This window comes from Micromesistius poutassou (assembly GCF_964030765.1).
Source record: "Micromesistius poutassou genome assembly, chromosome: 22".
Taxonomy (NCBI): domain Eukaryota; kingdom Metazoa; phylum Chordata; class Actinopteri; order Gadiformes; family Gadidae; genus Micromesistius; species Micromesistius poutassou.
The window spans coordinates 3,483,249-3,590,748 of NC_140292.1; the positions used below are offsets into that span (position 1 = coordinate 3,483,249).

A 107,500-nucleotide genomic window follows, 5' to 3' on the forward strand; every position below is an offset into this window, starting at 1 on the left:
ATCTTACTGTTTTTTAGCTCTAGTATTGAATAGTTGTAGCTTATTTCTTACATATTTTCACTTTTACCACTAATGTGGTTCCATGTTGAATACACATGGGCAAAAATGAGGACAGTAAATTTGCATAGATTTTGTATTTTTTAACTTTGGGGGGGTCATTTAAGGGTTTATCCTGTCAGCCAACACATTCAAAACATTTCAGGAGCAATGCTTGATTTCTGCACTGCAAAAGAAGAAAGAAGGAATAAATGTTTATTTGTATTTTCGTTACCATGTATACAGTCATTTTTTTTCTCCTTAAAAAACGTTGTAGAATTTTTCTCAAACCATAAATGCATTTAATTTAAACGATTAAAGAAATCTAAAATCACAATAGGAATGAGAACAGACAGATCTTAAAAAAAAACATTTCAAGAATATTTTTTAACTCAAATAACCTTTACATTCTCCTCCCGTCCATTTTGTTCAATGTGAAGAATTTCGTGACTACACAGAGAACCTTCACTTTTTTAAAATACAATTATTGCTTGTAAAAGGATAGAATGTCAATAGTTCAAATTATAAAGTTACTAGTTTAGGCCTACCAAGAATTCTGAAGATGAAAATATATTCTAAAATACTGGACAATTAAATTTGATTGAATCTTTCATGCACATTTGAAAAATAAATGATTTTAGAAAAGACATCGATAAATGTTTGCACTTCTATTTTCAATTAAGAGTTAGATACAAAGAAAAGAAAAAACAATTGACATTTTTTAATTATTTATTTGTAATCACTGAAATGTGATTGTGAAAGGCCAGTAGAAACAGTTATTTTAGTAGGACGTAAGTATAGAAAAAACGACTCACAAGAAATTAACAACCTCCTACCAGCATTCACAACTGGAGTATTAAGTCGCTATGCTTCAATGCCACTTCCAGTCAGCAGAGGGCAGCAGAGGACACTAGTGTAAAGGTTCTATCAGCTAATTTTCAGCTCATCTCAAACTTGATAATTAACAAAAATTGTCAAAACAAATTACAAGGTGTTTAAAAAAAAAAAAAAAAAAAAGAAGGTACACAGTAAGGAAATCCGGATGTAAACATGGCATTGGACAGAGAACGTAACTCTGAACCATAGACGAAGGCAGAGTTAGTACAGCCCTGGTGGCTAGAGGAAGAAGTTAGGAATAAGATGTTGCTTTGTGTTTGACTTGCTGGTTAACATCACAACCGTGTGGACAATTACTATTTAAAAGAGATTACTTTGTTCACCTTCAACATATCTATATCCACTTTGTATCTATACGTCCATTGGAAACAACGGACCTACTCCTTTCAAATTCCTTGATTAGGTCTGTCTCTAGCTGTACCATTTACTTGAACTGTACCTAGTTGAAACATGTATATCACACCATTTCTCTCACAACTCCCCCTCGACCTCCTCTCTCACAGTGACTTTGGATGACAGGAGCACCATCAACTTGAAGTGCCCCTACTTTACCAACAGCTGCAAAGTTGGTTGATTGATTTAAAGAAGCAAATCGATTCCATTTGTGATGCGGAAGTGTCCACCCAGACAAATTCGACTGAGGATTCCGTCTACCGGTTGGTGTGGAACACAGGGGAACGGAGAACTTGATCTTACACATCGTACGTATGGGCTGACCACAATCCCACTTGTGATATCACAAATTGATTCAAAAAATAAGAAATAGGGGCCCTTTAAGGTGCTTGCACGCTTCCCCCAACGAACAGCAATAGCCAACATTGGCCGAAGTTGGCCAACAGTGATATGACAGTACGCCTTCATGAAACTTCATCCGACAACAGCCGCAACCAATAGGGAGGGTGCATTGGCTCAATAGACCCCTGACCCCCCTCAAATGTCTATGGGAAATAACATGGGGTTTTTGAATGATCGTACATAACAAACTCTGTAGGTGGCGAAGAAGTAAAAGCTGCATCACGTTTTGAACTTCACACATTTTCCATCTAGTTTCGACTGGCTTTTTAGATTGTCGGTGGAAAAAATGTGTAGGTCAAAACGTGACTCAGCTTTTACTTATTCGCCACCTACAGAGTTTGTTATGTACGATCATTCAAAAACCCCATGTTATTTCCCATAGACATTTGACAGAGGGAACCGGAGCCTCGGAGGCGGGACCTATTCTTCAGAGGTCTATATTGGTGTTTGTTCATTTTCATCGGGAGCAATATGCAAGCACCTGCAAATGTAACTCAATGCTGTAATCCCAGAAATAAGTCACCCTCTTCTCAGTTGAATCCCCCCCTACTACACTCACACATGACTGGGTCCCCTAACTTACTTAAAGGTGTAGAAATGGAGGATGGCTTCAAAGTCTTCGTATCAAGAGTTCTCCTCTCTCTCTCTTCTCCTCTCTTCTCTCTCTCTCTCTCTCCTCTATCTCTCTCTTCCTCTCTCTCTCTCTCTCTCTCTCTCTCCCTCTCCTCTCTCTCTCTCTCTCTCTCTCTCTCCTCTCTCTCTCTCTCTCTCTCTCTCCTCTCCTCTCTCTCTCTCTCTCTCTCTCTCTCTCTCTCTCTCTCTCTCTCTCTCTCTCTCTCTCTCTCTCTCACATGCCCGTCTACAAGCTGCAGGAGTGCTGCAAGCTGCAAGTGCAGGACAACAACAATAATGTACTTTACAGTGGGAGACAATGACACACATGGGCGGGGCTTCAGCCCCTAGAGCTAGGAGCGGTAGATGGTGAAACAAGTCAATCAGGGCAGGGTTTCTTTGCTCTGCTTACAGTAGGGTCGTTGGCACGAGGTGCGTTTCAAACACTTGCGTTAAATGTCCTGCAATTGTTTCATAACAGTTTCTGATTTTTCAATTTATATACACATATATATCCATCCGTCTCACTGCCACTTTAAGTGCAAAAACGTGTACAGCAAAAAAAAAAAGACAGCATTACAGTAGTATTTTTTTTTTTTTTTACAATGACACTGCATCCAGGCTGCCTTCGTTCCGACAACACCTCTCACGGAAGACACTGACCGGGTCGGGGGGGCTAAGCGAGGAACGCTGCGTAAAATCGGATCGCGGAAAAACCGGGAATACGTAGAAAAACACATCGATCGAATCGATCGGAACATCAACGACGACGACCACAAGGTTGTCGGCGCCGTACCCCCACCCCCCCCACCCACCCTGCACCCCTGTGGAGGAGGGGAGGGGTTGGGGGCCGCTACACCCTGACCAGGAAGCCCAGCCCCAGGGAGGCGGGGATGTGCAGGTTCTCCAGGCTGAGGGCGGAGGGCGTGTAGGGGAAGAGCACAGGGAAGGTGTGCTTGGTGTCCACCAGCAGCTGGGGCGCCTCGTTCCTCTCCTGGAGGTTACTCTGGAGGGAGGGAGGGAGGGAGGGAGGGAGGGAGGGGGCGGATGGAGGTCAGGAGGGACGCGAGCCGACGGGAGTGAGCTCAGATGGGACGCGGATAGACATACAGCCACAGAGGGACACACAGGCAGGCGGATGTACACAGACACACGGAGGGACAGACATACAGACAGACAGACGGACGGACGGACAAAACACTCACAGAGGGATACGCAGGCAGACACGCAGGCGGGCAGGCAGATGTAAACGGACACACACAGGGATAGGGATACAGGAAGAGGGATACACAGGAAGACACACAGGCAGACGGGAAGATGTAAGCAGACAGACACACAGAAATACATCCAGACAAACAGACTGACATACAGACAGACAGACAGACGGACAGACGGACAGACGGACAGACGGACAGACCTACCTGAATGTTTCGTATGAAGGAGACGGTGACCCGCTCTTCAAACTCGTTCAGCGGAGTGTACAGGTTCAGGATCTTCACAATCTGACACACAAAGAAACAAGAGCATTACTCTTCCTGTGTACCTGGTGCTCAGGTGTGTCCCACCTGTCTTACCTTCTCTTCCCATTGGACTGTATGCATGTGTACCTGGTGCTCAGGTGTGTCCCACCTGTCTTACCTTCTCTTCCCATTGGACTGTATGCATGTGTACCTGGTGCTCAGGTGTGTCCCACCTGTCTTACCTTCTCTTCCCATTGGACTGTATGCATGTGTACCTGGTGCTCAGGTGTGTCCCACCTGTCTTACCTTCCCTTCCCATTGGACTAGGTGTGTACCTGGTGCTCAGGTGCGTCTCACCTGCTGCATGGTGAGCGCGGTGCAGAGGGCGCAGATGGCCTCGGCGTCCTGGGACGTCTTCTTCTTGACCTGCAGCAGCTGGGCGGCCTGGATGATGGGCTCCAGCGTGGGCGCCGCCTTGCTCTGCTGCAGGTTGTTGGCCCGGAGCCACTCCTCCATCTGACTGATGTTGTACCTGGGGGCCGAGGGAGAGGGACGCATACGTGGAGCCATGACGAGGACATACTTCCTTAATGTATGAGGTGTATATAAAAAAAAGACGATCTGATTCTGATCCTAATTCCGTTTCCGATTGAATTTCGGAATCTGATTTTATCCTGATTCATAACCCGATCCTAATCTAGATCCCGATCCTAATTCAGCCCCTTATCCAGATTCAGATCCCGATCCAGATCCAGAACCTTAACCACATTCAGATCCCGATCCAAATCTGGATAAGTTTCTGAATTAGGATTAGGATCTGAATTAGGATCAGGATTGGGAATCCGGACCTGAAACCAGATTCAGATCCCCATCCCAATTCACAACCGAATCCCGATTCAGAGCCGGATCCAAATCCAAATCCCGATCCCCGACCCCACCGCCAACCCCGTAGCCCCCCTCCCTTACTGACCTGAGCTGCATGCCCGTGCTCCAGGAGCACACGTCCTTGCGCAGCAGCAGGTTGTTGAGGGTGAAGGCGTTGATGCAGTGGAACAGCTGCCGCACCACCTGGCTGACGATCTCGGGGTCCAGGCCGTGCTCGCCCATCACGCTGTGGAACTGCCCCAGCTGGCGGATCAGCGCGCCCAGGGTGTAGGTGCTGGGCCCGCTGCCGTCGTGGTCCATGCTGGACGAGCGGTTCCGGTAGCCCATGGGCTTTACCCCGGACAGGCTGGGGATGCTCTCGCTCTCCAGCATGGCCGACACTGGTGGAGGGGGGGGGGGGGGGGGGGGGGGCGGGGGGCGGAGGGAAGGAAGAAGGAGAGGTCAGCGTCGGTCCATGGGAGTCGTAGTGTTGAGGGCGTTGGTGATCACGTGAGCCACTGCTAATGGGTGAGCCGACGTTTCCCCACATTCAAGGAATTTTGAACCCAAACTATAGCCGTTTCTCAATTTGCGTTCTCGTGTGTTCTCGTGTACTTGTGTTCTCGGTAAACGTCATCAGTGGTAGCCCAAGCACTGTTCCAATTCCAAGTACGCGAGTACGCGAGTACTGTCGTAAAACCCGGAAGTGTTCTCGATGCGTTCTCGATGAGGCCGTTCTACCGAGGATGCATCGGAGGTGACTCGTGTGGACTTGGGACCGTTAAATATCCCAGAATGCATCATCGAGTCCGCTGCTGTTCCAATTGCAGGTGCGTACTCGCGTTCTCGGAAGTCTGTACTTGAAAGTCCGGACTTGCCAAGTACGTACTTCCAAGTCCGCGAGAACATAGTCCGCGTACTTGGTATTGAGAAACGGCTTATGTCTATCGGGACTAATGAAATCATTGACAGAACACTTTGGATGTGATGCTTTGGACCGTTGATGTCATCTCTTGATTTTTCTTGTAAACTGAGTTAATGTAGCAGACCACAGGTTTAAAAATATGCTTTTGGAACAGTACTGCCTTATGTTAGATAAATAGCCCAGTGTGACTGTTCCCCTTCTCTCCTCTACATACCCACAATGCATTGTTCTCTTCGACTCTAATCTGACTCTAGATGGATGCACCCTTTGCTTCCTTAACCTGTGGTTAGCACCTCATTCTCTACAAAACAAAACTGAACCTTTTCGATGCATGTTTTCGTCTCTGAACTCTCCAAAGCCCTGCATTAGAAACATCTACACATATCATTATGTACACCACGTCTGACACACACACACACACACACACACACACACACACACACACACACACACACACACACACACACACACACACACACACACACACACACACACACACACACACACACACACACACAACGTGGTTTGTTTCCCTTACAGATCTAAGGCTCTGGCATGGCACATTAATACATTTACATCGAGGGGATTTTGCTGACACTGTTATCCAAAGCGACCATTCATTCACACACCGACGGCGGAGTCAACCACGCAGGGCGACAGCCAGCTCGCCAGGAGCAAGTTAGGGTGGGGCGTCTCGCTCAGGGACACCTCCACGATCGGCTAGGAGGAGCCGGGGATCCAACCAGCGACCTTCCGGATACCAGTCAACCCCCACTCTACCTCCTGAGCTACGGTCGCCCTAATAATACGACATTACAGAAGGGTGACCCCAGAAGAGGTTTGCGGCGGCTGGCGGGGGCGTGGCACTCACCGATCATGGGCTGCATGATGCCCTCGGCCACCTTGATGAGCTGCTGGTAGATCTGGATGGAGAGGTCGCTCAGCACCTGCCGGTACTCGGCCAGGTCGAAGTTCTTCAGGCAGTGCTCGTTCTGCTTGGCCGTGTTCTGGGTCATGAACGCCTTGGGACGACAAACAACACGAGGTGAAGTCTTAACAAAAAACGTTGCAATCGACTCGTTGACTTCAAATCGTCGTTGGCAAAAGTCTAATGATTTCTATTGATCGAATGCGAATTAGGAGGAATAAACGTCAAACTAATTGAAGGATCATTGAATTGATTTCAATATTTCATTAGAAATAGAGAACGTTTTGGTGGAGACTTTTATCCAAAGAGTCTCAGGATAGGAGCTATCAGACAGGCTGAACTCTGAATCAGGCCAACATTGTCGTATTGTGTTAGCCCTGGAACCAGATGAATGACCCAAGGTTTATAAAAAAGAATTACTAGACTTTAGAAACTAAACAATGAATATATCGTTGATGTCCTCACCTCATCTCCACTGTATTGCTTCAGGCAGTGCAGCAGGCGGCTAGTGTTGGCCAGCCAGAAGGACACCATCTCAAAGTCGTTGACGTTTTTCTGCAGAGCGACGGATTAACGTTAAAAAACACACAAAGACTCCGGGACGCGATCACTGCAGAACACAGAGTGCAGCGACAGCTCTTTCAGAGCGGCGGCGGCGGCGGCGTTACCTTGAGGACCTTCTTGATGGCGTTGATGGTGGAGGTGAGCAGGGACTCCACCTTCTCGTCGTCGTTGACGTAGTCGGCGTGGCGGATGCACATGAACAGGATGTAGGCCGGCAGGCAGGGCACCGTCGCCGACACGGTGCTGGGTCGGATCTCTGGGGAGCGCACGTACGCACATTCCCAATTTACACAAAATATTGTCTTTCTGGGATACAAAGCTAGATGAAAATTTGACAAAGTCACAAAGCCAGAGTAATCTCTACGTGAAGTTCAACAACTTCTATTTAGCTTCTATTAAGACAAAGTATCATTCTTTCCAGCCCGTATTGTGATTTCTGACATGCAATGAACCAATATATTCCCTAACGAATGAATTCTTCTTTGGCCCTTCAAATTGCAATTTCAAGTAATTACAGTTTTTCTTTTTCTTTTTTCGGTTCGATGCTTTCAGAAATGGGTCTTACGCTGGCTGGTTTCTCACTTTGACAATCATCCTACACCCAAATTGCTCCATACTTTCCCTAAGTTGCTCTCTAAGGAACAGGTAGGTTAAGCCTCTCAGCTCAGCTGATCCCTAACTAGGTAGCATGAATCCGTCCAGGATGTTAACCCAGGACCTCTGTGAGTCAAAGGGCCCGGCACCCAGCCCGGTCCGTCCCCTGAACCGGGGCCCCTGAACCGACCCCTGCCCATGCCCCTGCCCCGGGTCCCGGCCTGAACCGGGCCCCTGCCCTGGGCACCTGAACCCGGTCTTACCGGCGATGAGGGCCTTGAGCAGCAGAGCCTCGTCCTCCTTGCAGTACTCCAGCATGCCCTCAAAGTCCTTCTCCCTGCGCTGCACCGTCACCTGGCGGCTGAGCTCGGGCCGGGACCGTGCTGACTCCACCGGCGTCACCGGGGAAACTGGAGAGGGGGCAGAGGTCACTGTTAGTGTGGAGGTCGTTGACAGCAGTGGTGTTTATTTTGATGGGGATAACTGAAATGACTCAATGGATCAGTAGAGGCACGGATAATGCAAATCGATACATAAATAAAATGGTTGTGATGAGATAAAAAGATGCAATAATAGATTATAATAATAGATTGTTGTAAAAATTTTGAAGAACAACACAATTATTACTTTTTCAAGTAATCGTTTCCATGGAAACAAATACCGTAGCCCGATCACCGTCTATAGATGAATCACGTACCCGTACGAACGTCATGCAGCGTGATTTCACGAGGAGGACCTCAGGATTCTAGTTAGCACAGCGATCGTTATCCCTTACCTTCCAGTTCCTGGATCTTCTTCATGTAGATCCTGAGCTGCTTCTTCAGCTTCCGTTCATTCTTCTCCAGCTTCTCCACCAGCTCCTTCAGGTCCTGCACCCCGAGAGAACACAGGCAGACGCACAACGCTTTGAGAACAGCTTCGGTCCGACTCTAAACAAGCACCTCATAGATGTTCAACGCAAGGACGGCCACGGGAAGAATGGTTACAACGTCGCCTACGAGATGCAGCCCGTAAGTCTTCAAAGCACAGACTAGGACAGAAGAGGATACACATGTTTTATGGAGACATAAGGCAGGGAGGAGTGCGTGGTGAGGTAACCAGCTGAGAAGGGAACAATGCAGAGTCTCCATATACCTTACACTGGGAGGAGACGGGGATAATAGCAGGCCAAGCCCGTATGCAAAGCAGTAACATCAGAACTATGTCACATCTTCCACAATAGCCTACATTATTCCACACAATGGACCGGAGCACAGGAAAACGTCACTTCAGACAGACATAATGTGTACCTCTACTATAGAAGTTTTAACAATCACATACTGCACACATTGTGTATATATGGTACATTTTTTGTAATTCTTGGTTCTTTGCACATATCTGTGCAACCAATTCCACTCTCATGTTTAAACATCATCAACCCCGCCTACAGAGTCCAAAGTTGAGGCGTTTGCCAATCAAATCATTTCACACACACACACACACACACACACACACACACCCCTCAAAACAAATCATCATCTATAGCTCATAAGACCGTCGTCTCCAGTGTCCCCATATCAGGCGTCCCAGAGCGACGCCCCTTCCCTTCGGTCGGGGACCCCAGACGACCGCCCCCCTCATCTCAAGCGGGTCAGAGCAGCAGAGCAGACGGGGGGGGGGGGGGGGGGGGGTCTCTCACCAGGTTGTCGTTGGTGAGCCGGGTGATCTCCTGCTGCACGCTGTACTCCACCTGGGCCTCGGGGGACAGCGACATGGTGTGGTTCAGCGCCTCCGTCTTCTTCTCCAGGTCGCCGCGCAGGACCTCGATCTGGGTGTGGAGCGCCTCCAGCTCGTCCTTATGCTGCCGGGACAGGCTCTGCACCTGGGCCTCCAGCACCCTGGGCGGGGGGGACGGATGAATGGGTGAATGGGTGAATGGGATGGACATGGATAGAGCAGACGTGGAGGGATGGATGGATGGATGATTGGACGGATGGTGTGATTGGATGGAGAAATGGACGGGTGGATGAGTGGGTGAATTGATTGAATGGGTGGGTGAATGAATGGATAGATGGATGAATGAGTGAATTGATTGAATGGGTGGGTGAATGAATGGATGGATGAATTGAATGAATGGGTGGGTGAATAAATGGATGGATGGATGGATGAATAAGTGGAGCAACGAATGAATGAACGAATGAATGAATGATGGCGAGTTATGACGTGGTGAAATTTGGACATTGGTGGATGGGTGGATGAAGGAATGATGACTTCATGAATATTATCACACCAAACTCAAAAGACATTTGGGGAACATTTCAGACACACAAAGACAGAGGAGTTTATCTCAATACTGCTCTCTAGGGATTTACACTCATTTACATTACATTTACACTCAAACGCACAAGTCACCAAACAAAGTGACCAAATGCATGCTGGGATGGTGGCAGTGGGGTACCAATACACAGCACACTTGACCTTCTCTTCACCACACTCACAGAGAGCAAAGTCGGGGGGAACAAGCCTCACCAAGTGTATGAGCTACATGCACAGCTCTTATTGTGACAGTCATGTGATATGAAGTGAGGTCATGGGTTGTGCCCTAATTCCCCCCCCCCCACACACCTTTCCCTATTACATCACCAGGTGTGACATTGATTAGCCACTACAAGCCGTTTCTGCGTCCAACACCATGGTGACATCACAAGTGGGAGCGTTCGACCATATGTCTGACTGATAGACCTACCCACTTGTGATGTCACTACAGGCTGTTTCTGCATCCAACACTAGAGTGACATCACTATAGTGGGTAGGTCTATCAGTCAGACATAGGATCGGACACTTCCCAGCGGACTGTTCCAAATGGAAATCAAATCCATACATCTGGGTGGACAGTCCCGCTTGTGATGTCACTATAGTGTTAGATGCAGAAACGGCTTGTAGTGACATCACAAGTGGGGAATGTCCGACCATTTGTGACTGATAGACCTACCAAGCTGACTGTACTGACTAAAAGTCTAATCTACCCATCATACATCTGGGTGGACAGTCCCACTTGTGACGTCACAAACGGGTCGATTTAGAAACGGCTTGTAATAGCACTCAGATTCTGCGTCACAGTGAGTCCACAAAGTGTACAGGGGCCCCAGTGCAGAGGTCCCAGGGAACACTCCTCTTCCTTATACTAACCAGGAAGTGACACACACATACACAGGGAGGAGGGAAAGGAATAAAACACAAAGAGGAGGAGAGGAAGGAGAGAGCAAGCAGAGCGAGAGAGACCTGGCTACTTCTTTCAGACCCTGGTAGGCCAGGCCCAGCTCCCCGTCTTCGTTCAAATGAGCCCAGTCCTCAGAGAAGCTGATGCCAGAGGGAGGAGGAGGCAAGCAGAGGAAAGCAGGCGGAGAAGAGACGAGGAAGGAAAGAAAACATCATGAAGGCCGGAGAAAATAGGCGAGAGATGACAGCAACAAAGTAGACACAGAGGAAGAAGGTTAGAAGTTATTGGAATGTTCTGATAGTTTCTCATTTGGATGGTAAAATTCCAAGCAAACTTAAATGCAAGCTATCTTTAAACCAAAGCTATGATGAATATTTAAAATAATCAAAGCCAAACAACGCTATTGCTAAAGAATCTTGTACTAAATGAGGATAGATCATATTAGGGATAATACTATACATTATTAAACTTGTACTTAAACCGCAAAACGATCAGTGTTTATAGCAAAATCCTTACAAAGAACTCCTCCCCCAGGTCTGTTTGACTTGATATTGATCAACATAGTCAAAATGAAACCCTATGGAGAAGCATGAAGTGGCAGCATGACGGTGAGGGACTACCTACCTCTTAGACTCTGACACCTCCTGGTAGGCGTTCAGCGCCTCCTCCTTATCTTTGGGAGGTTTCTTGTTGTTCTCCTCAGCCTTGATGCTGTTCTCCTTCTCAGAGACAATCTACGCAAACAACACAATGGTGTTGTCAAAAAGACATGGCGTGTTTCAAATTCCTGAATGAATAGATGAATTGGAGTAAGCATGGTTTTAATAAGACCCAGAGTTAGGGGTTGCATTCCTGCTCGGGTCACACATGCCAATTAATGTATACTCAAACATAGTTTAATAAATCCTAATAAACTCCATTCACAAACAATCCATAAATGTATATAACCTCACTACATAAATCCTGTTAAACTTACATGTCCATTTTGCTGTGGGCCACTGACTATCTGGGTCCTGAGCAGAAGCACCTCCTCCTTGCGAACATCCAGCTCCTCATTGGCCGCTTTCAGCTGGGTGAGCAGCAGCTTGTAGCTCTCCTGAAGCTCAGTGGACGAGCCGTCGTCCGAGACCCGGTCACCGACGGTCTTCCTCATCTCGTTCAGGTCGTTCTTCAGCTTCTTGTTCTCAGATTCCAGCTCTTGCCTCTGTAGAGGTTGGAGCGAAAATAGGACATAGACAGACACCGAGACATTTATATGTTAGGGGTGTCCTCAACGAAGACTCTGCATAGTCAAATCTTATTCGTCAGCCCAGATCATCGACAACCATTGTCCATGATCATTGATTCATATACAACATGAATCCCAACATACATACAATATATTTTCTATGTATATAGCTCAATAACGCCTCAGTGGTTGTGACTTTTGCAAGGTTTAAACACTTTAAAAAAATGATCGATTGGTATAAATATGTATTCATGTATATATAAATATAAATAGTGCCAAGTTAAGTGTGTATTTAAGAGACCCGACTGTACCTTCAAACTGTTGTAGGCCAGATCTGCAACCTCATCCTGGGACGTCAGGTTCCTTCGCTCTGTGACCTAAACATCAGCACACAGCGCAGTCAGGACCACGCCCCTGGATGCTAGCAAGGGGCCGGTATGCTAGCTACGATGGGAACTTAGATGTTCTTTAACATTTCTGCCTCGATGACTTAAAAGAGACGTGGCATGGGTGTTTCACTCCTAGCTGAAAGGTTAGGATTAGGGTCAGAACCCTAATGTCCACAGACCTAACCTACATGAAAAGAAAATCCCTGAAAGTTGCTCTGGTTAAAGCCATCTATTAAATGACTAAATAGAAGTACATAGGCAACACTCCTAATTCACAATGGCTTTGTTCTGGTGTGTTACGTGAGCCCTTGCCATCATAACGTTTTGTTACTGATCACGGGTACCGCGTTGCCACGGCGACCCCCCCTCCTCCCACCTTGCTCTTGGCGAGCTCCTCCATCTTGTCTATGTTGGCCTGCATCCTCTTCCTCTCCAGCTCCAGCTCCCGCACGCGCTTCTGCAGCTTCATGAAGATGCTGATGTCCATCGCGGCCTTCTCCACGCCCATTTCCTGGGGAGCCACAGATACAGTAAAAAACAAATAGCTGGAGCCAGATCAAAAATGAACAAACCCAAATGTAAACGTCCTCTGTTTCAAGCAATAATCACGGCTAAAGACTGAGAATACTGTATTGATCGACGATATAAAAAGACACACATGCATCGGTTATATTTTATACCAGTTAACCAGTTGACTGAGTGCAGATGTTATACTAGCGTGTGTTCACCTCCACCATCTGGATGGCGTCCTCCGCGTCTCCCACCTCCGAGGTGGAGATGGAGGGGTAGTTGGAGTCCGACTCCAGGCTGCTCACGTTGGACGGGTTCCTCCTGTGACCTCGCTGGAAATAAGTAACGTCTTACGTTATTTTATTATTATGAGAATGACACCCTAGTACTATTATTTTTGCATTCATATAATTATATTCTCTCCTTTCAGACTATACTACCTTATTGAGGTGGACTATCCTACCTTGTTGAGGTAGACTATCCTACCTGGGCATCACCTGTATTTGCCCTTATTTCCCGTCATGGACTTATAGTATCACACCCATCTAAGGATAAAAGCCACTTTCTACCTCATCTCACGTTACCTTGGTGAGAGCCACCTCCTCCTCCAGGTTGTCGAAGCGCTGCTCCATCCTGGAGAACTCCTTCAGGAGGTTCTGGTAGCGCAGTCTCTCCTGGTCCAGGTCCTTCTGGAGGTCCGTCTCCCTCTGGGAGGCGCTGCTCTCCTGGTCTGCACACACCGGGACATACGACGCGGTTACGCTGGGTTTATGGCGGTGATGGGTTCTGCCTGGCGGGTCCAGACCGGGGCATTTACACTGTCCAAGAGGCGGTGGACTCATCGCGTGATTCATCACGAAGCAGGTGTACCCATGGATAGAATGGGTCTTTGCGTGTTGGTGCCAAAATCACGATGAATGAATGAAGTAAATAAATGAATACAATTCAAAATGTGTGTTGTTTTCAGCCCCAAGAGAGACAAGCCGCAAACAACGGCCCCCTGGTCTCCCCCGAGGAGGGGAGGAAACCTGATACGATCTCCACCTCTCTCGCCCCACACCACACTCTCTCTCTCTCTCTCGAGAAAGAGAGAGAGAATTCCTCACTCCATCCTGGGGGACCAGAGAGCAGAGCGAGGAGCTAGGGATCAGAGCAAGGAGCTAGGGATCGGAGCGAGGAGCTAGGGGTTCACCTTCAGTGCTCTTTGAGTGCTGCAGGATCTTGTGGTTCATCGCCTCCTTATCGCTCTTCAACAGGGAGTTCTCCTTCTCCAACTCCTCCACTCGCTGCAGCAAACCAGGCAGAAATTAAGATTTTTCTGTCATATATTACATTATACAACATATAAAAGCAGGGCTAAACATAACATAGGTTTGTATTGATTCGTTTAAGCTCTGATTTGTTTTTTTATGTGTGTGCGCGTCTTATTTTCCCTTTTTAGCTGTAAATCAGATCCTGCCGTGGAATCCGCGGCCGCTGCAGTCAAGCGGATTGATTTTCAGGCCGTTGTCACGGTAACCAAAAAAAAAAAAAAACCCAGCCTGCCCCCGGCGCACCTGAACCCAAGTCTCGGCTCACCTGAGTCAGGACAAGCTTCTCGCTGCCGTGCTCCGCCTCCTGCCTCTGGTTCTGGTCATGTGACTCCTTGAGCTCCGCCCTCAGCCGGGCCAGCTCCTCCTGCAGGGAGGTCAGCTGGTTGCCGTCGCCGTGGCGAATGCGCACCTGCTCCAGCTCCTTCTGCAGCTTGGTGACCTCCAACCCCAGGCTGGTGTTGTTGGACAGCAGCTGCTCGTTCTGGGACTTGAGGTCCTTGGACTGAAAGGAGTGAACACTTCTAAATGATTATGTATATATTATATACTATTTTCAATAAACGGTTGGAATCTGGTACATGTCAATCCTTTGTTCGTATGACGCGTTGTTGACTTGCTACTGTACTACAAATACTTTTATTACTCATACTACTAATTAAAGTATTGAGGTTAAGTGTCATTTTGTAACTTCTTTATGAAAAGCAACTGAAATCCGTAGGTTACTTCAACATTTGCTACTAAGGTTTATCAAGGTGTTCATTGTGCATCGGAAAATCACGTCCCATGAAATCCATTGCAAGCGATTCAACGGGAGCAGTTCATTTTCCCTACCGGCTACACAGCCGAGCGGGGGGACCAACTTAATAAATGCACACGCAAGCTGTGAATTCATACATTTATCGAACACCCACATTCCACCACCTCAAAAAAGAACACATCAGCGTGACAATCGTTCTTCTGAGACACACCAAACACGAGAATAGACTCTGGCGTGACTCGGTTTAGCTCAGGAGGTAGAGTGGGTTGGCTCGGGAGGTTGCGACCCCCGACTCGTCGAGCTGTCCCGGAGCAAGGCCCCTAAACCCTAACTGCTCCAGACGAGCTGGCTGTCGTCTTGCATGGTTTACTCCGCAGTGCGTGTGTGAATGTGTGTATCAACCGTTGTACGTCGCTTTGGATAAAAAGCGTCTGCTAACTACCCTAAAAAATTGAATGTAAAATGAACGCTGCGTTTTTGCATAAATTAACCCTGAATCCCAACACCCAAGCCCGGCGTCCCTCCGTCCCTGCGTCACCTGGTCGTCCATCTTCCTCTGGAGCTGCACGATCTTGTTCTCCATGCCCGTGTTGAGCTTCTTGAGGTGCTGGGCCGAGCGGGCTTCGATCTTCAGCTGCTTGGTGAGCCGCTTGGCCCGCCTGCAGCGCACGGCGCACTGGATGGTGATGGCCGCGTCCCGCGCACGCCGGAACTTCTTCCTGGCCAGCCAGCCGCGCACGTTCTTCTGGATCACCATGGCCTTGTGGTGCAGGAGGAACTGGAGCGGACAGGGAGGGCGGGTGGAGAAGAGACAGATATGAGGAATGATAGGATGAAGGAGGACTTGTTTTAAAAAAGGTGCTATGTATAAGAATCAGGAGTTCCTTCTTGTAACTGGTCCCTTAGGGCCGGTGGAGACATAAGCAATCATAAACCAATGTTGGTTCTAATCCTAAATAACGTAAGTCAGTCAATAGGCTGCTCTACGCAACAGAGAGAGCCGGGAACTTTTTTTTTTTTTTTTTAAGTTAAATTACAACCTGTCGACATATTGTCCGTTTAAAGAGATTTCAGCATGTAGCAATCCTACTCGTTGTCCCTTAAACTTTTTAGGGATAGCACCCTTTAGAGTGCACCATCGTGATGTGTATCACATATTTAGTGACAACAATTTAGAGTGTATGTGTGTGTGTGTGTGTGTGTATTTTTTCATTTCAAGGGCTCTTTATTTTCAGAATATAGAAGTAGAACTAACTGAAGCCCTTCAGACTAAATTAGCACTATAGAAATACAACAGACTCCTAATGTACAGAGGAAGGCTGCGTGTTGCGTTTACCTCCTTGAAGATCATGCGGGTGTACATGCCCCGGGTGTAGGCCTGGATGGTCACCACTGCCCGTCTCACCCTCAGGAAGGCCCGTCTGTCCCTCACCATGCGGTACTGCTTCTGGCAGATGATGGCGGCACGCGTCAACCGCAGCTGCTCCGCATACCTGGGAGGAGAGGCCGGAGAGAGAGGGGGAGAGAGAGTGTGTTAGTGGGTGAGTGAGTGTTTGTATGTCTGTGTGATTGTGTGTGAGAGAGCTATTGTGAGATGAGGGAAATAGACGTGGTAAAAGAGTAAGATTGAGGATGAGGGACACACACACACTGTAAAGACCTTTTGAGTGCCTTGATAAAAGCACACACACCATGAACCCTCCATACCCCAGCACACACACCACGTAGTATGTGAATGGTTTCATGTGTGTGTGTGAGAGGACATTTTTCAGCTGTGTATATGAGAACATTTTACTAGTATACGTGAAAGCATTTCAGTAGTCCATGTAAAAGGTTTTAGTTTTTATGCAAGCTTTTCAGTTGTGTATGTGAGCGTATCATTTTTCAGTTGTTTGTGTGAGAGTGTTTCAGTTGTGGATTTAAAAGCTTTTCACTTGTATGTGTGTGAGGTTTTCAGTATAGTATGTGAATGAGTTTGGTTTCATATGTGTATGCGCATGCTAATTCTGAATAATGTCCCATACGGCCCCTCATACTCCATACCCCAGCACACACACACACACCATGAACCCTCCATACCCCAGCCAGAGATGTATGGTAACAAAGTAGAACTACTTCACTATTGTACTTAAGTACAAAAATTCTGTATCTGTACTTTACTGGAGTATTATTTGTTTCTCCTACTTCCACTTTTACTTCACTAAATATTTTTGATAAGTTTAATACTTTTACTACAATACATTTTTCATGTGCTGAATCGTTACTCTTTACAATTATAAAAATGTTATCCCATTGATTCCCATCATAAACAGCCCCCCTTTCCATTTCCGGCCAACAAGCAATGAGTCTTTCAACAGAAATCAATGGGATTTACAAAATGCGATAAAATAGCAATCAAACATGACAGAAACTGTATTTCGCTACGATACTTGATTTGGAACATCAACAAATACCACTAACCACTCGGTGAGTTGCACATTTCTGAAAACTAACATTTAGGGTTGTTTTAAGGACACGTCGCCAGCCATTCTGAAGCAGGCAAGGGCGATTCTAAATTAGCCAAATACCTGAGACAGGACCAATAGTCAAAATGTCGGTGTCAACCACTCTATTTCAACCTAGACAAACCAGAAAGGGGGCTCAATGTTCAAAATACCGGAATTGTCCTTTAACGTACCCATGTTTGTCACTTAGCCGTTTTCTTGGAATACCCCTCTGGCCTTTGAGATGTTTAGTTGTTTGTTTTTACATAAACACTTGTATGTGGCCTTTGACAGGTTTAAGACAGCTCTGTATGTATTCCTGTCCTTGTACTGCTGCTACAGCCAAAGGAATTGAGTGTCCTTCAGTTTAAATACTTAAACAATATGATATTCAAACTTTTGACTGCTTTCTTTAATATAAACATAACACAATACTTTTACTTTTACTTTCAGTACTTGAGTAGTACATTTTAAAATAAACTACTTGCAATACTCAAGTACAAAACATTTTGAATACTTTAGTACTTCCACTTAAGTGGGGTGTTTAAAGAACACTTTTACTTCTACTCAAGTCACTTTTTTTTTTTTCAGTACTTTTACATAAGTCTGGGTCTCTAGTACTTTATACATCTCTGACCTCAGCACACACACACACACACACACACACACAAGGGACCCTCCAGACCCCAGCACACACACACACCACGGACCCTCCATACCCCAGCACACACACACACACACACACACACACACACACACACACACACACACACACACACACACACACACACACACACACACACACACACACACACACACACACACACACACACACACACACACACACACACCACGGACCCTCCAGACCCCAGCACACACACACACACACCAGGGACCCTCCAGACCCCAGCACACACACACACACACCAGGGACCCTCCAGACCCCAGCACACACACACACACACACCACGAACCCTCCATACAGGCGGTCCTACTCCGGGGGTCTCACCTGCGGGCCAGGTAGCCCCGGCCGTAGCGCTGCAGCAGCACGGCGGAGCGGCGGACCTTGCGGTAGCGGAGCCGCTGCAGCCAGCCGCGCACCGTCTTCTGGATCTTGATGCACGCCGAGCGGAACTTGTCCGCCCGCAGCTTCTCCAGGTAGGCCACCTGCCCCGCCCGGAAGAAGATCTTCGTCTTACCGAACTGGAACTTGTCCTCGTCCTACGATTTGGACAGGACACAAGGAAACAAACTACCAAATCCATTTATAGCTCAAATGAAATAAGAGGTGGGATTCTCAGTAGGTAAATGTGGTTTATCACCTTCTTTTATACATGACCATGTGTAAATAAAAAAGGTTTTATTCTGGTTTTGTTAGTATCTATATTCTGTTGCTCTAGTTTGATTCGTGTTAGAAGGGTAAAATCCGCACAGAATCTATTTTGTGAACTCTCGATTACATATTTCAGGCACAAATACAAACAATAGACTCGGATGCTGTGAAGACATGGAACTTTTAAGCTTTTTACTTTTTTGCATTGCATTTGTTTACACATTGCCCTGGTTGCTGTTGTTGTTGGCTGGTTGTTGCTGGCTGGTGGTTGCTAAGGCAACGTGACAACAGACAATGCGTCAACTATAAATGCCTTCTGCTTGGCGGTCACGCGCATGCCTCAAAGTCACTATGGCGACTACAAATCTAACGTTAGAGACTCTATTGGTCGCTATTGGACTTTTATTGGTTGTGTGCTTCTTGATCGAGAGTAAAAGCGTTTATCTGCCTCCATTCACCTCATCTATCTGTATTCAAATAAAACGGATAATTCAATATAAATATAAATCAAAATAAGGCATTTGGTAGATTATGTTATCCACAGCGTCTTAAATCACTGGGAGTGCAAACTTTCTCAGAATGAATGGCCTGAGTAGGAATAGCACCCCTAACCTCGGCTAGTGTTAACGCCTTGCTCTTCAACCAGCTGAGCCATACCAAGTGTGTAGTACTCCTTCTAGCACTCTGTAGCACTCTGTAGTACCCTGTGTAGTACCGCACCTTGATCAGGGTCCCCAGCAGGTTTCGACACACAAGCTTCTTGTCTGAATTGGTCATGTCCGACCTCTTCATGAGCACCCGGTATCTGTTGAAGAAGTCTGGGTACGTCCATCTGTGGACACACAGGTTGGTTGTGACGCTCAACAACAACAGCAACAAAAAAGTGTATTTTGTGCACAATTTTCTTCCTCAACCTTGATCTGTATCGTGAACAAAAAGTAATGCAGTGAAACGGTTCTCAAGATTTCTCTCACTGTGCACGTCTGAAGATCAAAAGCTAGATCTCTTCCTCGCTAAATCAGTTTGCTCAGAGGAAGAAACGCGAGGCAAATATCGTCACAAACAGAAGTCGAAGCTACAGTGTTGACCGTGCTGGTCTCTTCATCCAACTCGAAGCGGAAGTAAATAATCCATGAACAAACAGACCAAACAAACAGACAGAAGCACAAACAAACTGAGGGCCATTAGGAATGAGAACACATTTAGACAAGGCTTCAGTAAAAGGATGGAGGATCACATTAGCACCGAAAATATCAGGGTTTCTTAAAACCCAGTTCATGGTCTTCCACGATGCTTACATCAAACCGGTTTTCAACGATACGCAGCCAGGGTTTCGGACCGGCAACCCCAGGATGGAAAGACAAACAGTCCAACAGCTCAGCGAAATGACTCCCTGACTCAGTTACCTCATTACGGCATTGGCAGTGAGGTTTACCCTAGAAGACCCCCCACCACTTGTGTAATGTGTGTACTGAGAACATGTGTGTGATAATCTACCTTGACGGGTAACCAGCAGCACTGATACGAATGGTCTCCAGGACTCCACATGCCCTCAGCTGTTGAACCGCTCGCTTAGAGTCAAACCTGGACAACAGAGAACAGATATATAAACACACAGACCCAGAGTCAAACCATACAACAACAAACAGATATACAAACACACAGAACCAGAGTCAAACCATACAACAGAGAACAGATATATAAACACACAGACCCAGAGTAAAATCTAGACAGCAGATATACAAACACACAGAACCAGAGTCCAACCTAGACAACAGATATACAAACACACAGAACCAGAGTCAAATCTAGACAGCAACAAACATAAACACACAGACCCATACAACAAAAAACTGATATTATCCACATACAGAACCAGAGTCAAACCTAGATGACAGAAAACAGATATATAAACACAGATCTAGACTCAAACCTGGACAACAACAAACAGATATATAAACAGATGCAGAGACCAACATACAACAAAAATAATATAGGAAAACTGAGAGACAGCATTAGAAATAGACAGACAAACTGAGAAACAAGACAGATAGACCGACAGACTGACAAACAAACAAACAAACAAACCAACACACAAACAGTCAAACAAATGTCACATCTCAGTGAGGGAGGAACACAGGTACAAACTCTAAAACCTTATTTTACCGTTTCTGTCCCTTGGGCATGGTGCTCACAGCAGCATGGAGCAGGAGGTGCGTGACTATCTGTGCTATTGGCAGAGATGCTGACTGTATGGATACTGAGTTAGGCCCCAGTTAGGACCCACATGTGACTCGAGGGCCCACCTTATCTAATAAACTAGACCTGAAGGAGCCCTTGTGCGGAGGAATGCACTGAAAAGGCACCCAGAAGAAGAACATGAACAAACGGATAACCACTAAGGAGGACGGACTGTGAGTCATTGTTTGTCTGTGATTATTGTTTCTATGAAATGACGATGACACCACCATTTCAAATGTATGAAGTAGTAGTGAAATATTGATTAATATATTATCACAGAATAATAATGATCACATCCAATGATGAATCATTAAAGCACAGAGTGCATTTAAAAAAAAAAGATACGTTCTTTTAATATAATATACACCTCTATATAATAGAAACCCTTGTTTTGTCACACACTGGATGGCTCCAACATAATTTAATCTGTTAAGGTAATTCACAGCGGGAGAAAATCACAGAGGTAAACAGTTGGTGGGTAACCAAGCACAACGTGTTTTCTGTTTGCCCTGCCATGTGCTTGGCCCTGGTAGTGAAGCGGTCTTCACCACACATTCACACAGCCTTTCTTTATAAACCAGCAGTTGCTGTTCCGAGAAAAAGGAGGAGTCGTAGTGGAGAAATTGTTCCGTACAGAAAACACCACTTTGCTAGGCGACGCAACGCAGCAGCAAGGGCTGTGATTGGTCCGCTCACTAAAACCCGACGCAGAACCAAAACCGGTTCACGACTCTGCTGACGTGGAACCATAACTGAGCCTTTACTTAAGAGCGGTGGACTCACACGAAGGACATCTTCTCGTCGTTGGGCTTGATGCAACGCACGTAGTGAGGCGTCGTGGCGTTCAGCGTCTCCATCAGGAGCTGGAGAGAGCTCCGGAACTAGTGGGGGAGTGGAGTGAGAGACGGATGAGCGCTGCAGACAAATAACTAGCATCACTGAAAAATCTAAACAGGACAGGCCTTTAAAGGTGACATATTATACGTTTTGAAAATCGGCCTCTTCTGACATCACAAGTGGGCGTGTCCACCTAGATGTGTGCTGGATTGATCAGTCTACCAGCCTACCCAGTGGACTGTAGCAAACGTTGCTCATCTATCCGTCATACATTTAGGTGGACACGCCCACTTGTGATGTCAGAAGAGGCAGATTTTCAAAACGGCTTGTAACGGCTAATCACACGCACACCTGGTGGTATAATATGTCACCTTTAAGACCATTAAAATAACATCAATTTCAATAAAAGGCAATCTTTGTATGTCCAACAACGCTCCCTAGAATACTCAACGACGTGAACCAGCTTAACGAAAAAAGAATGCTTGCTGCAAGTTTCCATTGGGTCGTAACCCATGGGGATATGGGGTGCACTTTCTAATCCAAATTCGACTTTAGTTTGAATTCAAGCCGATATAGGGGATTCACTTACTTTTGAAAAAGATAAATGTATAATAAAAGCATAGTAGTTTAACCTGGATCTAAAGTATAGCGTTGACGCACAACTCAAATGTTGTGGAGGTTTGAGCTAGATAGATGGTAGGGGTCTACCTGGTGGCCCACGGTCTTCCTGTGCTCCTTGTTGGCGGCCTTTGGGACGGTCTTGGCGGACCTCACGTTGATCCTGGAGGTTTTACTGCCGGGTGTGGAAGAGCCAGACTCCTTCTTCTCCAGGAACAGATCTGCCACCATCTGGAACTACTCAGCACCATACATATACATACGATTAGACCAATCAAGTGCAGATATATATGAATACTTAGGTCAGGTTGTAAATTCTGCATCAAAAGGAGGACACAGTTATATTCCGGACAACGTATTTGAGCTGGTTTGCATGCAGAGGTTAGGTTGTCTACACTGAAATACTGATGATAATAATATAGTGGAACATACTGTCATGGGTTCAATCCTTCATTACGTGCACAAACATCTAATAAGCATCTAATCATCTAATAAACAGTTGCATGTGGAATTTAGTTAATCTATGATTAACGGGAAATTGTGCCTGCAGTGCTCATAAATCCACTAGCCAATGCCGCTGTGATCAACTAGAAAGTAAATCCTGGCCGAGTGGAGCCAAGGTTAGATAGCTGATCCCACTGAATGAGACGGTAAGCCCAAGACTGGATCTTTTAATTAGTTTCACGATAGATAACAGAGCCAGCCTGACGTCTTCAGCTTTGATCCACAGCTTTCATTTACTGTGAACCTAACTCATCATGCACAGTATGCTGGACCTGATCTTAGAGGTTAAAATCATGTAGAATCTACTGGACATGTTCCTATTGGTTGAAAACAGGCAGAAGTATACTGGACTTGTCACTATGGGTTCAAATCATGCAGAATCTACTGGACATGTTCCTATTGGTAGAAGTATACTTGGCATGTTCCTATTGGTTAAAAACAGGAAGAATCGACTGGATGTTCCTATCCACACACACACACACTTTTTGAAAGTTGATATTTCTTACCTTACTAGCTTTTAGGATATTGATCTGTTCCTCGTACACAGTGTCTCTGTTCTTCTCCAGGAAGCCCTCACACTGGTACTCCACCTGACACGACAACAGCCAACACACAACAACCATGGGATTAAGCTTCTGGGGGCATGAATGTGAGGAGTCTCCGGTTACCTAGAGTCTAGACGACTCATGGATGAAACCATCAGATGTTTCAGCTTTCAAAAAAATGGACACAAATTAAAACAAAACTAAATCACATAAAATAGCCTGGTATGTGATATTTCATATAAACACAGTTAGCTTAATTCATTCTACACAATGTGCTTATCAGGTGCTTTTATCCAAATGGATCAGCAGTGAATGCAAATATGTCTGAAAATATTTAAGGAGCAGGTTACGTGTCAAGCCATCTCGCTCCAGCCCTACAGGCCCTACAAGACACCTGGTACATTTCTGCCGAGTGCCACACCCCTAGACCCAAGTCCGCCCTGCCTGTGTTTCGTGTTCACCATCGGGAGGTGAACTCTGACCTTGTCTGCGAAGTGGATGATGATGAAGGAGGTGTTGGACATGCGTGGCTTCTGGAAGTGAGCGCTGCCTGAGTGCTTCCCGTACAGCTTCTGGCACCAGTTCTCATCCGTCCCCTTGGGCACCTGGAACAGATATACAATACATACATACATCATTATAGAAAAAAAACGAAAATAATGCAACTCAAGCAGGAAGCTAAATTTGTATGCTCCTGTACACAAAATAATAATTATGTAATGTACTGTCTTCATAATTAGCTATCACTCAAAAAGGACGACGTATGAGGAGATTGGTTGTAGTGCGAACCTTATTGTAATCCAGATAAAACATCCAACCCACCACCACTGTAAACAGCTTTTAATGTGTACAGGAGTTAAATGATTGAAATGGATATGAATCATTACAGAATTCAGATCTACCTCCCAGTGACAAAATTGTTCCTTTGCCGTACTATTTGGATCCTCACTAATGTTGTAAGGGCCTACGGACATCATGAGCACAAACCCCGTGATTTGGGCTGCCGCTGGTGTATATATATATATATATATATATATATATATATATATATATATATATATATATATACACACACACACACACACACACACACACACACACACACACACACACACACACACACACACACACACACACACACACACACACACACACACACACACAGGGGTGCACATAACTGGTACGCAAGTACGCATGCGCGCCCATAATCAGCGACTTGTGCCACTACCACGCTTTTGCGTAACTCACCGTCAGGTCATCAAAACAAAACTACACGTGTATCTTGTACTACACGTGTATCTTGTACTACTGCGTTTCACACCTGCAAAAAAAAAAAGGCAAACGGAGCCGGAGCGCTGTGTGCGCTGTGCACCGCGCGCACACTGGAGAACTACGCAAAAACAGCTGATCGCAACGTCCGTTACTGTGAGACATCCTATCGCTCCGTGGCAGTGACGGACTGGACCCCCTCCCCCGACCGCAACCAAACACTCCATCCCTCCCCCCGTCAACAATTCCACCTGCGGTGGAATCTCCTTTGTGAAACTGGGTACGTTTCATAACATCCGATAATATTAAAACAATGGTACGTGTGGAGTGCGTACCGAACACCATCTCCTGATACTCACCTGAGTAACTCACTAAAAAAGTTATGTGCACCCCTGTATATATATATATAGATATAGATAGATTGATATATAAGACCTGAAACAGCAATATAGTCTGAAAATCTGAATCTTCTGAGTCTGTCACTTAGACTTTGAACTTGGACATAAAAATCCCACTTATAATTACCAATTGTGAGTGCAAATAAAATAAGAACGGGTTGGGAGGGGGAGGGAACGGGAGGGAAGAATCCTCAAACTAATAGGACATATTGTGGAGGGAGGCCTACTCTGCACTCCTCGTCCAGGAGGTCCAGGATGCCCAGCTTGGCCTCGATCAGGTCTATGCATGGCTGGTTGTCATAGAAGTCTATCAGGGTCCAGGGGATCTGCTCCTTCATGTACTCCTCCTGCTCTAGCTTGAACACGTGCTGCGGGAACAACAGGAGTACACTGAAACAACAACATCTATACATGGCATTGTGGAGGACAACTCCTAAAAGGACAATTATTTCATTGGTTAACCGTAAGATAAGGTTGTACTTAATTTTTTTTATTAATCCCAGACAGGAAATGTGGATATTACAGCAGAAAGTACAGGACAGTTTGAGATTTTAAAAAATGCCGAAATGTACACAGAAAACATATCTATATAGACATTAGTGTAATAGAATTGTAGGTGCAATAACAATTTTAAACATTGTCAACAGTAAGGTGAAGTTGCTCCTTGGTTGGTGGTGAGATGGCTCACCGAGTTGAACTGTTGCTGCAGCTTCTCGTTTGCGTAGTTGATGCAGAACTGCTCAAAACTGTTGATCTCAAATGTCTCGAACCTTGGATAAAGAGCAGAAGTCACATTGAGAAGCTTTGTAATGTGCAAGAGGTGGTATCTGACCTCATCGTCATCTAGGGCTCGTATTACCTCTTCAGCCTTCTGATTATGCCTCAGACTAAAACATTGACCTTGACCATTGGCGCTGTAATACCGTAGGTGACAAACCACAAACGACTCTTTGTATCTCAGTCGGTAGCGCATGGCATTATGCAGGGTTTGATTCTCAGTCGGGACCTCCATGGTAAAGAATATATATAAACTCACTGTATTGATCGACGCAATGGATAAAAACGTCTATTACCAAAGTATATTATCAGAATTAACATCTCTCTTCTAAGCACCTTCATCTGCCATACATCAAACCATAGGAGAACATCAAACCACCGCGATCAAAATTGGATTAATCGCACAGCCCTAACATATATATATGCTGCATATTTCATAGGAGGCGTTTACCCGTAGATGTCCAGCACGCCGATGAAGGAGCGCTGCTTGGAGGTGGTGTGCAGCGCCTTGTTGACGTGCTCCACGATCCAGTCGAACATGTGCGCGTAGATGTGCTTGGCCAGCGCGTCGCGGGCGTTGCTGGCCTGCTTGCAGGACATGTTCTTCACGTAGGTCTCTGACGCCGTCACCAGCTTCCGGTGGCACAGCCAGTGCTCCATCTGCTCCAGCTCCACGCCCAGCAGGCGGCAGAAGTGCCTCAGGTGGCAGTCTTCCCCCTGGGGGGGCAGGAGACGAAACATTGAGTGTCGATTCAATGTTCTTTGATTTCATGAATTTGATAAGCGATCGATGGGATTTATTGAGCGATTAACAATGGGATTGTTTGATGCATCTTGCTGACAGGGGGATTGTTTGATCAACTGACGATGGGCTTTTAGGATCTATCAAACATGGGATTTCAGGACCTGGTTAGAACGGGATTCTAACATCGTTAGGCTTTGGCTTGAATTCATGAATACACTTAAGTGGATTTTATGACATTAGGAGATTAGGAGACATTCCGTTCTGAGTTTCCAATCAATAAACAATCGTTTTTTAGAATCAAAATGGGATTTAATGATAATTAACAATGGGATTATATAATGATTCATAACGTATTAGCTTTTCTTTAATGTTGACGTACCAAAACATGGCAGGACTCCCCGTCCCGCTCTGAACAGATCTCCACGTTGCCCAGATGCAGGATGGCAGCTATGATCTTAATAATGCTGTTCTGCATGTTCTCCTTCACACCTAAAAGCCCGAGTAAAGACACATGTCTTTCAGTTACATTCAGAGGATGACATACTCACCATCCTATATAAAGCACTTTAAGTGCCTTGAAAAGTGATATATTATTGCCACCATGAATATATACATTGTTATTCACCGATTTTCATTCACAAAACTTGAGCAGAGTAGTTAAAGGGTTCGACTCCCAGACCAAAAAGTACTGGATTAGATAGTTCCCAGGTCTGCAGTCTCTACCTGTAGGCCTGCTAGAGAAGGATGCTGTTACCCTGAGTGGCTTCTGAACAACAAGTATCTGAATCCCTGTAAGTGGTCGAATGACCACTTACAGCGGAAGCATCTGCTAAAGGCATCTCCTAAAGTTGAAGGCGTGGGCTAAACCACTTCTCGTAGTAAATAGTAATACTAGTTCTGTGTGACTGTTACCCAGGAGTGTGAAGGCTTCCTTGGTCTTCTCAAAGTCCAGCGCGTCGTTGACTCCGTCTATAAAGATGTTCTCCCCGAACGACGTGTAGACAAAGTCCTCCGCACTCGCTGAATTCACACACACACACACACACACACACACACACACACACACACACACACACACACACACACACACACACACACACACACACACACACACACACACACACACACACACACACACACACACACACACACACACACACACACACACAAAACAGGTCAGTTTCCGGTAACCACTTTGTGAACATTTCACTCTGCTCCAAACTCGAGTTGTGTTATTTTGTGACTTTTAAATGCCTTTTCTGAGGCACTTCAATATAAGGTATGTGGCACATTTCCTACACATAACGCTTGATGTAATGCTCATACACAACGACTGTATTAGCCTAAAATAAAGTATCAAAAACCAAAAACGCGTCTTAACAAATCTCTTCGTGTTGAAATTTAAGCTGAAAAACAGGTTGACTTCCATTTTAATAGCATCTTATTCACAGCCAATAAACCCTTCACAGTACTTGATGAAGTATACTTACACAAGGCCAAGTCTTTGAACTCTGGTAAACTAGCGCAGGCACACAGCTGATAGAAGATGTGGTAGTTCCTCTCATCCTCCGCCTACAGGGAAACACAAACACATCCAGCAAACTTTAAAATTAACTACTTCACAATACAGCGATAACTTTAACCAGAACTACTGAACACTAAAGCAGCCACTTAACCTTTAAACTGAACACTAAAGCAGTCACGTAACCTTTAAACTGAACTACTGAACACTAAAGCAGTCACGTAACCTTTAACCTGAACTAGGATTAGAAAGTCTGGATTTTCACGTTGTGGCTGATCCTACTGCACCGGGACGCAGCCCACCTGAAGGACCAAGGTAAAGGGGGATCACCTGAAAGACCACGCGGGACTTCTCCAGCAGGTAGGTGCGCATGTTGGCCCCGATGATGTGGTACTGCCGGTCGAACCCGATCTGAATGTACTTCCCGAAGCGACTGCTGTTGTCGTTGCGTGTCGTCTTGGCATTTCCGATAGCCTGCATGGACGGAGGAGGAAAAAGACAAGGACGTCAGAAACCGTTACGTACAGTGTAAGAGTGTAAGAGTTAGAATGCTACAGTAAATACAAGGTTACCCAACAGTGTATATGTTAAGGTTGTGTCTCTTGTGTCAGGTAGAGAGCTGGGAAATTACATGATATCAATAAGGTGGTATTGTGATCCTCACTTATCATGATACGAGAGTTCATCAATTATTCAAAGTATACTTTTGCTGACCACAAAGTATTTGATTTGAACAGACTACATATAGGAGTTTAGGGATGTAGGAATTTCTGATTCTTTCCACCTAGTGCCTTTAATAAAAATGGTATGATCATGGGAAGATAGCACAAAGACAGCATAGCCATAAAAACACAGACAGCATCAACCAAGCATCTTCAGCTAAGAAAATGGGTGGAAATTATGTTTATAGGAAAACATCAAAAAAAAAAAAAAGGATGATACATTAAATACAAAAGGGCAGGACCATTGCATAGACCTGTCTAACCAAATAGACAGAGATCTGTCTATACAATCGACATTTATAGATGTTTTGTTTTCAACAAAACATTGCCTAAAGCAATGGGGGAAAATATTATTTCATAATCATATTTGTGTTGACCAATCAGGTTGCTGTATGCGGCGATCAGTCAGCCATAACTGTTGAAGAGCACATAACATAGTGGAACGGCCGGATCCCAGCTGGATGAATAATGACACCACGGGCGTACCTCCATGATGGGACTGGAGGCCAGGACCTTCTCCTCCACGTTGGTGTTCCCCGCCGACCCACCCACCGTGGCGAAGAAGCGCATGGCGTACTTGGCCGACACTGTCTTCCCCGCGCCCGACTCGCCGCTCACGATGATGGACTGGTTCCGCTCGTCCCTGTGGAGGGAGAGGTCAGGGGCGTTAGTGAACTCTTGTTCACATGGATCAACGACAAAGATGACCACTTGTGATCGACAGTGTCATCAAGTGCAAATATTATGTTATAGCATGGATAAAAGATATGTAGAGCACGTGGAACTGAATATCATCCATTTCACAAGAGACCATAGAGATGAGTGACTGACTGAAAGCGAAGCGTAAGTGGTTCAAACATAGATCCTCAAGTCATGGGATCATATCAAGGTTTTTAATTGGTTACATCTTTCTGAGTAAAAAGGGAAAAAACACATCCATTAACAGATCATGTCCCAGTAAAAGCAAACCAAGTAAGGAAGGTTTCAGTCAAATCAATGAGCTGAAGATAAGAAGACCACAATTATCCTCGCACGCCAACGCACATCTGGGTCAAAACGACCCTTTCATTCCCAATCCATCCCATCACAAATGAAGATCGTGATGGGTGCAATTAGTCTAGCTTTCCTCCTTCAGTAGATCGTTTGATCATGTCTTTTGTGTAATAATCCTTGTCAATGTGCGTAGACTGCGGAATACTTAGTCACCAGGGATTTAAAATGACTTGTCAAAAGGAGCACTGTTCTGGTCCTGGGTCTAATATTTAGGGGCACACAAAATCGTACGTGCGTATTTCTTGCTCATCACTGAGATGTCCCTAATAGAAAGAAAATCTAACGAATAAAAAGCAGATTTGTTTCCATAAATTAGTTTTTCCCCAATAGCACAGTTCTATGTCCCACAAGCAAGCAAATGGACTCTGTGTTGAGCCCTGCCTTTATCCTCTTTACAAAGAGACGAGGAAGATAAATGACCACAGGGTGCATCCAGGTGGTGTGTGTGTAACCCCGCTCCTACCGGGCCATCTGTTTGTACGCCTCCTCCGCCACCGCGAATATATGGGGGTCCATGTCCCCCATGTTCTGCCCGCTGTACGCATTGATCACCTCCTCGCCGTAGATGTCCAGCTGCTCATAGGGGTTGATGGCCACCAACACGATCCCTGGAGACAGATAATGGATCAATATCTTTCACGTCAATTAAAATCATGTCAATAAATGAAATTTTATCAGAGTCTGTTTTTTCCTTCATTTTGGTGACAGAGCAGTTGTCCGTTTAAAGCTAGCTATAGTTACATTTTTCTCAACAGAAATGTATTCTTTGGAAAATAGAAGAGATTCTAGATCCCTCTGCAAGGCTTCACTCAAGATAAGTATAATTATTATTCCCAGTTTCAGGATGTCCTCCATTAATAACGACTCAATATAATTAGCATACTCAAAACTTTGGTTTTTCATTATTAATATCAAAATGGATTGTTGATTTTGCAATAAAAAAAATTGAAATTTGCTTTTATATTAAAATCCTGAGGAATCCTTTTTGTCCAATTTTGTTGCCATACATGTGCTGGTTGTGCTACAACACTCTAAACAAAAACCTTAACACTTTTAAGCAATGCATCGTAGAACTGCGGACACAGGTCATGTAAAACCATAACGTAGACTAGTTAAATGAACTTGAACTTGTACTTAGCCAATGAACTTGTATTAGGCCTAAAAGTTGATTAGGAAAGATGTATAGTAAACTTAATTATGGAAATCCCCCAAAACTCCCAAACTAACAACACACAACATAGGCTTAAATGAGCCGTAAAGGTATGTGGTACATAACACAGGTGTGTCTTGGACTGAGAGACAGTTGGAGAACGCTGTTGTAATGGCCAGGCGTGGTCACCCTCCCCAAGATATTTATAGACCTCAGTCAGCTTTAACCTACAATAGTTGGGACATAAATACCTAACAATGACATCACAAAGTCTGAGAGATTACCCTAGAAAGGCTTGGTCCACATTACGAAAGATCCATGTAAACAAAATAAAACGTTTAAAACATTGTTTGTTTGATTCTTCTATCCTCCCCCCAAAGCCACTCCCCCAAAACACATGACCAGCTAGCTAGCTGTAGCAATAGGTCTGCCTAGCCGTGTGGAAGACTGAGTGCTCAATGAGTGCACGGGCAACCATCCAATCATATCACTGTGAATGAACTGATTGGACAGGATAATTACAGGCCTGTGACAGCCACACACACCACATTCTGGGTTTTTTTGTAACAGCATTTGATTTATTGATTACCGTCTGGAATGTAAAAACACTATCAACAAATATTACATAAAATGCTTCTAAAAATAAATAGCCTACTCTAGCTTTAATACTGGGATACTCTCATTCCTGTGGTTTGTTTCCCCATTCAATGATGCACTTTCTTGGGCTTCAAACATTGAATTATGTGGAAAACTGTCAACGTTTTCCACATTATTCAATGTTTCCAGCTGTGTTTGGAGACGTGGCGAGCTTCGAGGCAGGGCCCAGTCGACGGTGACTCACCGCAGTAGGTGTAGATGTGGTTGGACTCCAGGAAGCGGACCTTGAGGTTGTGCAGGACGGCCGGCTCGTGCAGGTAGCTGAGGGCCGTGAGGTCGTTCTCGCCCACCAGGATGTCAGGGTTCCGTAGGAAGGGGAGCGGGTCTTTCGGACCGATACGGTACTCCAGGGGCTAAATGGTAAAAGGCGATGAATTAGTATATTACGTTTGACAGCCTGTAATTGGTGTTGGATAAAAGTATCAGTGGCTGAGATTGAGAAAGCGTTTCCAGCACACAACAAATATTGTCCATTGAATAATAATATAAAATATTAACGTGAATAAATATGAAATATAATACATATAAATATAAACAATAACTTATGTATGCAATGGATAGTTGCATTGTTGTATTCCCATGCCTTAGAGGGCGCTCTACTGAACGTCTCTACCTGCCTTCTTGTGTCACTTGTGACACAAGTGTTATCCATATATTATCCATATATTATAGTTATCCATATATTATTATTATATAATAAGAATATAATAATGATAAAGGTCTTTCTCCGCGTTTTAGCGCGCCTGATTAGTATTTTCCCCGCTTAGTGCTGATTAACACTGTCTTGCTGGTGTTATCCATAATAAACTGAGCATAATGAGTGGCGACAGGGTTACAGTCCCTGTCATGCGTGTAGGACTGGTCATTCATGTGAGATAATGGCATTGGTATGTACGCAATAGTGTGACTGTTTTGCATCGGCAATCCATCCTGTTTGTCCAATTACAGAAACAGTTTACAGTCCTGAGGCCATTAGGGGATTAGGGACCCCTCTAGGGGGCCCCTCTCAGCCATGCCACTGGTACCAGTCGGTGTCGGCGTGGTTACCGTCTCATCCTCTTGCTTGAGGTAAAGGATGGACTCCCCCTCCTTGTAGTCTTTGGTGATCTCCGCCGGCTTCCACACATCCTCAGAGTCGGCGATCCACACCCGAGTCCGCTGCAGAGAGGGAGGAACAACATCATCATCATCATCATCATCCTCTATGGGTTTATTTCACAGAGACATCTTTATTTAAAGGCCAACCAGACAACAACGGAATTTGCAGCAAAAAAATTAAAGTTATCATGAATCTTCCCAGACAGCTCGCTGCGTGAGCTATCTGAAGCATGGTAGTATAGCTCAGCTACTGTTGTTCACTATATAAGGAAAATCCTATGCCAGAATAGGATTCTATAATATGTTTGATATTGTACAGCATGGCTAAGGAGAGGAGGTGAGGTTATGGGTGTATGCATTAATTGCATTTTAATTTGGTCATCTAATTAATGATGAATTGAATGATACATTGAAGTATTATACCAGGGACATGACGGTGGTGTTCTTGATTTGTAATGATCGTTTTGGAGAGCCCCCAATGTATATTTTTAAAGACATGATTTACTTTATAGTCGTTGATGTTGGTGATTCAATTACAGGCCGTCATGGACTAGTTTAGACATATAGTGCGAGGGTGCTACCTGTAGGCCATCAGGCCACCGTGATGTAGACAGGGGGGTGGATGGACCCAGTACACGTGTTAACTTGGAGTGCAACAACCTAACCACCACAAAGCCCCACATGGTCTGAACCACCATCACCATACCACCACCGCCCTCACAGAGGAACCCGTTACCCTGGTTTGGGCCCCCTATGCCCTGCCCACACCCACACCCAGACAGCAAACCTCAGCACTTCAGGTCCCGCTTGGCTAAGGAAGACCGCAGGGCCACCTGGGAGCCATGTGTAGGCCCACCATGAGCATGCCAGGAGAAACTCATGTCCAGAGACGAGTCTGTCTGCAGCCTTCCACTGCACACAGAACCATGGTCGCATGACCTCTGTAGTCACATGACCTCCATGGCCACCATAGACGTTTAGAACCTTGTAGCATTATCAGCTAGTACGACTGCACGATTACGACAGAAATGATAATTTCGATTATTTTTAGTGCAATATTGCGATTATTCACTGCAATTAACAGATTATGGATTAAATGCATGTTCTGAAAGCCTACTGTATGTATATAAATTATTAATAAAAAAGCAATCCATTGCTAAGTGTTACCAGTTTGATTAGATTTTAATGTAACAGGCAAACAAAATCAGATTTATTCCAATTTTTATAAACTCACTGGGGCACCGTCTCACCCAGTAGTGGAGCACAGAGAAAATGATAATCTAGGCTGATGGGTTTTACATGCTCAGTATCTGCATGTGTAAATGTGGTTCTTAAGAGTCATCAACATGAACATGTTGGTAGATTTGCATGGAGATTTGGTGAGCTTATTCATAAAGTGTCTTCCTCTGTGGCTTCATAGTCAGGGCTGAAGGTTTTTAGTTTGGCCGGAAAGTCTCTTCAAAAGACCAGAATCCAATCAATCTATCTATCATCACCATCTCCTTAATTAGAAGGAAGAAGAAGCATTCTGTGCAGTCTTTGCATTATGCACAGTGTACGTTTGGGTTATTTTTCAGTTCATCACTTTATACATTGTATGAATACTTGCAACATTGGACTCTGATTCTAGTCATATTTCAAATATATCTTAATATATTAATTAAGGGGCCCCTAGTTAATCAATAAGTGACATTTTGAAGAGCCATTAAAATCCATTCCAAAATCCATCACTTTGGTGACATCACAAACATAGTGTTTACTTGACTGGAAGGAGTTGACTGGGAGACGGAAACTGCTGGATCTGTGGGTCTTATGACAGAACGCGGATGACATCACCAGTTTTATTTTCCATGCAAATCCACCTTTGAAAATCCAGAAAGTAATTTGAATAGCAAAACAGCATTCCCTCTCCCTTCTCTGATTATTCAACAGGAAGCAATGAAGCAATAACAACATAAAAATACATCATATATTTCTTGCTATCCAATTGTAAACGTCAAAGGCAAAACACTTCCAGAAGCCTGAGAGTCTTGAAGTGACCATCTTACCGTCCAGGTCTGTATAAAATGTCACTTCGAGACTCTCAGGTTACTGGAAGCGTTTTGCCTTTGACGTTTACAATGAGGAGAGTCCTAATAAAGCTTGGTTTTTATGGTTCTACCTATTCAGCTGGTCGGATGTTTGACAAGGCAGTGTCAGTATAATTCAATGTAAGTTTAATTTTGAAAACTAGGAAAGAGAAGATTGGCAATAAAGAGGATATTGGATGGATAGCGAGATTCTTTAGCCATTCAACTCTAGCCTCACATAAAAGCCTTGGTTTGTTGAGACAGCTGAGTCAAGTGGTTTTGTTTTAACGCAGATTGTATGTTAGTACAATCTGCGTTAAAGTAAAAAGTCAATTAGCAAGGGTGCAGTTTTGTACAAGACTGTAACCAAACCCGCTTGGGTGTCCACATCTGTATGGCATTGTCAGGCTTTCCCAGGCTTTCCCACAAATGTCCCAAGTTTCAAAGTTGCTGTTGCATGGTAAGTGACGAGTGGCAAACACAAATGTCTGTGCTCTCTTGTGGTTGGCCGAGAATTGACGAGGCTTTGGCCATGTTTATGGATGGAAGGATTTTCATATGGGCTAAAATCAATGCTGCGTGATGCACAAGTAACTTAAGTTCTACTTAATTTCTCTTCCACAGAGGAACAAACTAAGTTAATGACTTTCGTTTCGACAACATTACTCAAAGTCAACCCTTTAACCTACTGGCCTCTTGTGTTATTTGTTGAATCAAGGCTTGATTGTCATTTCATAATCCACCATCAAACTGGACTATTAGTTTCCTTACCAAAAACCAAACAAAAGAAATACAGCATGTGGTCAAACCAAGAGCAGTTTAAAGTTTCCACCAAGTACGGTGACAATATCAAGCAAATAATCCAGTCTCAAAGCAATTTTTCATATGCACACACACACACACACACACACACACACACACACACACACACACACACACACACACACACACACACACACACACACACACACACACACACACACACACACACACACACACACACAAAGCAGCTTGTAAATACATGTCACTTATAGAGTGGACAAGTCATCTTGCTTAAGGATACCTTTGCAAGCTGCGGACATCGGGCATCAAACTCAAAACCTTTCAGCTGGGACTCAAACACCCTAATCACTACACATGGCCCAATTATTTGCATTGCAGTACAGAGAGAATCTGGCCCGGGAGTTACAGAGAGTAAAAATAACCATACCATTGTCTATTGTGACTAATAGCTTACAAGGGAAAACTGGGCCAAAGTAAGGTCACGGCTGTAGGAATACTGACACTGGATGTCACTTGGTGATAGGTCGGATTTTAATTAAATCAACCAATCTTCTTTGTTGTTGTTCATCATCCTTCCGACAATGGAGCTGATGACGTCATTTGACACACTTTCTCCTTTTTTCATCTTGGCTCGGGCGCTTTTTCGTCGCCTCCCAAAGAAAATACATTAATCACACCACCGGCACATAGGTGTGTTCAGGGGACGGCTCTTGACTGTTTAAATAGTCCCCTGAAAGAGCGGCAAACGATGGGCCCAGCCAGCCAACCAGCTGTACTCTACAGAAATGAGTTCCCGTGCGGCGCAGATAAGCAGATATAAGCTGGGGCGAGATGCCAGGAGAGGAGGGGCGGGGCAGGTGGAGCAAGCAGAAGCTGCTCTACAGGTTTTGCCATGGAGGTGGGTGGGCGGTGTTACAAAAGAAATACAGCTGAGAGAGAGAGGGAAAAAAAATCTTCACCTGTGACTATACCCTGAGGGTTTTAAAACATACTGTCGAGAGAAAGACTTTCAAGAGACGTACCCAGTTATTTAAAAGGGCTTGTGCATTGTGATGTCACATCGCAATGACCGCCTTCATTTTGAAAGTATAGTCCTGAGCATTACAATGTTAATGATTTTGGTTATAGGTTATTGGGTTGTGGTCATTGTTTAGTAATTCATTTTGAAATTATTTGTCATTATGGAGTGACATTGTGTTTCTAATGCCAGACGTTGCCTAACAAAGTTCTGATTAACCTAGGATACGGTGCAATAAAAAGGTAAATTAAATGACATCTGCTCTGTGTAATAAGGGTACATTCAACTACAGCTAAATGTAATTTATTGGTTTACTACTAAAGTACACAAAACTATGTGTGTATGTACTTTTTTTTTTCTTTTTTTTTTACATGTAATCAAAAATCATAAAGTAATCATAAAGCTACAGCTGAGGTATATTAAACCGGTGAATGAACCTTCTGGACACGTTGTGCTCTCTGCCGCAGCCGAAACTCAGCCCCCTGTGTCAGCAGAGTGACATCACTCTCTCGGAAAGAGAAAGAACTGGGTGTGCCCGACGGGAAGAACGCAGACTGGACAACCGGGAACTTTGATCTGCACTCGGCTTTATGACATCACAGGAAACAATGACTTGCCGACGGGCCGGTAACGTGAGCTACGAGGAAAGTGAATACCTTATTGACCGAACGAATGACTGGACAAACAGATGGAAAAACAAATGGATGGACAAATTAATAAAAAGGGACAGACGGATGAGTCATCTGATGAAGGGAAGTCGGAAAAAAAATGGAGCAAGCGATCATTCCTCTGTCGTTGAATAAATAGAAGGGGATGCCAAGCCTGGCCTGTATCTTATGAGAACAAGAAGCCTCACCAGTAGGGCGAGGAGGAGGGAGACAGACTTCAGGACGCAATCATGCGTATCTCTGTACACACCGTCATCAAATGACTTAACACTTCCCCTGATACCTGGGGAAGAGTTGACGCTCTAGAGAGTTCTACTGGTCTGTTGACCTATAAGGTCGTAAAAATAGGACAGATGGAGTATAAAGTAAAATTAGCCTTGTAAAAACACATAACAAAACTTTGAAGCCCCTTATTGTTGGCTAGACGTAGCATAACTATTTATTCTTAAGTATAATTATTTGAATAATCGCCATAAATAGAGTTGTCTATTGATCAACAAAATGATGGAGACTTTCAATCACACTGTGAAACAATAACGTTTTCTGTATCCTTATCTTAAGATGTGAGTATACAGCATTTTATATGGGCTATATAACCAGAGAGGATTACACAAGTCCACAGAAAGCACAGAGGGTCAGACCACCTCAACCCAATCACACAGAAGTACAGATTGTGAACCTCAGTTCTGGTCTAGAAACACAAAGGAAGAACCTTTGATATACCTTGGGAGTGTGGCTTGCATCCATGACGTGTTAAAGCTGTGCGGAACTACAAAAAGATATAGAATTTACTTGTTTACAAGCCTTTCATAAATCCACTATTGTCTTTGTGTTTGCTGAAGCATAACAACCTAATCCCAAGCATTGAAACCCTCCTCTAGCAAATCCACCAACGATGCCAGGGCTCAAAGAAGCGTGTTATTATTAAGATCCTTCTGTGATTCTCCACAACCGGTGTGTCACAACAATGGGAAGGAAGGTTGCAGCCACTCAGGCTTACCCTACCCCTCAAGAGCAGGTTTCATATAACCACATTCCACCTACAAAACCGACATAAGGAAAAAAGAATCTAGTTAGGCCTCTTGTCAGTGGGGACAAAGTAAATCCTGCGAGAACAGCTTCATGGGTTAAAGAAAAGATGTCAAGAGAAGATGTAAAGAAGCAGTTCCCAAGCAGGGAACTGTTTGTTACAGTGTTAAGCCTAGTGAATACATCTCTGGCTGGAGCATATGTATGTGATAAGGTTTTTCATTCAATGTTTTCGATAAAGATATCCTTATTTTTTGACAGAGGGAGATTAACTTGATTTCAGCTGACTGCACTCCCAAATGTCCTGTCCAGGATTAATAAAGTTGAACATGCTACAGAGACAGATGGAAGACAGGGATTTAGTGTACATTATGTGGATTAATTGGCCTCATTAGGGGCTAAGGGACAAATAAGTAGCCCCCACATAGTGCACTTGAGTGTGGGCACTTGAACAACAGAAACAACAGCACTCATGCCTTTTTGTCAGAACCACATCATGTTTGGATAAATGAAATGTTTGACGAAAGATTTTGTTTGCTCCAATGCATAAAAGGTTGCCATGAAAAGTTTAGAAATCATGAACATTTTAACAGTGATATGTACTCATAAAGCACATGTCATATCATGTGACCTTGTATCACACCATATCTCATCTAAACCTAGCATGTCTCTTACATCACCAACACCTTGACACGCCTTTCTAAATAAACACTTATCTTCAAATAACACTTCCATAGTCCCTTTAATAGATTTGATCATGACATGCACATCGCAGCATATTGGAGTTTTGGCTTGCACTGCAGATCATATACATGATCTAGTAGGCCTACTGCCAAACAGACCTTTGTACAGTTGAATCCTGGCGTCTTATCAAGTCTAGTTCACGAATCATGCATACAAGTTTAACAGCTTCTGCTATGCACGTTGCGTGCCCTTCAGTGCCTAATGTCATATTTTGATCTTCATTAGTTCCTTTTCATGAACAAAATATAACAAACAGGCCTGCTGTGCTATGACAATGTATTCCACTAGGGGACAGGTGTTTGTTATTTTTACTTAACTGGTTAAATAACGCAGCAGACCTAGGCCTATTGTAAGGGCAAAGCCGATTACTTAAGATTAAATTGAATGAACAAAAGGCTTGAAGGTAAACAAGTAGATGTTAGTATTGTATGTTGTTGTATGTGTTATCGTTTTGTATTCAGCCAAACACAAAGTGAACCTCCAGCTGATGCACCTGTCCGTCTGATCCAATGTATCCGGTATATACTGCTGGGACAACCACTATACAAAAGTCTTCCAACAACGTATAGTATTAGTTACCACACACATTGTGCACACTTCAGTTTGAGCTTCATCTCAGGTCGATATATTCACATATACACACAAACACACACACACAACCAGCTCACCTGTGTGTACAACTCGTTCACAGACATCGTTCAGTCCACTTGATCTACGACCGCTCCATGGTAGACATTATAGATCACTTTTAGCTTCACATCAACTCGTAGTGTCCTAAACGTTAAAAAGTTAACATTCGGGTATTGTTCCGTTTATTTCCATAATAACTTCCACATTCGCGTCACGCCGCGGTATGAACTCCTGTTCCTGGTAACAGCAGGTGTCTCCCAGCGGGGAATCAGGCTGCTGCTGCTAGTCGCTATTGTCTTCTTCAAACACCGTGCGTTTTTCCAAAAACAAAACAAGAAGTTATTCCAAATGTTACACCGCTGTCAGAAAGTTGTACTTTTTGTACAACATAGCCAGTATTCTCTTGTAAACACGGGATCCATCTACTTCCTGTCAGCGATACCCATTGACCCGTTGGAGCGACACTTCACTGAACCGCAGACAGCTGGGCGGGGGGGGGGGGGTCATTGTAGACCTGTACCTGTGCGCCTTAAGCGCGACACCATGTGGACGGCGAAGGAACTGCACTCCCATCCCAAACGTAACCAGTTGGTCTGCTACGGTGTACTACCTGCCTCCTGGACGTAGACTCGCAAAAACAACCTACCTTAGCTCACCCGCTTAGACCTAACCATAAACAGCAAGTTCACAGCTATAATAACTGTTACACGAAATGCATGGGATAAAAAAATTGTTTACACATTCAAAAACAATCAATATCCCTCACTCCCCTTAAACATAAAAGTGCAGTACGTTATTAATAATACTTTTTGTTTTATCTTTTATCGCATATAATTATTGATCAAGTTTCAGATAAAATATGCATGAGGCAATTTAAAAACTGGAGTAAGTAAAGTATTTGAATGGTATAATCCATAACACCCCCTGGAAAATGTGACATACTCGTCAGATACCAGTTCCAGACGCAAGTTCTTACCTGACAATATGGATAATATTCACTCATCTTTCCCCCTTAGTGGTTTCCAGGACTAGAACCAATGTATTATTATGAAGTTGTCCTCAAATGACGCTGGGCTCTTTCAACAAAGCATTCCAAGCAGACATTCTGCTTGTATTCTGGCGAGGGCACTTGAGCAATATATTTCCAACTTGTCTAAGCGTACCGCGATCTTACTGCATAGAGTGATTCCTCCACTCCCAAACCACTCCTTCTGTTGGTATTGGGTGTTGACGGAGTTGAACCACTCTGAACAGCAAGTGATTCACCTGGCAACACGCATGACTCCTCTCTAAATCGTTGGCAACATTAAAGGTTGAACACACTTCTAAGTAGTTGAATTCCTGTCTGCAGACAAAGACAGACTGCAGACAAAGCCACAATCACGAGTTGGCAAATATCAAAACATCCTGTATTTCCTTTTTTTTTGTTCTGCGAAGGCGACTTAATAAATACAGATTGATTTCTTTGATACCATTTAACAGTGTAAAAGAATCCCGCATTTGCACGTAAATAACATTTTATTCATGCTCATGTGGCGTTTTACAGTGTGTGACATTGTTATACAATCTCAACGGTTAAGTCAATCTCCTTAGCCAGACACTAGTGAAACTCACTAGTAAATGGGTGTGTGGTCGTGGCGGAGGGGGAACATCTGAAGGGGTGCTGCCCCCTCACAGTGTTGGAGCGGGGTCTGGAGGACAGCGCCTCCTGGACCCTCTTGCTGTGCTGCTCCTGGGCCTCCAGGCCCCGCTGGTGCGCCATGCTCTCCTGGGCCTTCTGCTCCAGAGCCTGCTGCTCCCGCTGCCTGATCTGGGCCAGCAGGTCTGCCTGGTACTGCAGACACGCCCGCCGCTGGCTGCGAAGGGAGAGACGCAAAGGTAATATTGAACACGTTAGCACACCAGGATGACAACAACACCCAAAGGACTTGGAGAGGAAGGGAGGGAGGGAGGGAGTGAGAGAGAGAGAGACATAAGGACAGAGAGAGCGAGAGATGAGATTAAATGTATATCATATCTGATACTTCGAGTGAGAGCGAGGAAGGGGGAAGAAAGAGGTGGGTAAGGGGGAGAGAGGTAAGAGAGAGAAAAGGGGAAGAGGAGAGAAGAGTGGGAGAGCACTAGAATACGAGGAGTCTCCTTACCCTATCCTCTGCTCCTCGTCCACGATCTTAATCTCCTGGACGGCTCGGCTCAGTTCCTTCCTCTCCTCCTCCATCTGCTGCTGCAGATCTGTGTTCACATCCACTGAGAACACACATGCACACACACACACACACACACACACAGATACAAGTTGACCAATCCACATCCATCCATTGTGAACAAATGACTCAAGGGACAAAGGTTATGGCTGATATCATGTAGTACTACATGTGATTTAAAGCAGCTGTAGGTAAGATTTAGGAGCTTTTATTTTAGTGTCATTTGTTAGAAATGGCTAAGACATCCATCAGCTCTTAGTGAATGTAATGCTCTGGGAAAATATCTGATCCTAGTCCCTGCGCCTGCCTCAGTATTTAGACCATTCCGATTTCAGACCGCTCCCATTTCATATCTGGATTCAGGCAGGAACCCATCTTGCCTGTCAATCACAGGTGTGTGAAATGCAACACTTCTCAATGGCTGAGAAACGTAGGGAGGGAGGGAGCAGAGAGGGAGGGGCCTTCTTTTGATTGTTTACTTTCAAAATCTCGCCCTCGATCTCTCTTCACAACTCTGTTTGCTGACCTACAGCACATTTCAATCGGGACGCCTTTGCGCGCGCGCGCCGTACGTTTATGCTGGATCTGCAGCTGCCGAGTGGCCATCACATCGCGCATGAGGCGGTCGCGCCCCTCCCGCTCCATGCGGTTCTTCTCTGCCCGCCGCCGCCACACCTCCTGAAGCTCCGCCTCCATCAGCCGCTCATACTCGGCCTCCTCGCCCCGCTGCCGCTCCTGCTCTTCAGCCAGGTGCTGGCGGTACCTCTCCTGCTCCAAGCGGAGCTCGCTCTGCCGAGAGAGAGAGTGACAACGACAGTGACAGAGAGAGAGAGAGAGAGAGAGAGAGAGAGAGAGATAGGGGAAGAGAGAGACAAAAACAGTGACAGAGAGAGAGAGAGAGAGAGAGAGAGAGAGAGAGAGAGAGAGAGAGAGAGAGAGATAGGGGAAGAGAGAGACAAAGACAGTGACAGAAAGAGAGAGAGAGGAATATATATATTTTTAAATTTAAGAACTTCATTTTGTTCACATCACCTTTTTTGGGATAAAAGGAAAATTCATGAATAAAAAGATCACAATGTAAAAAGTATAGGTTATAACACACAGGAGTTAAGATACAAAATGCACAAGTTGATAGAGCCGAATATTAAAAGTTGAGGACGTACCATTAAGGATCCATAAATACATAGTACATACATACATTAGCACATAAATAAATACATCAAACCATAAAAAGTAGAGGTTATAAATATAGGCTATAACATACAAGATATCAAAGGTGTACTTTTAACTGCACAAGGTCGAACCCAGGTCCAATTCCCCCTCCCTTCCCCGTGACTGACCTTCCTGCGCGAGGCGTTGCGGCCCTGGTCGTGCCCTGGCTCCAGGAGCTGCTGCAGGATGCTGATGTCCAGGGCCAGCTCGTCCTGCTGCTGCCTGCCCAGGCGCCTCATCTTCAGCCGCAGGTCGCGGTCCAGCTGCCTGCGCTGGGCCTCTTGGGCCTGGAGCTTCTGGAGCTGCTCCCTCTCCTCCGCCAGAGCCAGCATCTCCCTCTGCTCCCGCTGGATAACACACACACACACACACACTTATGTGACCCGTGTGTGTGTAAGTATGTGGGTGTGTGTGTGTGTGTGTGTGTGTGTGTGTGTGTGTGTGTGTGTGTGTGTGTGTGTGTGTGTGTGTGTATGTGTGTGTGTGTGTGTGTGTGTGTGTGTGTGAGACCCATCTGTGTGTGTGTGTGTGTGTAGCCTGCATCTCCCTCTGCTCCCGCTGGATAACACACATATGACCTGTGTGTGTGTGTGTGTGTGTGTGTATGTGTGTGTGTGTGTGTGTGTATATGACCTATGTGTGTGTGTGTGTGTGTGTGTGTGTGTGTGTGTGTGTGTGTGTTTGTGTATATGTGAGTGTGCGTGTGTGTATATGACCCATAAGTCTGTGTGTGTGTGTGTGTGTGTGTGTGTTATTGTGTGTGTTGACCCGTGTGTGTGTGTGTGTGTGTGTGTGTGTATGTGTGTGTGTGTGTATGCGTGCGCGTGTGTATGCGTTCCAACCCATTACGAGTGCGCGTGGTCCACTCGATCAACAACCAAACCAGTCGAGTCAAACAAGCAAACAAAAAAACAACACGCAAAACAAACGACGACAATCAAACCACCCACCAGCAGCTGGGCCTCCTCCTCCTTCAGCAGCCTCCGCTCCTCCCTCCTCCTCTCCGCCTCCTTGGTCTGCCAGCCCAGCACCTCCGCCTGCTGCTGGTCGCTCCTCCTGCGCCGCAGCGCCTCCTCCTTCTCCCTCGCCTCCTTGGCCCGGCGGTCCGCCTCCCACAGCTCCTGGAAGACACCCTCCTCCTCCTCCTGCTGGCGCCGCTGCGCCTCCTGGCGGAGGAGGAGCTGCTGGCCGCGCTCGGCGCACACCTGGTCCTGCCCGCGCCGGCTCTGGACCTCTCGCAGCTCGGCGCTCTGCTCCCTGGGAGGCACCAATCAGAAGAGGCATGGGACAACGGGGCGCTCCAGTGGGGTTTTGGCTGCCGAAGCCGGATGCGTCTGGGTTTCAAACCCCTGATTCCCTTAGGTTTACCTATTAAGGTGTTCTTAAGCAAGACACTTTCCTTATACATAGCGGCTCCATTGACATGGATCTGAATTCACCGTATTCACTTAGGATGCTGAATGTGCCACGAATGTGCTGCAGCATGCTAAATGTAAATAATAATGGATTTGAAAAACAATCGTTATTTGAACTCCATTTTTATTATTTCAACTTCATCAACCGTGCTGATTTTGAGAGGGCATATCCATATGACTGACATCATAATATGTTGATTGATATGCAGTATCTGACAAGAACAAGCCAACCACCTACCTGAACTGTTGGTCCAGCTTATCCGCGACCAGCTGCTGTCTCTCGCCCTCTCTCCTCTCCCTCAGAGTCCTGGCCCTGTCCCTCATCCTCTCCTGTCTCTCCAGTATCGTCTCCCTCTTATCCTCCATCTCCTCCAACTGCTCCTTCTCCTCCGCCTCCAACAGACTATGCAGCCTTCACAAAATAAACCACAGACGACGACTCTTAGAATGACATGGGTACAAAGAGAAAAGCCCCTAAAAGCACCAACAAACACGCCAATCCACCCACCGCTCTCTCCTCTCTTCTATGCTGGTCTGATACTGGTTCATGGCGTCCTGGACGTGTCTCTCGATGGTCCCGGAGATGATGCGGCGGTCGGTGTGCTTCTGCCAGGTGGACCTCATGTCCCATGTCTGCTGGTACTTGGTGAACTCCAGCACCTTGTGTCTGGCCTCTTCTTGTTTCCTCCTCTCCAGGATCAGGTGGTCCGCGGGCCTCGACAGGGTAGGTCGGGCCCTCTGTGTGTGAAATAAAATACAGTGGTGGTCAGAGTTATTTTAGTGCTTTCGATCTGGTTACCATTAGCAGTGGTAGCAGGTGTGTTAACATTATATCTATTTTTTTATCCATGTAGGCCTAATTGTATTTATGGTTTAATTTTATTATTTTTTGAAAATGTGTTTATTTGTCATCATTAATAATTGTGTATATAATATATTGGTTTTCTTTATTATTCCGAGTAGGCTATGATCAGAGGAAAGTAGTGTAACCGAGGGTTTTATTGTCGCCTATACTAATAAAGTATTAGGTATGTAGTACGAGCATGATAGAGGCCTATCGCCGGGACAAATAAATTGCGTTGAAGTTCGACGCAGAGTTTAGTTGCATGATGGTTATTGACGTAGTTGGTGGCTAGCATGCAAATACATTATACAAATCGTGATTAAACTACTATTTTTAAGACTAACCGACGTTTTAACAAGAGTGAACCGTATGACAACCTGACACCTGGGAACTCACCAAAGCAGTGGAATGAGGAGTGGGTCCATTGAATTCCCGACATTGAGGCTTATATCTCTGATTTACAATCATTGTCAAACAAAACGTGTTTGTTTTGTGCGTTGTATGCTGTGGCTCCGGATAACTCGCAGCCTCCTGCCACGGCTCTTGGATCTCATAATGTTGACATAATGCTATGGTAACCTAACACAGTATTCTGTTTGAGGGGCCATCAGCGACACCTAGCGGTTTGTTCAATACTCTATTATTAATCTTCATTGAAAAGTCACAAGGACAGACAGAAGGACAGACATTTTCAAAGGTTAAATTGAATCGACAAAATGCACAGGGTAACTCAACTTGTATGTTTATGTGCCACGTTTACACTTGACTACAATTGAAACGGGTGTTGTTACACAAGACTAAATTGTAAATACAAACTGGGTTCATTTCCATGTTATTCTGGAGTGCTGCTATATACATTATAAGAAGGCTGATTAACAGTGTTTCTGACAGTTTAGGGTGGGAAATGAGTCCTTAGCCCAAGTGAAGGAGTTCAAGTAGGCCTACATCGGGGTCTTGTTCGCGAGTGAGGGTACGATGGAGCGTGAGATTGGTCGGAGAACCGGAGCAGCGGGGGCGTTATTGCGTTCGCTTTACCGCACCGTTGTGACGAAAAGAGAGCTGAGCCGTAAGGCAAAGCTCTCGATCTACCGGTCGATCTTCGTTCCTATCCTCACCTATGGTCATCATGAGGGATGGGTAATGACCGAAAGGACGTGATCACGGATACAAGCGGCCGAGATGAGTTTTCTCAGGAGGGTGGCTGGCTTCTCCCTTAGGGATAGGGTGAGAAATTCAGTCATCCGGGAGGAACTTGGATTAGAGCCGCTGCTCCTTTGCTTAGAAATGAGTCATTTGAAGTGCTTCGGGCATCTGGTAAGGATGCCCACTGGACGCCTCCCTTGGGAGGTGTTACAGGCACGACCAGTGGGGAGGAGACCCCGGGGAAGACCCAGGACTAGGTGGAGAGATTATATCTCAACACTGGCCTGGGAACGCCTCGGGATCCCCCCGTCAGAGCTGGTCAATGTGGCCCGGGTAAGGGAAGTCTGGGGCCCCCTGCTTGAGCTGCTGCCCCCGCGACCCGACGCGATAAACGGATGACGATGAGGATGATGAGGACAGTTTATGATTACATGCTAGGCTTTCATGCTACATATTTTGCTCATATCAGGCATTCTGACAGTGTAACATTGCATCTGTAATGTGCAGGGAGGTGGAGAAGATGATGGTAATCATGCCTTAAATAAATCAGATTTTGTATCTCCAGAGATGTTCTCCATTGCTGCTGCTGTTGATGACGTTGATTGGACTACATAGGGGGCGTCAATATGTAGAAAGGGTGCCCCTCGGTGGTGGGTTTCGGTACTCGAATGTAAAACACCTGTGGGATGTCTACATTTTCCTTTTAACTACCATGCTTTTCCGTGTGATGGATTGTAAGGCCATGATCCTCCTGGATTAAGTCTGCCTCTCATGGGCTTTTACACTCTCTGTCTCCTTGGCAACAGCTGTAGTCTACTTCTTGGTTGTCTGGTTGCCAGCAGCTGAGCTCAGCCAAAAGCAAATACAGATAGACGTTTTCCATGCTGTTAAAATCTACAAATGATGCCTCACAGCCACCCATTTATATACACATTTTACAACCAGCTGGTTTGGGGCAGACACTTGACACGCCTGGAAGTATAAATCCGCCTTTAAAGGTTCTGGGTTTTATCCATAATGTCTGCAAGCATCCAGATGCCCCTACCCCCTCCTCAATGACATGGATCTAAAAGGATTTGGAAATAAATCAATCAATTATATATTATGATAATAAATAAATAGTTATATATATCATAATGATATATATATTTTTGAGCATGGTCAAAATACAGTAAATACATTAATACAATTAAATATAACACCTTTTTAAAAAGTTGGCCATCACAGTTTCACAATGTTTTTGCGCTAACTACTCTGCAATCAATTTCTTGTAAGGCAAAGCATCGCCGCCTAACCTGAGTTGACAGGTCTCCCTAGGAGGAGTTTGTTGAAATACAAGGCGAAAAAGTGAAAAAATTCCATTCAAAATGGGCAACTTTGACGGCACGCCACGGACACGCCCTTCAACGTACAGTCACAAATGTTATAGTGTTCGTTCAGCTCCATCTTATGACTGCACTGACAAATTGAAGCAGATCCGATAAATTCCCTGGGAGGAGATTGTTCAAATACAAGGCGAAAAAGTGAAAATTGCTACCGAGAGTGAAAAAGAAAAAATTGAAACTTCCGGTGGGTTTTGGGGCATGTGTCCAAGAGGCTTTTCTGTAGGTATTGGCACGTTGTACGTGGCCTACCGAGTTTCATACATATTGGTGAAACGTGGCGCAGGGGTTGCTTTTTAAAGATCCTGTTGGGGGCGCTACAAAGATGACAAACACGATTTTTGGTATGTGAGCTACAGGCACCAGTCTACACGTGCCCTGTGAATTTCATATTCATAACTATTACGGTCTCCGCAGAGTGATTTTGAGCCTCTGGCGGCCATGTTGTTTTGCCAATGAACTTCATTTTACTTGAACAGTTGGAACTTTGGTCCCCAACGGCCACTAAGTTAGTTCCGCTCAAATCAAACATTGCGTCTATGAACTGTGGCTATTTTAGTGACAGGCCACGCCCATTTCGATGGCACGCCCCATTTGAAAAAATGCTGACTTTATCTTGTTCAGAATTTGATTCTGAACAACTTTAGTAGAGGGGTCCAACATCATAGGAGTCTGATTCATGTAGATATGTGCAATTTACTATTTTCGGGGTGAAAACCACACCCCTTTTAGAACTGAATGGCTCATGGGTACTTTCTACTTTATTGTACAGACTAATTCTTATGTCAGATTGAAGATAATGGGCCATAGATTACATGTGCCAAAAGATTTTTGTGAAACTCAAAAAACCTGGGATCCTTAGGCAATTTACTGTTTTTAACTAAATTCAAAATGGCGGGAAATCTGGCTACCGTAAGATATAAGTTAGTGTCTGCAAATTTGTTCATCATGAGGATTTGCATGTGTGGCCAAAGTTTCATGAGTTTAGGTCAAACTGGTGACGAGATATGCTTGTGTAAAGGTTGAAATTTTGGCATAGTTGGTATAGTGCCACCTTGGGGCCAATCTGAATTAGACGGCTAGAATATCTAAGTTAAAGCAGTCCCACCAAATGTGCCAAATAAAAATTAGTTTTCGTATATGTTCAGGGGGGGGGAAATGCAGTCAAAAGTAAAGGAAAAGAATAATAAGAAGAAACCCAATAACAATAGGGACCTTGCCGGTTTCGGCTCGGTCCCTAAAAATTGGAAGATTGATAAGTCACACACTCTTGCTTTAAGTCGCACGTGCGCTTAAGTAGGTTGTAGGCGCGCTTTAGTAAGTCAAGCACTTGTGTGCTTGACTTACTCTCTTACTAAAGAGCCCGTGTGAGCTATAAAACAAAAAAAATGACTCCCATGTCACCTCGTAGTGGGCCATGTGCTCAATCAAGAATGTGTGACTCATTTAGCAATAGATAGTGACTTAACAGACATGCATAAACATGAAAGCCTTTGAGATTTCCCTTTTAATGGGTTTTGGCAATAGACTAGGCTGCTTCCAGGCGGCCATTTAATTCATGCCCTCAATGTGCCAAATATTGTACAGATATTTCTTAGTGTTTTCAGCATCTGGATGTCTTTTCAGTTCTCTAGATTAATTGGTGCTACACGTCACTAGTTTTCATGATATGGCTTTGACTGTTTAATCTTCTCCCACAGCAGAATTCTCTGAAATATGAAAAATAATGAGGATTATCTTTCTTTTCATATGATAACTTTTTTGTTGGTGCAAATGTCTAGTTTATTATGCTGTTTTTAAGTGATATCATCATTTTGAGTAGGCACATACATAAATAACATGTATTTACGGCCATATTACAAAGTTCTTATTATATAAGATATACGTTTTGTATAATCTTACACAAAAACAAGGTTTTCAACAACATTTCTCTCAGGAGTTTTATTTAAAAATCATTTAGCATAACATTAAACACAAAAAATCGACCTGGCCATCAAGTTCTAGATCTAGATCTAGAATTAGACCCATGAAGACTAGTAGGTAAAGACTTAGGCCATTGAAGGGGAGTGGCAACAAAATATTTCCCTATAAAAATGGTGCCCTTGCCATCAACAAGGGCAAGGGTCAACAAACAAGGGTAAAAAGATAATACATACAATGTCTGAAAACTAAATATGGCCTGCCGTTTTACATTCTGATCTGTAATTTTAGCCAACAATTATTTTCTGATAATGGTATTATTCAGACACATGGAAGTGAAAGAGAGAAGTAGCACATATAGTGGTGTATGCATAGGTCCATTACACAGGATCATAATGTCCCGTATAAAAGGTTATTTTCTGGAGACTTATCTGTAGCAAATCGCAAAACTTAATTTCAGTTTGATGACAACCTAAATTTTGTCAAAATCCCCAAAATGTAGGACATGTAGGATTGGTTTAACCTGTTTTTCTGACTTTTTGTTTGAAATGTAAATGAGAACAGATACTAAGATTCAGACTTTTCATTGCTCAGTAAACTGATAAGGAGATGATCGAACATGAAAACAGACAATTCAAAATAAAACCCACAAACACACACACACACACACACCCACCCACACACACACACACACACACACATAGTTAATGAAACACTGTGGGCTGACACAGGTAAACAGTGAATTAGGTCGGGCCTTGTTTCCTTGTCTCCATACTACAGTGATTCTCCATGTTGAGTGCCGAACTCCTGGAAGTCCTCTGGGATGGTGTCTGCGGAGTGGAGAAGCGAGGTCATTAAATGGAGCTCATAAAAAATGGATTCATGGCTTGGGGCTTGGGGAGCTTTGAATATTACAAGCCTTGATCCCTGGGTCATTTACATGAAATTGCATCGAGGACAGTAAAGACACGGCATAGATAGAGCATATTAATTTCGAGGCTGGATGGAACATCTCTGGTGAAGGGGGGCGAGAGAGAGAGAGACCACTCCTCACCGTTGCAGCGGTACTTGAGATTGGACCAGATGATGTTTTCCTGGGAGAAGCAGAACACTCCGAGCCGCCCTCCTCTCATGGTGGTGTCGATGGTGACGCCGGAGTCGGCCACCAGCTCAGTTCCCTCGTAGAATCGGGCTCTGGGAACACAGACAGTGAGCAGGTTTAGAATATATAGAAATAGGTGGATCGAAAGTCGTTCGGTCTCAGTTCATTTTGAGCGCACAATAACTAGAGTCTAATCCCTGATCCCGATTCGGATCGGGTTCTGATCCATCAACCGATCAACCGATCATCGGATCAACAAATCAATGCAGTAAGCAGCCAATCAATCATTTAACCAATAAGATAAAATAAATAAATGGATCAAACAACGGATCAACGGATCAATGGATCAACGGATCAATCCAGCACGCACGCTACCAATCACTCATTCAACCAATCTGTTATGAAAGATTTGAATGAAGGATGCAATCAATAATCCACTCAACCACCAATCAACCAGTCAACCAATAACTGCTGGAGTGATCATGATGGCAGAGCTGAGTTTCAATGGGCCTCCTTAACCAGTGTGAGGGCATTTCTCGTACAGGACACAATCATCTCCTCCAGCTGTGTCGGTGTCTCGGGGAGGGGCGTGGTCTCTCACCGGATGTACCCCACCTGGGGGCGGTGCTGCAGGTACCAGCGGTAGGACACCTTGTCCTTCCAGCCCACGTTCCTGGGGTCCTTCCACAGCAGGCGCACCTGGTCGTTGGTGTCCCCCGTGTGCCACAGGGAGTTCCTCAGGTGCTCGCCCGGCCCCGACGTGGACTTCACCGCCTGGGACGAGAGAGAGAGAGAGAGACAAAGAGACAGAGTGAGAGAGAGAGAGACAAGAGAGAGCGACAGGTTGAGAGAGAGAGAGAGAGAGAGAGAGAGAGAGGGATCTTATGAGATGAAATGTACATAATATCTGATGTATAACATGTACTTTAGATATTTATATTTATGTTATATATATCATATATAATATATGACATTTAACATTTAACATAAAAGGCACACTTATGACATAATATTATCATATATATGAGGAAGCAGATATTCTAGCAATGATTCATTCGTTCATAAGAAAATTGAGGAGGGGCTTTATAAATCCTAAACTGTACGTGGGAATTTCACGATTCATCATCGATTAACAATCCACGAATCACACGACCATCCCTACATGTGATTATTGCTAATGTTATTAATTATATATTCCTTTAGTTGATTTTACCTTGAGCTGGATGCCCGGCTCGGCCACAGCCCTGAAGGGCGTGGCCTGCCAGTACGTCTGCTCCGTCTGCTTCCACATCACCACGTAGAACGACGAGGAGTCCTGGTAGCCGAAGATGAAGCCGGCGTAGTCGTCGTCCGTCACCGTGTTCACGTGGAACGTGCCCTCAAAGTCCACGCCGCTGAACGCCGTGTAGCCTAGACGCCGCAGAAAAAACAAACAGACGCCATTACGGTACCTTACACTGTTTGCGTTACTTCATTACGTTTTTTTGTCATTCAAGATAAAGGCTATGTTGTTTTTTTTACCGACAGCAAGTCCTGGGTCACTATTCATGGTCTGAACGATCTCCATTCCCTGTATGAGAAAAGAATCAAGAAAGAGGAATTAATTAATAAATGATTGGATTGACAGAACGGCTGTAGTCATTGGATGATTCTGTATGTGGCTTGAATCACATTTGTGGCTTAGCATAATTGTTCTGTTAAATCATGCATGACATTAGTGTGGCGGCCCGCCCACCTGATTCAGGACCACCCAGTTAGGATCGATTTGGGCGTCGCCCTCGGGGTCGAGCACCACCGTCTGATAGGCCCGGAAGTCCGTCAGAGTCACCTCTGCGTTCTCGGGGCAGATGTCGATCCTGTCAATCACCTTGTCCTGGTCAAAGTCAGACTCGCATATGTCGCCCACTCCATCATCTAGAGAGGGAAGGAGGGGGTGCGGACTGAGTGAACCAGCAGAGGGCACGGGGACAAATCTAGTCTCTAGGTTCCTGAGAGTATCAATGTGTTGAGGTGCGATGTTTGGAACTAGAGATTGTCATTGATGGTCTCGCCTTCCACAATAAGAGCGTAATAGGATCCCTCTGCTTCTGCATTGTTAGGTGACATAGGTCATTTATGTTGTAGGATGGTCTGAATTATCTCGATTTTATATCTTTGTCCAGTTTTTCCTTGCCTTTTAAGGGGATTGTATAATGTGGGCCTGTGAGAATTCACTTTATCTTTTGACTTTTCACCTATTATACCTCATCTTTGTTGTGGTCATCACTAAAACAGATATGCATGACACGATCCACGGACAGAGTCGGTAGCGTTTGACACAGTATCGGGGTCAAAGTCGGGAGACTCACTGTTGTCGTCTATCTGGTCGGGGTTGGGCACCAGCCTGCAGTTATCGGGCCCCGGCGGCAGGAAGTCGGGCACGCCGTCATTGTCGTCGTCGTCGTCGCACTCGTCCCCGAAGCCGTCCTTGTCCGTGTCCAGCTGGGAGCTGTTGATCACCAGGGGGCAGTTGTCCTTGCTGTCCTGGTGACCGTCGCCATCGCTGCCGGGGGGGAGGAGGAGGAGGAAGAAGTGACACGTCGTGCGGACGTACATTTGCATGAGGTGACATTTTGGGGAATGATTGATGAGGATTGATGGCGGGAGATGGCCGGCGCGGTGTACCTGTCCTGGTTGGTGTCGCAGGAATCGCCGACCAGGTCGTTGTCAATGTCAGACTGCGAGGGAAGGGGAAATATATTGTTGAATACACAGGATGTAGAATGTATTACACATGTCCTGTTATTTGATGGGGTCCTGCTTGTTGTTTTCTTCTTTCTTCCTTTTTCTAATCAAATCGAATCTCATCTAATGCAATATAATCATATTCAATCAAATCGAATTGAACCTAGTCTGATTCAGTAAAATCGACTGCGGTCAAGATTAAATCAAATCTACTATAGTCTCGGCTGATCTAGTCTGACGTGATCTACTCTACTCTAACCCTAACCTAACATAAATGAATCTACTCTAATTTAATTTAATTTAATTTAATTTAATCTAATCTCATCATTTCTAATTGAATCAAATTAAATCCAATCTGATCTAAAGTTCTATGTGCTCCCTGGCCGGCTGGTTCTGTGGTCCTCTTGCCTGGTTGGGGTTGGGTATATCTGGACAGCTGTCACAGGCGTCTCCCACGCCATCCCCGTCCCGGTCCACCTGGTCCCGGTTCTGGACGCGCTGGCAGTTGTCCAAGAAGTTCTTCAGACCTGACCCAATCGATTCCAAACAGTGGGTGAACCTCAACGGTCGGTGAACTCAAACATGGTCATTTACAACGGGATCACATTGTGTCACAGTGAAACAATCATAGCAATGAATCATTGTAATACGCAACTGATGACGGCACAGATAGTGGTGCTTGGCTTCCAATAGAGGGGTACTTGGTTTAGTTCTCTATTGTACCGTGGCGTACCTGCATAGCATCCTTTGGCAAGATGCCTTTCACATCGTGCATAATGAAATCTGCTTTACATTACAATCATCTGCTTGAAATTCAAAACAGTAGTATTTGAATTCTGTTGACGGAAACGTAGGAGGAACAGTCCTACATGGACTACAGCCATGGTGGACGTAGGAGGAACAGTCCTACATTGACTACAGCCATGGTGGACGTAGGAGGAACAGTCCTACATGGACTACAGCCATAGTGGATGTAGGATGACCAGTCCTACATTGACTACAGCCACGGTTGATGTAGGACGACCAGTCCTACATTGAAAAGTCCTACATTTGCGCTCAGCCACGCCGGAAAGCCCCCAGGGGAGAACGTAGCCAGTTCATCCAGAGCTCACACTATTCTAACTCCATGATAGCCCTCTATTGCTGCTTCTGTTCTAGGATTCCCAAAGGCACTCGAACATAAAAGGAAAAACAAAAAATGTAATACATGAATTGGCCCCCCGAAAAACCCTCGCTTCTCATCGAGTACGGTTTTTAAATACATCGGCCACTAGAATGCACTGTTGCACCATCGTAGCACCTGAACCGGCCCCAGCACCATATTTCAGCGTTCATCCCCAGGCAGGTTGCAGCCAGCAGTCAATCGGCAGCCATCTGTAGAGGCAGAAACCTATCGGCTATTTGCTCAGCCTGAACTTATGGTGGAGGCTGAGCAGAGTCAATCCGAGCGATAACATGAGCAAACAGATGGTAAGTATCCGCCACGCTTTCACTAAAGGCTTACCCTGCTATGTTAACAGGGAAGGTAAATGGAGAGATTTAGCCCTTTTGAAATTCTATCGGCGTGCGCATACGCAGGTGCGCTGGGGAAAAAAGAGCTGAGCATACATAATATCGCCTCAAAGGCAATTTGTATCATTTATGCGCGTGCATGCTGTATACGCCTTCCGCCTTTTTTCCCCACCTTTTCACACACAAGTCCCCACAGACGATTACGTAACTCTAGCTTTCTGTGGGGCCTTTCCATCTGTCCTTCTCAAAACAAACAAGAAAAAAAAAACAAAGTGACTAGACAAGTGGAACACAGACATTTCAATGTGCCGTGACTTTGAACGTCTGAGTCGGACGGTCCGAGCATGTGTGCGTGTGTGTGACTGTGTGTGTGTGTTCTGTGGTCCACCGTGGCTTCGCTTCCCCTACCGTCTCCGTCCATGTCGTCATCGCAGGCGTCCCCTTTGCCGTCGCCGTCCGTGTCCCTCTGGTCGGCGTTCTCCACGTGGCGGCAGTTATCGCAGGCGTCTCCGTGGGTGTCCTTGTCGCTGTTCCTCTGGTCCACGTTGGCCTTGAGCCAGCAGTTGTCCTGGGAGGAGAAACAGGCACAGAACCAGATGTTTAGGGCATGAGTTGTGCGTGTGCGTTAATATGTAATATGTGCAGCATTTAGCATTAATATGTGCAGGCTCATGTGTGTGTGTATGTGCATATGTGTGTGTGTGCGTGCACGTATGTGCATATGTGTTTGTGTGTGTGTGTGTGTGTGTGTGTGTGTGTGCATATGTGTGTGTGTGTGTGTGTGTGTGTATGTGCGTTAAGTCAGCCCGGCCCAACAGAACATCCGAGTGTGTCTGAGTGTGTGTGAGTGTGTGTGAGTGTGCCTTCACCGACTCTGCTGGCCAAGTCACGTCGGACCAGTCTGGGATGGGTTTGTCCAAATGTTTATTAATGCGTGCATGAGAGACTTTTATTCCCTGTCTGTTTAGAGAGAAGCGTTTCCGCGGGGACGCCAGGCCGAAGGCTATCACAGGGATGCGGCTTGCATATAATGCATCGCACGTGTGCTCACAATGTGTGTGTGTGTGCACGTATGTGCATATGCGTGTGTATGTGCATATGTGTGTGTGTGTGTGTGTGTGTGTGTGTGTGTGTGCATGTATGTGCATAATATGTGTGCATATGTGTGTGTATGTGAGTATGTGTGTGTGTGTGTGTGTGTGTGTGCGCGCGTGTGTGTGTGTGTGTTTCGACCCCCTAACCTGCTCATTTGGAATCCCGTCACCATCTGCGTCTCCGTCGCACGCGTTCCCCTGTCCGTCATGGTCGGCGTCCTCTTGCCCGGAGTTCGGAACAAAGATGCAGTTGTCCTGGCAAACGACAGTGTAAACACGCGGTGTAACCAGGTGGCCCTGCACATACATCCATCTGGTGGATTTAACAGGTGACACCAAGGGGCAACCAATCACTGCCCTCGTATCTGATTCCTACGGCGAACCCTGCAGATGCATACGTCTGGATGTTTGGATGCTTGGACACAAAGAGCAACCCACTACTGCTCTAGTTTCTGATTCCTACGGCTAACCCTGTGCATACACATCTGGTTGGCTGCATTGCCTCCATATATAAACCCTACCGACCTGCCCTTTAATGACATGTATATTTAATACAATCACAGTCAGTCTCATTGGATGAAACCGTCTGCTAAATGACTGAATAGAAATTGAAGGAGAGCCCACTTAAAGTGTCGTCGTTCCCGTATTGATTGACTGTATGATTAGTTCTCAGCCTCCCTCGGACGACAGCGTTTGCCGAAGATGAATACATCTAAATGTAAATGTGAACATCAACACTTTCATCAATTTGATCTGCTGAATTACGCCGAAGCGAGAGACGGGTTGGTTATAAGCACTCCACAACCTCCCTCTAGCCCTATACACACAGTACCCCGGAACCATTAAGCACTATACACACAACACCCTGAAACCATTCCAGTACAAGACACAGTACCCTGAAACCATTAAGCACTATATACACAATACCCCGAAACCATTTCAGCACTATACACACAATACCCCCAAACCATTCCAGCACAAGACAGAGTACCCCAGACCCTTCCAGCACTCCCCCGCAAACCTTTTTACAGCTGGGGTCCTTGCACTTGAGCTTCTCGTCCGGTAATCCGTCGATATCCGTGTCCTTCCCACAAAGGTATCCGTTGCCAGCCCAGCCGATGCCACACTGCCAAGTTGAGGGAATGTTTTAAGTGCTTCATCTTTTGTTGTGGTTGATGTTGTTGTGTTTTCCTTTTCATCTGAAGAAGTGCATGAGTGTATGTGCTTATTTGTGTGTGTTTCTGTTTGTCTTGTGTTTATGTGTTTATGTGTGTGTGTGTGTGTGTGTCTGTGTGTCTGTATGTGAGTATTTGTGAGTGTATCTATGTTTGTCTGTGTGAGTATGTGTGTGTGTGTGTGTGTGTGTGTGTGTGTGTGTGTGTGTGTGTGTGGTTGTGCATGGGTGTCTGTGTGGGTGTGCATGCGCAAGTGTTTATTTCTGTCTGGTGTGTGTGCGTGGTGCATGCGTGCGTGTGTCTGATTTGTGCGGTGCATATGTGCGTCTACGTGTGTGTGCGTATGTGCGGTGCATGCGTGTGTGTGTGTATATGTGTGTGAGCAGCAGCGTGTCTACCTGACAGGTGACGGAGCCGTCTCTCTCTATATTACAGTTGGCGTTGATGTCGCAGGGGTTGGTCAGGCTGTTGCCACAGCTCATCTCTGGCTTACAGCCCTTCACCTGGTCTCCCGTGAAGCCTGTCTTACAGCTGCCACAATGATAGGAGCCCTACAGAGGAGTACAGAGCGATGGAGCCAGGGCAGAAAACACACAAGGCTCATAAATAAAGACGGACATCGGTATGGTCGTCTAAATCGTAACCACAGAGTGTATAGTTATCGTATTGTTTATGGTGCTATCATTGTCATTTTGTTATTAAAGAGTTTATAGTTTTCGTCGTCGTATCGTTAGCACATCATTAAAAGTTAGTATTTTCATCTCGTTACCATAGTGTTTGTAGATTTACCATTGTCATAGTAGCCACTGAGTTTATAGAGTTATCGTTGTCACATAATTACCAGAGTTGAAGCTTGTCGCTGTCATAGTAACCACAGAGCTGATCGATTCATCATTGTCTTATGTACCACAGAGTTGAAAGAGTGACGGTTGTCATAGTTACCACTGAGTTCTGACAGTCAGAGTTTGTGGTGCAGCCTCCGTTGCCGCCTTTGCATTCATCAATGTCGTCGCAGACCTGGAAGAGGAAGATGTTGGTGATTAGGATGTGAACATTTAGTTTTAAATCAAAGAAGTGTTTTAAAGTTTTAAATGGGAAAAGGGAAAAATGCCCAAAAAAGACATTGTGCAGGCAATACCATAATATTAATAACAATCATAATAATACAAATGATATAAATAGGACTACTACAAATAAGATTATATATATGCTATTGATCCTAAACAGGAAATGACGGGAGGGTCGGAAAATGGCTACATCTACTACTACTGCTGCTGATGATGACGAGGATGATGATTAAGAAGATTATGATTACAATAACAACGAATTGCATTCATACAGCACTTCCCAAGACATCCAAAGGGACCACGACAGCGACGCAACGGCAATAACAACAACAACAGAGGCAAACAGATACAGACAAAGAGCGAGAAGCAGGAGATCAGAACAACTTCTCTCAGTACTCGCCTGCTTGTTGGTCTGAGCGAACAGCACGCCGACCCCTTCGATGGCCATGCCGGTGTACCCCATGGGGCAGGCCTCACAGCGGTACCCCGGGGCTGTGTTCACACACTTCACTCCGGGGTAACACGGGTGGAACTGACACTGAAACACACCAGAGCACAGCAGCTCTCTCAGGGCTTTGACCTTTTCGTTTTGTTACGGCGGAAGAGAGCTATACCCCGTCGTAAGCACCTTTGCGGTCGCATCGTTTCTTCGCCGCTCCGACGTAGATGAATGGGACCGAAGCGGTTAGGTAATAACTAATCGGGGACACAGCTGTCGTACTATGTTATAGCGGTAATGTTATAGATGAAATCTCATTTGTGGGAGTGGATGGAGCTGTCCAGAGGGGGATTGTATCTCTTAAGTGGCCAGTGTGCAAGGTGTTGATCTGAAACCTTTACGGATACTTTTCTACGGTTTATTACTGCTGGCTGGAGTTTGTGTTGGCCAATTATGCACTTAGAGATCCCCACCTCCAGAGAGATAATTGGTCAAAGCAAAAAATGAAGAGCACATAGACACACACACACACACACACACAAACAACCATACACACACACACTCACACACACATATCCACACACACACGCACACACACGCATATCCACACACACACACACATTCACACACACCGACACCAACACACACACCGACATGCACACACAAACACACACACACACACACACACACACACACACACACACGCATGGACACACAGGATTACCTCATCCACATCATCACAGCTGAAGCCATCTCCGGTGAATCCGTCTGGGCAGGGTCCGCACTCCACGCCCTCCGCGGTCTCGAAGCACATATCGTCACGGAAACACACGCCTGCTGCACACTTTGGCTTCACGACGACAACATCAGTTCCCCCCAGTCCTTAACAGGAAAAAAGGATACAGATACAGATACAGATACAGATGACTTTATTGATACCGGAGCAAATTATTTCATGTTATTTTATTGATTTAACACCGGGGAAATACACAAGGATAATAAATGACAACTATAGACACATTGCTATGTTAAAAAGACAAACTGTCACGTGTTAAAAGTATGTCCCAAACAACACTTTAACGGTGGTATTTATCATTAGGACTTTTTCTGTCTGTTAATCTGAAATTATAAATCGGCCTTTCCTACCACAGGCCTGGCATTCAGAGATGGTGTTCCGGAGGAATGACGTCTCTTTAACCTGGGGGGGGAGGGTCACACATACAGAACACAACGCACAAGGTTTAGGTCTGCAGTCAAACCAGCCTTCAGAGAGGTCAGGGGGGGGGCGGTCACGAGCCTGGCGATGGAGTGGCCAGGCGTGGTTACGGGCCTGTGCTCACCTGCTGAATCAGGACGTCTTTCAGCTCGTTTATCACCTTGGTCAAGTCGAGCATCTGATTGGCCAGCTGTTTTGTGTTGACCCCTGAGGAAAGCCAAAAAAAAGTCAAAGTCAACTCAAACTCTTTAAACACGCCAATCCTTTGAGTGTGTTTCGCAGAACAAATTTCTATGGCTGCAGCCACAATAAACACAGATTGGGATTGTTCTCCGGGAGAGAGAACCACCGGAGGAAGTCTCACCCAGGGTCTGCACAGAGTCCCTCTGTTGGAAGTGGCAGTCCTGCAGCGAGGCGATGTTCTCGAAGGAGTCGCCCACCACCAGCTTCAGCTCCTCTAAGCTCTCCTTGTTTCAAGTAATCACAGGCGAAAAAAAAGTCGCTAATGAGTTAAATCTGCAGCGCAATTACCAGCGAATTTAGAAGCCCCATTATGTTGATCCGGTTAGAGAGGCTTGTTAAGTTTATTACACCTAATGTGCAGTAGACCGACGATTTCCACCCCCCCCCCCCCACCGACAACATCAAACATTACACCCAACAACCAGACTGACGACACAACCGCAACGTATTTTCCGAGGATGTAATAAAGCGAAAACAGCACAGCACTTTCACCCATGATGTAAATTAATTTATTCTATGCCTTATTAGACCGTATAACATAAAAGCTAACATAAGTACCTCAACTGGAAAACTTGTATTGTGCTAACGCCAGTTCTGACTAGTTTCTGCTTCGACACATATAGTGGTCAGCACAACTCCAGAAAAAGTTGTATGGGTCTGAGATAGGTCAGAGCCTGTAGGCGTGGCATCATTACCATCCCTCCCATGCCAATACAGATTGAAGATTTACCTGGGTAACTCAGCCCCCTAAAGGCGTGGCTTATTTACCATTCCATCCATGCCAATACAGATTGAAGTTTCACCTGGGTAACTCAGACCCCTAGAGGCTTATTTACCATCCCTCCCATACCAATATAGACTTAATATTTAGGATTCGTCTGATACTTCACAAACCACCTCCAGAGTGCACGTCCGTTTACCTTGCATCTCCAAATAAACCAAAAATTCAACCTCTACCGCTCTCGCAATCCTGCCCAGCCCCTGAAACCCACAACACCAGACGCTCTCGGACTCAATCAACCCACCTGGTCTTTGGCCTGCATGTTCTTGAGCTCCACCATGCTGTAGCCGGCGGGCAGTCCCAGGAAGACGGCTGGCAGGTCCCTCACCGTCTCCACCAGTTTGCAGTCCAGATGCAGCTCCAGGCCGGCCGTGCCCTGCTGCTGCAGCCCCTTCAGGTGGAACAGCAGGCGGTGGCGCTGGCCGTCGGCCAACGCCAGGTTGTTGAAGGTCACCGAGCTCATCCTCCTGTCGGTGCGCAGGTAGCGCAGCACGGCTTGGGTCGGGGGTGGTTGGGGGGGACGGGCGGGGGGGGGGGGGCGGGGGGGGACAGGCCCAAGATGAATGTGTAATTAGTCGCGGTGTTTCACGGCGAACGAGAGCGTTGATTGATCACGTTAATAATGTAGTAGCGCGGCGGCGCAACCAAAAAAAAAAAAAGATAAATACACGATCCCGCCGTACATAATGGATCCGGGGGGGAGGAAACGGGAATCAATCTAACTGCCAAGCGACGGTGATGGCACTGTGTGTGTGTGTGTGTGTGTGTGTGTGTGTGTGTGTGTGGGGGGGGGGGGGAAGAAAACAAACACACACACAGAACACACACACACGACCCCTCTGTAGAATCATCATCATCACCATCCACTACAACCCCCCCCCCCCCCCCCCACACTGTTCACCCCCCCCCCCCCACCACCGGTGTGTCCTCACCTCGGTTGAGGCGGCCCATCACGGTGAACTCAAAGTACTTGCTGTTGTCCCGCGGGTTGTACAGGCCGAAGACGGTGGTCCCGGTCTTGGGCTGCAGCGTGAAGGTGGTCAGGATGAAGGCTTCGTTCACCCCCTGCTCGGCCAGCCCCCCCTGGAGCAGGTCCGGCAGGCAATCGGGCGAGGTGAGCAGGTCGTACACTTGAGAGACAGGGGGGAGAGGGCGGAGGAGAGGAGGAGAGGTGTGATTAATTCAGACGCGAGCAATCGATCATGATCATCATCATCGGAATGACAAGACGGACCCCACCCCCCCCCCCCCCCCCCCCGAGGCTTGTTCCGTTTTTCTCTCTCCGTTTCTGTCGGACGGAGAGTGGCCTCTGGGCGTGTGCTGCGGGGCACTGTTCCCGTGGAGATACAATAAAGTACAGATAAAGTTGATGTCTTTTCCGCATTGGTGTATTCATTTTAAATATGTTTTGGCCCATCAGCCTACATCGACTTTCAAGTCTGTGGGTCTGTGTGTGTGTTTGAGTGTATACGTGCCTCTCTGTATCTACGTGTGTGTGTGCGTGTGGAAGTGCAGTGTGGGTGTCTTTGTGCATGGGTGTGTGTATTAGTGTGTGTGCCAGTTTGTGTGTGTGTGTGTGCGTGCCAGTAAGTGTGTGTGTGTGTGTGTGTGTGTGTGTGTGTGTGTGTGTGTGTGTGTGTGTGTGTGTGTGTGTGTGTGTGTGTGTGTGTGTGTGTGTATGCGCGAGTGGGCGGAATGAGAACGGGGAGCAACAGAGACATGAGGAATCTCGGCCTTTTAGCGCTCAGGGTCAGAGCCTTTAATAAAGTGAGTCGGGAGGCGAGCGGGGAGGCTGTGCGATGAATCTCTAGTCCGCCGCCTGGACACAGCGTGAATATAGAAGCACCCTTTACAGCAGTCCTCACACGCCAGGGAGAGGCACAGACCAGATTGCTCCCGAACGCAGACAGAAATGGATCCTATCCGAAGCCGGGAGAGAAGTAAGGCAGACTCCGATCCCCACGGACCGACAACGCCCCGCCCGCCCACTCCTCTCCTACTTTTCCTTTAATCTTCCGCATAGTCCGCATGCTCCTGTCCTTTAAGCCGGCAGCCCGCCGCGATGCATCGGGATGAAGTTCCTCGATCTCACGGAGCCCGCGTGCTGAAACGCGGCCGCGCTTCGCCAAAAAGCAGGTCATCTATCACGGTGTTGTTTTGTTTTACCAAAGCACACTTCAGCCAAAGAGAAAGGAGGGGCGCGGCACGGGGGGAGTGGGGTTATTTATGGTGAAGGTATTAGCATTCGTCATGGTTGTAGCGGAGCATTAGACAAACATAGAGCCCTGCCTGACTCGACTGGACTGGGCACGTAACTTGTAGCGGCGCTAAGAAAAATAACTCACATGAATGAATGTTCCTGTTTGTCTTCTGGGAGTCACTACCCCATAAAGTGGTTTAAAATGGATGGATGCATGTACAATGCCCATACACGCACGCACACACATTTGCAAACACACACACACACACACACACACACACACACACACACACACACGAACGCACGCACACACACACACACACACACACACACACACACACACACACACACACACACACACACACACACACACACACACACACACACACACACACACACACTGCAATAATTCAGCCGGTTTGAAGGCTTCTTGGGGTCAGGTCCTTTTACAAAAGGCATCGTGAGAAAGTGAAGTGTCTCTCGTTTCACTCTCAGGTTAACCTTACCTTCATGCTGCATTAAACAACATCACTCAGATCCCAGGAACATCCATTAAAACCAAGCCTCTGTTTAACCGTGTGCACATGAACCTATAGCATCAAACACACTGGATAGATTACAATATGCTTTTGGTGCTCTGCCTGTGTCATGTTATGAGTCTGGATGGTTGACGCTTTTTACTGGGTATAACATAAAAGTTACTCTGCATCCACATTGACATCATAAAACTAAATTATCCAAAGTCGTGCGGGCAATGAGAAATGGTGCAGGTTGTGAAATTATTATTTTTTGACTTATGCTTGCTTTATATTACACCATGCAGCCATTGCCAACCATAACCAGAATTAATTGAGAAGTAGAAAGAGATATTCTCTCTCCCTCGAGTCATTTCTGTTAATTTGCCAAGTTTTGTATGTGTGCGTGTGTGTGTGTGTGTGTGTGTGTGTGTGTGTGTGTGTGAGTGAGTGAGTGTTTATGCATGTGCATGTCTGCAGGTACATGAGTGTAAATCATCAAGGCGTGTGTGTGTGTGTGTGTGTGTGTGATGTGGTTCCCTCAAAGTTCTGTCTAATGCCCACACCAGTTGTGATTATTCCCATGTGTGTATCTAAGTTTGGGCTCTGTTTAGACTGCGCAGCCCGCCTACATGAATACCTCTACCCTCCTGACTGCTACTATCTGTGTGCGTGAAACAAACTATGGTACACACAAAGATGCATTACTAGACACTTTCATACACACTTAGATGTAATACTGATGTTGACACACTATGAAACAAACTATGATAAACACAAAGATGTATTACGTGTCTACACACTATGAGGGACACTTTGATACACACAAAGATGTGTAACTGGTGACTACACACTATGATACACACTAAGATGTATTACTGGTGACTACACTGTTAAACACTGATACAAACTAAGATGTATTACTGGTGTCTACACACTATGATACACATTAAGATGTATTACTGGTGTCTACACACTATGATACACACGAGGATATATTACTGGTGACTACTCGGATACACACTCTGATGTATTACGATTTCTTTAGTTATAGTGATTCATGGTGTTCAACCTCAATGGACTTTTCTCTTTGAATCAGCGTCAAATTGCCATTTCATGCTATAAATCAAAACACGAGTCAGAGGGGTTCATATTATGTGCGTTTCCATCGAAAGTCTCAATTGCTGTTTGGTCCAGTTCTCAGTGTTCGCAGTCTTTTGGCTGAAACATAATACAATGTCATGCTTTCATAACAGTGCCTGCTGAAGGCGTTATGTGTGTGTGGAGCTCAGCTGTTCCCAGTTAATAGGTAAAACACCCGAGGGTTGAACTATAAAACTGTTATTAGACTGAGTAGGTCGCAGGAGGATAATCTGGATCTCCGGCAGTAAACCAAAATTCATTTTAGAAAAGAAAGAAATTCATTTTGAGGTTTGTGTTTAAACAGCAGACACATATATATATAATATATATATATATATATATATATATATATATATATATATTTATATATATAAACAGCAGACACATATATATTTATATATATATACATATAAAGCATACATATATAACATACAAACCTCTAATATGTACATACAAATGTATAGAAATATATGCTTTATACGCGCTAGCAATTCAACTCAATTTCCAAAAAACACATGAAGTTTCCATTGAACTTTCTTCTCGACCCCGACTCACCTGAAGCCTGGGCGTCCACGCGCAGGCCCAACGTGAATATGACTTGTGTGACCGCGATCACAGTTATCCACCGGCACCCCATGTCGTCCCCTGCAGGTCGGTCGATAGCTTCCCCCCCTGGTCGTAGCTCCCTCTCTCCTGGTGCTGTGGTCTGTACCGGAGAGCTCCTTGCGCGCTACTACTCTGGAGAAGAAAAGACAGGGGAGCTGTGGAGTTGAGCTTAACAGCAGCTCCAGACGTTCTGTGTGTGTGTGTGTGTGTTGCATGAATGTGTGTAGAGGCCTATGTGTGTGTGTGTGTGTGTGTGTGTGTGTGGAGGAGAACAGTGAAGGGAGGAGCATCATGGAAGCTTGAACCTTCCTCAGTAGGCCCCATGGTGAGAAGGAGTGACCAGGGAGAAGAGCACTCCTCCTGCTCTGGCTGCCGCTGCACTCCCACACTCTCCAGCGCAGACACACACACACACACACACACACACACACACACACACACACACACACACACACACACATACACACACGCACACACACACTCCCACACTCTCCAGCGCAGACACACACACATACACACACACACACGCTCACACACACACACACACACTCCCACACTCTCCAGGGCAGACATACACACACACACACACACATACATACACACCCACACACACAAAATAACCACACACACAGACACACACATACACAGACACACACACACACAACCCACACACATACACAAGAAACACACACAACACACACACACACACACACACACACACACACAGAAGAACCACAGGTACACACACAAACACACATACACACAAAATAACCACACACACACACACACACACACAGAACAACCACACACACAAAATAACCACACATATACACAGACACACACACATACACAACACACACAACAACCACTCACACACACATAGACAGACAGACACACACAAAAACACACACATTCTGGGTGTCCAATGTGGTCAACTGACTCATGTTTTACCCAGTGTGGAAATTCATTCAGACCCCCCCCCCCCTCACCTCCACCATATCCCTCCCTCTGCAAAACATAAAACAAACTAAACAGTTTATTCCAGTTGATTTCGCGGTTGGACACGCACACGCACATGTGCAAGCACAAGCACACAAACACACAAGCACACCTGCACGCACGCACACACACACACACACACACACACACACACACATACACATGCGCGTTAACGTGCACATCCAGACCGGTCCTGCCACCTCTGACAGCTGCCATTTTTATGACCCTCGCACACCTCCTAAAGCACAGGGCGATTCTCTCACTTTCCATCCTTCAGATCCTCACAACACCTTCTCTCTGTCTCCCTCCCAGTCTCTACTCTTTCTCTAACCTCACTCCCACTCGCTTTCTTTCTCCCTTTCTCCACTCTCCATCCCTCTCTATTTCTTTTTCTCTCTGTCTCTCTCTCTCTCCCCCTATTTCTCTCTCTCTCTCTCTCTCTCTCTCTCTCTCTCTCTCTCTCTCTCTCTCTCCCCACTTTCTCTCTCTCTCTCTATCTATCTCCCTCCCTCCCGACCACTCTCTCTCTCTCTCTCTCTCTCTCTCTCTCATCTCTCTCTCTCTCTCTCTCTCTCTCTCTCTCTCTCTCTCTCTCTCTTCTCTCTCTCTCTCCTCTCTCTCTCTCTCTCTCTCTCTCTCTCTCTCTCTCTCTCTCTCTCTCTTCCTCTGCTTCCTGCTCCTCCTGCTCTATGGGCGAACAGGAAGGAACCAGGCTGTTAAGGAGCCCAGGAGCCTTAACAAGCCCACGTTAAGCAGCCGACAGAGGGTTAGATAACTCCACACACGCACCCGGAGGCAGGCTGAAACGTTAGCACGTCTGGCTAACAGGGTTAAACATAAACCATGAGCTCTGCTCTTCGTTGCTGTTCATCACTGGTTATTTTGTCTTATTTTGAAGGTTGAACTTTGCCTCACACCAAATTAAGTTATGGCGTTATGAAGGGTCTGTGGTGCTTTATGATTTTTCTGGAAGGCAAACAGTGACTCACGGTTCCTGGTACATGAATGATTGAAATCCTTCATTGACGATAAACAACGCTGAGTGGTCGGGGGGGAACAAGAAGTAGAGCTGCTCTAGAAAAATCGAATACAAGTTATAAACACCGGTATCTATAGAAACAACAAACCAAACGGGTCCTAGTTACTCCTCGTCCACCACCAGAGTCGTGGTTAGTTTGGGGTAGCCCCCTCTGTCTAGACATCTCACGCCCACAATCAGACCCCCTTTACGGCTCGAACCCCATGCTTGGCCCTGTGCTTGGATCGATCTGCGTTGACCTTTGACCTCATGTTCTGGATCAGGTAGTACTTCCATCTCCCCCCCCGCCACCCCTGGTGGTGTCTCTCTGCGTGGAGCCAGGAGATGGCCCGTATCCAAGACGGAGAGGCCGGGACGATCACGTCATGATGTGGTTAATGAGATCAGCCACGGGCCGCTGGCTCTGACTCAGACCCGCACTCCTGGTGTCTCTGAGGCCGTGCTGTCTGTCTTTCTGCCTGTCTGCCTGCTGTAGAAGATGAGCAAGAGGGACAGCTGGGTTTCGTCCTGGTGCGAAAAGCTGTCTTTAAGGTCTGCATTGTTCTGCATAACTGTGGAGATTTTGGGTTAAATAATAGACAAGAGGGGAAGCAGGTTTTGCTTTTCTTTATATACGGTTTGCACAACTGTTTCTCTGTCAATGTCTTGTTACTTAGTTATTTGCGGCCGGTTTCAGGTGTGTGGCTTTTAAACCAATGAACTAGAAGAGAAAAGAGATTGGTGTTTTCAGATGAGAAAGTAATTGCATATAAAAGGGTGTTCAATTGGCTAATAGCATATATTCTGCCATCAATCTGTGATTATTCATCTGTATACCCACCGAAAAAAGCACTTATAAGTTGCTTTTTTACGAGTCTCAGGAATAAAAACGACATTCCAAAACCTATTTATCCGGTGTCGATTTTCCTATTAAACCTCATTCTGCTTACAATATTATTTTCTTGCAAATAAACACCAATAGAGAGCGTCTACGAATATAAAACGTTTAACAGCTGTCCGAGCCGTTCCTTGTTAAGAAACACAGCGAGCATCTCATCAACACCAGCGTTGTGGTGACGGGGTGGATGTTGATGTTTACAACATGACGCACCTCAGCAGCAGCCAGCAGCAGAGTCCATGTTCTGCTCCCCGAGCTCGTTAGCCGTCGGGGTGGTTTGCGTTGTCTTGACTCTGCAGTGTGGGGAGCAGCCCCAGGCAATTACCCACTGGATCCCGGTTACAAAGAAAAAAAAACCAATCCAGAGGAAAAGCGGGGAACTGACTTCCAAACCCCAAAATTACAGCGGCGAATGCTTGGTGGACTCTCTGTTATTAGTCCCTGACTGCACCTCTTCAAGGCAACAGGCAGGCTTAATAAATAGTTCTGGCTTCCTGAGCAGACCAGGGCTATTTGGTCCATACAATCTCCCCCCCCCCCCTCCCCTTTAGATGAATTTATAGGCATGACTTCATGAGGTGATTTTTGGGCTCCAAAAATTATTAATTTCCGCGGTCGATGTGGGTAAAAGGGAAACTTTAATCATAAAGCCGTTAGTAATAATAATAATGACGATTTGAAATCCCTTTGAAATGTCGATGGATTCTGGCTCGGCCTATGAATTTGAGACGGTCTACAGAAATGTTAAAACCCTGGATTAAAAATGGCATTACTTTCAGCTAAGCGTATGCATATAATGTTTCAGTTTAATACATAAAAAGGTACACTTTGTTAGGGTGAGCAGAGCCTGCTGGAAATCGGATTAAAAAAGTGAACTCTCAGCGGTCGTCTGTGTAACCGCTGCAAACATTTTGTGCAACTGTGCACAGTGTGTGACACAATGTACGAATAACAACCGGGATTACATAGTGAAAGAACGATGAAAGGTGTGCAATCGTGATCCCGGGAATAGCTCGACTCAGACGGGATGGCGTGTTCCTTTCAAAACCCACACACCGTCTACCCGGTGACATCATCCCTTCACAGAGCGACGGTGGAAGAGGCGGCTCGGGGGGGTGAACACAGCGATACGCAAAACCCCTTTGACTTCATTCTCAGAACAGTCTCCCCATCTGCTTTAGTGCTCCCCCCCCCCCCCCTCCCCACCCCAACACCCCCACCACTGACGGAGCAGCTGGCGCTCTATGGAGAGCAGCCGACAGCCCTGCGCTAGGCGTCTTGAATGTACGTTTCACCTACAACATGCTCCCAACAGAGGGGCTGTTGTAAATAATCTCTCTGGATGTCAAAAAAATCAACCCTGGCTAGAGATTGCCCCCCCCCTGTTGCTCCACACACATGTGCACTCACACACTCTCACACGGGCGCATACAAACACACACACACACATGCAGAAACTCACAAGCACACACACACACACACACACACACGCACAAACACACATTCACATGCACACAGATGCATGCACACACACACACACACACACACACACATGCAAAAACACACACATGAATGCAGGCACCCTCACACAAACTCAAATATTCGTAAATCTGCACACGCACACATTTGAATGGGAAGCCAACAAAAAAGGGAAAGAAAGCAGTGCCACAGGCAGCACTATTTACATTAGAAATCTTGCTCTTCAGTCAAATCTGCAAGCAAGCCATTAATCGTTCAGACTTCAGCGCCACTGAGCCAATGCATGCCACTACTAGCTTGAAGCAGCTCTGGACTTGAAGCAGCACTGGACTAAAAAGGCTCTGGACTTGGACAAGGCACTGAAGAAGTGGAGCACACTGGGTCATTTGTGCTGATACAGTTCAGAGCTCGTTCTGTGCCAGGCAGTCTGGGCCTGATGGAGCACTACCAGGAATACGGGGGGGGGGGGGGGGGGGAACAGCGCCATGGGGAAGGGGTGCCAGATGGAAGCTATTATTACACGTTCCCGGTGTCCAATCTGGCATCCCAGATTTCGAGGAGATTCAGGAAGATGTGTGTTTGGGTGTGTACACGGCAGGAGCCAACCATGTTTACTGCTGAGGCCATGTGGGCAAAGGTATGGACGGTGCTTTCACCGCTGCCTGTCTGGGATATTAATGATTGGGTCATTAAAGGGCAACACATCAGACACGGGGTGGGGGAGGGGGATAATCATGAATAATTGAGGTTAAACATCTCTGTATGATTCAAAAGGAATCGTTTTGAGGGCGGCAGTACATCACTTTGAACAATGAATGTCAAACTGAATATACAACAATGGTCATAATAAAAAGACAACCGTCTTACAAAATAAATGTCGCAATCACCCATGAATCGTATTCCGTAATTCCACCAATTTGCTAAGCCGTCTCCATTTCCACGGTTGGCCCACAGAAGTGTGTGCGTGTGAAAATGTGTGTGCGTGTCCGGTCGTCCTATGATGTAACCCCGTCAGCGACCCTGTGGAGGAGGATGACCACATGTGCTAGAGTCATCAGCCCCTCTTTGTCCAATGACCTTGTATGAATGTTGAACATTCCTCTTCAGGCCCATATTCTTTGAAACTGGACCCTTTCCCCCCCTCTCTCTCCCGCTTTCTCGCTCGCCCCCTCTCCTGAGCAGCCTAGCGGCGGGCGGGATAATGCTTTTCCCAGAGAGACGAGCCGCGGCCCGACGTCCAAACGGCACTTGAGGAAATGAACGGATGTCTTTCAGAGGGCGTCTAGACCTCGGCTCTCCTTCCAGTTCAGCGAGCCCACGTTTCGCAGCGCCGGGAGCCAAAGCCTGAGCCAGAGCCGCAGAACTGAATTTGGATAATGCCGACGTCTGCGCCACACGGGCAGACTGGCGGTTCATATGAGACGAGTAGATTTTGATTTGATAACTATTTTCATCACTATTTAGGCTACACTACATTCCGACATTACAATTTAATAGATATAAATCACTATTTAAAAATATCAACATCACTATTTGATAGGTCGACATCACAATTGAACAGATCAAAATCCCTATTTAATATATTGATGTCGCTATTTGATAGATCAACATACATTGACTTTACAATTACAGAATAACCACCTACTATTTTAGAATGCGTCAACAAATATATATATATATATATATATTATATGATATATAACATCAATGACGCAGTACACTATAAAGCATGAGAACCTTTTTTAAAACATCTGAGGCCCACCTGTTTAACCTGTCGAACAGGTTAAAAGGTGACGATGTGGCCCTTAGTTCAAAGGTTCTTGTGTTTTCCCTTAAGCCCAAGCCTGCTTGGATCCAACCCTCCTCTGTTACATACTGCGTACCTAACATCACATGCCCAACGCAGATGAAACCTGGCAGCGTTCTGCCTGTGTACATCCCCAGGATAAGTTATGGCTACAAAGCACAGCACGAAGCATTCAAAAAAAATGAAAATGGATAGCCGAGTGAGGGATTGAGTGTGAATGGAGTCCAGCTGTTATGGTGTTTTTCCGAGACAGCCCCCGCATTTTTTTCTCTTGCATTGTCAGCGTGGTGTGTTTAAAGGTAGCATTACAACCCCAGCAGCACACACACACACACACAATCACTCACACACACACACACACACACACACACACACACACAAACACTTCAAACAAACCTCCCCCACCAAAAATAACAACTGATAAACTTTTTATTTTTATCGAGTGTATTTTTCAACTCGATAAACATTGCGACAGAACAAGCCGTTTTCTCTCCCTTTGTAGCCCCTAAGTGTTGCCATTCATGTTCGGCGGGATAGGGAAGCAAGTCTCGTGTTCTGGGAACGCAGTAAAACCTCAAATTCCCTGAGTGGACGGAGCGGAGGCTTGTTAAAAACCAAAGACAACAACAAAAAGCTCAGGGAGTCTGGCGCGTGAGGTAAGAAATGACTGAGCCAGATGATGATGGGGGTTGGTGGGGGGGGGGGAGGCGGGGGAGGAACGGTGGTCTGATGTCATACGGTTAGTGCATAGAGGCTTTACAGCTCCGACTTGGTGTTTCAACACCATGATGATATCACACACACACACGCACACACACGAATGCACGCACGCACACACACACACACACAAATACGCACACATGCACACACACACACACATGCACACGCACACATGCACACACACACACACACATATACACACACAAAGGCTGATTTACAACTATGCTGTCCACGCATGGGAAAGAAGTTAGGGTTTTAAGCAAATGCTTTATCACATCGTCGACGATAGCAGCTCCAGTGCGCCCCGGGGGACTCACTTATTTTGAGGAACTTTCTGTTTTATTTTCATGATTTTCATGGAATATGACCATTTATTTACAGAAAGACGGTGACGCATGTTTACTCAGTGCTGCGTTGACGGTAATTGAATATGTGTATTGTGCGCTGCCAGAACAAACGTGCCACAGAAGGGAAATGGATTAGAGAGGGAAGAATGAGAGCTGAGATATACACAAACACCACAAGTCGTGAGGAGTGATGTTTAACGTTTGATATGGTTGTCAGCGTGAGGGCGATCAGTCAACAGTTAAAACAGTACGCAACCGCTGTGTATCATTTTTATTCTTCATAAGATACAGCATCTGTACAAACAATGATACATTTACATTTACACCACAATTGTCATTCCATGACGTCTGTTCCCACCTAGTCTTGTGCATATCCTTGAGCGATATGGTACAATACTAGCATGGGGAAAGAAAAAAAAACACAGGTCAGTGCTGGTGTTGGATCAGTAGATTTCAAGCAACCTGACTTGGGACACATCCACTCTCTCTGGACGATATATCGACCACAAGCACAGACAGACAGACAAAAAGACACTGACTTGCCTGGAACACTGATGGATGGACAGACAGCTGTACAAAGAGAGAGAAGGGGAGACAGCAGTACAAGGACTTCTCTGGCCCTTTTCCTTTCCTTTTTTTGGAGGGTTTGACATGGCCGTGCCAAACCACACCAAAACCAATGCTGCACTGATTCACGTTTCCATTACCAGTTTACAACCGCGTCAAGCTCTACCTAGCCGGGCCCCACACGGACCGTCTCCGGAGAGGGGCCAGAGCGCGTCTGGCCCCCCTCTCAGCCGGTCGCGGTGACGTAAGCCCTGCTTGCTTTTGGGAGCGAGAAGATATCGCTCAGAATTGTAGGATATAGACCCGTAAGAACACAATAACTGGTGTGTCGAAGACGTATCCGAATGCACGCAGAATGCAGTATGCACTCGCTTTTTTTCAACCGTGTTATTATTAAATTTGTTTCCTATAACGATATAAGCCTGATTAAAAAGGGTGAGAAATTACCTTTTTTTAATCAGGCTTATATGGATTTAGGAACAGATTTAATTTAAAAGCTAATTTCTCACCCTTTTTAGGGTTGTAAGGTTGAGACAGAAGCGCAACGCAGTGATTTGTGTTTGACGATATTCGCCTGCAAAACAAAACAGCTCGTTGAGAAACGACAGATTTATTTTCCAGATTAGTCTTTCTCTAAAGACAATAGGACAATATTTCACGCTACTAGATCGCTGATATTATAGAATTGTTCAGCGTGTAAACAAGACTGATCTGAAATAAATCGTCTCTCAATGAGCTATCGAGAGTAGGAAGCGATAAAGGGAGAATATTTAACATCAAGCTCATCACCGTTATAATGGCGGCTGTTCCGTCATTTGGTATGAAACAAACCAAACGTATAAAATGTCTCTAAACTAATTGATAGAATTTCACTGCAGGCTATAACATTAAACTAAATAGGTGCGTGTGTGTGTGTGTTGTGTTATAGACACAAGACAAGCGTGTCATCAGTTAGGGCACACATTCACGCGGGTATTCCTGTTGTTATGGCGACGCAAATCCCAGACGATTCAAACCGCGTCTAGCCAGGCTAGTGTAGTATGACGCAAAAAAAGGCCACTCGTTTCCCCGGTGACGAGGAAACAAAGTGGGAGGATGGGGAGTGTGGGTCAACGTGCAGATAGAATAGAGAGCGATGGGGGCTGCCACCTGATTGGTCAGAATCTGCAGTCGTCGCCCCCCCCCATCCGCGCGGTGACGGCCTCAGTCACAGGCTGCCGGTGGTCGACTCTGCCAGACGCTTTCCTATGTAGATTCTTGAAGCAACAACAACAACAACAACAGCAAACAGAGACACACACACACACACACGGACACACACGGACACACATGGTCAGCAGATGCCGCAAACAAGAACCATTTGTCCGTTTGTTTACGTTGGTTTGGTTCCTCACCCGATCCCCAGCGTCAGGAGATGGGAGGCGAGCAGCGACGGGATGAGGAGGAAGAGCACGTCGAGGGAGAAGATCCCCCTCTTCATCATGTCCGTCTTCCTCACGCTCAGGGAGCCCTGCTGTTTGGGGTGCTGGAACACAAAGTCTCTGGGTGGAGGGAAGGACAGACAGAGAGACACACAGACAGACAGACAGAGAGACGGTAGAATATATAGAATGTATACTGTATATGCTTGCTTCAATACATCTATTCTCCACAATGCAGTATTCCAGACGCTATAGAAGCATCGACCATAAGTCTCAAGGACACAATGATAACATCTACGGTATTCATACATTCTCGCCACCAATGAAGCTCCAGTAGAATCAGAGCCAGAGGAGGACTATGGTTGGAATAGACGAGGAGGTAGAGTAGGTCACAGGGTTGTTGGTTTGCTGCACGACCCCTCCATGTGCCTCTGAGCAAGACAGCCAAACCTTAACTGCTGCTGCGGAGGTACTGATTGTTGATTTTGTGAGTGGGTGGGTAATGTGTGTGTGTGTGTGTGTGTGTGTGTGTGTGTGTGTGTGTGTGTGTGTGTGTGTGTGTGTGTGTGTGTGTGTGTGTGTGTGTGTGTGTGTGTGTGTGTGTGCGTGTGTGTGTGTGTGTGCCTTACTTCAGGGGTACATTTTCAGGTCTGCTTGCCCAGTCCCACACCCAGTGAGAGCCCCGCCTCCGGTCTGTTTCTTCCTGGAAGGGGAGCAGGAAGCAAGGCCATCACAACCACAAATAAGAAATAAGAAATATATAGCGAGATGTAAACAACATTAAAAGCATAACATTACAAAAAAAAACATACTTTATCAAACACAGGCGATAAATGTGGGTCTGGTAAGTTTGAAATAAAGAATATGTCAAATCGACCAAAAACATTAAAACAATGACTCTATATGAAGACTGAGTCATACAGAATGTTATTATAAACATCATTGAAATTGGCATATTAAAAGGCTAATCAAAAGCCGCCAGAAAAATGCTCTTATTTCGAATAATCAATGGAGGTACAGTATGACCTGTATGGTGATGAAGTCCCCGTCCAGATTGCTGGGGGGCCGGGGGGACCCTGAGCTTTGGGCGGGGCTCCCCTCCTGTGGAGGACTGGGGAGAACAAATGGAGCCCTTTAAAAGCCGCACCTCTCTAGTTTCCCAGAATTCAGTGGTGCTGCGTTTCCACGCAAGTCCCTCAGCACAACCGACGTAAACAAGACAATTGTCATATTCAATTCAAGGAGTCGGTATTCAGAGACACAAATATAGCCAATGTGATTTATGCGCAGCTTTGAGACTTCATTTACATTTTGCTCATCCTATAAACAGATATATCATCAGTGCTTGAAGTGAAATCAAAGCGCTGACTCATCACGTCGAAGCCAACCGGGGTCAGCAATATGTTTTTTTTATGTTCTATTCAATGGATATACTAACATTAGCATATAAAGAGGAAAATCCCAAAAGCCCCTCGCCCAATGAACACGCTGTGGAGTTTTTTGTCACCTTGCTCATTTTGTCGGGTGCGACCAGTGTTGTGAAATACTGGGTGCACAGGAAGTTATGTCTTTAGCACAAGAACAAGGTCAAGGTGGATGAACAAGCCAACACCGGCGGTGTACTACACTAGCTAAGATAGCATTGCCGGGCTTTATTGCTCACACTTTTACCTTTGTCTTGGTTCAGTGTTTGTTTTTTTTAGGAGTGCATGCATGAGTTTAATGACAACATGAAATTACATTCAGAGCGTATCTTCCTATATACCATATGAGGTAGGCTTGAAACTGGATTATAGCCTGGGAGAAAACATAGATTGAATGGGATCTGTTCCATCGAGATTTGATTGGATTGAAGAACCGCCTAAACATGCCAGCGGTGTGTTAGCTTGTTGCTTTATGTGTAATGACTATTATTTTGAGATGTCTGGAATACTTTGTTGAATGGGTGAATCAATAGCACATGTGTTATTAATACTAATACAATAAAGAAGCTTAATGTTTAACAATCATGTCAAATCATAGGGTAATGTAGATACTTTAGTAATAATAGTGATTAGAATGTGTTAAATGCGTGATTTTCTGTTTTTTTTTTATTTGTTCATGGAATAAAAAAAACATGTGAAACTAATTTAGTTTTACTATGGAATTTGTGATAGTTGTGGCTCAAAGTTGTGGGGTACCTATTTCATATGAAAACCGAAAAAAAAGCCTAACCATTTCCTTTAGTAAAGTTTTATAAGGGGATAAATGGTGAGTAGATAATGTTTTATATTGATATTTTTAGGTAATGAAAAACATAATGATTCATATTTCATGTGACTTATTTAAATTAGCTGTAGTGTGCCAATAGGATTTGTGATAGAATATAAAATGAAACTTGCCAGTCATTCAGTTGACCTCAATAGATGGGAAAAACACTGAATATTTTTGGTAATCTCTCTTGGGTCATTGGGTCGTGTCTAACCCAGCTTTTCATACTGACAGTTTGAAAAAAATGTGTTACAAAGCCAGGCGGTTGTTTTTCTTTTAATGACAGGAAGTGACTGACAGCTGGACAGGAAGTTGGACAAGTGGGAAACAAGAGATGGGGAAACAAATGGTGGAACAGAAGGTCTGGGGTGCGGGAACACATGGTGCATTCTGGGTAATTAAGTAATTTCATACGACACTTAATCAAGCCTCGCTGAAATCACCGCAGACTAGCATGCGATAAAGCACAGTCAGGCAACACAAGTGGATGCATTTAGGCATCATGGCTGACTTCCCCGAGCATATGCTCCAGCGAGCCCGGCATGCCGTTACAATAGACTGTTGCTCTATACTGTGGCATACCGGCCAAGGCTTCCAGCAAGTGGAAGGATTCAGCCGCTGTTGGTACACTGCGGTTGTTTTACCTGTCTCTGTACCGCTCGCACTCACGCTGAGCCTCCAGCAGGATCCACTCTAGCTCCCCCTGCAGGCTGAGGGAGGAAGTGTCCAGAGGTCCGGTTAGACTCTCCCTGCGACTCACCGCCTCCATCGGCTCCTTGGCCTCCACCTCCACCCAGAAGCCTGCGGTGGAGGTGCAATACGACTCAAACATGGGGGCGACAAGGGGATTGAATCCGAGTGGAAAGGGAAGGTTCGATCCCATATGCCAAAAGCCTGCTGGCAAGCGCCCTTGAACAAGATGGACCATAACCCCCAACCTGCTCCTCAATCGAATGTGTATCTAAATTCACTGTAGGGTCAAAAAAATGGGTCAAAGTGTCCACTTAAATTACTGTATAGTGAATATTCAGCATATCTGAATTCTTCACTTTGGGTAAAAAGTATCTCATAAAGGAATATTTAATAGCAAACGTAGAGCAAAAAATGCAGTTGTGAGAGCTATCGAGTTAAAATCGAATAGGCCGGGTATAAAATAAAATAAAACTCCAGCGTGGGCATCATCATTATTCATCAATAAATATCGGCCTCTGCATGTATAAAAACACTGTACACATATAGTCACCATTCGCTCAGTCGCATTTTATCTCAGTAGCTCAGCCAACGCACAGGCCCACCAGAACGCCCATCACACACAGGCGAACAGGAAGAACGTGTGCATGCATACATCACGTAGGGACTCCACCACAGAGGCCGGCACTACAGCAGGTCTAGCAGTGCCGGAGCACGTCTTACGTAAGATGTTATTTCAGTTTGAGATTAGCTTTTCCACTTCCTTCTTTTCTTCCTCCCTCATCTCTCCCCCCCCCCTCCCCTCCTCCTCCCCCTCCCCCTCCCCTCTCCACATCAAGCTCTCTCCATCCTTCCCTGAGATAACAAGCACCGCTACTAGTGTCAACACCTGCTCTCGCCACCCTCCCCAACCACCCCCTCCAGGTAAACCGTCTGCTTCCCCTTGCATCTCATCACAGTTAAATCGCCTGGAATATGACACGCTGGAATATATGTAAACAGCACCTCGGAGATAGAGCGGCCAGTGTATGGAGAAGAGCGGTTATCAGTGGTTATATTTATCAGTAGTTTAGTTTAGTTTTTTTTTTTTAGTTTGTTTTTATTTGATAGGGACAGATACAGCTCATGTGGATTGTTCACAATCCAGCAGAAAAGCATCATAACATTTGTAGCTTCAGCTAATTTCCAATGCCCGTCCCTAGAGGGGCCTTTAAAATAACATACAAATAAAAATATACGATGAACAGCCTATCCCTTCACCCATCTCTGTTCTACCATTCATTCATATACATCTATACATCCGTCCATCCCTATATGCCATATTCCCTAATCTTGTCCTATACATTGCACATACATTATCCACCCCCTCACCCGCACTGACATTCACACACATATACACACACATCCCCCATTTCCCCCACTCCCGCATTTCCCTATACGTGGCTACATATCTGCTTATCTTTTAGGTACTCCTTCAGTTTGCCCTTGAATTGTTTGAGACCATGAATCGCCTTGAGCTTGGTGGGTAAACTATTCCACATATTATCTCCCTTGATGCCAAATGAAGACTGGCCAAAGGATGTTTTTCGGTTTTCAGTAAGCATATACAGTATATGTATATGGTAGGTAGGCCTAAATTAAGCATTATCGATGTATTAATTATATTATCATCAATTTTACGTATAGAATTATGTTTCGGATGTATATTGGAGGATATATATTGGAGCGGTCAGGAGAGAGGAAAGGAGGCAAGGGAAGGAGGCTGGTGCAGGAGAAGGACAGTGTCATCGCCCTACTTAATTCCCAGAGTCAGCCTGGTATTACATAACAAGCCTGACTTTGCTCTCTTCTGTGGCAGATCAACGGTTCAGTAACAGTAAGTCTTTCCCTCGCAACACTGTCGATCTAGCCATTCATGAAAACAGCAGTGCTAAGTAATTCAAGCTTTTACTGATTCTATATCCATATCTATTGATCTCTATTCTATATTGAGTAGGACACATTCAATGTCATTTTGAGTTCCTCAGTACAAGTCAGTCTATTACATGTAATCCACAGAGTAAGTGCACTTATTTCTCAGCATCAGGCATGTGTTGGCCGGTGTGTAGGCCTGCACCAGAGCCTGTGTGCGGAACGTTTAATTGGCTTACACTGTGGTACAGGTAAGTCATGATGAAATCCCTTTAGATACTAACGTGTCAGTGGCAACAAGAACAACAATGCCCTCTCTTTCTGTGTCATCCTTTTGTAAACATTGTGTGCCATGTGGGTTTTGGCCTACATCTTGATTGACAACACAAGTCCTCCAATATACATCCAAAACAACAAAATTATATGCGTAATATTGATTATAATATAATCAATAAATCGATAATGCTTAATTTAGGCCTACATACCATAGGCCTATATATGCTTAAAAAAATATCCCAGTGAGAAATGTTATTTTTCACTGGGATAATAAGGATTTCAAAGAGACATGTGATCGATTCTTAAACGGCGGCTGATCTGTGACATCTGGCAAACATCCACAACAGTAGCTAAGCATATTTCAGTCTCCTCTGATATTACTGCAAGCAGCAGCAGCAGCAACGCTACAGACCCACGCCCCCCCTTACCGTGGAGTTCGTCCTCGGGTTTACGTGCGTCAGACATGTTGACACGACGGGAGGTTGACGAGATGCTAGCGCTGACCGAGCACAACACGTCTGTAAGTAGTAAAGACAGTCGTAAGTCTTCCTCTCAACAACTGTGATGTTGTGGTGCAGGGACGCCGTAATCAGTCGTCCTCCCGCCCCAACCGCGCGTCTCTCATCCCACGTGTTCAGTGGAGAAGAGGTAAACACAAACACAACGACGGCTTTAAAGTGCCACAACAACAAATACACCGTTACGAAATGTCTGAGTCGTCTTTTGTTTGTTCATACAAAAGGCTGCAGTGGCATCATTACAAAGTGAACAGTTCATAATGGGACACAGAGGGCTGAATTATACTCAATGGGAAATGGGAAAACAGCCAACTTGGACGTTTAGGCCTACATGGTTGTTAGGCAGAGTCAGTTAAAGGTCCCATGGCATGCTATTTTATGGATGCTTTAATATAGGTGTTAGTGGGCCCCTAATACAGTACGTGAAGACGTTCAAGAAATTCAGCCTTGGTGCAGAGTTACAGCCTCTACGAGCCAGTCCCACAATGAACTCTCCACAAACGTGCCGTTTTTAGAGGCGGGTCAAGGTGGAGGGTGGGGGTGTGGCCCTGAGCAGCTTGCGGCCACGGTACCGTGCGCTGGAACACTGAACACTCCAGGTTCTCCGGCGGGATTCCTGGAGCTCTATATCTATATCTCTATAGCTCTATATCTAAATAATATCATATTATATTTAGATATATCTATATAATATAATATATATTATCATGGTCAAAAGCTGTTTGCGCCTCCGGATGATATTATGAATCTCAAACGACTGCGTTGGGTTCTCAGACGCCTCTGGTTCTTCCACGTCAATATTAAGTACAGACTGAACCGCGAAATGGAGGAGAAAGGGATTGTTGCCCGGGGAGCCCACCGTTCAATGGGCAGCGGGGCTCCGGCGGGAGACAACCCCCGGGCAACGGGCAGCGTTCAGCGGGCAGCGGGGCTCCAGCGGACAATCCTGGGCAACAATCCTTTTCGCGTTTCAGCGATCCTTTTTTCAAAGACGGAGCAAGATACCTACTTCTCGGTTTACACCTAACGCAATTTTTAGCTACTGGGGGACCATAGGGAGGCTTGGGGAACTCAACTTAATGTTAGAAAACCTCATAAAGTGAAATTTTCATGCCATGGGACCTTTAAGCATGTCGTAGGGGCTATACATACACTTGTACACACACACACACACACACACACACACACACACACACACACACACACACACACACACACTCTCTCTCTCTCTCTCTCTCTCTCTCTCTCTCTCTCTCTCTCTCTCTCTCTCTCTCTCTCTCTCTCTCTCTCTCTCTCTCTCTGTGATATTAAATTAGCTTCCTCTTATAAGCTTTCTCAAGGAAACAAGTGCTTGTTTGAATGTGTACATTGATGTATCTAACTAAAGTCAGACTATTGAACTGCCTGCCAGCTGGCAAATAATGACAAGAAGAGGAAGAAGAAGAAGAATTACACAAACCACGTCAGGTAGTCTGCTCATATATCCTCCATCTATTATGAAAAAGAAGAATCAAGGGCATTTAGTTTTAACGAATATACTGTACCTCATGTCTGTTGCCTTGTGAACCTTTTGGACAATGAGGCAACCTGTAGATGTTTCATTGTCCATTTATTCCAGGGATTCGTACAGGTCAAAAATGTTATGGCTTGACCAAAGTATTACTTACTAATGTGGCTAAATGTTTAAGTGGAGCCAAGTCATTAATTTGGAACTGTTTATAATGCCCATTACTCCAAAGCCTGATGATACGGTCCAAGCGTTGCCGATGGCAGAAGCTTAAATCTATAAGCAGCGATAAGCACTTGGCAGAGTACACCTGTGTGGCCGCAAACTGCTGCTAACACCTGGCTCCTCTGGCACGGCTTCTGAACTGCCTATAAAAGCCAACATGCTAAACCATACGAACGCCCAACACATTGTAATTCTCATTAAGAGAAGAGGACTAAATTTGGCAGCCAAATACGATCCACTTGAATAGATTAACCAATAGAAAACATCGGCCCTATATATGCCATCTGGACACTGCCCTTCAAACATAAACCAAACTATAAACACTTTTTCTAATTATTCCATTACGTAGATTAAGTAGGCCTGGAACGGCGGCATTCAACCCCTCCGTTAGCCTACTTTGCCTCCATGGGAAGGCAGATGTTTTTAATGGTGACACTCAGGCTTTCTATATCCGTAATGCTGGACTTTGCTCTATGCATGTCAACTAGTCCATCAACTCTGCGGCGGCCTAATGCCCATCACGCCTCCTTTTGAAGGGAGACAAATCTGTTCTGAATGAATAAGGCCCAGCGCTATCCAGGATGCGAGACACGTCGTTTTTTGCAGTTATACAGTAGTTACAAAATGCTCTAGGTGAGACCATTGTGTAGATGGCGTTATGCCAGATCTATTTTTCCGATACGTTACATTTTACATTTCAATTTAGGACATTTAGCAGACGCTTTATCCTAAGTGACTTACAATAAGTACATTTGTCATAAGAAAGTGTAAATATATATAAAATGTAAAATATATCGCTGTCAGTACAGTAAGGCTGTCCATGTGTAAAGCACTAACAATCACTAGGTTAACCCATTCTCCATATACAAACAAAGATAGCTAGGATAAGATGCTAAATAACTAAGTACTCTAACTAAATACGACATACAATAAGTGGGTACATTAAGTGCCAGGACGCAACATACAAGTAGGAGGGGAGGGACGGGGTGGCTATGCAGTCTAGAGTACATAAGGAAATCAATATTAATTTAGTCCTTTTTAGTTTTTTATCCAAACCCGCTCATATGAAATGTTTCAGGGATGATGGAACCTGTGTACCTTATGGTACCGCTTTCCTGCACCCGTGCGTGTTCTTAAGAGTTTCCTCCATTTTACCGCCCCAGTCCTTGCCCGGTCAAGGTCAGACCCATTCACCCCACTCCCTCATCATTAAATCTGGACTGGTTGGGCTGACATGTTGTTTTGTTCTCTAAATTGGTAGGCCAGTAGATAACCTAGAATGTGGAATAATTGAATGGCTACGACTACAGTCAGGTTTTACTAAGTAGGGTTTTTTTCTTTTCTTTTTTCCGCGGCCAGGCTCTGAAATTAAAAACACAGAGACAAGAGACAACATCAGAGGATCTAACCTGGCCGGCTGAAAAGAGTGGCCAGCTCGGGCGGGATAAGAGAAATTGCCCCCTCGGTCGCTGACAGACAAGGAGAGACAAGGAGAAAACCATTTTATTTTGTTGTAGTGAATTTGCCCCCTGGCACGATCTTTAGTACCAATAACAGATGCTGACAACATCAGCAAATGGAACATTTTTGTGTTGAACAAATGGTTCGGTCTCTCGACTGTTGAATCACACACTGTGACTTGCCTGTTACTTCTCCACTGGTAGAACCTTGACACGACCAGGCTGTAGGGGCCCGGTTCTCTCTGGGGCCACACATGCACTGTGCGGCCCCAGAGATGCACTGTAGTGCAAGACGCTTTGCATTGAAGGGTTCTCAAGTTGAAATTCTTGTCTCATACGTGTTTGTTATGTGGTCTGAGTAATGGAATCATTAGTAAATAAATTGAAAATAAAAATGAAAAGACATTTCAGACAGCCTAATATAGTGGCTTCAGAGTCACTTCCTATAGCAACAAAACAATGAGTCAGCATCTCGGTATATTTATAGCCAGCAATTCTAGTTAGTTAGTTACTTGTGTGGGCCTTGAGTGTGACTGTTTAAATGCCCCCCTTCTAGTGTGCACGTCAGCCTCCGACTCCAAAAACCTCCATTGGCACACCCACCCTACAGCAGCCAAGTCAGAAGCGCAATGGGTGATGGGTAATGTATGCAAATCACACATCCTTTCCTCTTGGAACAGGACATGTTGACTTTGTGGCTGACTTTTAAAGTCTAGGTGTTTTAATTGCATGTTGGGGTTCAAGGTTAGAAAGTAGATGGGTGTTGGTAGAATTACTTTTCAACTATCTTATGAGTTTGGGTTTGCTGCTATGGACTTCAAATTACTACAATATAACTATTTAAAATAATCGAAGATGTCTGCCACATATAAGACATCGTCATCTTAATATTTCTTAATACATTTATCCTTATGTATTTATACCATATATATACGCATATACGCATACCCTAAAAGACAGTATCTATTCTTCCAAAACCTCCACTTGGAGACTAGTGTGGGCAACAGTTAATTTATCCTGCACGGATCCATTCCTACAACCCACTGAAGGAGTCAAAAGTCCTTGAAAACAGTTGCACAACACTGTATTTCTGTACAGTTACACAACACTCTATGTAAACATAAGATGTGTGCTAAATTGTAGAATTAATGCATAAATAACCTTACAATTGAAATACAACATCACCCCCTGGTGGCCAGGCCTATCCCAGAAGAATATGTTGGCAGTAAATCAAAAAGAAAACAAAGGTATTGTAGCTGGGTTTAGGGTTGTCCTAGACTGCACTTTATAAGGTGTAACTTAATACCCCTTCCCATCCTTTTCATTAGAAACACATTGCTTCTAATGGCCTATTAAGACGTTGTGATGTAAGTGGCCAGGCAGACAACAGTATCTACAGCCTACTCTTATGGTCTAGGTCTTCCTGCTCCCTTGCAGCCTCTGGCATTATACAACAGTCTTAATGAAGTCTTTACTCCTGCCCTCGCAGTCTATCCTCCCACTACGTCCATTTGTTACATTGTTTTACCGCGTCTTATCTGACCTCCAGGCTAGGTTTCTTCCAGACAGCTGGACAGTCAAAGAAAGCCATTACTCTACCCCGGAAAAAACACAGGAAAAAGTTCCCTCATTCATCAAAGGGACTAAGATATTTTTGACAATGTCCTCCTGGGTCTAGCCAGGATCAAAGTACAAAGCGGTGTGCTTTTTTTCTTCTATTTATTTATCTTTGTCCAACAAATCAGGGGTCCAATCCTTCTCATCTATCATGCTTTGGGATACTCAAATAATAAAAATCCTTTTCAGGTAATGGCTGCTGCCGTTATCTCTCTCTCCCCAACCCGTCCACCGGCCCGTCCACCCCACCGCCCGCCCCACCTATCAGACACGTCCCCTCTCGGAACACCAGCTCGTACCAGAGCATGATTGATGACTTGATCCACACGACATTAAAGACATCTGCTTTGAATTCACTTTTTGTCGCGCAGGTCGTTGTTAGCGCGCTGATGAATGACCTAGTCGAAAACAGAAGGGGGACCGGGGCGTTTCCTGGGCGATGTTGTGGTCCAGAGTGAGCCGGGAACGGGAGAAGCCCATTGGCTGGTGGGTAGAGTAGCCTTCGTATTAGTTTGAAGAACAGTGTTAGCAGGCAGAGCTCGGATCTCTCAGAGCGCTGTTGGCTATATACGCTGAGTGCGCTGAGAATCCATCAATTCGTAATGGATTCAATGTGGATTTGGAATTTGTTTGGAGTTGTTTGGTTATGCTGATTACATTATGGTCTTTCTAGTCAAAATTGGTTTTGGTCCAATCTGGGAAGCACCCCTTATCAGCAAATAATATTGTTATGGAAACAGTTTTGTGCCTCCTAGCCCTCTCGCATGAAAGCATTAGGAGCCCGTAACACCATAGGCATGACTTAATTCACGAGCAATACCCAATTTAATTAAATAACAATCACATTTGGATCGGCATTGTGTTGCATTCATTTGTATGCAAAGGCGGCCACGAATGCGTGCACATGCGACAGTTGTGCACGTGCCCTTTTGCAAGTGTACACACACACACACACACACACAAGCATGCAAATACAGACGCACGCAGGCACCCACGCACACACACGCGCAAGTATCTAATTAGAGGCTGCGACCAAAAAAATGAATTAATTTCATATTTTTTCTCCAAAATCCTCCACTTGAATGAAGCACTTGTACTTTTTTCATTATTTGACAGGGGGGGGGGGGAATGGAAGCAGAGAGCGGGGGAGTGGAGAGGCCTCGGCGGAGCCTGTTTATCTGTGTTATGTATCTGCCACTACTGTGGAGGACAGTTGTACATCTGTCTCTAATATGGTGGCGGGTCGCGGTCTGCCGGCTGCGCCAAACCGCTGTCGTATGGCCGATATCGTAAGAATAATTCTACCTGTCTCTTCGCATCTTCCTCTTTATCCTTCTCTCCTGCAGCGAGCGTGTGCTCGCTCTCTCTCTCTCTCTATCTCTCTCTCTGTATCTCTCTATCTCTCTGTATCTCTTTCTCACTCTCTGAATCGCTTTCTCTGTTTGTCTTTCTCTCTGTAAGTCTCTCCCTCACTTCTTGTATTCTCCATTACTGAGAGAGAATACTGACTCTATCTGTGTGTGTGTGTGTGTGTGTGTGTGTGTGTGTGTGTGTGTATTAAATATGTATATATATATATGTATATATATATATTGTCTGTATATATATATATATATATTGTCTCTATATATCAGTTTTCCATATACTCCTTTTCTATTCCCTTTGTTATTCTGTAGAATACAGAGAGACAATTCTGTTATTCTGTGTGTGCATGTACACGTGTGTGTGTGTGTGTGTGTGTGTACTGTACCCTCTCTCTCTTTTCTCTCTCTATATTTATATACACCTTTGTCCAGCTGGCTCTTAGTGACCTTGTCCTGTTGTCACCTCACATTTCATACTTGCACTACGACGGCACCCTTACCTGCTGCTCCCTCTGCCCACCTCCTTCTTTCAAACACCTCTGTCTCTCTCTGTCTCTCTTTCTCTCTCTCTCCCTCTCTCTCTCTCTCTCATCCTCTCTCTCTCCCTCTCATCATCTCTCTCTCTCTCCCTCTCCCTGTCTGCAGCTGTACATACTCTGCTTTTTAATTAGTCACTAGCTCCACCTCCCATGCCTCCAACCCTCTCTCTCTCCTCCCGCCATCCTTCTTTCAATGATAGAGAACTTGCACGGCATCAGAGAGAGAGAGAGAGAGAGAGGGATAGAGAGAGAGAGGGCGGTCGGAGGAAGAGATAAAGAAAGCGCGAGAGAGAGAGAGATGGAGAGGGAGAGAGGGAGGGGGTGAGAGCAGAAAGAAGAGGGAGAGGGGGTAAAAAAGGGAGAGAGGATAACTGACTGTTTGCTTACGCTCGCTCACTCGCTCGCCTCCCTACCCTCCCCCCCCTCCATCCATCCACAACCCCAACCTCCTTCCCCCACCCCCCCCACACCACCCCCATCCGTTTCTCTCGTAGTCACAGCACACAAACATTCTCTCCGCTACTCTCGCCCGCGTGCGCACATGCGCGCACACACACACACACACACACACACACACACACACACACACACACACACACACACACACACACACACACACACGGAGAGGGGGAGCGAGAGAGAGAAAGAGTGCGCGTCCTGCCTTGCTTTTGCTACAGCGGAGCTCCCAGCCCACGGGGGTGGGGGCGGGGGGTTGGGGGGGGGGGGGGGGGGGGGGGGGGGCGGGAGAGATAAAGAGGGTCCTCTCCTTGGACAGGAAATCCGTGCAGTGGCGGCGATGTATAAGACGTAGACGCACCATTGAAGGGGAAGAGGGAGAGAAAAAAAATCCACACACACACACTCACACACACAGAAGAGGAGGGGAGGAGAGCGCGAGAGAGAGAGAGAGAGAGAGAGAGAGTGTGCGATAGAGAGAGAGAGAGAGAGAGAGAGAGAGAGAGAGAGAGAGCAGATGGACGTGACACAGAGACGGAGCCATGTAGTGAATCTCACCGAGTGGCCGTGACTGCGAGGTGGTTACCGCAGGGATAAGACGGAGAGCACGCCGGACCGAGGAATGGACGGACAGACTGGCGGCCGGACGGAGGGACGGCGGGGAAAGCATGTGAAGGAATAAGCAGAAGCCAGGAGGAAGGAGGAGGAAGGAAGGAGGAAGGAGAAGGAGGAGGTAGAGGAGGTGGAAACTGCACTCCACTGTTGGAGGAGGAGAGACGGCGAGGATTCAAGAAACAGACGAGGTACGTATGACTCACTTGGCCGTCCTGTCGGAAGATAAGCAGCGCAGCCTCGGCGCTCTCTCTCTCTCTCTCTCTCTCTCTCTCTCTCTCTCTCTCTCTCTTCTCTCTCTCTCTCTCTCTCTCTCTCTCTCTCTCTCTCACACTGTGGCTCTCCTTTGCACACAGTTTTGTCGGCGAGGGCAACTCAATGAAACAAACTAGAGCAGGGACGGATGCATCGCATGTGCAGCACACCACGTTTTGTTTGTTTCCGAGTTTTCTGGTCATTCAGCAGAATTTGGTTCACCTCCACATGCGTGGCTCCTAAAGTCATCAGCTGTCCTCTTTTAATGTGGACCGTCACAAGAGTATGATGTATGCATGTATGCATGCGTGTGCATGTGAGCACACACACATACGCACTGAATAGTGTTGATGTGTTCTATTTATTGTATACTCTGTGTGTGTGTGTGTGTGTTTGTGAGTGTGTGCCTGTGTGTGAGTGCAAGTGAGATGGGTACTGCATGTCAGGACGTCAGGGTCTTGTGTTGCAGCAGGTGTGGGAGTGTGTTTGCCGAGTTTGAGGGGGCTTTGTGGAGCTTTGGGGGGCTTACACGAAGCTGTCACTGTGCGGCGGTCTCCCAGATGGTGACTGTGCGGCGAGAAAGTCAGGCTTCCGTTTACATGCACGTGCATTTGTGTGTGTGTGTGTGTGTGTGTGTGTGTGTGTGTGTGTGTGTGTGTGTGTGTGTGTGTGTGTGTGTGTGTGTGTGTGTGTGTGTGTGTGTGTGTGTGTGTGTGTGCGTGCATGTGCGTGTGTGTTTGACGTCAAAAGCTTGCAACTTTGTCCAGGCGTGTGATTAGCAAAATACAAACATTGGATTATTCATTATATCTCAAATAATGCTAAATGTGGAATTAGGAATAGTTCTCCAGACAAACATACAGTGCAACCACCTACCTGTGTTTTATTTCAGCTAGAGGGATTTCTATTTATGGTCCTCCAATACACAAAAACAAACAAACAGGAGGCCCAACTCACGCACAACTGCAAGCACACTATTGTGCCTGCAAGCACACTATTGTGCAGACACCATATCCCTAAAACGTACAACTTTGCTGTGCGGCCTCTTCAGTATGCATTGTAACCCTGCTGCCTTGGCTCTCTCCCTCTGAACATCCCACCCCCCCCCCCCACCCCACATCACCCCCTACGCACAAAGTCATCTGCTTTTATCACCGTACATCTATTACACCACGGCTAACGAAGCTTCTCCTGCTCCCGTCCATAGTGTCCTCCTCTGATGGACTTTGTAAACACAAGTCATCCACTATTTGGCCAAACCCTCTTCTTTTGGCCAGGGGTCCCATCCCGGCAGATGGAGGGAGTTTAAGACACTCTGCAGCAGTAGCAGCAGCAGGCACACACACATACACAAACACACACTCGCACACACATGCTCACACACACACACACACACACACACACACACACACACACACACACAGTGTGATGTGGGGTTTTCTTCCTGACGGACCCCTGGGCAGTACTAACAACAGCCCTGACCCCCCCTTCCCACTCCACTGGGAGCAGGGCTGTGTGTGTGTGTGTGTGTGTGTGTGTGTGTGTGTGTGTGTGTGTGGTGTGTGTGTGTGTGTGTGTGTGTGTGTGTGTGTGTGTGTGGGTGTGTGGTTGGGTGAGTGGGTGGGTGGGTGTGTCTGGGAGTGGGTGTGTGGGTGACACTTCATTTAACAGTAAGAAGGTAGGATTCGAATATTTGGTTTTAGATTAAGAAGGTTGCATTCAAATATATGATTTCAGAGTAAAAAGTGAGAATCTTTGTTTAGATACTTGATTTGAGATGAGGATGGTGGAATTCAAATACTTGATTTAACATTGAGTTCTGTGCTTGAATACTTGATTTGCGAATCAGAAGGCTTGAATGAACTGGATCAGGGGATGAAATAGGTAACCAGCTAAGGACCTGGACTAAAAAACGAGATCACCCAACAGGAACAATGTATTGTTGATTTCTATCCCATGTATGAACACATGGATGACATGACGTGGGGGAATTACATTAGAATATTACACACAGTACCAACTGATTTCTGACATGAACCTGACAAATCACAACTATAGCTTCCCAAGAATCTGAAACAAGGTAAAAATATCTTGGGGACCAATGGGATCTTCTTTTTTTTTTCCAACCACAAAAATGATTTCTTTGTGCTTTGTGTTGTAAGTGTGGCTTTGAAGAAATGTCCCCCATGGCTTGGGAGTGTGGGGAGAAGGGCTGGTTGTGATGTCTCACTGTCGTCAGCAAGCCAAACGGGATGCCAGCACAGGGCTATAAACAAACATAAACACACACACAAACACACAGACACACAAACAGGTTAGCATCTTACGTTGACTGAGGAGAACAGAGCTATCCGTTTTAGCCCTGACTTGTTACAATTTTAGCCACAGCCGTCCTAAGTGGAGGGGGGGGCTTTTTTCATTTTATTTGATTAACAAATAGATCTGTGGTGAATTTCCACCCAATAAAATTGCAATTTAATCTCCAGGACTCCACCTTCATGTAGATATTTTACAGGGTGCTCATTTAAATGAATAGGCCAGTGTTTGGTGGTTGGCTACGCTTCAATTTGTGCTTTGAAAGTGAAACGCTGAACGCTGCGTGTTCTTATTGAAGCCCTCCGGCCAGCACTGTAAGGCAGCGACGGGAACAAAAGGACCTCTTTACTTTCCTTTATTTTAGGAGTACAAGTACTTTTCGCCATCCAGTTTGGGCGCTCCTAATGGGTTCTTCTCCTCTTCCATCACACTTAACCTTTTTACATAAAACGATTTTCAGTGGAAAATGTAACAATCGTGGCAAGTGCAACATAAATCTGCCACAGCGAAACGGCAGGCAAAGTCAAAGTAGGTCCTCGACAAAATGTATTTTTTTGAAGTAAAGGGTTAAGGGTTCGGGATAAATCACACCGAAAAATGCAGTCGCACCAGCACAGTGCCTTTCAAACCCGCCGCAATGAGGAACATTAATAATTTATTTTTTTATCGGAAAACTCAGGGCCCCGGAATCACAACCGAATTACCGTCGGCTCCCTGTTGTATTACTCATAAAACAGCGTTGTCGCCATCAGCTCGCACAAACAACCCCCCGACACCGTGGTGGTGTGAAGGTGTGCTGGAGACGTGTGCCACGACCCATTCGTCTTCGGGATTCTGTTGAGTCTTGAAAAGGGGGGGGGGGAAAAAGGAAAGAAAACTGTGAGTAGTTTTGGGTGGCAGAACTAACGCCTTGAGCTATTCTCAGGCTTGCCGGCGCAGCCTACCACGGATAATGTGTTACATCCAGTGAACCAAAGGTGCTGCGAAAAGATGTTTACTTGATGGCTGACTCCACTGTATTTCCCCCCATTTCTTGCTCTCCGTGTGTTTACACCCCCTGAATCTGATAATGGTGTGAGCGCGCGGCTTAAAAATGCACGCGTGTGAGCAAAGTGTGTTTCCCCCCCCCCCCCGCTCAGGTAAATGCGGCATGTGTTATTTTTTTTCCTTCTTTGTTTTGTTTCCAAAAGATTGTTGGCTGACACGTACGTTTTTTTTTTGCCTCCTTCTTCGAGGGGGGTGGGGGGGGGGGGGTGTCGCTTTGCTTGTGAAAACGGTTCAGTGCATTCATTTAGCTAAATATAATAAAGCATAAAGCAGCCTCCCTGTAAATAGCCCTTTTATGGCGTTAATCTACTCCAGGACAGTGCTGCTGCTGCTGCTGCTGCTGCTGCTGCTGCTGCTGCTGCTGCGTTGCACCGCGGCGCAGAACGCTCACCTTGCAGAACGTACAGCTCTCTCTCGGCGCACAGCACTCAGCCAGACACACCGCCACTTGAGCCAGGGGCTGGGCAAGATAGCAAGCGGAGAGGAGGAGGAGAAAAAAAAATGGAACCACCGCACTGAACACAAAGAGGACAGGGCAAAACAACGTCGGAAACACGGCCCATTTGCACTGTGACCTGATCGTATCAACCACCCCCCATCCCCCCTCGGGCCGCAGGTATACCCCTGCCCCATCACCCCCACCCACCCTCCCTCCCTCCCTCCCTCCCTCCCTCCTCCCCTGGTTTTCATTAGCCAATAACGGATCATCCAGCTTTTCTTTCGGGTTTTTTTCCATCTTCCGTTCCCGTCCGCTTCCCCCTTAAACACCTGACACACTGATGCACCTGATTTACCACTCGGCTGAACCCTCGCCGTGACATTTCCTCCTGCTGCCAGGGGGGCTTCACTCCAGCCCCCCCCCCCCCCCCCCCCCCTGCCCGCACGCTCCCAACACGTCCTCTGCTTATCTGCTCCATCCCCCCCCTCCTCCTCCTCCTCCTCCCCCTCATCCCTCCTACCTCCTTCCTATCCCCATCTCCTCCCGCTCCTCCAGCACATCTATCTCTAAATATAAACCGATAGCAGCGGCGGTCCAACGCGGGCCTCCCCCCCCCCCCGTTCGGCCCAGCGCCCGGACTGGAGCAGAACATAGCCCTGTCCTGGAGCAGAACATAGACCTGTTCCGGAGCAGAACATAGACCTGTTCCGGAGCAGAACATAGACCTGTTCCGGAGCAGAACATAGACCTGTTCCGGAGCAGAACATAGACCTGTTCCGGAGCAGAACATAGCCCTGTTCCGGAGCAGAACATAGCCCTGTTCCGGAGCAGAACATAGTAGTCCTGGAGCAGAACATAGCCCTGTCCCGGAGCAGAACATAGCCACGTCCCACGGAGTCAGGATGAACACACTGCCCTGTCTCACATGGTATGTCACAGCCACATCAATCACTGGGATCTAGCGCTTTCCGTTAGCGGACAGCAGCGGGGGTGGCTTGGGGGTTGAAAAGGTTATGTTATCGGCATGTCGGGAATATGCATTGATCATTAAGGTGCTGGATGTGATTGGACGGACGGGAACAAGAGAGGGGCACTGGCTTTTGTCACCCGTACGTGCAGCACGCAGCCATGCACATGCACAAATGGATATGACACACACACACACACACAAATGGATAAGACACACGCACACACATGCACACACACACACACACAAATGGATAAGACACACGCACAGGGCGTAGCGTGCCGACACATAATCCAGCGGGGTGACGTGGACCAGAAGCTAACAGCTGGAGCTAGTAAATCTTAAATAATAACCAAAGGAGAGTTATGACCCTTTCTGACATTATTCGGCAGCGCACCTTCCTCACCCGGCCGGCCATTTATCTCCCGCACCACCAATAAAGCTCCACGCGGAAATGTCACATGAGCTACCGGGAGCACGCCGGCATTAAGGAGGGTCTGAATTCATTAACCTGTCAGTGCACTTCTATATCTATATATACTATATATAGTTCCCTTTTTTCTTTTTAGCCGAGGGCATTGTTTCTAGACTAGGGAGCCGGGGGGGGGGGGGGGGGGGGGGGGCTTCATCATGGTGAGGGGGGAAGCGAGTAGGGGAGGGCGGGTTAATAGTGGGGAAGAAGATGAGGAAGAGGAGGAGGAGAGGCAGGAGCGACAGACCTGAGGGATTGGGATGAAAGAGGGAGAAGAGATGAGTGAGGGTGATGGTCCTGCAAAGTGAGGGCCGGAGGTCAGGTGTGTGTGTGTGTGTGTGTGTGTGTGTGTGTGTGTGTGTGTGTGTGTGTGTGTGTGTGTGCGTGTGCGGGGGTCTGTCAGGATGAATGTTGAAAGTAAAGTGGTCTTCAGCACGACTGAGTGACGAGTGGATAGAAACAGGGGTATTAGCCAGGGGGGGAAGAACAGAGGCAGAAAGAGGATGAGATCGTGTGTGTGCACATGTTGTGGGTGTTTTCGTGTCAACATTTCCGGCAGCGTGGCTAAATGGATACGAATTGGGGGGGGGGGGGGGTGGGGGGCGTTCAAAGAGGGGTCCGACGGCCCTAAAGCACACCCGATCCGGGCCGCTGTTCAGGAACACGGGACCAGAGTGTTCCTCTCCGTCCTGGCGGCCGTGTGATTGTGTACTATTAGCTGATCCAGAGTCAGTCTTCTCCTCCTCCCTACTGACTCATAGTTAAGCAGCTCATCCGAAAGCCACAGCGGCACCGAGACCAGAGTAGAAGGAGCAGGTACACCGTGGTTTGTTTCCTGAATCCACTAATGCACCTTGAGCGCGTTGGTCGGTCCAGATCCCCCCCACCGCGCCCTACTACAAACACACACACACACACACACGTAACCCGAAGCCAAAGGCACTTTGGACTGTGACTTTAATCATAATTAAAGCAAGAGCAGGCAATTTGGAGAAACCAGCCAGGGTAAGCTAGATTTCGAAAGTATCCAACCGAAAAAATCCCATCCCGTCCTTCGGGCCTCGGTCCAAAGCTACTCCACCAGAACACATGACTAGCTCGCTAGCTTTAGCAATCTGTGTGCCTAGCCTGGTGGAAGACTCTGGTCATGTGCAAAGATCCAAAGGGCAGAGTGCAGCCAGGTAGGTAGGTAGGTAGGATAATGAGATAATTTCATCCGGCCCGTATGAGATGATTAGCTGGGCTTATTGCATGGCTGGGACAGCCTCAGTAACCAGTTTTATTCTGGTATTTTGGTCACAGCATTTGATTTATTGATTGCTGTCGGGATGTAAAGAGAATTTCAACAAATAGGACAAAAAAAATGCTTCAAAAATAAATTGCCTAGACTATTGCCGAGAGAGAGAGTGAAACAGAGGAAGAGGGATGGAGTGGGAGAGATAGAAGGAAAAAACGGACATAAATAAAAAGTGGCAGCCCCTCGGGTATCTCTCTTTCTACCCCCCCCCTCCTTTCTCTCTCTCTCTCTCCCGCTCTCGCGATCTCCCTAAATAACCTGGGAGCTGTGGAGGAGTCTCTAATTACCCCCCCCCCCTTTCCTCTCCATCCTAACCACTAAAGACAAGAGAGAAAGACAGAGAGAGAGAAGTGGGTGGAGAGAGAGAGGAGGATAGAGGGTGGGAGGAGAGAGAGAGCGAGAGAGAGAGGAGGGAGAGAAAGGAGAGGGAGGGAGGGGAAGGGAGAGGGTTAGAACAGATGAGGTCTGTCTGTCAGAAGCCATGAGCGAGAGATAACAAGGCCATGGAGATCCATAGATTGTTTAAAGGCAAACAACTCTCACACACACACACACACACACACTGCAGCAGCACTACAGCTTTGTGTGTGTGTGTGTGTGTGTGTAAGAGAAAGAGAAAGAGAGGTAAGGGGTGGAGGGAGTTAGTGTGTTAGTGCATTCTTGAGTGTGCGTGTGTGTGTGTGAGAGAGATGTCCGCGAGAGGGGGTTAGATAGATACATTTTTTTAAATCTTTATTTACACTACATCCACCCTGCTACAGAACACATGCACACAGACTTGGAAACACGTGCAATTAAATAAAAGATAAACGCTAAAAATGGTAGACTTAAGGAGACTCAGAAAGGTAGAGAGGGAAAGGCGGAGAGGGACAGAGAGAGGCCGAGCGAAAGAGACAAATTAAGAGAGAGAGAGAGGGAGAGAAAGGGTTAGAGAGAGTTACTGAGAGAAAGACAGCGGTAGAGAGATGGAGACAGAATGTGGGAGAGAGAGAGGTAGAGAGGGTGAAACAAAGAGAGAGAGAGAGAAAGAGGTAGAGAGAGCATGCAAGGTAGAGAGATGGAGATAGAATGTAAGAACGAGAGGTAAGGGTGACAGAGAGAGAGAGGTAGAGTGAGCATGCAAGATAGAGAGATGGAGACAGAATGCTAGAGAGCGCAAGAGATAGAGAGAGGGACAAAGAGAGAGAGAGACAGAGAGAGAGCGACTGCAGAATCACAGTGACGAGAACACACTGCGAAGCGCAGCATGGCGGACGGCCTGTCACACACACTGGCCTCGTGAATCAGGAAGCGTGTCACAAGGGCACATCATCAAGGACCAATGAGAAGGTCACAAACTGTTCAACAGGAAGTTACGAGGAAAGTGCAAGCAGAATAATAACGGCATGAATATTAGTTTGATCACAACAAGATTGTACTGTAGGACTCATTACTGCTCTTGTTTGTGTACATTGTTTATAATTTGTATTATTTTGTACTTATACAAAATAATATTTAGTACTTTACTCTTATGCATGTATTCATACATGAAGAGATATAAACAAAGCCAAAACCCACACGATCATACGCAAAGAGAAATATTAAATGGTATTCTTACTTGTGATTATTTGGGATTAGGTTTTATTTATAATAAGTAACTCATAATTAAGCCATTTAATCAGGTCAGTTACACAATTCTTGACCTCTTATTTTTTTCGTCCTTCCCTTTTCTGGTCTGTAACTTATTTTTATTTAACTGCTCAATTACCTTATTATATTCCTATAATTTCATAAGGGTGATTCGGAATTACATTATCTATCATTAAAAGTGTGATAACATAAATAGAAAACCACTAAACTCCCTCACTGCTTTCTGTCACTCTAACATTCTCTCTCTCTCCTCTATTTACAGGAACCTCGATCATCCACCAGCCATGAAAGGATGCATCTCTTAGCCAAGTCCTGGAGGGAAAAGGGAGAGAGAAAGAGAGAGAGAGAATCAAAACCAAAATCCAATGGAAGGTTTCCGCTTAAGTAAAAGAAGAGTGATCAAAAAAGAATGCGGAAGGCGATAGACCGGGATTGGGAAGCACATTGGCCGGTCTGGTACCCTCTGATCTTCTGAAGAGCAGAGGGAGTGTTGGCGGGAGTCGAGGGAGGGAGAGAGGGACAAGTCGACAGAGAGCGAGGTCTGTTGTTAATGGAGTTGGGATGGATGGACGGCCTGCATTCATCCCAGCTCTGCCCAGTTGCTGGTTCCATCATCAGCCCTATCAAGACTTCATTTCTTTGGACACTATAAGGAACGAGCGCACAAAAGAACTGAAGTGTGCAGTTCACCAGACGCACACGCAACGGCGGGTGCAAGACATTTCTTAGATTCTTCTTCTTGTTCTTCTTCTTCGTCTCCTTAGGTTTATCTATGTTGTCGATTGAATGTTGTGACCAAACCGTTCTGCTTGAGTGTTCTACTTATTCGGACGGAGACAAGCTTTTTTACTTTTTCCTCGGTTAAACATTCTTCAACGAGTTCCATACCTGTGATGCTTTATTTGCAATACTTATAAATACACTATACTCTAAAGCTGTGATTATTCCAAACTGTGTACAACAAGGCTACCAATCGACGCTATCGACGTCAAATAAGACTACACGACCGCAATCAAACAAATAGTCACCGCACTGCCCATCTATTGTGTGATGGAACGGGGACTTTGCCAAATGACATCTAAATGTCTCTTGTGGTCGTAATAAATATCCAATAAAGCAGGGAGCGTATCTCATTTACTACACAGTAACACAGAGAGACTTTTATCATATCAAAGTGCTTGCTGGGCCTGTGGATGTCGGGGGACAGAGACAAACAGAAGACATGGTGAGCAAAGAGCCTAACCAATTGATCACAGGCCACACAAACAGCAAGAGCACCTTGGCCTTGGACAAGCTGCCTGGCACTATGACTGTGCGCTCTGTGCTGCTCAACCGAGACTCCCCGGACATCGAGAGCCGGCTCAAGAGGCGCCGGAATCGCACCCACCAGGTCCGCTTCAAGGACCTGGAGGATGGCAGCAGTAGCAGCAGTGGCAACGGCGGCACGGCCGAGTCCAAGAGCCAACCAAGAGGGGGTACCGCAGACTCCAAGAGCCAGCATAGGGGCTGTACGGCAGAGACCAAGAGCCAGCAGAGGGGGGTTACGGCGGACTTCAAGAGCCAACAACGGGGGGTTACGGATTATGGCAGCCCCCATCCCCCCCGAAAGCAGAGCAGTGGTAGCAGGGTCCATCGGGGCTGGACGGACCGGGACGCACCGGGTTGTGCAGCTCTACCCGGGAGGACTTCTGTTGTCGGGGCAGTGCGAGGGGATATGGCAGGTACCATAGAAGTAGTGGCTGCCTTCCTAGCGAGGGCCCCACCTCACCCCTTAACTCCGGGACCCACGCGTCGCTGCTGGATCCCACCTCAGGCCAATTCTTTAACTTTGCCAATGACGCGAAAGTCCAGCACGAGCACCAGCACAGCCATACAGACTTCCCCTTGCCTAAAGAAGCCCCAGTCGCACGCTTCGAACATCACACGCAGCTACAGCCTGAGGGATTCGGTGGGTGTGGACGGGGATGATGAGCAGGACTCCCAGGATGAGTACCTGACTAACAACCGTGGGTCGTCCGTAAGATCCAGAAAGGACTTTGTTTCTCCTGAGACACAGCAGCAGACAGTGGTCGTGCGGGAGGTCAAGACCCCACGGTCAGACAGTGAAGCATCTGTTGCTTTGTTGAGAAGCGCAAGACACGGGTGCCCGCCGCAAACCCTCCGCCACGCGGAACCTTGTTACTGCTCATCATCTGTGTCCTGTCGTGAGGGCGCCAGGCGCCCGGGGAGCACTACCCCGTCTCTGGTTCGGAGGAGGAAGCGGCTGAACAGGGCCATAAGTGACCCAGGGAAAGAGGTGTCCTTCTGCACCACTCCAACACAAACTGACAGTCCCACTCCTTTACGGTCACCCACAAAAGCTCAAGTCTGCACCACTGAGGTCCAGACTCGGAGCCCTTGTCATTCTCCACCTCCAGAGCAAAAACACTGCACCACCCAAAGTCCAATAAAGAGACCGATTTTATGCTCATCTCCATTTCCTGTAGAAAAACACAGCTCCACCCAAAGTCCAACAAAAGGTTCATGTCCATCTCTACCTCCAGAACAAAAACACGGCACCATCCAAAGTCCAGTGAAAAGGTCGTGCCCATGTCCAACTGGAGATCCTAAACACTGTAACACCCACGTCCAAACTGAGAGCCCTTGTACATCTCCGCCTCCAGAACAAAAACATAACACAAGCCCATGCCCAATAAAGAGTGTATTCTCATCATCAATTCCTGATGGAAAACCCACCACCCAAATCCCAACCAAGAAATCAGGTCAATGCCCTCTTCGAAATCCTACACATTGTACCACTCAGGTCCAAACTGATAGCCCTTGTCAATTTCCATCTCTCAATCAAAAACACAGCCCCACTCAAAGTCCAAGAAGGAGTGTAGTCCCATCGTTTCTTGATATAAAACCCTGCACCACCCAAAGTCCAACAAAGAGTGTAGTCCCATCATTTCTTGATGTAAAACCATGCACCTCCCAAAGTCCAATGAAGACTGTAGTCCCATCATTTCTTAATGAAAAAACATGCACCACCCAAAATCCAACAAAGAGTGTAGTCCCATCATTTCTTAATGAAAAAACATGCACCACCCAAAGTCCAACGAAGAGTGTAGTCCCATCATTTCTTGATGTAAAACCATGCACCACCCAAAGTCCAATGAAGACTGTAGTCCCATCATTTATTATTGAAAAACACTGCACCACCCAAAATCCAACAAAGAGTGTAGTCCCATCATTTCTTAATGAAAAACCCTGCACCACCCAAAGTCCAACGAAGAGTGTATGCCCATCATCATTTCTCGATACAAATCCCTGCACCACCCAAAGTCCAATAAAGAGTGTAGTCCCATCATTTCTTAATGAAAAACCCTGCACCACCCAAAGTCCAATGAAGACTTCATGCCCATCTCTACCTTTAGATCAAACACCCTACACAGCAAAAAGTCAGGTAGAAAACCATCATCCAGCGTATCCTTCAAGTGATGAGCAATGCAACACCCCGGAACAAACTAAGACACCCTTCCCTCATCCTTCAACTAGTCAACCCTGCAGCACCAAGGCCCCAATTAACAACCTTGTCTCGTCACTAGATGTAACAATGAATCCAAGCTCAGCTGTCATTCAACCTGAGAACTCTATGCCCAGTACTTCTCTATCCCCAGTGCAGTGTCATGAGCCTCACAGCACCAAAATCAATACTGTGCCTTATCTTCCTACCCCTCCGTCTACAATCGCAACCACACTGACGCCCCAATCTTGCGCCATCTCCCCTTTCCCTCCGTCAGCCAAGCCGGCGTGCTCCACTCCGTGTCCCACTCCCTTAGCTCCTCCCCGTGGCATGCCTTGCCCCACTGCGGCCCTTATTCTAGACCCCAAATCTGTCCCTTATTATACTGTGGCGTCACCGCTAGATTCTGCCAAGGCGGCAGCTGTCAGCTTCGGTCCTTCCCCTATAACATGTCTTGAGGAGAATGCTAAGGCTTCTGAATCGGTCATGAGGCCATCCGCATCCATCTCTTGCTCCACCATTACCCCATGCGCAACCCCTCCTATCATTCCAAATGGACCCACCATTGCTTCCCCCGCTGGCCCAAAGGCAAAAATACCAGCTACACCTCTACCTAATCAACCATCAAACAACGCACCACAAACACAACACACATCCCCTTGTACGTTTGTCACCCAAACTTCTTTGTCGTGTACTTCCATATCATACTACACCACCACACATCCGACCGGGCTCACTGGCCTCCACTCGAGCTCTACGTTGCCCCCTTATGCCACTGTGATACAGACAGTATCCCACTGTAAAATCCCATGTCAAAGTGGCCAAACTATCTCCGCCGCCAACCCAGGAATACCCCCCTATTCTTCCCCGGTGCCAAAGCTTAAATCATGCACATCTCCACCATTACTCATTCAGACGTACGCATCCACCCTGCATAGCGTTCAGTCCTGTGCCACTCCGAGCAAGGCCGCTCCCTTATATTCTTCCACTTTTCGGGCCGCACCGCCGTACACACCCCCATCTCAGGACAAGAAGGCCGTTCGACTCCCACCACCACCCCCGCCCCCTCCTCCACCCTACACCCCACGCAAAGAGGACAGCGCCACTCCGGGCTCTGGAACCAGACCCACCACGCCGAGTTGCAGTGAAAAAGAAAGAGAGAAGGAGAACAGGCAAGATTTGACAGAAACAAAGTCACCCCAAAGTCTGTGTAGGAGAGCCAGCTCTCTGAGGCACAGAGCTTCAACCCCTCCAGTTTCTGTAATTAAAGAAGGGAAGCAGTCCTACACTTTGCCTGCCAAGGCCTGTTCTAGGCCCAGCTGTCTCAGCTCAGCCCAAGCTCAGCTGGGGGCGTTACACAAGATGCTCTGCTCAGGAGCCAACACGAGGTCCATCGCCTCCAGTAGCCAGCAAGCCCTCCCTCCGAGCCAGCAGGACTCTGGCTCCGTCTCCGGGGGTCAACCGACAGCCGGACCCCTGACTGCTACCCAGGCCGAGACTTTAAGGCAGGTCCAGGAGATTTTGGGGGGGCTGGTGTCCGGAGCCAGGTGCAAACTGGACCCGTCCAGGGTGGCGGAGAAGCTCCTCGGGCCTAACGGACCCCTGCATGACATCCGGGCCTTGCAGACCCAGCTCCAGAGTCTGGAGGGGGTGTTGGAGACCAGCCAGAACACCATCAAGGTTCTGCTAGATGTCATTCAGGACCTGGAGAAGAAGGAGGCGGAGAGAGACGGGTGAGTTTGTACAAGCACTTTGTTAAAAGAAAAATGAGTTTCTGATTTATTTTTTTATTATGAATAAATATTATAATTCACATTGTTGAAAGATCAGCTCTGATATGAATAGGAACAGGGCCCAGTAACAGCCCAATTTACAATAACCTTGAAGAAGGTTATTAAAAATGTATGAGGATAATGTGATAGTTTTTTAACCACAGAGATTCCTTTTCAAAAAACGGTTTGTTCCCTGTCTCTTGCCAACAGTCGTTTGGTTGTATTAGTGCTCGCGTAAAATGAAGTGGCCCTTCCTGTTATTGGAAAGCTTGATATGCAAATCCGCCTTAAATCACTTTTGGAGCAATAGTGAATGAAACAGATGTTCTTAAAAAAGAAAAAGAAAAGAAGAAAACGACAAAAACACAAAAGAAAAACAAGGCGGGGACTTCAGCACGTCAGGCATACTGTGTGTCTCAGAGAGCCAGACCTCAACCTCCCGTGTCAGCAGGCTCCTCTCGTAGCCTGCGGATTCAATTTGGAGAGGCTTCTTTTCTAGCATACTTTTTTTTTTCTCCACTCCTCTGCCCAGTAGCCAAAAAAAAAGAAAGAAAAAGACAGCAGATAAAAAAAGAAAAGAAAAACCCAAACGAAAGTCAGAAAAACAGAATGATGTCAGCTTTGTTCCAGAAGATTGACAACTCTGTCCTGGAATAGGGTTTACACGGCGTTTGGTGTTTTTGGGGTTAGTGACTCTGCTCCCCAAGAAGAAGAAGAAGAAGAGGAGACGGGCGCGTTCCAACAGTAATAACCTTTCCACTTCAGGTGTGCGGAATATTACAGGTTATTATGCTCCTGGTTCTCCAGGAGGCAGACACTCTATTTATAGGCTGTGTTCCCCGTGTATCGTGAGTCAGTTAACACCTTGGCCCCGCCGCCGTGTGGATATAACACAACGGGGGAAATTCATAAGAAACGAGATGGCGAAATGAAACGGCATAAACACATGGTAATAAATAAAGGGAGCCTAAATAAAACAGACCAAAGGCGAGGGTATGTGATTAAACACGATAGGCGAGGAGACAGGTGTGTTACGCCGTCACTAGTGAAAGTCTCTTTCGGTTTCTTTACATCTGAACTATCTCGGGTTTGAGGGCTTCTCGAGGGACGCTTGAGTTTCATTCTATGTCGCAACTCTTTCCTCACGCGTGCAACTCTCCCCCGTCACATATAGCAATCAGGTTTTAGCCTGCGTGACCGTGTCCCTCCATAAAATAAAATGAAAACCTTTATACATTTCTCATCAGCGGTTTAATTAATCTACTCCCCCCCCCCCCAAATTGTAAGCCGATTAGTGAATATTCCTTGCCTTATCTGCCACCAAAATAGCACACATGATGTAAGGGAGAGGAGGAAAACGTTCAGGCCAGGAGATAGAGGGAGAGATGGGTGTCTATGTATCTCGTAAAAATCCTTGACAGATGTCTCGAGCAATATAACCCTAATCACACTGCAGGCGCTAAAGCCCATGTTTTAATATCCAGCCTTCTGGAGGTACTGTAGCGCCACCACTGGTCATAGAGAAGAATGTTCTTGTTATGCTCCCCAACATAATTATTAGAATGGGCTGAAGTTTTAGTACTACCGTAATAGATCTAAGTCTAAGTACTCAGTAATGGACCTTAGTTTAAGTATTTAGCAATGGACCTAAATATAGGTATTCAGTAATGGATCTACGTATTAGTATTAAGTAATGGATCTAAGTCACAGTTTTCAGTAATGGACCTAAGTATATGTATTCAGTCATGGATCTACATATTAGTATTAAGTAATGGATCTGAGTCACAGTTTTCAGTAATGGACCTAAGTATATGTATTCAGTCATGGATCTACGTAATAGTATTAAGTAATGGATCTAAGTCTAAGTACTCAGTAATGGACTTAAGTTTAAGTATTTAATAATGGACCTTAATATAGGTATTCTGGAACTAAGTATTAAGTAATGAAACTAGGTCACAGTTTTCAGTGATGCACCGAAGTATAAGTATTCAGTCATGGACCACAATATAAGAATTCAGTAATGGACTGAGTCACAGTATTCAGTGATGGAGCTAGGTCACGGTATTCAGTAGCGGGCCTACCAATAAGTATTCAATAATGGAGCTAAGTATTCAGTCATGGACCACAGAAGAAATCTAATTTGCGTGAGTGGACAAAGCTTTCAGAAGGGGATTTTAATAAGTGTATTTCGACAGTGGCCGGTAGAACGGTTGTTGAGTGAAACCTTGACACTTGACACACTGTTCTCAGTTTACTGCTGCTGGCTGCGTTTCGCCGATTCCGCTCTAACAGATCCCCGCCTCCAGCGACCGTGATTGGTAGAAAATAATACGAAGCGAAAGAAAGTGAAATGCCCCGTTCACCCCGATTTCAGCTCGTCTGCCATCACACTTGAGATATCAATCTTAAAGACGGATTCCTGAGACGAAACGCAATGTAGACCTGACTTTCCCCCATCAAGCGGTACTTTATGCATGAGGTAACACAACGCGTGAGTCATGTATTTTTTTTATGTAACAGTCTCCTCTCCATTGTAAGTTATTCATATTTATTCCTTTAAAGCATCATTAGATGGTTAGCTGGTTTTTAAAGAGCGAGGACGGACACATTTACATGCCAATGTGCCTTAAACAGCATCCTGAGAAAACTGCAATACCATAAATAAAAGATATGTTTCAATTATAATACCATATCTAGGTCTTAAGGAGAAATGGTCCCGCACGCACATGCACACACACACACACACACGCACACACATGCACACACACACACACACACGCATATGCGCGCACACTGTCAACACACACACACATACACGCATATGCACGCACACACACAGGGTTGTGCATACGAGACCGTCAACAACGGTGTATGCATTTGATCCTTTTTTTTATACATTTCATTTCGTATGATGTATTACATTTCATTCAGCATGATTCATGAGGTTATGGTTATTTTGGGTCTAGCAGCCTAAGGCATCTTTGAGCTAGATTATGACCAAATTACTAAATTGTGATAGAAGGGGTAGAAACGTGAAAAATATCCAAGGTTATTCTCCACCACTGCTCATTGGAATGTATTAACATGCTTTTACTTTTTAAGGTTTTTCCATTTTTTTGCCACGTAGGTTGAAACGACCAACTGCCCCATCATTACCCCCACACACCTCCAACCATTAGTACGATCTCAACCATTATCACTCCTGTGGCTCATTATGTGTTTCCTCCCAACAGGAGGCACTCCTACAGGACTGGACAGGATATCGAGAACTGTGGTACCTGCAGGGACTGTGCCTGTATCATCTACAGGTAGGATACACACACACACACACACACACACACACACACACACACACACACACACACTAGCCGCTAGCTGATAGCATGCTTAATATCATTTCAAAGGTGATTTCAAAGCTTTGTTTTAAAAGCTATTATTTAAGTGTGATTTGTAAGAAATAGCCCAGCGATCTGTAATTTGCAAGTGAGTAAAATAGAAGTACTGTAGAAGTATGTGATTTGAGCAAATGGTGACTGTATGAGACCGCTCGTTTTTAGACCGCTCTAGGCTTATTTCTGACCCTTATTTCCAATCACGGTATCTGTCCCTTGATTGATTCGGGGGAATACATCTCGCCTGTCAATCAAAGGTGCGTGAATTGTAGCGCTTCTCTATGGCAGAGAAAAGTAGGCAGGGAGGGAACCGCTCTATTCTGCTCTATTCTGCTCTTTCTCTTTACCTCTGTCAAACCTTACCTACAACAGATTTTAGTCCTTCCTGCTACAACAGCAGTGGCGGCGATAGAAGCAGTGGAAGGGTGGCATAGCTGTGGCCATGGGTTAGAGGGGCACGGGAGATGGGAGGTTTTAATGATGCAAGCAGTCTGTCCACATCGGGGGCCACATTGTTGCCATCGCGCCGTGGTAAATGGGATCACGGAGCAGGCCCGGGCGCCATGGGATGTGGTCCGGATCACAGACTCGGGAGGAATCTGATTTGGGGAATGTTGAGACCTGACAGCTAATGAGTCCCGGTGTGGTCACCCGGTGGAAGAAGCCGGGCGATGGCGAGTGTTTGCAGGGGTCACAGAGTCAGAAAATTGCACGCACACACACGCGCACACGTGCAAAGAAATGAGCACATGCACGCACGCTTGCCTGCTTGCATGCATTTGCTTGTTTCTTTGCACGTGTGCGCGCATGTGCGTGCACGTATATGCACACAATCACACATTGTGCACACTTACACACTTACACTCACACACACAGCCATATACACACACACACACATCCACACCCAGACAGACAGACACACACACACACACAGGTTACCTCTTTTGAGATTCAAATTGAATAACCAATTAAAAATTGAGGAATGCACAGTTCATGGCCAGAATGAATAAAAAACGGTGGGTATAATAACGAAGGAAACTCTCGAAATGAAAATAAAATCCACGTACCGCGAAAGGGGACAGTGAGGGGGCCGAGGCAGACGGTAAATAGAGCGACTGAGACAGAGAGACAATGGGGAAGGGTGAGACAGGAAATAACAAGAGGTAGACGGAGCCTTCCAGTTCTCCACTGCGATCAAACAAAGAGACGCAGATCAATGGAAACGCGATGAAAGCGGGAGAGCGGTGAGAACGAGTGGAACACATTCATAATCATTCTGAAACCCAAAGTATCGGTCAAATTGTTTCCGGTAAGGGGATTTATTCTCCTGAAATGGCAATATTAATCGAAGCGTACACCATCGAAAAATTGTGATTTTCTTTGCCGGTTAGGTTGGCGTGAAGCAAATGTAATTTGATAAGGCAATTAAAAAAGAAATCGTTATGGAAATGTACATTTGAATAGATAAATACATTCATAAAGATAACATACATACATGATATGCATGTAATGTATAGAATAAACGATTCACTATTTTACTATTTTTTGTTATTCAGCCAAACTAAACTATCTGTCCTCCCGAGTATCAGGAACAGCAGGGACAGTTTTCTGCTGCATATGTAGGTTATGAATTCGCCTGCCTTGCTAAGCTGCGATGTCACCTTCTGTGTTGTCGCTGTTTACAGGGTGATGTTGTGCAGATTTAGTCATGGTCACCGCCGAAGTCAGCCTCCAGGGCTAACGCTTGGCTACCTATGAGCACACACACGCACACACACACACACGCACACACACACACACACACACACACACACACACACACACACG

General features: G+C 45.9%; 6 protein-coding genes across 6 annotated transcripts in view; 2 read left to right on the forward strand and 4 right to left on the reverse strand.

Moving 5' to 3' along the window:
• Nucleotides 1-2,696: 2,696 nt before the first annotated feature.
• myo5b (myosin VB) lies at nucleotides 2,697-40,348 on the reverse strand. The gene is made up of 39 exons (XM_084486972.1): nucleotides 40,003-40,348; nucleotides 32,973-33,083; nucleotides 32,110-32,278; nucleotides 30,582-30,726; nucleotides 29,552-29,708; nucleotides 28,674-28,817; nucleotides 28,312-28,393; nucleotides 27,734-27,841; nucleotides 27,201-27,310; nucleotides 26,528-26,793; nucleotides 25,988-26,069; nucleotides 25,527-25,667; nucleotides 24,115-24,237; nucleotides 23,594-23,677; nucleotides 22,674-22,820; nucleotides 21,912-22,009; nucleotides 20,385-20,471; nucleotides 19,608-19,719; nucleotides 18,564-18,775; nucleotides 16,408-16,564; nucleotides 15,610-15,849; nucleotides 14,580-14,816; nucleotides 14,194-14,287; nucleotides 13,586-13,731; nucleotides 13,220-13,333; nucleotides 12,868-13,002; nucleotides 12,414-12,479; nucleotides 11,851-12,078; nucleotides 11,499-11,608; nucleotides 9,354-9,552; nucleotides 8,451-8,544; nucleotides 7,939-8,085; nucleotides 7,186-7,337; nucleotides 6,983-7,072; nucleotides 6,461-6,611; nucleotides 4,771-5,065; nucleotides 4,158-4,332; nucleotides 3,762-3,842; nucleotides 2,697-3,346 (listed from the first exon to the last, which is right to left on the reverse strand). Exons 1-39 carry the CDS (start codon nucleotides 40,027-40,029, stop codon nucleotides 3,194-3,196), a joined length of 5,469 nt encoding a protein of 1,822 aa, XP_084343098.1. The 5' UTR covers nucleotides 40,030-40,348; the 3' UTR covers nucleotides 2,697-3,193.
• cfap53 (cilia and flagella associated protein 53) lies at nucleotides 40,089-46,107 on the reverse strand (the record flags this gene model as incomplete). Its single annotated transcript, XM_084486349.1, has 9 exons — nucleotides 40,089-40,108; nucleotides 41,579-41,820; nucleotides 42,109-42,211; nucleotides 42,741-42,957; nucleotides 43,509-43,727; nucleotides 44,331-44,637; nucleotides 45,034-45,207; nucleotides 45,304-45,533; nucleotides 46,036-46,107. The coding sequence occupies 9 exons, from the start codon at nucleotides 46,105-46,107 to the stop codon at nucleotides 40,089-40,091; spliced, it is 1,584 nt and encodes a 527-aa protein (XP_084342475.1).
• Nucleotides 46,108-50,097: 3,990 nt separating this feature from the next.
• On the reverse strand, nucleotides 50,098-65,991 carry thbs4b (thrombospondin 4b). The gene is made up of 22 exons (XM_084486897.1): nucleotides 65,851-65,991; nucleotides 62,370-62,567; nucleotides 61,682-61,932; nucleotides 60,778-60,880; nucleotides 60,538-60,620; nucleotides 60,344-60,395; nucleotides 59,922-60,079; nucleotides 59,159-59,296; nucleotides 58,634-58,708; nucleotides 58,090-58,242; nucleotides 57,538-57,642; nucleotides 56,664-56,771; nucleotides 55,831-55,990; nucleotides 54,319-54,437; nucleotides 53,851-53,903; nucleotides 53,535-53,728; nucleotides 52,922-53,100; nucleotides 52,708-52,756; nucleotides 52,400-52,596; nucleotides 51,788-51,960; nucleotides 51,139-51,278; nucleotides 50,098-50,914 (listed from the first exon to the last, which is right to left on the reverse strand). Exons 1-22 carry the CDS (start codon nucleotides 65,930-65,932, stop codon nucleotides 50,859-50,861), a joined length of 2,826 nt encoding a protein of 941 aa, XP_084343023.1. The 5' UTR covers nucleotides 65,933-65,991; the 3' UTR covers nucleotides 50,098-50,858.
• Nucleotides 65,992-74,943: 8,952 nt separating this feature from the next.
• Nucleotides 74,944-80,749, reverse strand: LOC311367322 (BCL2/adenovirus E1B 19 kDa protein-interacting protein 3; the record flags this gene model as incomplete). The annotated part of the gene is made up of 6 exons (XM_084486146.1): nucleotides 74,944-74,992; nucleotides 75,131-75,277; nucleotides 75,787-75,860; nucleotides 76,184-76,268; nucleotides 78,052-78,208; nucleotides 80,713-80,749. The coding sequence occupies 6 exons, from the start codon at nucleotides 80,747-80,749 to the stop codon at nucleotides 74,944-74,946; spliced, it is 549 nt and encodes a 182-aa protein (XP_084342272.1).
• Nucleotides 80,750-98,226: 17,477 nt separating this feature from the next.
• Nucleotides 98,227-105,593, forward strand: LOC311367517 (uncharacterized protein; the record flags this gene model as incomplete). Its single annotated transcript, XM_084486350.1, has 3 exons — nucleotides 98,227-99,445; nucleotides 100,913-102,242; nucleotides 105,515-105,593. 3 exons carry the CDS (start codon nucleotides 98,227-98,229, stop codon nucleotides 105,591-105,593), a joined length of 2,628 nt encoding a protein of 875 aa, XP_084342476.1.
• A 1,307-nt stretch (nucleotides 105,594-106,900) lies between these two features.
• The window catches only part of LOC311367518 (proprotein convertase subtilisin/kexin type 5-like), a gene marked incomplete at both ends in the record, with an annotated part of 34,331 nt that continues 33,731 nt past the window's right edge, over nucleotides 106,901-107,500 (forward strand). Inside the window, one exon of the mRNA XM_084486351.1 lies at nucleotides 106,901-106,917. Within this exon, the coding sequence (XP_084342477.1) occupies nucleotides 106,901-106,917 (17 nt within the window). The remainder of the gene's footprint in view (nucleotides 106,918-107,500) is intronic.

Excerpts from the sequence above, each read along its gene's own strand:
- myo5b (XM_084486972.1), bottom strand. The coding sequence starts at position 40,029 with ATGTCTGTGAACGAGTTGTACACACAG. Across the intron at positions 26,794-27,200 it reads GGGAGTCCTGCCATGTTTTG|GGGGAAGACTGCCACCTGAG; the intron begins GTACGTCAACAT and ends CTGCCCCCCCAG. Across the intron at positions 7,338-7,938 it reads GCTCAAGGCCCTCATCGCCG|AGATCCGACCCAGCACCGTG; the intron begins GTAAGACCGGGT and ends TGCGCTCCCCAG.
- thbs4b (XM_084486897.1), bottom strand. The coding sequence starts at position 65,932 with ATGGGGTGCCGGTGGATAACTGTGATCGCGGTCACACAAGTCATATTC. Across the intron at positions 55,991-56,663 it reads ACGGGATTCCAAATGAGCAG|GACAACTGCTGGCTCAAGGC; the intron begins GTTAGGGGGTCG and ends TTCTCCTCCCAG. Across the intron at positions 53,729-53,850 it reads TGCGACACCAACCAGGACAG|CGATGGCGACGGTCACCAGG; the intron begins GTACACCGCGCC and ends CCCCCCCGGCAG.